Source organism: Podarcis pityusensis, assembly GCF_964106645.2.
Source record: "Podarcis pityusensis genome assembly, chromosome: 1".
In the NCBI taxonomy this organism is placed as follows: domain Eukaryota; kingdom Metazoa; phylum Chordata; class Lepidosauria; order Squamata; family Lacertidae; genus Podarcis; species Podarcis pityusensis.
This window is the reverse complement of record NC_138028.1, coordinates 36067227-36211405: the sequence shown is the minus strand read 5'-3', so window position 1 is coordinate 36211405 and position 144179 is coordinate 36067227. Positions and strand designations below refer to the sequence as shown.

General features: G+C 41.1%; 3 protein-coding genes across 12 annotated transcripts; 2 read left to right on the top strand and 1 right to left on the bottom strand.

The window, feature by feature from the left end:
• Positions 1-39619: 39619 nt before the first annotated feature.
• On the top strand, positions 39620-73174 carry COCH (cochlin). Of its 2 annotated transcripts, XM_080978348.1 has the most exons (12): positions 39620-40256; positions 40465-40497; positions 40693-40737; positions 47533-47689; positions 59328-59461; positions 60649-60711; positions 62146-62190; positions 62279-62426; positions 66561-66664; positions 68044-68270; positions 70388-70904; positions 71745-73174. In XM_080978348.1, the coding sequence occupies exons 2-12, from the start codon at positions 40473-40475 to the stop codon at positions 71918-71920; spliced, it is 1641 nt and encodes a 546-aa protein (XP_080834474.1). In that variant the 5' UTR covers positions 39620-40256; positions 40465-40472; the 3' UTR covers positions 71921-73174. The 2 variants fall into 2 exon arrangements, with proteins under 2 accessions (XP_080834474.1, XP_080834475.1); XM_080978349.1 differs by lacking the exon at positions 39620-40256 and having other exon boundaries at positions 40384-40497.
• Positions 73175-75939: 2765 nt separating this feature from the next.
• Positions 75940-120256, bottom strand: STRN3 (striatin 3). Of its 5 annotated transcripts, none has more exons than XM_080977936.1 (18): positions 119659-120256; positions 104841-104944; positions 102498-102571; positions 101478-101559; positions 100984-101154; positions 100224-100356; positions 98724-98865; positions 92886-92996; positions 88253-88393; positions 85687-85820; positions 84757-84932; positions 84608-84655; positions 83459-83580; positions 82567-82734; positions 81890-82030; positions 80083-80190; positions 79142-79228; positions 75940-78921 (listed from the first exon to the last, which is right to left on the bottom strand). In XM_080977936.1, exons 1-18 carry the CDS (start codon positions 120004-120006, stop codon positions 78752-78754), a joined length of 2460 nt encoding a protein of 819 aa, XP_080834062.1. In that variant the 5' UTR covers positions 120007-120256; the 3' UTR covers positions 75940-78751. The 5 variants fall into 5 exon arrangements, with proteins under 5 accessions (XP_080834062.1, XP_080834065.1, XP_080834064.1 ...); XM_080977939.1 differs by lacking the exon at positions 119659-120256 and adding an exon at positions 118833-118973; XM_080977938.1 differs by lacking the exon at positions 88253-88393.
• AP4S1 (adaptor related protein complex 4 subunit sigma 1) lies at positions 119003-143603 on the top strand. 5 transcript variants are annotated; one of them, XM_080979972.1, is made up of 6 exons: positions 119003-119092; positions 129753-129927; positions 131602-131688; positions 133139-133207; positions 135425-135436; positions 143192-143603. In XM_080979972.1, exons 2-6 carry the CDS (start codon positions 129790-129792, stop codon positions 143318-143320), a joined length of 435 nt encoding a protein of 144 aa, XP_080836098.1. In that variant the 5' UTR covers positions 119003-119092; positions 129753-129789; the 3' UTR covers positions 143321-143603. The 5 variants fall into 5 exon arrangements, with proteins under 5 accessions (XP_080836098.1, XP_080836095.1, XP_080836097.1 ...); XM_080979969.1 differs by lacking the exon at positions 119003-119092 and adding an exon at positions 119183-119473; XM_080979971.1 differs by lacking the exon at positions 119003-119092 and adding an exon at positions 119183-119473 and having other exon boundaries at positions 129731-129927.
• Positions 143604-144179: the final 576 nt, after the last annotated feature.

Genomic DNA, 144179 nt, shown 5'->3' with positions numbered 1-144179 from the left:
GCCATAACCAACAGAATTAAAATCCATGCTTCCATCTGAAGGCTGTAACTAAACAATTCTACAGTGCCACCCTGATGAGCCAAAAATGACCACACAACTAGAATATTTCCTTTGTTTCTTTATTCTGAAAATTTATGCGTTGTCTATTCTAATTTGCTTTAAATTTCTAGGAGAAATGTACATGGGCATAAATCATGCATTTCAAATATCCCAGATAAATGCTTCGTTTTGGTGCAACTGGATTTACAATCTCCAGAATCATTAAGAAAATAACAAGAGACAATTATAAAAGCAATTTACTCTCTCAAGAGTTTTGCATTCTTAAGAGAGGCATAATATTCAATTGGATCAATTTGTCTTACCTAGAGAAGTAAAACAAAAGATCTGCCAAGCCTAATTATTTGTATGAATTTATAGCACTCGCCTTTGTATTTTCCTGCTCTGAATACACTGCTGTGGCTTACAGCCTTCTAATCACAATGTACACCTAACATTTTCCATATCTATTTTTTTTTAAATAATATTTATTGAGAATTTTAAGATTACAAAGAAACAAAGAAAAAAAGAAGGAAAAAAAGTAACATTTAAACAATACGAATCAATAAAAAAAAAACAAGGTCAAAAAGAGAAAAAAAAACACATCAAAATCAAAAAGCAAAAATAGACAAAAAATTTAAAAACAAATCCAATATTCCCAAATCATTAACTGTCATCACCTTGTTTCATCGACCTCCTCACACCTCCCTTTTTTGTATTCTAGTTGTTAATTATCTCAGCAAATCCTTTCCATCTTTCATAATATTCTGTCATTAAATTACCTTAATCTATTTTAGCCTTATCTTACCATAAAAGGCCCTAAAACTTAAAACTTAAGTCTTATTTATACCAAATTCTCTTAACCATGACATATTCTTACATAATTCTTTTTAACATTTCTGCTAAAGCCAAATAATTTCATTCCAACATTTTTCTAATACTCTTTACTTTTACAAGATTTTCCTAAATAAATTGTTTAAAACTTTCTTCCAATCTTCATCCAACGTCTCTTTCTCCTGGTCTCGGGTTTTGTCAGTCCTTTCTATCCCATCCATCTAGTCCATCAACCTGGTAACCTTATATCTGAGGCCCTTGGATCTCTTCCATGTCCCATCCGCAGATCTTCTTCATATTCATACCTGTGCTTTACTTTGTCTTCTGCTCCTTTCACTCGGGGAGACTCCAGCTTGACAATGTTTTTGTCCCTTCTCGACAGATCAGTCCCTTTTCCCAAGTCAACACTGAACTCCATGTGGTATTTAAAAGCATGTTTCAAAGTCCCTCCAAAGCACAACTCCAAACGCCTCCCGGCCCAAAGCCAGACTTGAAAGGTCAAAGCATCCCTGCATAGGGGGGTCTATCCAGCCCCCCATCTCCAAGCCAAACAGAACTCTGTCTCTCCAAATCTGGCTTTCTCCAGGTTCATTCGTCAAGTCCAACAACTCATGTTCCTGCTGGGCCACAGTTCCCTCCATCTCTGCCTCACTAGGTCCAGCAACAACCTCCTCCCTCATCTGATCTGTCAAAGCACGCTCCTGAGTTAATTCCTGAGTGCCTGTCCAAACTTTCCGATCCCAACAGTCATCAAATCCATCTTCACATGTAACTGTTCCAATAAAGCACTTGTCTTACAAAAGGCCAACACCAGAGCCTCCGAGTACATTCTTGTTGAAGGTCAGAGTCTGTTCCCACGATCTTAATCTATTGCAGCTGCAAAGCTCCCCAGTTCGAATTTAATAACAGTTTCACAAGCTCCCTCTAGGGGAAAAAGCTTCTATTTGTATCCATCTCTCTCTTTTTTTTTAAAAAAAAGCAAATCTAACAACAAAGTTTCCTTTTTCAGATATTTTGTCAATATTTTGTTCCTTTTAGATGCGAAGGGGAACAATGGAATCAATATGTTTCTCTTCTTTTAACTATCTGTCAAAAACGTTTGTCTATAGTCAATGAACTTCCCGAAGACGTCTGTCCTGACACCCCACTCCCAGGTTCAGGACGGTGGAGAATTGCTTTTCTTTACTTGTCTTCTGCAAGTTTAATCAGTCCAGAAAAAGTTCCCCCCTCTTCTCCTGCTTCCAAGGGGGGTTCAGTAATTTTAAATGATGAAAATTGATCCTTTACAAACGATTTTCTAAGCTCTAGCTTGCCGTGTCTTTGCTTCAATCTATTTACAAAAAGCGGAAGGCAGACTTCCTGTTTATACCTTTCTGCTTCAGTGCCAAATTAAAAGAAATTTCTTATTCCAATTTTCCGTTCTACTCACAGACAGTTATTTAAGCTCCAATTGTCCACAGGAAAAAGTCAGCGCTCTCCGGCAACAGCAATGCGGCTTCACTGCGTGAAGCGTTTTCCATATCTAAGTCAATACACTGGTGACATCTTTTTTTTTTTTAAAGAAAGCATTTTTTTTAACAAAAAAGTACAACAATTTACTTTCATTCAAACAGAATATAACAACTTCTAAACTGTACATCCTAGGTTCATATCTATGTATTTGAGAGCTTAAGTTTAATAATGGCCTTTTTGCCAGTTGCCATGATAGGGACACAGGTGGCACTGTGGGTTAAACCACAGAGCCTAGGACTTGTCGATCAGAAGGTTGGTGGTTTGAATCCCCGCGACGGGGTGAGCTCCCGTTGCTCGGTCCCTGCTCCTGCCAACCTAGCAGTTCGAAAGCACATCAAAGTGCAAGTAGATAAATAGGTACTGCTCTGGCGGAGAAACAGCATTTCCGTGCGCTGCTCTGGTTCGCCAGAAGTGGCTTTGTCATGCTGGCCACTAGACCCAGAAGATGTATGCCGGCTCCCTCGGCCAATAAAGCGAGATGAGCGCCGCAACCCCAGAGTCGGTCACGACTGGACCTAATGGTCAGGGGTCCCTTTGCCTTTACCTTTACCTTTATGATAGGTAATGGGAAGCTGTGCTGTTGCCAAGCTGCTCTGGAGGCAATAAAGGCAAGAATGGGTTGTTTTCGGAGCGTGTCAGGGGCAGACTGGGGGAGGCTTTTGATCTGCTGGATTTCCCCAGAACATGAAGAAAACAATGCCAGTCTGTAACCAATAGGGGGGCAAGGAAAAAACCTGACAAGAAAAGGAAGCAGTGGGGGGGGGGAAGCCTTCTCACCTTCCACTGACTTGAGTCACCAGTCTTGCCATTGTTTGTTTCAGCTGCCAGGCTTCAAGCTTCAGTTCTATCTCTGAGACTTCAGAAATGAAATCTCTGTGATCGGATGCTGCTGGAGTGAATGCATGCAAATGCATCTATGGTCTCAGCCCCTGCATTCATTTCATTTCACTTTTAATTTGTATACTGCCTTTCTATGCACAAGGCTGTTTGCAAGCTGTAGAAGCAACAAAATATGCAACAAGGATCACACGTCCTCTAACAATCACAATACAAAGAAGTCACAATAAAACATATTACTTTAAAAGAAGCAACTTATATGAAATAAGGTAATCGTTGATAATCCGCTTTGAATATATTGCGCAATAAAATTAACTCTCAAAATATCAGGAAATTGCTGGGAAGTTTTTGCCTCTGCACATGAGTCTGGGAATGTTCTGATCAGTTCACATTGAGTTCAGTACCCTGACCTGTTCTTAACGCATTGTTGACCACATCTACGGAACGCGATAGTTATGTTCTTTCATGTCATGCAATATCAATCATTAGTAATAGTTTAAGTCTTGATACTCAATCACTAGTTAATAGTTTAATAAGGAGGTTTCACGCCTGTCCAATTCTGTGTTCCCTTTCCCAACCTTTAATCTATTGATGATTAATACCTATATTCAACCTTTGCATTGTATTTGTGTTAACCAATCAGCAACAAGCACATATGTGGTAATGCTGTAATATTCAATAAAAGGGACTCTCCGAGACATGCTCGAGAGATGCCTCCCGTATGACACCTTGCCATTCGTCTGTCGCTTATTTCAACCCAACAGGAAATAATAATTTAAAATAATTTACTCTCAACAATTGCAATAAATCATTACTAAACTAAAATCAATAAAAAGCAGCAAGATCATAATATGTAAAACACCACAGTACATATAAAGACCATGCCATGAGATTGAACTGAGCAACAAAGTTAGGAAGTTTATAAGATTCATTATTTGTATGTATAATTGTGTACAGTGCTACCTCAGGTTACATACGCTTCAGGTTACAGACTCCCCTAACCCAGAAATAGTACCTCGGGTTAAGAACTTTTTCAGGATGAGAACAGAAATCATGCGGTGGCGGTGCAGCAGCAGCAGGAGGCCCCATTAGCTAAAGTGGTGCTTCAGGTTAAGAACAGTTTCAGGTTAAGAATGGACCTCCAGAACGAGTTAAGTTCTTAACCCGAGGTACCACTGTATAGCAATTAGGAATGGGGAGGTCTCTTGGTTTTGGCTTCTCCCCGTTTCTCATTTTTCCATTATTGAGATGAGTTCACATCTACACTTCAGTTTGCGGGTTTCTTTTTTTAAATGATCCAGTTATGGTTATAGCTCTTCTTCTTCTTCTTTAGCGATCACTCGTAGCCGAGTAAGATTGTCTTCTATAAACATGGTTTTAACAATAAGTCCATAAGTGACTGTGGAGGCCAATTTTGGATCCACACGTCCTTCCACAGTGGAGACATTGGTTTCTGGGTGGGAGTTGATCACAGTGTGGATTTGCCAAGCCTGCCTTCCTCTTAGCACGTTTCTCCCTTGCATCCTGAGTCTGAGTGTCTTCAAAGCCCATAACACCTTTGGTAAAGGCTGTTCTCCAATTGGAGCGCTCACAGGCCAGTGTTTCCCAGTTGTCAGTGTTTATACTACATTTTTTTATATTTGCCTTGAGACAGTCTCTAAACCTCTTTTAAGTTCAGAATAGAGTAGTTGCTTTGGAAGACAATAATCAAGCATCCGCACAACATGACCAGTCCAACAAAGTTGATGTTGAAGAATCATTGCTTCAACACTGGTGATCTTTGCTTCTGCCAGTACACTGATATTAGTTCGCCTGTTTTCCCAAGTGATGTGTAAAACTTTTCAGAGACACTGTTATAGCAGCAGTAATAATAATACAGGTGAAACTCGAAAAATTAGAATATCGTGGAAAAGTTAATTTATTTCAGTAATTCAACTTAAAAGGTAAAACTAATATATGAGATAGACTCATGACATACAAAGCGAGATATGTCAAGCCTTTATTTGTTATAATTGTGACGATTATGGGGTACAGCTGATAAAAACCCCAGATTAACAATCTCAGAAAATTAGAATATTGTGAAAAGGTGCAGTAGCTATTCAATCCATAACACCTGCAATGGGTTCAGTAGGAAGCACAATCATGGGGAAGGCTGCTGACCTGACAGTTGTGCAGAAAGCCATCATTGAGACCCTCCAGAACGAGGGAAAGCCTCAAACAGTAATTGCAGAAGAAGTTGGATGTTCCCAAAGTGCTGTATCGAAGCACATTAATGGAAAGTTATGCAGAAGGGAAAAGTGTGGAAGAAAAAGGTGCACAAGCAGCAGGGATGACCACAGCCTGGAGAGGACTGTCAGGAAAAGACCATTCAAACGTGTTGGGGACTTTCACAAGGAGTGGACTGAGGCTGGAGTTAGTGTATCAAGAGCCACCATAGAATCATAGAATCATAGAGTTGTAAGAGACCACAAGGGCCATCGAGTCCAACCCCCTGCCAAGCAGGAAACACCATCAGAGCACTCCTGACATATGGTTGTCAAGCCTCTGCTTAAAGACCTCCAAAGAAGGAGACTCCACCACACTCCTTGGCAGCAAATTCCACTGTCGAACAGCTCTTACTGTCAGGAAGTTCTTCCTAATGTTTAGGTGGAATCTTCTTTCTTGTAGTTTGGATCCATTGCTCCGTGTCCGCTTCTCTGGAGCAGCAGAAAACAACCTTTCTCCCTCCTCTATGTGACATCCTTTTATATATTTGAACATGGCTATCATATCACCCCTTAACCTCCTCTTCTCCAGGCTAAACATGCCCAGCTCCCTTAGCCGTTCCTCATAAGGCATCATTTCCAGGCCTTTGACCATTTTGGTTGCCCTCCTCTGGACACGTTCCAGTTTGTCAGTGTCCTTCTTGAACTGTGGTGCCCAGAACTGGACACAGTACTCCAGGTGAGGTCTGACCAGAGCAGAATACAGTGGCACTATTACTTCCCTTGACCTAGATGCTATACTCCTATTGATGCAGCCCAGAATTGCATTGGCTTTTTTAGCTGCCGCGTCACACTGTTGGCTCCTGGAGATGGGCTTCAAATGTCGTATTCCTCTTGTCAAGCCGCTGCTGAACAAGAAACAATGTCAGAAGCATCTTGTCTGGGCTAAAGAAAAAAAAGAACTGGTCTGTTGCTCAGTGGTCGCAAGTCCTCTTTTCTGATGAGAGAAGCTTTTGCATCTCATTTGGAAACCAAGGACCCAGAGTCTGGAGGAAGAATGGGGAGGCACACAATGCCAGATGCTTGAAGTCCAGTGTGAAGTTTCCAATGCCAGATGCTTGAAGTCTAGTGTGAAGTGTTGATTTGGGGAGCCATGCCATCAGCTGGTGTTGGTCCACTGTGGTTCATTAAGTCCAGGGTCAATGCAGCCGTCTACCAGGAGATTTTGGAGCATTTCATGCTTCCTTCTGCAGATGAGCTTTAATGGGATGCTGACTTCATTTTCCAGCAGGACTTGGCACCTGCCCACACTGCCAAAAGTACCAAAACCTGGTTCAATGCCCATGGGATTACTGTGCTTGATTGGCCAGCAAACTCGCCTAACCTGAACCCCATAGATAATCTATGGGGCATTGCCAAGAGAAAGATGAGAGACATGAGACCGAGCGATGCAGAAGAGCTGAAGGCTGCTATTGAAGCATCCTGGTCTTCCATAACACCTCAGCAGCGCCACAGACTGATCGCATCCATGCCATGCCACACTGAGGCAGTAATTGATGCAAAAGGGGCCCAAACCAACTACTGAGTACCTGTACATGCTTCTACTTCTCAGAGGTCCAATATTGCTCTATTTGCAATCCTTGTTTTGCTGATTTCATTTAATATTCTAATTTTCTGAGATTGTTAATTTGGGGTTTTCATCAGCTGTACGCCATAATATCACAATTATAACAAACAAAGGCTTGACATATCTCGCTTTGCATGTCATGAGTCTATCTCATATATTAGTTTCATCTTTTAAGATGAATTACTGAAATAAATGAACTTTTCCATGATATTCTAATTTTCTGAGTTTCACCTGTAATATAGCCATCATAACTAGTAGCCATTGATAGCCTTGTTCACCATGAATTTGTGTGATCCTTTACATTTTGTGGAAGTGAATTTCATAGTTCGGCTCAGGGCCAGATTTAGGTTTGATGAGGCCCTAAGCTACTGAAGGTAATGGGGCCCTTTATATGTCCAGCTGTCCTTTGTCAACAACAAATTGTCCCTGTTTTTTTGTGTTGAATATATGCTATATGGTAATTTATGGACCTAAAAAGTATCTAAAGCCATTTGTACATGCAGAATGTAGGCACCCTATATATAGAAATGAGCAAACCAGTGATATTTTAGGGAACAGGCTAGCAGGCGGGGTCCATTACTTATACCATAGGAGCCTACACAACACAAAACACTGTTCCCGGTATGTAAGTTTTATTTTATTTGTTTTTTATCTTATATTTTGGAAATGTACATCCAGGTGTTTTTTTTCCTTTAAATTTTTTTGGGGCCCCCAAGAGAGTGGGGCCCTAAGCTATAGCTTGTTTAGCTTATACGTAAATCCGGCACTGGTTTGGCTATTTGCTTGTGTGAAGAATGCTCACGTGTGCTGCTATACCTCCTCTCTTTTACAACTGCTGACAGTGTGTCAAGCCACTTCCACTTCTCTTTCCAAAACAGTGGCAAACAGTTCACATGGCTTGAGGAGGAACAATGTGGTGATGGCAAACTGGAAAGGGGAGAGAGGGAAACGGCATGGCGTGACACCCATTTACCACCTTCCCCCACCCCTCAGTCTTCCAGGACAGGCCCTACAATCTTCACATTTGAGTTACAGTGGTACCTCATGTTAAGTACTTAATTCGTTCCAGAGGTCCGTACTTAACCTGAAACTGTTCTTAACCTGAAGCACCACTTTAGCTAATGGAGCCTCCTGCTGCTGCTGTGCTGCTGGAGCCCGATTTCTGTTCTCATTCTGAAGCACAGTTCTTAACTTGAAGCACTATTTCTGGGTTAGCAGAGTCTGTAACCTGAAGCGTATGTAACCTGAGGTACCACTGTACAGCCTTGATAGCCCAAATATTGGGCCCCAGGTCTAGATGCACTGGGCCAAAGCAGGAAACCTGGGAACCCTTCCAAGGAGGGAGGATAAAGTAAGTGGATTGTAGAGGTTCTGCATGTGAAAAGAAGGTCAGAGAACAACAGGGGATTTTGCAGTGAGCCATCTCTCTTTAAAATAAATTTCCAATGCAAACATCTCAGCTTTTACCTCCTCACTCTAGATTCTACCAGCAGATTCTGTTCAGTTCTGTTAGTCTGTAAGCCTGAAGGGAGAGCCTGCCTTGGATTTAAATGTGTTTTAGAAATCATAAAAATTTGATGGCATTTTCTTGGACTGCTTTTCACTGGTGGTCTGAACTGTATTTATTAGAATGATTTGTGGGAAGATGCTAATAGCTTTTTAAAACAAAAATAAAAGTTAAATGTATTCTTAGTAGAAGAAGGTAGCAGCATATTAGGCTGGCCAGAGAAATGTTTATGTTGACTCGCTGGATATTTTGGTAAGCAACAGTGCTTTTCTTGGCAAGCTATAAGAGCACACAGCAGCCTAGGATATTATTTAACAGTACAGCAGGCCATCTTATCAGCTTGGTAGAGGCATCGAGCCCTGAAGCCTTCAAAAGATGATCCAGAGAGTTTAGAACAACAACAACAGAGCCCAGAAACTGGTGGACAAACTTTAGGATATTTTCTAAGGAGCTGTGAATTATATAATTGGGGCAGGAGAGTCACCTCTTGTGAGCTTTAAATAAAAAAAGATGATAGCGTACTTAAGCTACTGAGTACTCAGTACTAAGTACCTGAGTATAACTGAGATATTACATAGGAAACTAAGTTAAACAATTGGTCCATCTAACTCAGTATACTGACTGGCAGTGGCTCTCTATGAAATTAGCCAATGTACTCTCCCAGCTATACCTGGGAGATTCCAGGGACTGGACCTCGGACCTTCAGCAGACATTGCAGATTCTGTCACTGACCTATTTGTTTTGAAGGTGACATATACCCTGAGGCATCTGGTCAGGGATTGTGGGAGTTTTAATCATCAACATCTGGAAGCCCGCAGGAACCCGTCCCTGATCAACACCCTCCTCCCCATTCTAGGTCTGTCTTTGTTTCCAACCCCTTTATTCCTACCCTCAATTTTATCCTTAAGGGCAATATCTTAATACAAAGGCCCTTCATTTCCCTTCCATTTTAAAGCACACATCCACAGCTGCAGCCCACAAATTAGGATTTTCCTGATCCACAGAAAATTAGATATATGGGAAGAAGATCTGATATAAAACTTCCTGTTGCCCAACATGGTCATTTGCTGCTTTAGTTCTTTTCTTACTACTGCCATTATCTTTGGATATATGTTAGGTGAAGGGCCTTAGCTCAGTATCAGAGCGCATGCTTGTGCACTCTAAAGGTCTAAGCATCAATCCTGAGCCTCTTCAGGTGGAGAGAAACCTGCATTGACGCCTGGACAGCTGCTACTCTGGAGAGCTCATTGGCCTTTAATATGCTGGTGTGGGAGGCGAGAGCACCGACAATGACCAGCCATCACCGCACAACACCATGTAGCACTTTCCTGGGTCTACATCTAGTCAAGGCAAACTTTGTGCCGTGTAGAGACAGGTGCAAGCTGCCGCCACAGCCTTGCAGGAGATAATACTGGGAGTGATGGACCACTGAATTGGTATAAAGCAGTTTCCTCAAAGAAATGAAGATTGCGTGCTAGGTAGTTTCTAGAATTGTCCCCATTCTAATAAAATCTGTTAAACCTTTAAGCCTGTAATCTTCCAAATGGCATAAGAATGTTTCCTGCAAGCTTGCCAAAATATCTATCCATAAGCAAACCATACTATCTCCTCCCTGCCCATCACTTTTAGCCCTTATTATTTGTGACGCTTGATAGGAATTCTCTGGAGCTGTTTTCTTTGTTTATTGAATAAAACACTTTGTCCACCTACCCAAAGGAAGTTAGTCTAATATTGAAGAGGAATGCTAAAATCTTGCTAGCAAGAATTTAATCCAGCAGAATAACTACATCCACAAAGCCACTTTTCTGCAGGCAGAAGACGGCTTCCCTTTATATCGTGATGAATTCATCATTTGCACAAGGGTGCTGGGAAGTCTGTGCACAAGTCTTGCACAAGGGTGCTAGGAATATCTGAATACCCTCCAGATATTGTTGAACTCCAGCTAGCCAGCCTGGCAAACGATCAGGGATTGTGAAAATTGTAATCCCGAAATAGCTGGAGGCCCACAGGTTCCCCATCCTTGATCGACACCTTCCTACCCATTCTAGTTTTATCTGTTTCCAAGCCCTTTATTGCTCTGCTTTCCATCCTCAAATTTATCTCTAAGGGCAATAACTTAAAGGCCCTTTGTTTCCCTTCCATTTTAAAACTCCCTTAAGCAGAGTATCTGGTTTTTTTAATCTTCTGGAGTGTAGATGAAGAAAGGACACACTCCCATTATACATTTCAAGCACATGTGTACCACTTAAACAGTCATGGCATCCCCACCAAAATCATCTGAACTCTAGTTTACCCCTCACGGGGCTACAGCCATTTGCGAAGGGGAATTGAGGGAAAGGGGGAATCAGGTGTCCAAGGCAAGAGCTTGTGTCAAGTGTATTGTACGACACCCGCTAAGACCCACATCCCAGCAGCGGCCCCATTGGAGGTTCTTGGCCAATTGCTGCTTGATATTCACTGCATCTTCACCTGTCTCTCCTAAACAAGTGGGCAGTGACCAGAGCAAAGAGAAGGAACAGCTTCTGTTCACCTTGCACTCTCTCACTGTGTGAACTGGATCCATAGAGAAAGGCAAGCAAATGGACGACAGTGAAAAAGCGGTCACTGAAAGGCACCTTTCCCAGCCCTCCCCCCCAAATAAAAACCCTGAAGCTTTGACCTCAAAGAAAAGGTCAGTTCTGCTCAGCCAGTAGAATTAGAGCCCTTTCAAAAAGCTTAAAGTCTCTGGGGTCCCAGCCAGTATACTAAGAAAAAATTCATTTTAATCACATACCGTTTCAATGACCTAATAGTGCAGTGTTTGCATATGCATAACAAATGAAACAGGAGCATCAGACGGCTAGGGAAACTTTAGATGGAACTTTTCACCTTAAAATCTTTACAGAGATCCAACTGATTAGAAGCAAAGAATCTTCGGATTTCATCACTTTGGCTGTAAAAGAGAAACAAAAATTATTGCCATAGGAAACATATAAAAACATATCAAGCAGCCAAAACATGTGTTGTTGCCGCACTCTGCTTGTTTCCCAAATACCCACAGTCATTTTGCTCACCTCCCAAGGAATATCTTGTTGGAACAGATTAGAACAGTCTATATCGAGATCCACAGTGGTCAATGAATGGCCAATTGGAAGACTATACGCAAGTTAGGATGGTGACAGCCACTCCCTGGTTGCCTTGATCATCTGATAAATGTTGTGTTACTGTAGACAGTCAGTTTCTTATGTTATTTTGTATTTAGATAGCAACCCATAAACCATTGGATCTGGGGTAAAATCATACAAGTGTCACTGTATTTTGCCAATTTACTAAGTAAACACTCTTCGTTGCTGAGACTGCCTCAAGAGATAGCATAGGATCAAGGAGTACCCCAAGCTGCATACCTGTTCTCTCGGGTGGAGTGATGCCCCATCTCAATTCCAAGACCTGAGCACTGTTGACCCACAAGACCATCATCGTGTCAGGATTTAGCTTCAGTTTATCAGATGTCACCCAACCCATCACTGCTCCAAGACATTGGTTCAGCACCTGAACAGCCTCTCTTAATTCACATGGAGAGCTAGAGCCAAGTGCCATCCCAATAGTTTCATATAGGTGTTAAGCAGCATAAATGTATTACTTCTGGGCAGTAGTTCCCCAGAGTGGCCCTGCAAGTCAGAGTGGAATCACGGCAATACAATGGCTCCAACCCCCACTGAGTGGCGAAGAAGGGAGCCATCGTTTTATGACACAGTTCAACAAGCTCTTCAGGCCAGGGCTTTCTGAGAAAGACAAAATGGCAGCTGCTTTGATTCTCGTCACCAACAAAATTATCTTGCTTCCTGCCAGAAATGCAACCAAAACAAAATAGACAATTTTAAGCTGACTGAGAAGGAATCCTTGCCAATTGGTGCAACTCAATGCAGACCATGAAACCAGCCACTTTTATATATATTTTTAATTGTCTTCATTCACATGTGTATGTCCTACTTGAAAGATGTGAGAACTGGGGGAATTAAGTGATTTATTTGGCATGGGATGGGAAGCTACACCCATCGCCATATGGGTCTCATTCTTGAACTTGAAGCACAACAGCATATTTACCATGTGAGTATGAATCATAGCACATACTCGTTGAGATGAAAACCAGATTTATTCTTTTTACTCCATCACTAAGGCCCTAGATATGTGGCAACTGGCACAGCACGGTGTGGTGTTTGCAAATTGTGTCTAATTTGAGTAATAAGGTACGTCCACACTTGGATGCAACAAGATCTAAGCGACCTACTATAAACATTTAAGCACTGCTTCTTTCCAGACCACAGAGCGCCACAGAGGCCAACATAATGGCAAACCTTCACATTGACCTGTCACTTTGGGTCTGCCATGTTTGTTCTTTCCTGCTGTAGCTCTTGGTGGGAAAAATGTCCAAAGAAACCCTATCTCCACTCGGTACGCTTCAATAAAAATTTCCTGGGTTTTTATATCAAGTGCTGCATGACAAGCACAATATGAACTAAGATTTTTCATTACTTAACTTTAGGTGTATATAAAACAATCAAAAAAGGAATGTTTTGTTGATGCAGCTACACCTAAGACCCATTAAAGAAGAACTTGACAGAAAGAGAATGAAGACACATCTGCTTGGTAATCTTAAAGAGTAAAGCAGGGATTAATCCAAATAAATGTGTGGTATACAGCTGTTCTGCACAATATAGGCACCAGAAACAACCAAAGAAAAAGACATAAGGTCCTTGTGCCTCAGTCTAGAAATTTGTTCAGGAAATGAGACCTTTAGGCTCCACAGACAGGTCCCCCAAGCCACACTGATTTCAATGGAGAAAGTAGCTCCAAAAGGAGAAGCCCATATATGGCAGTGTTGCATAGTGGTTAGGTATCAGCATAGGACTAGGGAAAACCAGGTTCAAATTCCCACCCAGTCTTGAAAGTCACTGGGTAATCTTGGGCTAATTATTATCTATCAGCCTAGCCTTCCTCATAGGGTTGTTGTGAGGATAACATTCAGGGGCCAGGAGAGAAAAATTATTCATGCTACTTTGAACTCCTTAGAGGAAAAGAGAAGATTAAAAAAATGTAATAAAAACATTAAAACATGCAAATATTGCACATGTTAATTTAAGGGATCTTGACCTGGGCATTTGATTTTTAACAGAATTCTTAGTTTGCACTAGAGTGGGTGTCCCTGACCCTTCTGAGCCCCGCGTAACATTCGGAAATCTAAAAAATAGTTGTGGGCACCACAAAAGAACCCATTTCACAGAAGAAAAAGTGGTGATATTCAGTACTCCAATCTAAAACAGGAAGAACACTGATATCTGCCCTCAGCAAATTAAACATGAACAAAAAAGACAGGTGAAATATACTCAGAGTCGCAAAGTGATTTCATGCTCTTTATTCAGCTCATAGTGGTGAGGAGGAATGAATAAATGTCCCCTCACAGTATCTGCTTTATATACATTATTTACACAATGGGCTGCACATGATTGGCTAATTCTGGAATTCTACTGTAAGCCAATCAGGTTGTGGATTCACTTCTATCTGGAGCAGGATTGGGTGGTTCCTGCCAACCAATCATACTGCTGCATTGTTCTAGGACCAATCAGACTGCTGCATTCTGAATCCTATTGTTGGGGCGGTCGGGAAGCAGCTCCAGGCTCATAACCTCTTGTGCAGGTGCTGGGTCAGGGCCTGTTTCCGGTAGTGGTAGCCTGCTGAGGGCGTCCGCATGGCCCATCGCCTTCCCAGGTCGGTGAATCAGTGCATACTGGTAGCTGGCAAGGAAAATTGACCACCTGAGGACGCGAGGAGACAGCACTTGGGGGGTCTGCTTTTCGGGGGCAAACAAGCCAAGCAACGGCTTGTGGTCAGTCACCACGGTGAAGGGCCGCCCGTACAAGAAATCATGGAATTTTTTTACTCCCTTTACGATTGCCAGACCCTCCTTGTCGATTTGCGAGTAGTTCCGCTCGGTTGTGTTGAGTGTCTGGGAAAAGTACGCCACCGGTACCTCTCTTCCATCCGGGAGTTGGTGCCCCAGGACAGCTCCAATGCCATAGGGTGAGGCGTCGCATGCTAGCACCACCGGCAGCCTCTCGTCGAAGTGTGCCAAGACCGAGTTTGAGACAAGCAAGTCCTTGACTGCCTGGAATGCGGCCTCCTGGCGCTGGCCCCACACCCAAGGGGCCCGCTTGTCCAGGAGTCTGTGTAGGGGCTCCGCTACCGCCGCCTTGTGGGGAAGGAAGGAATGGTAAAAGTTCAATAGTCCCAAGAAGGCCTGAAGTTCAGTCTTGCTCTTGGGCGCTGGGGCATCACAAATGGCCCGTACCTTGTCCCCAGTCGGGTGGACCCCTTCTGCGTCCACCATAAATCCCAGAAAGTCCACCTGAGGCACTCCTAGTAGACATTTTTCCCGCTTCACCTTGAGACCCGCCGTCTGGAAACGGTGCAGAACGGTGCGGAGGCGGTCCTCAAACTCCTCTGGTGTGGGGCCGGCAATCAACACATCATCGAAGAAGGGGGTGACGCCAGGAATCCCTTTAAGGAGAGAGTCCATTATATTCTGGAATATGCCTGGTGCCACGCTGACACCAAATTGCAGCCGCTTTACCCTGAACGCTCCTCTGTGCGTCACAATCGTCTGTGCCTCTGCTGTGGCCTCATCTACTGGCAGCTGTTGATATGCTTGGGCCAAGTCCAGCTTGCCAAAAATTTTCGACCCAGCCAGGGTGGCAAGGACATGGCTGACCACTGGCACTGGGTATGCGTGGGCCGTGAGGGCCTTGTTTATGGTACATTTGTAGTCTGCGCAGATGCGGACCGAACCATTAGGCTTGACGGGTGTGACGATTGGGGTTTCCCAGGGAGCATTAGGCACCGGCTCCAGCACTCCTTGCTCTACGAGTCGGTCCAATTCCTCGTCTATACGGGGTTTCAAGGCGAACGGGACCCGGCGGGCCTTGAGCCTGACCGGTCGTACTGCGGGGTCAAGCTGTAGCGCAATGGGGGGGCCCGTATACTGTCCCAATTTCCCATCGAAAACCCCTGGAAATTCCTTGCATATGGCGTCCACGTCCACTTGTAAGCTAGTGTGGTTCACCCCGGTGACAGCTAGCCCCAGTGGTCCAAACCATGCCAATCCCAGTAAGCTAATGTAGGGGCCCTTGACCACAAGCAAGTCCAGTTGCCGCGTCCGCCCTCGGTATTGCACCCTGAAGGTCCCCACCCCCATTGTGGGGACCTTACGTTTCTGGAAGTCCCGGAGGGTGAATGGGGCCGGCCTGAGTTTGGGACCCCCAGTGGGACACAGTTTCCTTAAGGTCCTTGCCGATTTGCGTAGAAGGCATTTCGACGAGCCACCACTGAGGGCTGCGGCGAAAAATGCCCCTTCAGCTGTTCCATTATTGTTTTGTATGGAACAGTAGCGACGTCTTCAGGCGCAAGGAGAGCCCGGGCGATTTCAAACGTCTCCTCTCCGCAGACGCTGAAGAATATCGCCCTCTTCTTGGCGTCTTCTTCGTCGGTGACCCCTTTGGCTTCTAGGAGGAAGGTGAAACGGGAGGCGTACGCTTCCCAGTCTCCAGATGCTGGGTTGAATGGCGAGAAGCTGCTGTTGGCTGCCATTCTGAGTTCCTTGTGCCCCGGAGCTGAAGCCTGGATACACGGTGCGAGGCAGCGGTGCGGCAGTTGGCGGTGCTGCGGTGCTGTGTGTGGCAGTCAGCTCAGCGGGATCCCACCTTCGTCGCCAGTGAAATATACTCAGAGTCGCAAAGTGATTTCATGCTCTTTATTCAGCTCATAGTGGTGAGGAGGAATGAATAAATGTCCCCTCACAGTATCTGCTTTATATACATTATTTACACAATGGGCTGCACATGATTGGCTAATTCTGGAATTCTACTGTAAGCCAATCAGGTTGTGGATTCACTTCTATCTGGAGCAGGATTGGGTGGTTCCTGCCAACCAATCATACTGCTGCATTGTTCTAGGACCAATCAGACTGCTGCATTCTGAATCCTATTGTTCTAGGACCAATCAGACTGCTGCCTTTTGGATCCTATTGTTCTAGGACCAATCAGACTGCTACAGTTTGGATCCTATTCAACTCAGTACATAACAACAGGCAATACTCCCACCTCACCTCCAGAAAGCTGAAACCCACCAACCAAACAGCCAACAGAACCATTTTGAATTTTTTATTTTAAAAATATAAATTGGGAAGGGCAGGAGGTTTGGCTGGGTGGCAAGGGGTGTGTGCCATGGTTGTCCAAGGACACCACACTGGAAGATTCTATCACCAGAGGATGTGGGAATAAAAAAAATTAGATGAAAATGCAAATTCCCCATGCCAGCAGCAATCAATAATAAGAGAAAGGAGGGAGATGAAGTTGACTCTTTCAAAGGTTGGCCGTGGGTCTGTGCAATATTTTGATTAATAACATGGGTACAGGGGACAGAAAGTGAGCTCATTAAATCTTCAGTTGGCAAAAAAATAATGTGACTGCAAACACTTGAGAACAGTTAATAGCCAATATCCACATGAGGTGGCCAGCTGGATATGTTTACCCCATATTGATTTTAAAAGAGCAGAGTGAGCTCAGTGGAATTCAAATAATACCTCAGAACTCGCTTTAAATGTTTTCTCAGGGATCCAGTGGTGTTTCCATAAAACATTTTTCTTTTCTAAGGTTGATACTTTACAAGCCAATATCAACAACAACAGGAAGAGAGAAATAGGTCTTTGGAGTAAATAAGAACAGGTATTATTTCGACCATATTATGATCTAGTTTTAAAAAGTCTACATTACTGGGGGTGGGGTGGGGAATAATTCATCAACAATCTAAAGAAAGACTTCAACTGCCTGCTTGCTCTTCTGACTGTTCACTTTCATTTAATTACTTGAGCAAACATGGCAAATCTTTGCAGGAGCTTTATATTAGCATTTAAAATAAACTAGTGTGTTTTCAAAATACAAGTCACATTCCGGTTCCTTCTGTGTTGCGCAAGCAGAAATTCTACACCTCAGTTAACGATTCCTATATTCAAGCAGAGCTTTCTTCTTAGTGTTTTACAGCAGCCAAGAACCGCATGCATTATGCAAAGCCACATATTCTAAATGGAAATTAAAAAATAAACTCAGCTTTCCAAAACTGGCCTTCCCTCGTTGAAATGAACCTGGACAAAAATGAAACAAAACCATTTTCTAGATTAGACTTTACCACATTCCTGTGATACACAACAAATTTATCTGCAGCTATTCTGATGCTCTGAAACCATTGGAATTTTTCCTAAGAATGTTCTCTGCCTCTCACCTGATTTCTTTGCCTTCCTGGAGAATTAGAGCATTTGAAACAATACTTTCAGCTCCCAGTTCCTCTCTTTTCAGCCACTTTGCTTTTGAGTATGAATAAGCTTTTAGACTGAATTTGGATACAGGTCCAATCCTAGAATCACCAAACCAGCAATAAATGCTTAGGATGGGACACAATGACCCTGATGCTATTAATCATATAATCAGTGGCAGTATACTGAGATCTCGAGCAAAATAGATAACCTGGGTGAATAAACTGCTGGGCGTAGTTTGGGGAAACTTGGGGGATCAAATCCCTGTTAAAACTTGAAGTTCACTGGGTCAGTTGAACAAGTCACTAGTAGCTACCTCACAGAGTTATTCCGAGTATAAAATCAGGAGGATGGGACACGTGAAGCACCATGGAGGGAAAGTGGGATACAAAATAATAAACAGGATGGGGTGTTGCAGGAATAGCTCATGCCAGTAAACTAGGAAACACTGTCAGCACCAGGTAGGCAAATATTTCAGTTTCTCATTTTCCCCATTTTAAGTTTGGTTCTCTACATTTTCACTGCAGTTTGTGATTTTTTTTCAGTCCTCGTGAAAATTTGGTAGCATTTGATTGTGAATTTCTTCTAATAAACATGTTTTTTTAATGCAATTTCCCCTAATGCACACATTTTTTGCAAAGCAATTTTCCCTAGTACAATGTGGTTTTGGTATGCTGTTTTCACTAATATATGTATTTCTATGCAAACTTTACCTCAGTGTAGGCATTTTTTTTGTACACATTACTTGGCTGGAGGCTGCATTGCGAAATTGAGAGAAGTGTCAGTTTTGAAGGACTGCTGCTCTTCTGATTCTCATATGGTTTCAGGAAGTGCAAATTAGGTAAGTTCACCTTTAAAAAATGGAATTGAATTCCCCCCTCCCCCTCCCTATCACCTGGTCCCTCCTGCTCAAGCATTGTGCTTTGAAGGGCTATGATCAGTTACAGACTGCAAGTGCAGACATGAGGTCGCCAAGGCCCTCTTTGGTTGCCATACAGCAACAGCAGTCTGCAAATTAATAGGTTGATTTTAATGGGTTCTCAGTGGAGTCTGTTATCGCTGGAGATCTCCTGTTATTAAGTTAATGTTTCTTCCAGTTCCACAGGAACCAGAAATAACACTAATATTATTATTCTAAGCCAACCTTACGTTTTGAATGCAAAGCACAGTATAAATTTAATAATAAATATATGAAACATTAAGGGTGCAATACCCTGGCCTGGCTGAGAAAGGGGGGAGACCAAAGAAGCTCTGATGTTGTAGCCCCACTCCGTACTGCCACAGGAACGTTCAACACCCTGGACCAAGTGATGCTAGAGCTACAACACTGGTAGGGCCCAAAGGAGAACATGCTAAGGGAGGAATGGGAAACAGCTTGGACCCAAAGGATCCAAAGCTACTGCAGTCCAGCCAGTGGCAGAGCTTCATGCTCCAACACCGGGGGGCGGAGAGCAGGCGGGGGCCATCAACAGGCCCTGAAACTCAGGAGAGATTTAAATCCACCCATTATTTAAGAAAAGGGGGGAAATATAAAAGGATGTAGGAGTCTGAGCAGGGCCTGCCCACCCATGAGGCTAGGTGAGGTGACTGCCTCAGGTGAAAGGATTGCCAGCGGCTGCAGATCCTGATATCAAACTTTCTCCCCCGCGCCTTGTTCCAGATGTAGATCTTCACTGAGCCCTTCTGCCCTGGCCTGGAGGGGGGTGCCATTTTGGCGTTCACCTCAGGTGCCCAGATGTATTGGGCTGGCCCTGAGTCCAAGACCACTCTCCTGACTTAACTTTTGAAAACCCAGCAGGGCTTTCGATGAGAGGTTAAACCACCTTCAGATTTCCATCGTCCCCAGCATCTTTAGGACTTCACAATAAGCTCTTTACACTGAAGAGAATGAAGCCACTTACTATGGGCTCGTCCAAATTTTCACCTGACCCATCGTGTACCAGTTAATTCCCCCAAAGCTTTTCTTATTGTTCTGCTGCTGTGCCTTCTAAAAATCCAATCTTACCCACTGTATTGGATCTCAACAGATGTGTGGACAGCCCAAAGAGAGATTTTGCTGAAGCAAGCTTTAGTTCAGTGGGTGAGTTTGAATTTTCGCAAGGCACAGCTTCAGAACGAGAAAAGCTCTTGGACGCAGGGGAATTCATCAATTTACAGAGCGATCAAAATGTGAGTCGAGCAAAAGTGTGGATGAGCCCTATGACAAACTCCCTACTCTGGTTTTGAAAACTGAGTTTTGTTTTTACAATCTAGCAGTGTATAAATTGCATGAAACAAATTGTATGGGGGGGGGAGAGAAACAAGACATTTACAGACACAAACTCATGTAGGTCTTCAGTCTGGATTCAGTTTCTTAGGTTCTCAGAAGGCCCCTGGGACGCTACAGCCATTGCCATCTCTGTTTCTGGGCCAGTTCAATCGTTCAGAGGATCAGGTATAAGAAAATGTTTAACATATCAGGACAATTCTCTTTTTCCTAAAGCAGGATGTTGCCTATATTTCTGCTCCAGGATGTAACCATAGACTTTCTATCCCAAGAAACCACAGACAAGAGATATTTTGTTTATATGGTAGAAAATGTCCTGCCAGTGGTGAACTCATATTACCTTGAGAATAGTGCTTTTGTGCTGCCTTATATATATGCTGTCCTAGCGGTCAATTTGTTTTTGAATGTGTAAAAAAAAACACCCACTTCCCCTGAATGTCTTCAAATGATACCTCATAGATGTAACTTTAAATAAAGTACTAAATTAAGCCTATGTGTGAATATTAAAAAGAAAAAAGTGGGATGCAAAGGGACACATAATAAAACAAAATTAAAAGTGGTTTATTTTTGAAATGAATACTTTTATTTTTGAGTTTGCAGTTCGTGAGGTTTTCTGCAGTTCACATTTTGACACAGCTTAAAATCCCACCCCTTGAATAATTAGCAAGGCTGAAATTTGACTCAGTATCTTAGATTGGCTCTGTCTCCAGTGCTACTGAATCAACAGATATACTATTAAGATATTTTTAAAGAGTGTTTTATAACTGTGGTTGCTGGCTCCTCACAACTCATTTTTTTCTGTGTGTGTCAACAGATTACTTTAGCAGAGATTATTGTATCTCCAGATTCATCACAATGGAAACATTATAGAAGAATTTATTTGCCCCTTGAGCCAATTTTTTAAAATCTCTATTTTAATTTTTTGACAAAATATTTTGTTATTTTGTAGTTAAGACTTCTGCTGAAAGCATGTTGTCAAGTGACTTAACTTCAAGGGAAAAGATTGGGAGTATATTCCTGATTCCCCCCCCCCCATTCTTCCTTTGCAGGATTCAAGCCACACTCTCAAAGGAAAATTTTTTTTTTAATTGAGCTGCATCTGCAAATAAAGATTCCTGTCACAAGTCGGGCTTGCGCTTGGCACTGAATTTAAATTCTGTGTTGCCTGACGTGCAAGAGAGATTGACTGCACTTGAGAGTTCCAATCAACAGACTTGCATTAGGTGCTGAATTTAAACAGCGCTGAACCCAAGTCCCACTTACAGAAGAACAACTGACCACTCACTCTAACACTTCAGATTGTTCCTTGCAGTTGTAACTTTACCAGTCCCATATCTGATGGCTGGTGTGGGGCAAATGGGCATGGCTGGGGAGTGGGTGGAAATGAATAATTTGGCCCACAGGCCAGAAGTTCCCAATACTTCTGTACTGCAGCAATGGCACAGTTAGTCCCATCATTTTCTGCATGTGGTGTGTCAAGGTTTTTAAAATTTAAATTAGAATTGCTAACAGTCATAGTCATTAGTCTGTTGGCATTGTGGGAAGGCCCTTCTCCCAGAAGGGAGAGGCTGCCTCATATTCTACCTGATATAATAACAACAATATGATAACTACTTCGCTGACATTTCTTTTTAAATAGAAAAAAAAATGGATTTAAGGTAGGACATTGCACTACCCTAGCATGTGCAGCATCAATTAATTCCTCAAAATAAAACAATCTCCATCGCCAAAAATAGTGTCATTTTTTCTTTGTGGCAGAGGTGGTCTAAGCTAAGAGGCGATTGTTAGACTAAAACCTCCCCATAAATTCTTGACTGAACCAAGTTTTGAACTGTAATTAGTAATTAGCTATTTATTGTTAAGAGTGAATTTCTGTTTAATTATTAATCGCTGGTGTTTTGAGTTACTTTTATTGTATACTATTATATTCTAATATTATTGAATATTACTTTATCTGATATAAGTCATTTCATTTTAAACTTATGTTTTATTATGACATTCTGTATTGGATCAGATTATTATTATAAGGTTTTGTTCTTTGTTGTATATTTTGTTACTGTAAACCCACCTTGCGTATAGTAATATAGAAAGGTGGTATACAAATTAAAAGTGAAATGAAATGAAACCGAGGGCTTCTGGCTAATAATAATAAATTTATTGCCCGGATTTCTCCAGTATTTCCCAGGCTGGGTTGCAACAGTTTAACATTCAGAATTAAGAACCGTTAAAACAGATTACTGTACACTCAGAGAAATACTGTGGGACCTGAAAACACACATCTCAGGTGCTTAATGCCAGGGTAAAGAGGTGTGTCATCAGCATCTGTCAGAAGTTGTATAATGAAGAAGCCGGACTCAGCTCTGTGAAGAAGGGATTTCAGAATTTAGAAGCTGCCACAGAGAATACCCTCTCCCAGACTTTCTTCTTTCTTTCTTTCTTTCTTTCTTTCTTTCTTTCTTTCTTTCTTTCTTTCTTTCTCGATCACTCATAGCCAAGTAAGATTGTCATCCATAAACATAGTTTTAACAATGAGTCCATAAGTGACTGTGGAGGTCAATTCTGGATCCACACGTCCTTCCAAAGTGGGGACATTGGTTTCCGGGCGGGAGTTTATCACGGTGTGGATTTGCCGAGTGTGCCTTCCTCTTAGCACGTTTCTCCCTTGCGTCCTGAGTTTGAGTGTCTTCAAAACCCATGACACCTTTGGTAAAGGCTGTTCTCCAATTAGAGCACTCGCAGGCAAGTGTTTCCCAGTTGTTGGTGTTTATACTACATTTTTAAAGATTTGCCTTGAGACAGTCTTTAAACCTCTTTTGTTGACCACCAGCATTACGCTTTCCATTTTTAAGTTCGGAATACAGTAGTTGCTTTGGAAGACGATCATCAGGCATCCTCACAACATGACCAGTCCAATGAAGTTGATGTTAAAGAATCATTGGTTCAACACTGGTGATCTTTGCTTCTTCCAGTACACTGGTATTAGTTCGACCACCACCACTCAAACTTCTGATGGGGCTGGAATTACCAAGAGGAATTAATTACCCTTTGTTGACTGGAATACGCAGGAGAGTCTGTAGGTAAGGAGGTGATCTGTCAGCTTGTAGCTCACCTTCTCTTTTTTTTTTTTAAAAAAAAGATATTTATTAGGAGTTTACAAGTTACAGAAAAAGAAAGAGAACAATAAAGAATTAAACAAAACAAAACAATACCTTACAATACATAAAAAAACAAAAAGAAAAAACAAAAAAATACAATAAAACAACGAAAAAACAGAACAAAAACATTTAAAAACACATCCAGCCTTTCCATGTCTTTACCTTTCATATACTTGTTTCATCGACCTCCTCACACCTCCCTTTTTTGTATTCTAGTTCAATTAGCTATTTCAGCAAGTCCTTTCCATCTTTCTCAATTTTCGTTCTAAAATTTGACTTAAGACACTCTAACCTTAAATTTTCCACTTTGGTCCATTAACAATCTATTTTTACTTAATTCTTTATAACATTTCTGCTAAAGCCATATAGCTTTGTTCCAGCATCCTTCTAACATTCATTAATTTTGCAATATTTCTGTAAATATACTTTAATTTTTTTCCAATCTTCTTCCACTGACTCTTCTCCCTGGTCTCGGATTCTGCCAGTCATTTCCACCAGTTCCATGTAGTCCATCAGCTTCATCTGCCATTCTTCCCTGGTGGGTAGATTTTGTGTCTTCCAGTGCTTTGCGATAAGTATTCTTGCTGCTGTTGTGGCATACATAAAAAAAATTCTATTCTTCTTTGGCACCAATTGGCCTACCATGCCCAGGAGAAAGGCCTCTGGTTTCTTTAGAAAGGTATATTTAAATACCTTTTTCATTTCATTATAGATCATCTCCCAGAATGCCTTAATCTTTGGGCATGTCCACCAAAGGTGAAAGAATGTACCTTCAGTTTCATTACATTTCCAACATTTATTATCGGGCTTGTAGCTCACCTTCTCAACTGCTACACTTCATCTGCTCCCTGAAGTATTGTTCTGCAGCTGGAGCTTAGACTTCAGCTGTCAAAGTTCAAATAGCGTACTTTTCAACAATGTTTTTAAAAGGTTGAAATCACTAAAGCTCAGCATACCCAAGAGGAAGATCTGTTTTCATTTTTACATAGTTCCTTGTCTGAAGTTAACCTAACTACGTATCCCGTGTAGTTCACTTAGCTGAGCTGCACATATATAATTAATTCCAGCCAAACCTACTGGGATACCAATGATATGCACTGGAGAAATCTCTTCCACTTAAATGCATGCTCAATATGCTTTCTACGTGCCAGTGCAATGACTTTAATGATGCACTTACACCCAAGGAAAGGCATATTTGGAACACGGGAGCACAAAAAAGTAAGTGGAAATGTCAAAACCATTAAGAAACTGCAAGCACACCAAACAGAGTCAGCCACTGTACTGAAAGAATGAGCTATTAGAATGTAGTGATGAAAAGCGGGAAACAGGGGTTTGCATAATGTCAGTCTTTGCAGGCTTCTACGTGCACAATAATAGGAATTGAATAATAGGAATAAGAATGTGAGCTATTTCTTCGTAGCTTTGGTACATTCATGGCATTATTGGTGTTGATAAAAGAGAATCTGCCTTTCTTTCATGAGAAGTACTTTTTTCAGCTTCTTATCTTAGTTATTATGCATATTTTTATTTTGTAACTATGAAGCAGAAACTTGTGACATACCAGGTCACCATCTTTGGGAGAGAAAGGCAGCCCCCTCACCCCACACAAGAAGCTGGTAATTTTCTCTGTCAGTATTTTTCTGCATTTCATTTTCTCCTCACCACATTGTTTAAAGTTCTCACTTCTTCCCCCTGTGTCCCCCCATAACATGCATACCCTCCAACATTTCTCTGATGAAAATAGGGGTGTCCCGTTCCATAACGATAATCTTACGATTTATACCCCACACATCTTACTGGGTTGACCCAGCCACCCTGGGCAGCTTCCAACATATAAAAAAATAATAATAAATTAAACTTTAAAAAAAACCTTCCCTATACAGGATTGCCTTCAGACAGCTCAGGGGGCAGATAACTCCATACCCTCCAATATTTCTCCTATGAAAATGGGGCAACTTAAGGAAAAGTGGGACACTGGGATCAAATCAGGAACCGGGACACCTTCTCTAAATCAGGGACATCCCTGGAAAATAGGGACACTTGGAGGGTCTGTAACATGGGAACTTGGAGTCACAGAATTGCTTCATCCAGGGTGCAATCCTAACCCCAGCCACCGCCCAGTGGAGTTTAACAGAGTGGTAGGGCCACTGCCACATCCTCAGCCCTGCCAAGCGTGCCAGGTGGGGCATAACATGGAGGGCAGGCCATCCAGATTGGGCCTAAATGCCATCATGTGCTAGCAGTGTGGCAGTCTTGGGAAGCAAGTGACCTTGGGCAGGCTCAGCTCCTCCCTAAATTCCTGAGCTTTCTGCTGCCTGCCTCTAACTGTGGCAGCACTTCTGCCTCCCTGCACTTTAGGTGGGCAGAAGGGGATGCTTTGCTCACTGCCGGCACTGCCTGGAAGGGCTATGGTCCATCTCCTCCCAATCCAACCATAGCTGTCAATGTTTTCCCTTTTTTAAGGGAAATTCCCTTATTCCGAATAGGATTCCTCGCAAGAAAAGGGTAAAGTTGACAGCTATGAATCCAACCTACCTCCCAGCCCAGTGCAAAGGGTCAGGGTTGCTCTCTTTCCTTCTTATACAGACACACAAGCCCTTGTTTTGGGACATTTTACTACTCAAAGGTACACTAGGATTTGGCTTCAGGTAAAAAAATCACTTACCTTTTTAGTTTTTGTTTCACAGTTATTAACTCCAGAGATGTGAAGAAGTATAAGAACATAAGAACACAGGAAAAGCCTGCTGGATCAGGCCAGTGGCTCATCTAGTCCAGCATCCTGTTCTAGTCCAGCCAACCAGATGCCTATAGGGAACCTGCAAGCAGAATCCAATCACAATAGTTTTTTTTCCCTCCTGTGGTTCCCAGCAGCCAGAATCATGGCTAGTATCCATCTATAGCCCTTTTCTCTATTAGTTCATCTATGCCATCCTGCCATCTACCCAGGCTACCCCACTTCTTTCTGTGGACCAAGAACCCTGCTTCCTACAGCTGATGAAAGGGAAGAGGAAGGTGCAACAATAGGGCTGGAGGAGGATTAGTGGGCAAACTGGAGAGCCTGTGGCTGAAATCACTTCACAGAGGGTGAAAAGAAAAGAAGAAGATGGTTCTCTGGGTTGTGGCCTGGCAAGCTTAAGAAGGAGGAATGTAATAGCAGTCTGATTTGGGAGTGATGGATGAAGTCCTGCCATATAATGGGAACTTTTTTAAACTTAATTTCATGTGTTAGAAAGACTTGCTCTGATCTAGAAATCTGCATGCAGGGGAATATTAATATGGATAGACTCTGAGTGGGGGAACCAAGTTCATGTCTCAGACTGGCTGAATAAATGGATGGGTGGAGATGAAAGTGTTTTTAACTATTTTATTTATGTTAAAAGAAGGGGTTGGATTTGTGTGGGGATAGGGAGCCTTGGACAGACGCAAGTGGGAAACTTACATGTTTATCATCTCACAACATTCCTACTATGTTGAGATTGTATTCATCCATTCCTTTCTCTCTGGAATAGCCGCAAAAGAACTGCATGCATTCCAGCGAGCATTAGGCGATACAGTCCCTGGCCTGACTGAATAAAGTTTTACTTCTTTCCGTCCTCTTTGATTCCAGCAGTCAGTCAGTACTTTTCGTCTCAGGCCACTCTTGACATACCAGCAGATGTTGGCATTGACGTGACATTCTCTCTTTTGAAGCAGAGCTTCAAAATGCCTCTTGATTTATGAGCAGACCATGAATGCTGGGCATTCACTGAGAACAAGTCACCTGAGTACACCCTGTTCAGACTGAACAAAGGTTACAAAATGTCTCCCTTGTTCTAACACCTATTTGGGCATCAGCTGACCACTCAAGATGGCCCTATAGTTTGTTTGGGATTGTATTTGTTTGTTGTTTCAGTATTACTAAAACACTTTTCAAAGACATTCCTGAATTAGTGGAATCTTTCTTGAAATACAATTTCTGCCACTGGCAGCTTCAATCCATTAGACATGTCTAATGGCACATAAGGCTAAATGCTTTATTGAAATATGATCCCCTTTACAAAGATTATTCTGCTAGTGTGATTCAATCATTTTAGCAACAGAATGTTATCTTGTTGTAGTAGTTATAATGCATATTCATAACCCACTTGCCATTGAATATTTCAATCCCAGAGCAGGAGCAACAAAATAAAATAACAGTAAAAATTTACAGGGAAAAGATGACAGGATACAAAAATTACAGATTCCATAAAAAGAAGTCCAATAAGTAACAAGCTAATCAACAACTCCATCATAAAACAAAACAAAACTGAACTGAACAGTAATATATTCTGCTTGGCTCAATAGCTGAACTGCACATCATTTCTTCTGATTCTATATAATTTTCTGATATATTGTGTGTGTACACCATTATTGACAATGACACTACTAACATCATACAGGAAACCTTCAGCAAGTAAAAGGAGGGTGGAAAGTCCTACCATAAGTACAATAGAAAGCAGGACCCCAAAATCTCTTTAAAACCACAATTATTATGGCTAAATGAATATAGGAGCTGGGCAGCTTATACAATATGTACAAAGCAGCTACATAACTGCTCCATCTTCTTCTCTGACATGTTTAATATTGTCTAAATTGTTGATCTAGAGATAAAAACCTTAATGACCATTGCAGATGGACTTCAGCAAAGCTATTTTTATATGTCTCGTCTGTTTTTCTCACACTATAGTGATGTGATCCAATGTATAAAACCAAGCCCAGTAAAAGGATACGATCAATGTTTTAAGTGCATACCAAATAGTAACCTAAAGGCTTAATTGCACCAGAATCTTCGCCACTTCTTTTGACCGGTGTTTAAGAATGCAGCCACATCTATTAGGGCCACACCTTAAGTCATCAGCAAACAGAAGATAACTGGTGCTTTCAACCTTTGAACTGATTGTTCTCTCTTGCCAAGAAAAAAAAAACTGTGCTAGTTTTAAAATTCCAGAGAGACTAATATTAGTAGTACTGCAATGATATTAACAAGGCATGAATGTGCTTTGAGAAATGACAAAGTGTCTTGCAGCATTTATTGTGTCATAAGCTTTTGTAGGACAAAGTCCACTTCAACAAATGCAAGGGATGGTATACAGACTATTACAAAGTAAGGCTACAAGGGACTGCAATTTAAGGGACAGTTCTGCTACATTACTGTAAGGTAAAGGTAAAGGGACCCCTGACAGTTAGGTCCAGTCATGGATGACTCTGGGGTTGCGGCGTTCATCTCGCTTTATTGGCCAAAGGAGCCGGCGTGCAGCTTCCAGGTCCTATGGCCAGCATGACTAAGCTGCTTCTGCCGAACCAGAGCAGCACACAGAAACACCATTTACCTTCCCACCGGAGCGGTACCTATTTATCTACTTGCACTTGGACGTGCTTTTGAACTGCTAGGTTGGCAGGAGCAGGGACTGAGCAACGTTCGCAGGGATTCGAACCGCCGACCTTCTGACCTTCTGATTGGCAAGCCCTAGGCTCTGTGGTAAAAATAGTGAAATATCTCATCAGGGTGGATATGGCTTACTCTCAAGTAACAGAGTAAGCACAAGGTGGATCATATATGACATTAGGCGTGGGGCTTGAGCAAAAGTGTCTATGCAGGAATTGCAAATGAGCAGAACCTGCAAATACCCCATGTGCAGTGCAGTGCTTCCCAAATGCCTGACAACCACTTGATTGTTGAGTGCTTTGGAAGCACTGCTCAGAGCGCTTTGCAATATCTCTTTTTGGTGTTTGGGAAGTGCTGAGCACAGAGCTTTCAAAGCCCTTTGTGCATCACTTCCCAGCCAGATGGGCGGGGTATAAATGTTATTATTGCCATCGTTGTTATTCCCATACACCCAACAATAATCTGAATATCAGGCATTTGAGAAGCACTGCACAAAGTGATTTGCAAACCCTGTGCTCAGCACTTTTCAACAATTAACTTGTTGGCAACTGACAATCAGCTGCTTGCGATGTGTTTTAGAAGAGCTGACCAAGTCCTTTGAACTATCTCCCATAACAGGCCAACATGGACCAGTGTCAATCAGCTGACATCATATGGTGGATGGCTCTGCCCACCTGACAAATAAGAGATAAAGATCTGGTCCATCAGGTCAAAAGATTCCCCATTCCTGGTGTATGCAAATTGAGCCCAAGCCTGATTATACTAGACAATATGCAATATTATAGGAATCAAAAATTACAGTGGTGCCTCGCAAGACGAAAAGAATCCGTTCCGCGAGTCTCTTCGTCTTGCGGGTTTTTTCGTCTTGCGAAGCAAGCCCATTAGCAGTTTAGCGGATTAGTGCTACAGGGCTTAGCAGGCTTAGTGGATCAGCTGATAAGCGGCTTAACGATAAGCTGATAAGCGGCTTAAGGATCAGCTGATAAGCGGCTTAACGATAAGCTGATAAGCGGCTTAACAATCAGCTGATAAGCGGCTTAGCATCAGCTGTTAAGCGGCTTAGCCATCAGCTGATAAGCGGTTTAGCGGCTTGGGGAAAAGGGAAAAAGGAAAAAAAACCTGCAGGAACTCGCAAGACATTTTCGTCTTGCGAAGCAAGCACATAGGAAATTCGTTTTGCGAAGCACCTCCAAAACGGAAAACCCTTTCGTCTAGCGGGTTTTCCGTCTTGCGAGGCATTCGTCTTGCGGGGCACCACTGTAATAAGAGTTAAATGGGCTGAAAAACAGGGAAATAACATAGTGTTGGAATTACACAATAATAATGTAAGAACATAAGGGAAGTTCCACAGGATTAGACCAAGGACCCATCCATTCCAGCATCCTGTTTTCACCAGTTGCCTATGGAAGCCTGCAAGAAGACACTGAGCGCAACAGCACTCTCCCCACTTGTGTTTCCTGGCAATTGGTACACAGTAGGACACACTGAAGGTGGAACACAACCATCATATGTAGTAGACATTGAGAGCCTTCTCCTGGCTCTCCTGTCTAAAGCCATCCAGGTTGGGAGACAACAATACATCTTGTGCTTGCTTCGGCAGCACATATACTAAAATTGGAACGATACAGAGAAGATTAGCATGTCCCGAGGACTTCCGGGTTAGCGCCTCCAGCAATGGCGGATTTCCTCTGACCAGGAGGAATACGCTTCGTGAGAATTAGGGTCTGGACCGCTGCGGCGAGGCGGAGACCCATTAAAAACCACAGGTGGGAGAAGCCTGTGGACGTGGGATTTGGCTGGCACCTTTTGCGCCTCCCCTAGTCGCGGGGAAACCCTGTTTTGGGGATCCGGAGCGACGTGGGGTGAGTGGCGCGGTGCTTTGAATTGACTGCTTTTTTCACGGAGTGAAGCCGCATTGCTGTTGCCGGAGAGCGCTGACTTTTTCCTGTGGACAATTGGATTTTAAACAACTATTTGTGAGTAAATCGGAAAATTGGACTTTTAAATACTTTAATTTGGCACTGAAGCGGGAGGTCATAAACATGAAGTCCGCCTTCCGTTTTTGTAAATAGACTGAAGCAAAGACGTTACAAGTTAAAGTCTTTGAAAGCTTTTGGTAAAGGATTAAATTTCCATCGGTTTAAAATACAAAACCCCCCTTGGAAGCAGGAGAAGAGGGGGAAATCCTGGATCTAGTGAGCCTGCAGGAGAGAGTGAAAAATCAAATTACCACTGCTCTGAACCTGGGAACGGGCTGCCAGATGACGTTTGGAGAGAGTGTATTTGACAGAACGGATTTGACAGCTAGCTAAATAAGAGTAAGGTACTGTTTCCATTGTCCTTCTCTGCGTTTAAAAAAGAGGAAAAGTAACTGAAATTTTATCTTTAATGCTTGAGTTGTGCTTGAAAGAACTGATACAAGTGGAGACTGTTTCCCTCTAGAGGGAGCTTTTGAAACTGTAACAGGACTGTAATTGGGGGATTTCCAGCTGCAGATAAGGATTCTGAGAACCAGAGAGCGACCTTGGACTATTTAAAAATGTTGACAGGAGAGGCCATTGTGACTGTTTTATGTAAGATAAGCTGTTCGCTGGGACAGCTTCACAAGAAGATGGATGACATGACTTTTAAAGTTGACAATTTGGAACAGAAAGTGACTAATTTGAGTCAAAAAGCGAACATCAACACAGAAATAATTCAGGACTTGGTACAGGAATCCATTTTGGCAGGACAAATGGTGGAGGAGAAGGAGGAGAAGGAGAATGCTGCTGTTGTTGAACATAAAGTTGAAAATAAAGTAGTACAAGTGAGATCCGTGGCTTTACAGAAGCAAATTGAGGACTATAAGTTGAGGCCTTTTATGATTGAATCTAGGAAAAGTCAGACTCAGAGGAATGGACCCCGGCTTGGATGAAAGAAGGAAAGCTGGAAAGATCCCTCTATGCAGGGATTAACTGACTTTTGGGACATGGACTCGGGCCTGGAGGAGATTGAAGTTTTGGGGGCCTTTGGACTTGGAGGAATCTTGAAATATGCTCTGAAATACTTTATGGACTGTAGCTTTAACTATGGAAATTTGGCTGATCTGTTCAGAAGGAAGAAAAGGATTGACAGGTTGGAGTTTCCCCGAGATTTGCTCTTTAGCATTAAAGAAAATGAAGACGACCTGCAGAAGGGACTTGGAAAAGAGTTAAGAGCCTCGGACATAAGATCACCAGGTTGATGGACTCTATGGAGTTGACGGAAAGGACTGGCAGAATCTGAAACCAGGGAGAGGAGATGGTGGAAGAAGATTGGAAAATTTAAAGTTTATATATAGACTTATGGTAAAACTAATGAGTGATAGAAAAATGGTGGAATTATTTTTTATGGGCTTAGCAGAAATGTTATAAGGAGTTAAGTATATATAAGTATTTTAGTTTTAATGGAAAATAAGGTTAAAAAATACATTACTTACAATATGATAGAAAATGGAGAAAGATGGAAAGGATTTGCTGAAACAATTAAAAGAAGTGGAATACAAAAAGGGAGGTGAGAGGAGGTCGAGGAAACAAGGGAATGAAAGATAGAGTATGGAAAAGAGAGGATTTATGTTTTCTTTTTTTTTAATTGTTTTTGTTTTATTTCATTTAGGGCTAAGGTTAGGGAGTGGGGTTTGTTTAGTTTAGTGGGGTTTGTTTAGTTTAGTTTAATGTGTTTAGATTTTGAGTTTAGGTCGTGTTTTGCATTGTTTATATATTGTATTGTATTTTTTTTTTCTTTTTGCTTTCCTTCTTTGTCTTTTTCTCTGTTTTTTTTTCTTTCTCTTCTTTTTTCTCTTTTTGTAATCTATAAAAGTAATAAACATCATTTTAAAAAAAACAATACATCTTAAAGGAGTAAATTGCACAGTTAAACTATGCACTGTTACAAGTGTGAAGAAGTACAGAAGTTTGTATTGGAAAAAAATACTAAAACAAACAGGTCATATTTCAAAACTTCAGGAATACAGCTAAGATTACATTGAGAAAATAGCTTTCAATTGGCATTTGTGCACTAAAACTGAAGAATGAGATGTGAACAAATGAGGTATCTTCCCTTTTAGCTTTAGGCTCTGTGAAGAACTCCCTCTGTATACATTCTGGTTTTGAATTACTAGGATTTGCTGTATTTGTTGCTTTTTACCCTATGTCCCCAGGTGCTGTACTTGAGTCACGTGCCTTGGCATGAGCCAAAGAGTGAGAGCAAAAAGGATCTTGTCCTTCAGCTATCAGCCAAGGGAGAGCAGCCAGAGCATGCAATGCTGGCCAACAAGATGTCAATGAAGCATAAGATGGACCAGGCCAACTTGCAATGTACCAGGAGCCAAGCTTGTTGTCATCACAACAGCACCATGATTTTCAATTTTCAAGTTATACCAGATACTTTGAGGAGGTGCAGAAGGGGAATAAGCAGCTGAATTTACAGTGACCTTCAGGGCCCCTTTTAGTGTGAGGTTGATACTTGTGTCTGCTGTCAGTGCTGACTGGTTATTTGCCAGGAGTTGGAAGTGTGAAATAACATGCAGTTATGTAGCTGGGAGCTGGTGGATGGAGGTGGCTTTATAGCCATTCACCCCAGGGTAAAAGCCTACACTGTTATAGAACTGGGCCTCTCCCAGGTGAGAGATGGGAGAGATGAGAGAAATGTATTTGATGTTCTGGTAGGTGTGGGGAATGGACAGTCTCTTACATGTGTATGCTTCGAAAGTGAGGAAGAGGAAGAAGAAGAAGAAGGGCTATAACAGTTAAAAGCCAAATATTGTATGTTTTTTGGGTGGGGTTAGATGCAAACTAATGGCTTTTAAATCATCAGTTTACCTGAAATCTTGGCCTTTGTTGACAGGAAAGAGTGTGTGGTTATGGTGGTGCTCAGGGGCGCCAACTACAGGGGTCAGAATGGGCTTTGGCCCCCTCAATATTTGTGGGCAGGGAGCTGAGTCGCCCCCCTCCAACAGATCGGCCTTCTGCCTGCAAACACGCCCTCCATGCTCCCCATCCCCCACCGCCAGTAGGGCAGATTGGGGATCTCTGTGGGGTGGGGCACTTGGTTCACACACACCCTGATTGTGCATGATGTGCATATGACGTCATGCGATGCCGGGCCCCCTCAATGTGGGGGACAAGTCAGTGCCCCTGGTGGGGATGGGGATGGGAATATAAAGGTTTACGGATGCTGGCAGATACAGATAGGTAGCCGTGTTGGTCTGCCATAGTCAAAATAAAAAAAATCCTTCCAGTAGCACCTTTAAGACCAACTAAGTTAGTTCTTGGTATGAGCTTTCGTGTGCAAGCACACTTCTTCAGATACACTGAAACAGAAGTTGCCAGATCCTTCTATATAGTGAGAAGGTGGGGAGGGGTATTACTCAGAAGGGTGGTGGGAATGGGAGATTGGCAGATAGCTGAGATGAGCCTGCTGACGACTCTTAACGACTGTAATAGGTCTTACAGGAAAAGGCAAGGGGTGAGAAGGTGAGAAATGGCTTAGTCATGTATAATGGGATAAGAATCCAATGTCTTTGTTCAAACCAGGTCTCTCCATGGTTTTAAGTTTGGTAATGAGTTGCAATTCAGCAGCTTCTCTTTCCAGTCTGGATGCTGGCAGAGACAGTGCACCATATTTTCCAAGTAAAAGTGCATAGTATTAAGTTGTACAACAACAAAAGGCAACACTTAAGAAAATGATGTATGTCAAAAGCTAGACTTAGTTCTTTGGTAATTTTTCTTTTGAAACAAAAAGGAAAAGAAACAAAATCCATGTCTCCTTTGATTTACTGTTCTAACTGAGTTTTCCAGTGCTGGTTACCAGAATAGATTGGCAGAAGAGAGAGGAGCAGGAGGAAATAAATGAATAGCAAAGGAACTGAACTCAAGAATGAAAGAAGAATAAAACAGACCATATAGTAATAACCCTTCACTCTCACATTGCCTGCTCCCACTGAAGCAGAATACAGAATTTTGAAATAGTTGCAGTAGGAGCATTTTTCCATCCAATGATGGTATAAGTCTTTCACATCAAAATTAATATAACAGCAAACAAATCATATTGTTTTAATGGGATTTCTTTTTTGTTCAAATATGGATGTTTTAATTTACGTGTATTTTCACATACTTTCATCAGATACATAAAATGCCATGTAGACAGCAGAGTCTATAATGACACAGTTGTCTCCTTCTGCCATGCAGATGGGCAGGAGACTATTGCAGGCTCAGCTCAGGGCTTGTGCAACATGGATCGGATGCAATGAATAGCCAGCAATGCATTGGATTATTGAGAAAAATCCTATACAGCCATTACCATACATAAATGTGTTCAGTTTTATCTTAGAGCCATTACATGTTTCAGTCCTTATAGGTCCAATGATTTCCTTTTGCTGCTTTTGTTGAACTATACACTACCACCATTAAACTCGGTCTATCACTATACATAGTCCTGTCTGGAGAGAAGAGAACAGGAAAGCAATTATTAATCCTGCGCCGAAACTGTTACATTCCAACAGATATTAACTATGTTTACTGTGCTCATACAGAGCAATTGTGTCATGCTATTGAAGGTTGGCATCTTTTTGCTCCTCTGCCTCCATCAACGCTTCCCTGCCTTTGCGTGTGCTACTTTTGCTTTTGGGTCTCTTTCAAGTTCTAAGAGAGCCTATGTGGTATAATGGATAAGTTTGGGGACTTGCAATTGAATTTAGTTCCCTGCTCACATGTGGCATTCCCCTTGGATCAGTCACTCACCCCCTCTCAGCCTTACCTAACTAGTAGGGTTATTATGAAGATAAAATAGGCTGGACCTTTTCCTGAATATCAGGATATCACTTTTTCCTGAGCTGCTAGAAGAAGAAGAAGAAGAAGAAGAAGAAGAAGAAGAAGAAGAAGAAGAAGAAGAAGTTTGGACTTGATATCCTGCCTTTCACTCCCCTTAAGGAGTCTCAAAGTGGCTAACAATCTCCTTTCCCTTCCTCCCTTATAACAACAAACACTCTGTGAGTGAGGCTGAGAGACTTCAGAGAAGTGTGACTGGCCCAAGGTCACCCAGCAGCTGCATGTGGAGGAGCGGGGAAGCGAACCCGGTTCACCAGATTACAAGTCCACCGTTCTTAACCACTACAACATGCTGGCTTAAGAAAGGTAAAATAAAAATGTAATAAAATAAATTCTAGTTTTCTCGGTTGTCAACTGAAAGAACACTCATGGGTTTGTCTCTGCCCCCAGAATATTCAGATCATCATTAGCAGAGGAAGTGGAAGAAACAGCATCAGTAGCAGAGCCAGAAGCAGCAAAAGTCAACTTAGCAACAGAACTGGAGCCAAGTTCTGCCAGGATGCATCCTGATCAGGACAACAGCTGAATGCAGCTTCACCTGAAATTAAATATTTACCTAAGACTCTACTGAATCCTTAAAGAACGAAACATTTTGTCTTTCTAGTTCAGAAAAGGGTTAGCAATCAGACTGAGAACAGCTGGTGTTAAGAACAAGCTTATATAATGAATTGAATTATTTCTGCCCGACTGTGCACTGGGTACTGAAAACTTCCAGATTAAAATGAATGTCTAAAAATATTATTTCATGGTACAACTTAGCATCGGAATCTGATACAGAGGCTATCACCTGAGAAGTAAATTGCTAGACAAAGGCTACAGGTAAAGGCCTGTACAATGGAAAGCGTAAACATTAATTGTATCGTACTGGAAACTGTCAGATCAGTTTCAGAAGTCTCTAGCTGATTGTGAAGTTGTACAGGAAACAGACTCTTTTCCTAATATTATATCCTAACACTTTCGGGTAATTCAGTAAAAAAATGTTTTTATATGCTTAGGAAAATAGCTATAACAATATACCATACACACTAAATAAACTATATCCAGTTTTTTATTGTTGTTGTTGTTGTTGTTAATTAGTTAAATTTATTGGATGCTTTTTCTTGCCACAGTCAACTGAAAGCATCTTTACAAAAACAAAAAAACCATACGTTCAATTAAAACCAATTAAAACAAGAAAACCTAATATATATGCCAGTATTTATTTATGTATTCATACTGATTCTGTTCAGTTTCATTTGTATTTCAACATAAACCATTTTAATGTCATTCAAATATTTGATAATCTGAAAAATATGGTGTGCACCAGCTCTAACTGGAGCCTAACCATAAATACCTGATTGCAAACAATGATTTAGTACGTCACAATGAGCAACTGGTTTTTCCAAGTCCAAGTACCTTATTCAACAGTCAATTTTATCCAGGAGTCTGGAAAACAAACGCAAGGAAGATTAGCTAATGTAACAATACACCAAATGGTCATGCTTTTGCAAATATTTGTGTCTTGTAGGATGTTTTCTAAATCAACATTTTTTTATTTTACAAGTGGTCATATTTGTGTTTATATTTTCACCAGTTCATCAAAATGTACTTCCAAGTGCAATCTTGTAAACAAGTTACTAACTGGCATCATTGTACATATTTCAAAACCAAGCCCGCTCATGTCAAATGTTGGATCTTAGGGGTGCAACAATTTAGCCAACAAATTTTATTAAATGGGACAGAAAAGGGGACAAATTTCTCATGTCATCCCGGTAATGAGATGTGCTGCACTACAGGGAAGGAAATAATATCATCCTTCAAAAACAGAGGATTTGGTTGTCCATTCACCACTTTTGTTTTGATACCAGGACATTTGTGCGGATTACCAAGTTCCGTTTATGGCCAATGCTGCTGACATAATCTTCCTGGCTTGGAATGCCACGACATCTATATTCCAGACTCTTCAGAGGCAGGGGATAAAAACCTTGGACACACGACAGAATTTAACCTCAAGGAACCACACAGCACATTTACCTTCACCTGCGGCCCTTGAAGGTAGCAAAGGGCCCCAAAGGCCGAATCCTGCAATGTTATAATCAACCACTAACTCTTCTCATACAAATGGAAGCAGGAGATACAAATGTCCTCCCATGAAATATATATCCTGATGGTTCCAATAATATAGAGCCACGAAGGCTACCATTCACCCTGGGCTCCTTGGGGAGGAAAGGCACGATATAAATTTATTTAATCTAATTACACATAGTTTTATTACTAAATTTAGAAAATCCTATATATACTCACTTACCTGGGAGCCAACCCCCTTGAACTCAGGATGAGTTCAGCTGTTAGGGTTTCTCATTTTCTTCATTTCCCTTTTCTTCATTTCCTTTCCAAATACAAAAACATATACTTTCGCATGTATACACATGCATATTTTGAAGGTGTGAAAGGCTCTTTTCTGTGAGGTTTGCGTGTGTGTTTTCTAATGCTGCCTTTTAAAGCAACAAAAAAAGTCCTCCGGGGCAATTCACAAGTAATATCATAAGATGTTAGAAGAATACATGCTTGATTTTAAAGCAGAAATCTAACCAGCTAGAATATAGAAATTATGAATGTAGGGTAGAATTCAGAACCTTTGCACACATCAAACTCACAGGAAGGGCACATCTAGGGAGAATGCAGTTATGGTGTCTCATATGCTATTTAAGCACTTTTAAAAAAAAGTATTTTTATTAAAGATTTTCTTGGGTTACAAAAGTATGTGCCATGTATCTCTCTCTCTCTCTTTTTTCCAAGTAACATTTTTTACAGATCTGTTTCATTTGTTGAGACATTAGGAAGAAGAGGGGGAAAGAGGTGGAGGGGGGAAAGGTGAGTGGGGGTGGGGTCAGGTGGTGACATTTCTATTACACTTAATATATGTGGGGTTTTGTGTCAGCGTCACTTGTGAAGGTTCTGTTATACACTTGTGCTCCTTTGGTGGTGAGAGAGGCTGGGGTTGGCCTAGGGTGTGGTTGTTTGTGATTGGCTATGGTGATCTTTGTTTTCATGTGTGAGTGGGGTGGGTGGGTGTTTTGGATCAGGTTTGCCATATTGATTTGTATGCTGTTGGTGGATTTTTGTCATTGTCTTGTTGGGCTGCGTATGTGATCACTGAAGCGCTGAAATGCAGACTAATTCAATCACTAGTATTGGTACCCAAGACCATCTAAGTAAAGGCAGACATTTTATTCTTTGAACTGCCCTGAGATCTTATGATGAAAGGTGGAATAATAATAATAATAATGCAGATACTTTTGTCCATTTACTGCATTTATTTTTCCCGATTTGAACTATAAAATGGCGATTTTCTTGAGTCAAAATGAGAGTACCCCTAAACATTTTAGGAAAAAAGCACTGGATGAGACACATTTTACACCATCCTAGTTGCCCACCACAATGCTGAACCGAAGCTACAATAGCAGCTCTCAAGATGCAGGCAGAAGGCCCCCCACACTGTGTGTGTGTGTGTTTGCCAGTCGTTGCGTTGCCACTCGGAGTGGACAACAATGGGCTGGAGGTGGATCACTTGTCTTCTGGCTTGCTATCTCATGGCTCCAGCTGCTTGCCAGGAGGAAATCAGTCCAGGAGTGTAAGGGAATCCAACTTGTACAGACGGAGCCTTTTCAGCCAGTGTTCCTCCGGCCCCGGGCACACCATCCAGGGCTGGATTGAGGTTTGATGAGGCCCTCAGCTACCGAAGGTAATGGGGCCCTTTATATGTCCAGCTGTCCTTGGTCAACATCAAATTGTCGCTGTTTCTTGTGTTGAATATATGCTATATGGTAATTTAGGGACCTAATAGGTATCTAAAGCCATTTGCACATAACAAATAGGAGCCTACACAACACAAAACACTGTTGCTGTATGTAAGTTTCATTTTATTTGTTTTTTATCTTATATTTTCGAAATGTACATCCAGGTTGTTGTTTTTCCTTTAAATTTTTTGGGGGCCCCCAAGAGAGTGGGGCCCTAAGCTATAGCTTGTTTAGCTTATACGTAAATCCGGCACCGACGCCATCCCTCCTTCTCCCGCGTGCCAGGCACATGGCAAGGCGCCACCGCCTCGGGAAAGGCTGGCTGGGTTTAAGCCCTTCAAGCGACCCCCGGCCCCGTGAAAACAAAGGTTGGGGGGGGTTCTGCTTTGCTTCAGAGCTGGGCAGAGGAGAAATAAATGCCAGGCGAGGCCCCCCGAGAAGCGCGGGAAACGAGTGGAGCCCGAGAGCGCACCTGCCGGCTTCTCAGGCGCTTCCCGCGCGCGGCAGCTGCCGCCTCTTCAGAAGCGGCAGCTGCCAAGGGCTCCGGCCACCCGGGGCTCCTCCGCGCCCTCCCTCTCCCCACGCCCCCACCCCACTCCGGCGGGTCAGCCGCCTTCCCAGGCCACCCAGGAGGCGGCCGAGGTCTTGCCACTAGTGCTCATGCGCCTGGGCAGGGTTTAAAGCCAGCGCGCGCGGTCCCCTCGACGCGCAGCGCTGGTCCAGGCAGACATCCCTGCGGCCGTGGCTGCTTCTCCTCCAGCATCACTCGCTGCCCGCCCGCCCGCCTTTCGCCTCAGCAGGGGCGGCCCAAAGAGGCGCGCTTTCTTCTTCTTTTTCGCGCCTCTCTCAATTTCCCCGGCGCTGCGTATTCGAAAGGGCGCGACCATTCCACCGGTTGCGAGAACCCGAGGTAAAATCGTTTTGCCTCCCCCCGTCGCCATTATCCGTTGGCGCCAATCAGGAGCCAAGAGCGGCTGCTACCCCCCCCCACCCAAAAAGATGGTCTCCCCCTCCATCTCCTCCAGTGTGGGGAGGTGGGAGGGGGCACGCGCGTGAAGAAGAGCTCCTCTGATTAACCCTGTCGGGGCTGACTCTGTGCCTTCTCCTCCTTTTCCTAGGTGCAGCTATGGCTCCGGTCCTGCTCTTCCTGGGTGGGTATTTTTAACTCGTGCTGGATCCCGGAGCTGGGTTGGGTTGGGGGTTCGGAGAGAGGCTTTCGCGCATCATTTTCCCTCGGGGGAGGGGGGCTCTTCACAACCAGCCCCCGTGCCTCCTCTGCTCAGCGTCAGCCTGCTTTCCCCCTCGGGACTCCCTTTGACGACCCCGCTCTCCTCTCTTGATGGCAGGTGTCGTCTTTCTAGCCAGCCCTGCGAAGGCCGAAGAGAGCTCGGGTGAGTTAAGAAAAAATGGGGGGGGGGGAATCCTTTTTCAGTTGCAAATAAGTTTGCTGCGCGGGGTGCATGAACAGGTGCATGCGGAAGCGGTACATGATGCATGCAGAAATGTGTCTTGGGAGATCTTGCCATTTCCACGCGGAGAGGGACAGGATTGCTTCACAACCTCCTTCCCCTGCAAGAAACTGTCCGTAGTCCATGATTAGGATTTCCAGAATGTATTTTTAAGTGTCTTACTTTGCAGAGGGTTGGACTAGATGACACTTTCATAGCTGTCAACTTTTCCCTTTTCTTGCGAGGAATCCTATTCGGAATAAGGGGATTTCCCTTAAAAAAAGGGAAACGTTGACAGCTATGGACCCTTGGGGTCCTTTCCAACTCTTATGATTCTATGATTCCATGGTTCTACACCCAGTAAAGATGAATTGCTATGTAATCCGTCAATGCCTCTCGATAATCTGTAGCTTTATTTTTCTTCATCCTAATTTGATTTTCTGTTAGTGATTGGTAAAGTACAGTGGTACGTCTGGTTACATACTTAATTCGTTCCGGAGGGCTGTTCTTAACCTGAAACTGTTCTTAACCTGAAGCACCACTTTAGGTAATGGGGCCTCCTGCTGTTGCCGCGCTGCTGGAGCACGATTTCTGTTCTCATCTAGAAGTAGTGTTCTTAACTCGATGTACTATTTCTGGATTAGTGGAGTCTGTAACCTGAAGTGTATGTAACCTGAAGCGTATGTAACCTGAGGTACCACTGTACATTCTTATTTAAGGGCTAAATGGCAAAGATAGCTTAACACCCTTCCCTGTTAACATGCATGATCAAATATTTTCATCCTGTAAGAGAATATAGACGAATGTGTGTGTGTGTGTGTGTGTGTGTGAATGAATGTTTTGAGTAAGGCAAAACTCTGTCCGTTTGCATCTTTTTCAAAGCTAAACATGAATACTTACACTTTTATATAAAGTCAGAGTCTAATGGGGCTGTGATACCCTATGGAACAGCAGGTGTATTTATCAACAGTTTTAAAAAGCAATTATGCAGTCCTGATATCCCCTCCCTCACCCATGGCCTTATAGTTGTGGTATCAGAAACTGTGTTTGGAAACTTCCCTGATTTTCAAAATATATTAGTTTCCTTGCTGGGATATTTGAAAGGAGAAAAGCACTCAACCTGCTGCATGCACAGATCTAGTGAAGAAACTAGAAGGGCAGGGCAGGCCTCAAACAGGTGTTCTGGCAAATGAAAACAGTCTTAAGTCCAAAACATTTCAACATGTTGCTCCAATTGCTTGGACTACTGCGGTCTGCTTAAACTGAAAATCCTACACACATTTACTGGAGAGTAAATCTTATGGAACTCAGTGGAACTTATGAGTAAATATGCTTACAGCTGTGTTAGTTTTCCTTCCGCTGGAATCTTCTGTCTGATAACAATGAGATGGGACTAGCTCAGTTGATAGAGCATGAGATGCTTAATCTCAGGGTAGTGAGTTCGAGCCCCACATTGTGCAAAAAGATTCCTGCATTGCTGGGCGTTGGACTGGATGACCCTTGTGGTCCCTTCCAACTCTACAATTCTATGATTCTATGTGTTGGACTTGTTTGTCATAATAAATGTTCATTTTTAAAGCACCTGTTTCATTCCTTGCTTCTTCTTGTTGTTTGTTGTTGTTTTACTCTCTGGTACTGCTCTTTTTTCTTCTCCTGAGCAGAACTAGTGGCAAAACTATTGTGGTCCAGGTGTTGCATTTGTGACTTGGAAAAAGTTATGTTTGTGAGTCTAAAGATGACTACTGTAGCACTCTTAGTTTCATACCACTATTACTGTACAGTGAACTTCCAATTCAAAACTTCTCAGGATAAAAAAATGCAATATTACTTGTGTCTAAGGTTAATATGGAAATTGCCCAAGAGGCATGTGTAAATAGCAGGAGTAGAACCCTTTTTGACATTTTTATGGCAAGCAGAAAATAATTGTGTTCACTTTAGACTACCCCCAAAGCCTTCTATTAATTTGGTTTTCAGATGACAATAGGATTAATTTCCTTGTGGATTATTTAGGTAATAGCAACACACAGCAGTAGTTCTGGAAAAGTTACTGGAGAGGGATAGAGGAAGTTGTGCATTGAATAAATTCTCACTTGAACCTTATCACCAGTGATGAAGTGTGCAAGACTATTGATCAAATAAATACATGTTTTCAGTTAATTATTATTTATTAATTAATTTATCTGTCACCTTACACGAAAAAGCCTCTAAGTGACTTACGACAGGATGAAAACCTAGAATGTTCCAGTGTGAATAATAGCTGTAGATTGTGTGAGATATTGAGAAGCATCCAATGGCATAACTGAATAGACTTTACATTTAAGAACATCTGAATATTTCATGGCTGTAAGAAATAATAAGTAATGGTCAAAGGTGCTTACTATTTTGGACTCAATGCAAAGATTATTGGAACAAGTGTGAAAGGAAAATGTGTTACACAAAATTATATTTATAAGAAATGGAATTCTACTACTAAGAAGAACAGGAAAACCCAAGAAGCTACACACCTCCGTTAAAGGGCACTATTCAGACAATAAATAAAATAAATGGATCCGCTGATACTGAAGAAATGAAAATTCTTTTGATTAAGGATCATGTTTCCAGTGAAGAATTAATTAATCATTAAAGAGAAATGGAGATGAAAACATCCATGTGTATTTCTAAGCTCCATCAGCACTGGAAGGAGAACACAGAACTCTTTCCAAACTGGTGAGTGAGGTTTTTGGTGTATTTTTGTAAGTAAAGTATGAGGATTTGACCTTTGACAATGGAAAAGCTCATCAGTTGTAGGAGTTGGCAAACCCATAAAGGACCTAAGCAAGATTGTTACAAAGGTTTCTTGTACTGTAGATATCTGGAGAAAGCAGCTATGTAAACTCAAGAATGCTTTCTTTTTCCTTTTATACAAGTAGAATGAAGTCTAAAAAAGAGGTAGTGACTCTGGAAGAACATATTGGAAAAAGACCAAAGGTGTCAAAATAAGAACAAAAAGGTTCTGTATAATAGCAGTAGTATCTTAAATATAGCTGAAAATTATATTGGAAAGGTATTTGACCTGCTGTTTGTGCCATGACTTCCTTGGACGTTAAAATCAAAATACACTTTTTGAACCTTTGTCCCATTCGAAGTTATTATAAGGCTTTGAAGAGAGTACACTGCATTGGATCTCTGTTAGTAACAGTTGTCTGTGATATTCCTTCTTTGCTCTGTAAGGGAAACATAGGTAACATAATGCAAATGTGAACCATTTTCATATTTCTGGCAATAACTTGAACACTATTGTCTGAGATATGGCTATTTTACATAATAACATAAGAGGAGTCTTGCTTGGTTAGCACAAAGGCCTGTCAAGTCCAAAATTCTGATCAGCTTCTCACAGTGGCCAGCCAGATGCTTATGGGAACTCCGTTCAATTTCAGGCGTCTTTTAATAACTGTATTCTTCAAACAAGCCTTCCAAACCTGAGATTCTTTGCCACTTTTGCTTCTGCTGCTTCTTTGTACACTTCTATTGTTTTTAGGTTGCCTTGTCATATTTTATATAGAGAGAGAGCCAGTGTGGTGTAGTGGTTAAGAGCGGTAGATTCGTAATCTGGGGAACCGGGTTCGTGTCTCCGCTCCTCCACATGCAGCTGCTGGGTGACCTTGAGTTAGTCACACTTCTCTGAAGTCTCTCAGCCCCACTCACCTCACAGAGTGTTTGTTGTGGGGAAGGAAGGGAAAGGAGAATGTTAGCCACTTTGAGACTCCTTCGGGTAGTGATAAAGCGGGATATCAAATCCAAACTCTTCTTATATGAGAGTGTGGTTTAGAACTATGTAAATAAAATAAATATAAACAACTATCTCCACAAGGAGAACATGAGTGCAATAGGTCTCTCTGGGTGGCGCTGTGGGTTAAACCACAGAGCCTAGGACTTGCCGATCAGAAGGTCGGCGGTTCGAATCCTCATGGCGGGGTGAGCTCCCGTTGCTCGGTCCCTGCTCCTTCCAACCTAGCAGTTCGAAAGCACATCAAAAGTGCAAGTAGATAAATAGGTACCGCTCTGGCGGGAAGGTAAACGATGTTTCCGTGTGCTGCTCTGGTTCGCCAGAAGCGTCTTAGTCATGCTGGCCACATGACCCGGAAGCTGTACGCCGGCTCCCTCGGCCAGTAAAGCAAGATGAGCGCCGCAACCCCAGAGTCGGCCACGACTGGACCTAATGGTCAGGGTTTCCTTTACCTTTTTATTCATGATCCCCAGTAACTGGTATTCAGAGGACTGCTGCCTCTGATTCTGGAGGTAATATAGTCATCAAGCTACAGGTTACTAAGGCGCTGATAGCCTTGTCCTCCTTCAATGCCTCATCCCCTTTTAAAGCCATTCAGGTTGGTGGCCATGGCTATAAATATAGCAATAAACCATAATAAATCAATCAGTGAGGTGGAGAATAATGAAATGGCCATGGAACTTATTGACCATTATCTGCAACATAGTGACTACTGTGGGCTGGATGAAAGACCAAAAAGTTGATTTTAACTTTGGTTTTAATATCCAGGAAAATTATAGCACAACTACTGTATCAAATACCTTTTGAAATACAATTTTCAGCAATAATTGCATATGTAGCAGTAGGCTTTTTTGTGATGCTCTATACACATCTGTGCATTTCTAGATGCTGCACATCTACTTGGTGTTATCAAAATTATGTGCTGATCATATGTAAAGGTCACTGTAAATATTATTACCATTCAGAACTTCACATACAACCTCAAGAGCTAGATGCAAATATGCAGCCCCAGAAGCTGCATCTTTTTACATTGCCTCCAACCTCAGTGGATCAAGGTGCTAATTTACAATTGTCTTACAATAAATTTTCCTGAAGCCTATAAACATGTTTAAAAACTTTCCTTTTCTTTTTTTTTATAGGTTCAATAGAGAAAACGTACATCGTTCTACAAATACTGCAATTCTACAGTTAACTTTTGAACACACTTATGAGATTGCACTATAATTTATTTTTTAAAAAACTGGAAATAAAACAGAAATAAATTTGTTTCTATTAATGAGTTATACTAAACTGGTGTGTTTCTGTGCTGTATGGAAGAATGTAGATTTTACCATTATTTAGTCTTGTATCCCTTATTTCAGTAAAAATGCAGAAGATTGCAAAAAAAGAGATGACATAACTTCTCAGTACTTTATAATGAATAACCCAATAACCAAACATAACGATAAACTAATCTACCATGGCTTAGCTAGATTTGTGTAGACTTTTTTAAAGCACAAAAGGGAATGGAATGCTGGATTTCCTTTAGTCACTTGTGAAAATGTAGCCCCTATAATTTGGATTTTTAAAGTGATCTCCTAAATCTAAAACTGATTTTCCACACCAAATTATTGCACAAAATAGAACAGCACTATAGTACTAATATAATTAACATAAGCGAAAAATTCCCAAATGTGAATTTACGGTAATTAATTCAAAACAGAAACAGAATTGCTAAACCACAGAAGAATGAATGGAAAATGAGTGCAAGATCATTTATAACCCAGCCCGATGATTTGTTATGCCACTACACAATTAGCAAGACATATCAAAAGCCACAAAGTAATTGAAAACATGTCACACCACTTTGCAGTGACCTGGTGCCAATATCACAACCCAAAACAACACAGATATTCCACACATGTAGACAAATACATTTCCCATCTTTGAATATGAAGAGTCTTACTAGTGCACATGGAACCAACGTTATTCGTAGCAAGCAAGGCTAACGTGAATTCCAGGGAGTCAGTGGAAAGTAACTGACCTGCTGCATTTTCAATAGTCTGCAAACACATGGCTAATAAAAAGGATATCCTGCCAAAGGCCTGTCACAGACTTTGAGAATCCTGGCAGCAAGCAGTGCCAAAGACCCATGGGTTTATGTGAAGATTAAACCAATACAAGATTTTGCTAATGCCCTGCTATGAGGTTAAAATGACAAATTAACATCAAAGAGAACACCCTGGCTTCTCATTGCAAGGGCAGGCTAGGTGAACAACAATAAGTGTTATTATATTGCATTGCACTTCAGTGTTCTGACTTGTGAATGCGAACTAGTCCTGAAAACAGTAATTTGAGGTAGGTAAAATTCATCAATACCTAATGTGTCCAGTGACACACACACAAAAACTAATGCTCTGTTTTCAAATTCAAAGGAGGCAAATAATTGTTAAGCGGTAAGGAATTGGGGATGATGAAACAAAAGAACTGTACTGTCAGTGCTCTGATGGTGCAAATGGGGCCTATTAGACAATATGTTGCTGTTACATTTAAGCTGCCCTCAAGCCAGCTGTCTGAGGAAAGAACTGTGTGGCAGGAGTCGCCTTGTCCTCCATCTGCTTAAACATTGCCATGCTCTTGGATATGATGTGGGGGTGAAGAGTACTTCAAAACTGCCACTGACATCAGCCATAATTTTGAGAACTGTTACTTTAAGGACTTGTTCCTGAGCTTGCTTTACCCTCCTCCCTCCCACTCCTTTTTCCTTGTGTGTCATGTCTTTTTAGATTTCAAGCCTTAGAAATGATTTTTGTAAGCCACTCTTGAAAGCATTTTGGCTAAAGGGTGAGGTTCAAATGCCGTAAGTAAATAAAATATATGAATTTACACTTAATGATGTATTCATAGAGGTAGGCTGGCTGCGCTGCAATCGAATACTGATTTTTCTGTTAGGCTTTATGTTTTATATGCCACCTCTTTATTTTCCTCTGCAGTCTTGTCAGCTGTCTCATGTTTTACCAGAGGACTGGATCTCAGAAAAAATAATATAGATGTCCTCTGCCCATCGGACTGTCCTATATGGCAATTCCAAGTCTATGGGAATGTTGCGTATGCCTCCCTTTCCAGCGTTTGTGGAGCTGCCGTTCACAGGTAAGCCTGATTATCAATGGTTCAGTGAAAATTAGGGGTCAGTTTCCCATGCTGTTGTTGTTACTAATTGCATTTCTTCCTCACCCTTCACCATAAGGCCTCAGGGTGGGCTATAACATTATAAAAACACAACTCAATTAAAAATGGTGTTGGTTGTTGGCTATGTAGCCTACATAGCTCTATTTCAGGACATAGTCTGCAAGCACATGACAGGTCAGCTGTGGTCAGGCCTGGAACTGAGCGATAGAAGCTGCTTGGGAACCTGTGCATGGCACTCCATCATGGAAGAAATGAAGGATTTAACTATAAGAAATAGATGTTTCTTGTTGTTGTTGTTTAGTCGTTTAGTCGTGTCCGACTCTTCGTGACTCCATGGACCAGAGCACACCAGGCACTCCTGTCTTCCACTGCCTCCCGCAGTTTGGTCCCGCAGTAGCTTTGAGAACACTGTGCAGCCATCTTGTCATCTGTTGTCCCCTCTCCTTGTACCCTCAATCTTTCCCAGCATCAGGGTCTTTTCCAGGGAGTCTTCTCTTCTCATGAGGTGGCCAAAGTATTGGAGCCTCAGCTTCACGATCTGTCCTTCCAGTGAGCACTCAGGGCTGATTTCCTTCAGAATGGAGAGGTTTGATCTTCTTGCAGTCCATGGGACTCTCAAGAGTCTCCTCCAGCACCATAATTCAAAAGCATCAATTCTTCGGCGATCAGCCTTCTTTATGGTCCAGCTCTCACTTCCATACATCACTACTGGGAAAACCATGGCTTTAACTATACGGACCTTTGTTGGCAAGGTGATGTCTCTGCTTTTTAAGATGCTGTCTAGGTTTGTCATCGCTTTTCTCCAAAGAAGCAGGCGTCTTTTAATTTCGTGATTGCTGTCACTATCTGTAGTGATCATAGAGCCCAAGAAAGTAAAATCTCTCACTGCCTCCATTTCTTCCCCTTCTATTTGCCAGGAGGTGATGGGCCCAGATGTTTCTAACATCTAGCTTTTCTCATACTTTAAAAATAATCTCGCATTAAATTTGTTAGCTCTGCCTAAATGAAAATGTTTTTGGAGAGTACATGCAGTCATTTTCTAGCTATGTCCAAATGCAGCCTCCCTAGGCTTCTCATGGCAGGGATGGTAGCAATAGAAAGTGTCTCAAAAAGTATGTGCCAGGTTCCACCTTTGAGTATTCGTAAACTGGTTTCTCTTGGGCAGTAGTCTTTTGGAAATTGTGCTGCTCAAGAGTGATGGTGAAAGGTTTTTAATGAGTTTGGAACCTGGCAAAATGCATTGTCTTCTAGCCATGTACAAATAGTCTGTGGAATAATGTCCACTAATGAGTGGATGCCAATAGCAAGGCATTCCTCGCTTTGGATGCATGTTACTGCTATTCTCAAGAGGTGCTTCAAGATGTTTTGCGCAACTCAGTAGAATAAAAAATGTGTTTGCAAAAGAGAAACTTCCATCTTTCTTTTCCTATGTAGCAGGCCATGATTGGAGCCAGTGTTCAGTCCTGGAATTTGTTTTCTGGGATAGGGCTCAGCCCTGGTACATTACAGAAATAGTTACGTTTGTGTGCATTGCGATTTATGAACACAATAACAATGATAATTAAGCTCCTTCCTCTCTCTGTGTGCAGATGTGTGCATGTCAAGGTGTTAGGGAGGGATGTACCCTTTTCATCTGATCTCTGGACCTTATGTCTTCATGTCTCTTTCTTAAGCTGTTTCAGCTGGAATATATTATCCCAATAATAACACAGGAATAATATTTCCCCCCAATTGGGCTCATGGGCAACCCAACGTTCTGGTTTGGAGCAGAAGTGGGATTTGCACATTGCTAATTGAACAGACTTTGTGCAAATCCTCTTTTTGGAGTAGGGTGGAACTGAAAAAATTAAGAGCAGAGGAAATGTATAAGCCAGTGGTAGAGAACCTCTGACCTGCAGGTCTGATTAGACATGTCAGGATGCTGAGATTGGCCCCCACAGCCCTATTGGGTGAATCTCACCCACCTTTCCTACACCCGACATCATATAACATCAGACGTGAGAAAGTTAGAGCTGGCAAATAACTGAAACGCTAAGAGTGTGCACCCAATTTTTTTCTTTACGGTGGCGGTTTGAAGTTTCAATCATCTGATGTCATATCATATCAGGAGATTGACAGGTGCGCAGCCCCACTCACTTGTCAGAGTGGCTCATGAAGAGCTGGCCATTTCTAGATCCAGTCCTCCAGCCAGAAGTGATTCCAGATGTGATTCCCCACTATAGATTTAAGCAGATAAACATGCATGTGCTTTACAAAAAAGCATGTACTTTACTGAAAAGCTTACAGTGTTGAGACCCTGCAGATGCATTTCAGCAGCTCATGTTTCCTTAGCCAGCAGGAGAACAGACTTTCAGCAGTAACTATTTTGAAAAGACCTTGACTATCTTCCTTGCACTTAACTAGCAGTTATTTTCTCCAGAGAAACCGTTAGCTTCTCGCTATTACCAGTCATTAGCTCAGATAGATTCTAAATCAGGGATGGGAGTCTGTAACTTTCTGGATGTTGTTGGACAACAACTCCCATCATGGGCCAAACTGTCTAGGGCAGGCTTCCTCAACCTCGGCCCTCCAGATGTTTTTGGCCTACAACTCCCATGATCCCTAGCTAGCAGAACCAGTGGTCAGGGATGAAGGGAATTGTAGTCTCAAAACATCTGGAGGGCCGAGGTTGAGGAAGCCTGGTTTAGGGCAGTTGGGAATTGAAATCCAACAGCATCTGAATCACAGGTTCATTACCCCCATTCTATTAAACAAACAAACAAATGTTTTTCCCTGTCTCCTATACCCATATTCATAGCATAATTCCAAGCTGCCATGTGATACTTTTCCATGTTATCATGGGACTGTTTTGTATCCGTAATAGGCTTCTGGGCTATTCTCCCATTTTCAGGTTTTCTGCAATTTGGCCTGTTAAATCCTTCCTAGCTTATAAGAATTAGCTGCCATGACAGGATTTTTCTCTCTTCCCATCCCTAGAGGGCAGCATTCTTGACTCTATAATTTCCTGAGGGTTATCTACAGACACATATTTTTCATTCAGAAAAAAGAACTAACCCGGATAAGTTTCGGCACTTATGCTGCCCTTATGTGGCCTGAAAAGCCATAGAAGGGGCTATGCTTATGGAGCTGGGAAGCCAGCTCCCTCTTTGCACAACAGAAATAAATCATTTCCAATGATGCACATCTTAGCTGTAAATTCCAAAGATTTAAAACTTTCCAAAAAGACTAAAACACTCACTACATCATCTTAGATTCTTTTCTAGGAATGTATGATATCAGGCGTATGACCAAGAGAAGAACTGTGGTTTTGTTGCTCTTTAAAGAGACAGACACTAATTATAATTGCATTATATTTTAGGGGGAAATCCTTTTGTTTAATGGAGGGGGGGCATTACCAAAGTGTATTTTATCTACCAACCCTCTGAGTCTTCTGACATAGCATAATAATATGCAAGCAAGGCTAGGTGTGTGGAGCTACAAATCAATGGCAGAGTCCATACAGTAAGTCCCAGCTACAGTTCCTAGACGTTAAAAGTAGCAGGGTTGAGCAAGACCCCTCCCTGGGGTCTTCATATCTTCATATATTCAAAAGGAATGCCTATTTCCCAGGCCACATAACCTCTCCCCAAGCCACATGCCTCACCAACCAATAATAATAATAATAGTAATAATTTATACCCGGCCCATCTGGCTGGGTTTCCCCAGCAACTCTGGGCAGCTTCCAGCAAAATATTAAAATACAATAATTCATCAAATATTAAAAGCTTCCCTAAACAGGGCTGCATTCAGATGTCTTCTAAAAGTCAGATAGTTGTTTATTTCTTTGACATCTAGTGGGAGGGCATTCCATAGGGTGGGCACCACCAGCGAGAAGGCCCTCTGCCTGGTTCCCTGTAGCTTCACTTCTCACAGTGAGGGAACCACCAGAAGGCCCTCGATGCTGGAACTCAGTGTCTGGGCTGAACGATGGGGGTGGTGACTCTCCTTCAGGTATACTTTAGCCTGGCTGGAATGTGTCCTTGAACTGTGACAACTCTGGTTGCTTGCCTGGGTGGAGAGATCGGTAATGGGGGAGCACAGAGTAGAAACCCCTGGCTTCTGAGTGGCCGGAATGTAGTCTGCTGTACAAAGTTAAGAGTCACATCTGTCACCCCACTCACTTTTTGACTCTGGGGGTATGCGGCCCCCAGAAGGTTGCCCACTAAAGCATATGGCCCTCAGACTGAAAAGGGTTCCCACCGCTGCATAACTGGAATATTGGATAGGTGTGTGGCTCTAGGTGCTCATTCAAGAAGGTTGTACAATTTGCATCAGCACTTGCATAGCTTCCAACCAGCTCACACTTCCTGCACCATTGGAAAGCTACCAAAAGTTGATTGGGCAGCAGCATGGGAAATGTGATTTGAGAATTGGGCATGTTCTGGGAATGACCGCTCCCCACATTAAATGGGGGGTGACCTTTGCATGGGCGTGCACAGCCCCCAGGACCCTATGCGACACCATTAGCACAGGCTTGGCTTTGCCTTCCCCAGGTGGGATACCTGGAGGTCTCCACCTACCTCAGCCCACTTCCCCAATCCTGCCTGGGGAGGCATTGCCAAGGTGATCAGGCCAGGTAGGGGGAAGGACCACCCTACCCACACAATAGGGGGAGGATCTTACCTGTCTGTATTCCCTAAATGGGGGTGGGTGTGTAGCGGTGACCCACGCCCCCCTTTTCTTTGTAGCAGCGATACCAGGGTTCCCTGTTAAAGGGGTTGTTTTCAGGGGAGGCTTTGGCCGTACCCCTAGAGGTTGTCATTGCTCTCCCCTGCGATGGCGGCATAATGGGGCGGGCGCTCTCTGCTTGAAGATATGTACTCCAGAGCCAGCCCATCCCCCACACACTCTGGATAACCCTGATGTTCCCCAGATCCCTGGCGGGGGACTGGGAGGGATAAACACCCAATGCCTGAGCCAAGGTCTACCCACATCTGAAACATAATAAAGTTGTAGCCAATTTTAATCCCATAGCACGTTGTCTTGATTCGTTATTCCACACAGGGGCTGCCCAGGGTTTGGGGGACCCCGCCAGTCCACGCAAAGAGTAATGTGATGCCATTGGCATGTTCTCAGTACTAGCATCCACTCAACCAAAATTTACAATTCTACTAGTTGGTTGTGAGGACTGGCACTGTACTTGCTTCCTTTAGTAGCTTTTTACACCAAACTCCTTAAGTCCCAAACTCAGTTTGAAAGTTTGGCATATACATAAGGTAAGAGAAAGTGTCTGCAAAACAGTTGTACCAATGCTATTTCTTGCAGGCATTCACATTATATTACTGTATCACAGCCAGTGGCAGTATGAAAAAGTATACAATACTTCAAAGGTCAAAACAAGATAGAAATGGCAAATGGTGAAGACAACAAGAGGAACTGATTTCAGCCACTTCAAGTTAAGGAGAAAAAGGGAGAGAAAAGAACAAGAACAATATTTATCTGATAATCTGTCTTCCCTGACCCTAGATTCCAATAGATTTATTATTTTGCATTCCAGTCATTAACCACAGAGAATACCATTGTAGTTAATTGCATGCAAAATGTTTTCATATATTTAATTGCCATATTTTGGGTTTTCTGCTTAGACCCAGGAGGTCTGCATTTCGCTTTCCATTTAATGCACATGTGGTTTCCCCATCTGTATTGTCAGAAAGCAAAGTAATAGCATCATGGTGTGCCATTTGGATCTCAGATGAGACATTTTCCTTTGGATTTCTGGACTGAGTAATGCATGTGCAGTTCTTGTAAGGACAGCACCTCAACTCTTCTCTTTTTTATTTTTTATCTCCATCACAGTGGAACATTGTAGTTAAAGACTAATAACAATTCTCCTTCACTTTGACATGTTTTTTCCTGTCTTCGCATGGCAACATCATCTCTGTCAACTTGTATGGACATTGTTCTGGCATCGTTTTGTCCTCCCTGGACAATTATGCTGATCTGATCATTATGTTACTTTGACAGCATTAAGCCCATTCAAGAGAAAAGGGATTAGTTGGCACCATCCCATCTGTGCACATATAGCTGATGCATATGGGTAAGAGGGCTGTAGCTTGAAGTCAAAGCCTAGCAACAGTTAGGTGAATTCTAATTTCCAGAGGGGTAGCTGTGTAAGTCCACTGCAGCAAAAACAACCATGTTGAGTCTTGTGGCACCTTAAAGGCTTAACCAATGTATTATGCAATAAATTGTTATGGACTTCAGTCCACTTGGGATAACACTTCATACATCCAATGAAGTGGACTTTAGTCCATGAAGATATCTGAAAATTGTTTTCTTCAGTGGAAGACCTAGATAGTTTATTTTTGTTTTCCTTCTACTATTGTGCTTAAGCATAAGTCCTTCCACAGATGTTAGAAATCGGCTTTAAAATGAAATCTATGCTAAGAATGCAGATGCTCTTTGTGATAGGGTCATGTATACTGGCCAGAACTTAAGGCACCATCTGGATCAAGCTGAAACGCTTTAAAGTGCTATTGATTTTAGTGGCAGAGACTTAAAGACCACGTTTATATCAGCTGTGCTTTCCCATGCTTAACTCTGAATAGGCTGCCTCCTTAATTTTTTTAAAAAAATATATAGTAGGATCTTTAGTCTTTAGTCATGCCCTACATCAGGTTTCCCCAACCTTGGGTCTCCAGGCATTGTTGGACCACAACCACTGCTATTCCTGACCATTGGCTATGCTGGCTGGTGATGGTGGAGGTTGTGTAATAGCTTATAAATGCCAAGATAAGATGTAAATGGAAAGTGACAAAGACGGAGTAAGGAACTGTTTTAGTAGCTTCAAGCTAAGAAGTAGAACTAGAGGGGGAAATGAGAGCCGTGTTTATTAATCCAGAGGAAGGCTGCCCTAGATAAAAACCTAGGTGAGGGCTCGTTGTGGCCACTTGGTGGTATGAGGAACGTGTGCTGCACAAATGTTTTGCTCCTCTCAGTTCTTATAAGACCTACATCAGAATGATACAGGTGTCGGAATTTAAAGAAAAGTGTTGTTTCTGTTGCGCTGCTCTGCTCTGTAAAACTCAAAATAATTCATAGCCTTTCACCATCAGATGCTAGTCCAGTAAAAAAATAATAATGCCAGAACAATTGTCCTGAAGTTTTATTTGCTCAGAAAATAGGAAAAGGTCATTGGTAGCTACTCACTTATGGTTCTAGATTCAGGTAGGTAGCCGTGTTGGTCTGACACAGTCGAAATATTTTAAAAAATTAAAAAATTGTCTAGTAGCACCTTAGAGACCAACTAAGTTTGTTCTTGGTATAAGCTTAGAAAGTGTGCATGCACACGAAATCTTGTACCAAGAACAAACTTAGTTGGTCTCTAAGGTGCTACTGGACAATTTTTTTAAAAAAAATTATATATATTTATACTCACTTATGCTCACCGAAGACAAGAAAATAATATCCCAGGCTGCATACATACTAACCCATTTGTATCATTAAAAATCCAGCTTTTCTCATTCTGTAATCACCTAAATTGATTCTAAATACTGCCTTCCACAAGGGTGGGTGTGGTTACTTGATATGCATTTTAAAACCCTCCCTTTGATTATCCATGCCATTTCTTCCCTCAGACCCTCCAAGTGTCCTTATTTTCCAGGGACAGTCCCAGATTCACAGAAGCTGTCCCGGTTTCTGATTTGATCTTGGAATGTCCCATTTTTCCTTAGGACATATCTATTTTCGTTGGAGAAATGTTGGAGGGTATGGAGTTATCTGATTCCCCAAGCCATTTGAAGGCAGCCCTGTATAGGGAAGTTTTTTAATGTTCAATGTTTTATTATGTTTTTACACAAGTTGGAAGGTGCCCAGAGTGGATGGGGCAACCCAGTCGAATGGGAGGGGTATAAATGGTGGAATTATTATTATTATTATTATTATTATTATTATTATTATTATTTAGGACGTCCATATTTTCATTGGAGAAATGTTGGAGGGTATGCTTCCTGCACATGCCGCAGGTGAATGAAGAAGTGTCCATCCATAATGTCATTAGGGAGGTGCGAATACACCTTCCATTGCTAGGGCAATTGTTTTCAAATGTACACACTGCGGGATAGTGCAGAATCAATCTGCAACAAACCTTTGTTGTTGAATGAAACCAGTTTCTCAATAAGCACTTGTCTGGGGTAAGAAATATGCAATAGATCTAGATTGTGTGTGGACTATATAGAAAAAACAAGTGCTTGTTCTCCGTTGATTCTAGAATAAAATGTTGTATGTATGCAACTTTAGAGTCCTGAACGGGCAGTGATGCTTTGTTCCTTTTCCCTAAGGCTTTCTCTGTATTTCTCCATTCAGTATGTCATACCTTTCAGAGCCATACCTGTAGAATGTAATCTGCAGGATCATAAAATAATATTGTTATTAGCAGTTTGTAATAGTTATTAAAGGTAAAGGGACCCCTGACCATTAGGTCCAGTCACAGATGACTCTGGGGTTGCGGCGCTCATCTCGCTTTATGGGCCGAGGGAGCCAGCATGACTAAGCCACTTCTGGCGAACCAGAGCTGCGCACGGAAACGCCATTTACCTTCCCGCCGGAGCAGTACCTATTTATCTGCTTGCACTTTGACGTGCTTTCGAGTTGCTAGGTTGGCAGGAGCAGGGACCGAGCAACGGGAGCTCACCCCATTGCGAGGATTCGAACTGCCAACCTTCTGATCGGCAAGCTCTAGGCTCTGTGGTTTAACCCACAGCGCCACCCATGCCCCATGTAATAGTTATTAGCAGGGTTTAAAGAAACACAGTGACATCTCCAGGCTGTTCCTATCAAACAACTGGGGCACTTACAGGAAATGTGGTAACCATTAGGTAACTGGCAAAGTGAACAGAGTGCTGGAAAATTATCAGGGTAATTCAAATGGATGTTGACGTGCTGGGTGGCAACAAGCCCAGGGCACAAATAGTGGAATGACAGGGTGACAACAAAACCAGGGTTTATTGGAGGGAAGTTATTTGATGTTCTTTGAGGGAAATCCAAAAGATATTCCAAAAGGGCCCCTCAGTGCTAAAAGAAGCAGAGATGTAGTGCATTTATATCACATAATGATAAGTCCATCCTATGTTGCCCACAGTATATAAAGTACAACATTCTAGTGATGACGGAAAAGCTTGTAATCCAAGTAATCCAATATGGTAAGATTTAAACCCATACAATTCCACTACCTCCAAGGAGACAATTTTCCAATCCTAATTCTGTTACTTTAAGGTGGGCCACAATAATTTCAGTGGGTGTGATCTGCTCGTCATTTTTACTAGACTGCCCATTAGGAAGCAGCTTTGATTGGTACGAATACATGTTAAAAAAGAAGAGGGTGGAAAATCATAGATATTCATAGAGAAATTCTCCATTGTGTGCATGGGGAGGGGATTTGAAACTATGGGAGTGGCTTGCCTAAGTCAATTTATTGACTTCATAACAGTTTATATTTTGCCCAGGCACTTCCTGATTTATTTCTGAATCGTTTAGCCACTATGTTATGGTGACTATTTTACATGTTTGTTATCTCAAAGATCACACTTATTCAACGACAGCAAGCCAAGATAGCTGTGGTGTTAAACAAGAATTTAATGCATAATCCAGAATTTTGCTGGAACATCAAAGTAGTATTACTGTTTCAGCAGATTAAAGTTACCAGTAATTGAATATAAGTGTGTTTTTAGCTATAAAACATAATCCTTCATTTCCTGGGAATGCTGATAAAAGTTGTGTAGGCTGAATTTTCCATGTGGTGGGTTTTTCATCCTTTGATCTAAATTAATATGATGGTTAAATGTTTATGTTCCCCACATTAGTAGAAACATGTGGTTGAACTACAGGTAACTTATCAGAGGTCAGAGATTAGTTTTTCCTTTTTCCTTGTCCTTTTCTTTGTTTTTCATTGGTTGGGATTCTTGTTTGTTTTCTGATTCTGAGATTTCCCTCCCATTCTTTTCAGTTTGTCAGGGCTGATATATTCTCACCACCTCCACCCCATTTGAAAGATGGGGTTGGGGGAATGGGAAAGCTTTGGATTCAAGTCTTTCCATAGTCTACCCTCATCTCTCCTGGCTCACCCCTTTTTTGTTGCTACCAATATTGGAGCTCTAATACAGGATTGGCAAGTTAAAGGCTGCAGAGGTTTCTGCAGTGGCTAGTAGAGGCCTTTAGAGGTTAGATCTCCCCTCTGAGGTTGGACTTCCCTCTCCACCCTTGGAGAGACATCCTACTAAGAACTACAGAAATGTTCCCTAATAGTGGTTGTATCAGGAATTCAAATCTATTTACTATTTTCCTGAATGATTGTATAAAGGTGATTTTCATATTTCACTCTTACTCTTCCTTCTGCTATTTTACTATCCTCCATTCTAACTTTTATTTTCCTCTAGCTGTAACTGCTCCAAACAAATATTATTTATATTACTTTTGTACTACAGTAATAGGACATTCATGAGTGGGAGGATTTCATTTGACACTGATGGTCAGCTCTAATGAACTAGCATGCTGAGTAAATGTCACCAATCACTTAAGAAGTATGAAGGATGTGTAGTCAAGAATTATTTAATGCTGTCCTACCAAGTTGATTTATAAATATTTGAAACAGAAATCCCCTTTCAGATAGCTATTTTATCATCTATTTTTGGCAGAAAAGATGGAAGATTTTGGAAGTTAGCATTACAAAGCAGAATAGCTTGGTTATGTCTCTGCAGCCACAGTCCCGTTTTACTTCTCACCAGTTGTGATTGGTGGCTGGAAAAAGGTGGACATGGCCTCAGTTGCTCATGCATTGGTTATATCCCTGTTGGACTATTGTGGGAAAGCAAACTGTGGGTTAGAAACTATCATTTGTCCATATTGTTGCCGAAAAGATGTGTGTGGAAGCAAAGGGATCATCTCATATTGCACCCATCCAACGTCAATTGTACCAGTTTCAAATATGCTTACAGGCTCTACTTAAAAGTTATTGACCTTTTAAAGACTTGGGTTATCCAAAATTCTGCTTATACGCAAAGAAGCCACACCACTTGGGAGCAGGCCATTAAGGAGTGCTGCAAGTTATGTATCCAACTAAAGCTGTTACAAACCTCAAAAGTTTATCAGCTCAGCTAAGGAGACAAATTTGTACCCTTGGCAGTTATATTTTAATCTATAACAGCAGTTACTTCTCAAATCAGTCTTGGGGACACTTCACACATTTTGCTGCGTTTATACTAAATGTATTGATAAGATGTCTGAGTTCTACTGAACTTGCTCCCAGGTAAGTGTGTATAGTATTGTAGCTGAAAGCAACTGTCCAGTAAATCTGAAATGTTTCCTAGGAAGCACATTGCAGTGCACTGAGTTGAGTTTGCTTCTTAGTCACTGTGTTTCAAGCTGACCTGAAAATACATAAACTTTCTTTCTTTCTTTCCCTCTTAATCTTAGTGATTAGAACTAGCCCCTGCAAAAAGGCATTGCAGCCATCTTGCAAAATTGATCAGGCTCGTAGTTAGACAAGTCTTCTCCACAGTGTGAATTGGTCATGGTTGCATGTACAATATACAAATGTGTATCTGAAAATCTTATTTTGGTACAGAGGGGTGATCACCAGTAAAGGTGGGCCTGTCAGAGTGCAAATATTGCCAGGGCAAGAGAACTACCTTGCAATCTATGCCAATGGAATCCAGTCTCAAGCACTCGCTAGATGGTCATCATCATTCTCAGTTTCCAGTAAGTGTGTGTTAAAGTGTTATTATTTTGCCAAATGAGTTTGGAAAGTATCAGCATGGAAGAAACTGGCTGGCTCATTATTATATTTTCTGTTGGTTTAATTTTCTATTTTTAAGAGTAGCAAACCACCGTGCTGCTCCTCTTGTGTGATGTGATAAAAAATTTCAGACAAACCTAATGTACAAAATCAGCAGGCATCAAATGATGCCTTGTTGAGTCAAGGTTTTTCCTCCAGGGAGCCTCCTAAATATTTTAGGCTGCCGTGAAAAATATGTGAAGCATATGCAACTGTCAAAACATTGGCTTTTGCTTTGCCTTGAAAAAACTGATGCCAGGAATAATGTACATATTATTCCTGGACAGTTATGCAACGCATAACATGAATAATTTCTTCAGAACTACCAAAGCAGTAAGTTCTACTCAATAGGCCGTAGGATGTGAGAGATCTTCATAAATGCACTCATTTACATTTGGTTCCTGATCTTTATTTGAGATGCTGCACTCTGCATGATCATTCTCAGTCTCAGGGCTTTGTGCTTATTATATTTGCTCATGGGCCACTGAAAAGATAATACTTAGTTTACAGAGTCACCAGACTGTAAACTGAGAAACTGGTGCCCTGTTTGCAGTCCAGCTATGTTTCTGATGAAACTAGAAGTTGAAATATTTTAAGTAAATTAACATTCTGTTCTTGTCAGTCACTTGTTTCTCCCTTTCTCTCTCTCTCTCTCTCTTTATATATATTAGTTAACATTATTGGCTTCCATCAATAATGACTTACATCAAATAATCATCAATATAAAAACAAAGTAAAAAAACATTGGGGCATGCATCATCGGTATGATAAAAAGTATTCACAGTATAGGTAACTGGGGAAAATATTCTTGTCATCTGTAGGGTTTTCCATTTTACTTTCTGTCTGCCACTGCTCTGGAGTTAGTTTACTTTAGTATTACGCAATCTCATTTTAGGCTGGAGCATAGGCAGGAAGACTCTTTGCATCTAAATGCCTTAAGCTATTGTACTAGCTCCTAGGAGTCTCCTTCTCAGTGAGATCTAGTGGCTTGAGGTGTTGACTTTTTGCAGTTTCTTTTATTAGGTAAAACTGAGCATGTACAACCTGTTTTACTACAATGTAATTTGACAGCAATGCAGTAAGCTTAATTTATTTTTCAATGTGGTAACAGGACCCCAGAGTGCTGCACTTGAAGCTGTTGGGCGGCCAATTTCAACAGCACGCCCACCCACAGGTAAGATGTTTCTTTCAAAATATGTTCTTACCGATCAGGAATGGCCAAGAAATAAACTAGTTTCTATCTATTCTATTATTATCATTCATATAGATAGATAGATAGATAGATAGTGTGTGTGTGTGTGTGAGAGAGAGAGAGAGAGAGAGAGAGAGAGAGAGAGACAGACCCAGAAGCACAGCACGCAGGGAGATTTGTTTGTACAGAAGGATTTTATGAATTTTCCAAGACCTGCAAGAGGTGTTCAGGTAGCAAGCTCATTCCAGGCACTTGGAAAAGGAAAATAGCTGTTAGCAAATACCGTATTTTTTGCTCTATAAGACGCACTTTTTCCCTCCTAAAAAGTAAGGGGAAATGTGTGTGCGTTTTATGGAGTGAATGCAGGCTGCACAGCTAAGACAGAAGCCAGAACAGTGAGAGGGAGCGCTGCACAGCGCTCCCTCTTGCTGTTCTGGCTTCTGGCTTATCTGCGTGAAGCCTCTTCAGGGCACAGGGAATCTTCATCCCGCTGCCCTGAGGAGGCTTCTCGTGGCTTTCCCTGGCTTTTCCGGGAGGTGGGGGAAGGGACAGAGGGCAGCCCCTCAGTCCCTTCCCCCACCTCCCAGAAAAGCCTGCAAGAGCCGTGCTCCCTTTAAAGAGCCACGCGGAGCGTGTGTGTGGTTCTTGGGGGCTTTTCCCCGAGGAGGGAGAAGGGCGGCCCGTCAGTGATGGGCTACACTTCTCCCTCCTTGGGGAAAAGCCTACAAGCACTGCACACACGCTCTATGCGGCTTGTGAAAGGGAGAGCAGAGCAGAGCCTGGGATGCATACAGGCTCTGCTCAGCGCTCCCTTTAAAGAATATTTTTTTTCATGCACTCCCCCTCTAAAAACTAGGTGCGTCTTATGGTGAGGTGCGTCTTAGGGAGCGAAAAAATACGGTAATTTGTATATTATTATTGGCAAAATGAACATATGTTATCTTATTTACTGGTAATCCCTTTAACGTGTGTGTGTGTGTGTGTGTGTGTGTGTGTGTAAATTTTTTTTTTTTTTTGAGTTTTCAGCATTATACAAAACAAAAGATAAGTCCAGATAACTGTTATAATAACAAGTTTCAGAGATTGTTAACAGTGAGTCTATCTCTGTCTATATCAGAGATGGGGAGCCCGTGAGCTGTTGGATGTGGTTGGACTGCAGCTCCAGCCAGCATGGCAAAGTGATTAAGGAAGTCATAGTGCAATGGTATCTGATGGGCCACAGGTTTCTTATCCCTGGCCTATATACTCCACACTCTGTGTCTGTGGTCAGCAGCGTGTTTTTTTAAAATGATTAAATAATAATGGTGAAATGAATCTTCGAAGTATGTTTTGAATGTCTGTGCTGAAGGGCCTTTCATAGCTCTATTACTAAGAGTACCTACATGTATAGAATTCATGATGTTTCCTACCTTCTAGGTAAACGACCCAAGAAAACAGTTGAGAAAAAATCTGGGAACAAAGGTAGGTTACCATTTCACCATGTCCGATAAAACAAATCTCTCATGTTAATTTGCCCTTAAGTTAATCTAACTATCTTGGGTGTTCACAGACTGTAAAGCGGATATTGCTTTTCTGATTGATGGAAGCTACAATATTGGGCAGCGTAGATTTAATTTGCAGAAGAACTTTGTTGGGAAAGTAGCGGTGATGCTGGGAATTGGATCTGAAGGACCGCATGTGGGAGTTGTACAAGCCAGGTACTAGAAATATGTCCTATTTGGTACATCGCTCCTTCTTAGGTGCTATAATTTATAACAATGTGATTAGCGTGGGCATGATCTAACTAAAAAAGACATTATTACAGTTATGCATTTTCTGTTATAGTTTGAATCACATTTGAACTGCCTATCAATGCCATCTGTTTCCCTATACGTTAAATATTAAATGGCACCCATGGAGTATATTAGGAGTATATTAACAAGTAAATGAAAATAAATAGTAATGGTATAGAAAGTGATGTGTTGACACCAGTCTAGTGCAGCATTGTGATTACTGTGTTTAGCCCATTAGATCATGGTGATAAACCCACACTTGTATCACTCCCTAGCATTCGGTTGCCAAAGGCACATTTTCTCTGGATGTTCTTGTGATGCTTTTGGTTATTTGTACAGCAGGTGTGGGGAATATTTGCTTCTCCAGCTGCTGCTAAACTACAGTTCCCATAATCTCCAGCAGGTGTGGCCAATGGCCATGGATGATGGGAGTTGTAGTTCAGCAACACATTAAGGGTCAAATGTTCCCCACACCTCCTATATACGCTTGTAGTCATCAATAGATTTAATCTATATATAGGTATATTAGGGTTATTAGAACACAAGTGGGGAAAGCATGGTTAGCATGATAAGGGACAGAATAATAGCTATTCAGGGAAGAAAAACAGATATGCATTTGCTAAAGCCCTGCCTCACATTATGCCTCACCCCCTCCTATCTCCCTTTAAGTTTCTTTGATACAACTCACTGTTTTGTGCATCCAGAATACTTTTTTTAAGATGACGTCTGAAGTTCCCACAGTGCCAGATTAGCAGCCAGATATTAAGCACCACAAGACTGTGGATATACAGGGCATGGATACCCTCCTTACCAACAATTCCCCCAAGCTTGATACACGGTTGGTTTCATTCGGCTTCTGAATAAACTGCGCTTATGTTTGAACATTGGAAACAGAGGAAATGAGAGTGACCATCCACCACAGACATGCCAAAACATGGCTGTTTCTATATTGCGACGATCCAAAGCTTTAAGGTGGTATATCTGCTACAGACACATCAGTTACCATCACACTTCCAAAGACTGGGAGTAAAGTTAAGGACAAAAGATCAGTGGTCCAATATAATGGTTTAAAATGCACCAAAAAGCCTTATACCATCAGACTATTTGCCCATCTTTCTGCCTAGCATTTCCTACTTCTGAGTGGCAGTAGCTTTTCACAATCTCAAAAAAGGGTCTTTTCCATTACATAGGAACATTGGAAGCTGCCTTATATTGAGTCAGAGCATTGGTCCACCTAGCTCACTGACAGCCAGTTTATGCTGGCTGTCAGTGGCTTTCCAGGGCTTCAGACAAAGGACATTTCCAGGGCTACTTGGAGATGCCAGAGATTAAACCTGGAAACTTCCACAAGCAAGGTGGATGCACTGCGACTGAGCTATGTCCATCTCCTATTACCTGCAACTTGGCCCTTTTTAGTTGGAGATACCAGGGATCAAACCTGCATGCAAAACGTCTCCCACTGTAGTCCTCACCCCAATTTTAAAAACAATACTTCCGTTTCTTTGGGATCCTTACATCTGGTCTTGTGTAATGGCAAGTTTCCAACGCTGTAACTTTTTTTGGAAATCACTTCTGGGAGAAAGGGGCTATAAATCCTTTTTTCCCCCCTCTAAAATTTAAACCATCTGTGAGATTAAGTAGTGGAGATTTTATTTCTGCCACTTCCTTCCTCCCTCCCTCTGTCTCTTTTACTAAAGTATCAACTCTGCTCTGTCAATCCACATTGATCGTTACTGTGCGAATGTAATCCAAAAACAAATGATTGTTAACAATATATGTAAAAGAAAAAGGACCAAAAACATCTGGAACAATTTACACTGCTTGTTACCAAGCTGATGATGAGTTACCCCATAAACATCTAAGTCACAAAAGGATTATTCAATTATATTTGTGGGCTGCACTAGCAGCACAAACATTTCATCCAAGAGAATTAGTGTCATCTATGCTCCAAAAATGAGCAATTCTTCTGAAAACTTTAGTAGGGCCAAGAAAAGCTTTTTGTGTTGAGTGGCTGACGGTGATGGAAAAACACATAGAAGAGATTAAGGCCGGCAGAGTTTAAACTGAAAATAGCACTCCTAGATTTGGTTAAATTGTATATCTGACATGCAGCCAATGGATATGGTCACTTTGCTTGTGGTGGGAAAAATACAGAACAAAAAAACCCAGAACAGGTGCTTGGAAACAGTTTATTGAAGTGAGTCCAGTGCATTTTGACTGTAAATTTCTCTTCCGGGGCAGCTGTGAAGACATCCATTTAAACAGTAATTCACAACTAAGCACAAAAATATCTCCCATGGCAATAAAACATGATAATCTGCATCTTATTTTATCTTCATGTTTTTTACAGTTTCTTCTGAAGGACACATATCCAAATGCATTGGGCAAATGAATGCAACAGAACCCCGGGGGGGGGGGGATGAAATCTGCTTTGGAAAGAGAGGATTTAGAGTGGGGACAATTGTGGAGGTGGCGGGCGGCAGCGTGTACTTAAGCCTGAGCATACCTGCTTTTTTCCACTCCAATTCATCACATCGCAGGAAGAGAGTAATACGACCAGACCCTTCCCCTCTGCAGCAACCCAGCTGCTTTTTCCTGTGAGAGGTTCTATTCACCTGTTTACAAGAGAAAACTTGTGTTTGGAAACCCAAGGGGTAAAAAAAATGTATTGAAGCGTTTGTGTCAGGCAGGCAGAGGGTCAAGCATTTCTCTCTCTGTTCTTCCCTCCAAATAATCAATCATCTGCTTCCCTCTGTCAACAAAATGCTCTGATCTCCTTCCAGCTCCTGCAAGGTGGGGGTTTGGGGAATCAAGCTGATCATTCAGGCTTTTTGAGAGTGGACCTTAGATATGGTTGCTTCTATTCATAGCTATCAAGTCAAGAAGCTCATGTCCCCAAAGAAGAGATATGCTACGGGTTTTGGTTGTGGGGCAGGGGTTGCTGGAGAGCTAGACACATCAGCCGCCTTTCAAACAAGAAGAAAAGCAGATATAGAAAGAGAAGCTTAAACATGCTGACTTGGAAAAAGGGTTGCTACACAGCCTACACAACTTCCAGCAGCTCAGAACTTCGTTCTGTGCAATCAGAATGTGTTTGGTATCCAAACACGCCTAAAAATGTAAAAAGAAAAGAAAACAATTATCTATTTTAAATTGTATTTAGAATATAGATAAAGTTAAATGTGCGGTACAAGTTTATAAAATAAAAAATATGGCATATATGGCTCCATTTTCATAGACCTCAGTGACATTTTCCGCAATGCTGTTGTTTGCTCAGTTGTCTTTGTTTCAATGCTTTGGAAGGAAGACAAGAAGGTCTGTGGTCTACTTCCATCCACTGGTAGAGCATGCAAATGTAGAAGATTCTGACTGGGCTTAAAAGAGTCGATTTTCTTCTAACATAAATTTGCAAGGCACAGAGAAAGGAGCAGGGTGGAGATGCAGAAGATGTGCTCAGATTTCCCATTACTTCCCACTGTGCCTATAACACACATGGGACAGAGGAGAAACTAAGACAACTATTAAGCCCTTTTGAGATTCTTTACAAGCAGGCCCTACATGCAGCTAGATCATGCCTGAAGTGTTTTCACAAGTGATTTTATGGTTGCCACCTGATGCATACTTACCGTAGAGTAATTGCCATTGAACTCAATGGGATTGATTGAGTTATCAATATGTGTGTTGCTTAGAAAGTGAAAGAAAACTGTACATACCTTTTACTCAATGTGTGTTTCCGCCTCTAATTTACAAACCTGGAAAATGTCACCACTGATTAAGTGATGCTTGTGGAAATTGCCAAAGATTGTTCTGAGATAGGGTGCAGACATATCTGAGGACTGTAGCTATCTTTGTTAAGGAAGCAGTAATTTACTTGTGTCTAGGAGCACCAGTGGGTCTGAATCTGACTCTATATTGGAGAAGAAACTAACAGAAACAGATGTAGTAAAATCAGTTTTGAAAAGATTCATAGATTAAATAATGCCACTCAGACTCCAAAGCATTAATTTTAGCACTGTTACATTATGACCTTGTTCTGTTTGTTTGTTTGTTTTTAAATAGTGAGCATCCAAAAACAGAATTTTACCTGAAAAACTTCACTGCATCAAAAGATGTTTTATTTGCCATAAAAGAGATAGGTTTCAAAGGAGGCAATTCCAATACAGGTAAGTACAAGCCCAGGCAGGCAAAAGATAAAAAATAGTATTTTCAAATAATGATGTACTGTATATGAGAGGAATTCAATGTAGCTCTAAGGAGGTGGCTCTGTCAGCACATTTCTGGTTGTCTGATGGAACATTCTCCCCCCCCCCTCTTCCCATTGCATGCCCATGAGACCCCTGAACGAATTTTGGAGGGCAGGAAGAGGAGAGAGAGGAAAGGCCCATTGCGTGAGCAGAAGTCATTGTGCAAGCTCCCACTAGTAGCACCATGCAGTTGAATCTGGCCCTTTATCTAGACTAAAGGCATTCAAGCTATTTGCACTTAGAAATGCTGCCTTCTGAAATAACAACCAAAGTGATTGACAGCCTTGAACAACATATGCTAGATGAGGGGTGAGGGACCTCAGGCCTGGGGGCTAAATGATGGGAACTGGAGTCCAACAACATCTGGAGAGCCACAGGTCCCTCACCCCCGATATAGAGAATCACAACTAAATCTCTTCTGGAACTGTTTCACACTTGTATCTATAATTCCTGTGTGAGATCCCTGCAGAAAAGCATAGGGCTAGATTCAGCTAACTTGTCCCACTAGCTCAAGGACTTCCGTGAGCACAATGGAACTTTTCTCCCTCTCTTTCTCCAGCCCCCCACGACCCAAATTGGTGGGGAAGGGGGCAGGAGAATCCCCAAAATTGCTTGTGGGGTGAAGAGAGGGGAAATCATTCATTCGGTCAAACAGAAATATGTGTGCTGATGGATTGTTTGTAAAAGCACAATGTTGATAATTTGTCATTTAAAAATAATGTATTGATAACTCTCACGCCTCTTCTGCTATGATTTTGTAATACCAAAACATTTGTGACCCACCCCTGTCATCTAATTTCCTTTTTTTAAAAAATTCACACTGTCTTTGATATAAGTTTCTTTTCAGACAAAGTTTCTTTTCAGACAAAAAATTCACACTGTCTTTGATATAAGTTTTGATATAAGTTTGATATAACTTTGATATAAGTTTGATATAAGTTTCTTTTCAGACAAAGAGCCACTGCAACCTGTGTTCAGCCTTAAGCTGAACACAGGTTGCAGTGGCTCTTTGTCTGAAAAGGGCTAGCCCCCCCCCCCCAGCATGTAGGATGGCTGCCTTACTGCCACACTACTTAGGTTTTACAGATTCTGCAGCACAACTAGGAACGCTCTAATAATTTATGGTATGTCTCAATTATGCATCTTAACAAACTATTTCTATTTACTGTTCTTAAGTTCCTGGTCTGTGAAGTCTATGTTTTAGACATCTAAACAGAATGAGCTGTGCTTTCAAAAGTAGCAAAAATTGACAATCTAAATCATTTTTCTTTTCTCTCCCCCTCCTGCTGCCTTATCAGGAAAAGCATTGAAACACACAGCACAAAGATTCTTTACTGCTGAAAATGGGGTACGCAAAGGCATTCCTAAAGTCATCGTGGTTTTCATAGATGGCTGGCCATCAGACAATCTGGAAGAAGCTGGAATAGTGGCCAGAGAATTTGGTATTAATGTATTCATTGTGTCCATTGCAAAGCCCACACCCGAAGAGCTTGGGATGGTTCAAGACATTGGCTTTGTTGAGAAGGTGAGAAAAGGACTTCCTAAATTTCCCGCCTCTGGGTGGGGCTTCAGTAGATTTTGGACAAGATCCCCAACTGAAAAATTGACAGGTTGTAATCTACGCTTTTGCTAAGGTAGTGTTATAAAAGGAAGGCAATGTCAACTAAAAGCTCTTGAGAGTTGAGAAGTTTAGGGTAAAGTTCAGGAGATGGTGCAGCTGTGCTCTAGAAATAACCATTAGTCATCACTCATGCTACAGGGATCGTTGTAATATACATAAGAAACATTCTACACAGCAATCTCAGTAACAATAGGTAAGCTTGCTAGGGGAAGGAAAGCATTTTCCCAAGTAGTAAATATTATGGGCTATATCCAACTCAGAGTAGACTCATTGAAATGGATGAGCCTAAGCTAGTTATGCCTATTAATTTGAATGACTTTGCTCTAAGTAGAATTTAAATTGGATACAGCCTTGATTTTGCTTGCTGGTGTAGCATCACTAGGTTGGGCATACTTGTGTCTCTAGTGAATGAAGGCAGGAGTAGCTTTTATAGGAAATAGTCTGGTCCCTCTTCAGTTTTTTGCCTCAATATCACATTCTCCTTTGGCTTCTCTTACTCTTTCATCTTGGCTTAGCAATTTTATTCTTCTGTTATTCCACTCTTTTTACTGTTCTTTCTCAGCATAAATACACACACATACATACATACGCACACATACACACGCACACAATGATTAGAATCCATGGACCCGCTTTTGAGAGGGGGACAAGAGCAGCTTGCCCAGGCCGCCAGGGTTTGCTGCTCATCTGCAATTGTTTTCTTTCCTTGTTGGGGCAAAGCAGTGGATGCTTCCCCCACCACAACCAGTCTAGGGAGCATTGGATGGTCCTCCATAATGGTGATCACAGTACACTGAGATCTACCACCCCACAGGCTTTAATCAGCCCTTACGAAGACAGCATCAGCTGGGGTGGATTCTTGGAGACAAGTCCGGTCAGCACTAGTAAAGGTATTGACCATTCCCTCCCCACAATCTGCATTTACCAGGCAACGTGGAGGGGCTTTCTTAAATGGGCTGGGCACAAGCAAGGTTCAGTGGAAACCACATCCATCCCTGACTTATTAGTATTCCTACAGGAAGGTCCTTGACAAAGGTTCAAACCTAATATCCAAAAAAACCCCAAGCAGTGGCCATTTCTTCTATTCTGGCATGGCTAGATAGCCCTGCTCTGACCACTCACCCACTAGCAAACCACTTCCTCCATTATACTCCAGTTGTCCATCATTTTCCTTTCTGGGATCTTCACACGGTGTTCTCAGCTCTCCAATGTCCAACTTTTGAGCCACTGAAACAAGTACTGTTGAAGATTCTCTCTTTTAAAGTCCTGTTCCTGGTGGCCATCACCTCAGCCCAGAGAATCTCTGAGATCAATGTCCTGTCGGTGACAATGTTAGAAATATGTAGAGCAGCAACCTGAATGTCCCTGAGCACATTCACCAGACACCTTTGCTTCCTCTGAAATGGCATTTGGCAGGGGGCGGGCGGCAGCAGGCTCTCCCATAGTAGTAACTTGTTACAGTTGGGATCCACCCTAGCTGGGTAAGCTTTTGTACATCCCAACCCAGTGATGCTACACTGACAAACGGAATAGTACCATAGTACCTACCTGAAGGGTAGATTTGCTTGTTCAGTGTAGCAACACTGGGGCCACACCCTGCAACACCTTTTCCCATCTCTGTTTGCACACTTGGCTTTCAGGTAATGGTTTGTTGTTGGAAATAGGTTAACAATATCCTGAGCTTCAGTTCCCCACTGTTCATGCTCAGTGAGTATGCCGAACTGAAGAGGGGACAGACTTTTTTTTGTAAAAGCTCCTCCTCAGTGATACAACACTGGGCAAGCAAATCTACCTTTCAGGTAGGTACAATGGTTCTTTCTGCTGAAGTATAGGAAAATATGCCCTTTTTAAAATAGACAGTCTCAAGGGAACATATAAGCACCGTGCATCAAAAACAAACATTTAATGCAGTACCTCCCCCCACCAAAGGAATACGTCAAAAGGGTATAGGTAAGTAGCTAACATCCATTTATTCAGTAGGAGCCAAAATCCATAGCTTTTCTGTTTTGTTTTTTAAACAGGCTGTTTGTCAAAATAATGGCTTCTTCTCCTACAACATACCCACTTGGTTTGGTACTACAAAATATGTGAAGCCACTTGTTCAAAAACTCTGTGCTCATGAACAAATGTTGTGCAGCAAGACATGCTACAACTCAGTCAACATAGCTTTCCTGATAGATGGCTCCAGCAGCGTTGGAGATAGCAACTTCCGTCTCATGCTTGAATTTATCAGCAATGTTGCCAAATCATTTGAGATCACAGATATTGGTGCCAAAATTGCAGCAGTTCAGTTCACCTACGACCAGCGCACTGAGTTCAGCTTTACAGACTACGTCACAAAAGAGAGGGTTCTTTCTGCCGTCCGAGGAATCCGTTACATGAGTGGTGGCACAGCTACTGGAGAGGCCATTACCTATACAACCAGAAATGTTTTTGGACCTGTGAGAGACGGGGCCAACAAAAATTTCCTGGTGATTTTGACTGATGGCCAGTCTTATGATGATGTCCGAGGACCTGCTGTTTCTGCTCACAAAGCAGGTAAAATGATTGTCACTGTCTGTGCTCATACAAGTTACGTCTGGTGTGGTGAGTGTGGCTGCTTTTCAAGCTAATGATCTGAACAGCTGTGAAAGATAATTCATAGCTGTTCATTGCTATGTGTATTAGAACTCATTAGGTGGTGTCTGACTAGGTCATACTTGGTGGACTGAAGCTAGACTTGATTAACAACTCTACAGATGTCAGTGGGTCTACTCCATCTATGATTTAGTCAGATACCATCCATTACTTTGGGATACCCATCCTGGGTTTAACAGAGATTCCCACTACATTCTGGACCAACTTGCCTCATTACATGCTGTGACACAACAATCATAAGGGGTTGTATCCAAAGCAGCACTAAGTCATGGTCCCATTGGCACACAGATTTCTGCTTGCACAATGGAACTTTTGCCCTCTCCTCCTTCATGTGCTCCCTAAGTATGTTCTCAGTGTCCCTCAACCCTCGAAAGCAGATATGGGGAAGGTGTGGGGCACATGCAGGGGCAGAAGAATGGGCAAAGACCCATTGTACAAGCAGAAATCCTTGCACTAAAGAGACATGATGTTTGGATACTACCCATAGACTAATCAAGAACCCAAAATACGTATCGTGTGTGCTATGGGATCATTCTGCAAGCCATTTTACAAAATCTGCTCTCTGTATTCCTGTGAAATTGAAGCAGCACTATGGGCAGCAATGGGCAGGTCCTATAACCTCTTTATAGCTACAAAATAGGATAATGACATAGGCCTCACTTTTATTTATTTATTTAAGGAAGACTCAATAAACCATTGTCATGTCTGCTTGAGGCTTAAACCAGCCTTTCTTTTTTGCAGGTATTACCACCTTCTCCATTGGCATTGCTTGGGCACCACTGGAAGACTTAAAAGATATGGCCTCTGAACCAAGGGAGACACACACCTTTTTCACAAGAGAGTTTATGGGACTGGAGCAGCTTGTTCCTGATGTTGTTAGAGGCATTTGCAGAGATTTCTTGGACTCCAAACAGTAAATGGAAGGCTGCAGGAGATGACTCTAAATCACGTCAGGAATGCCAAGGAGGTCTCTCTAGGGTATAGATGTTCTGTTATTCTAGCACACAAAGGGCTACTCTTCTGCTTTCTTTAGGCAGATCTTGTACGGAAGTCAGTGGAAGTTTTGTTTGAATAAACAGTAAGCGGAGAAGTTAGCCCAAAGCTGCCATTACATATGTATATTTAATATTTCTCAGTTAAAGTTTAAAGTGATGCAGATCTTATAGTTAAGGTTACTTGATATTCATGTTATGTATATAGAGAAAATACACAGCTGCTCCTGGCATTAAATGCTGAATATAATCTCAGATACATTCTATCAAGTGTAAAAAAGATTGCTTTAGAATACTATCAACTGTGGTGAAAGGAATATTTTGCTGAGTACATAGCTATCAGCGCTGCATTTGCATAGCACAGACTAGTGCTTAGAATGTCTTCTATGCATCCTGATAGACGGTTCATGTACAGCAATTAGTTTCTTAAAAAACTATTTGACTACTCCAAAGCACAAATAAAAGCTGTTTAAAATCTGGCTAAGTTTGGATTTAAAACAAAACAAAAACAACATATACACACAAACCTTGGTCATGTGCATCTCCAAAGATTTGGTACTGTATGTATGAATAATTACTTGCTTAAAAAAAATAAAAAGCATTGAGTTCTCACTTCCTTAATTGCCTGGAATGCAATGAAAGTATTAAGAAGAAAAATGTTTTAAGGGGCAACTTTCAGCTTTTATCTGAATTAATTCAATTGTTGTCAGTGGGACTGAATTCATTTAAATCCAGTTATACCAGATTAAAAGACCCATGAATTGGGCTGTAAACTGCCTACCCACCATCAACTGCAGAACTGTTTGCCCCACAACAAGTTGTTTTGTTTGTAAACATTATAAGCAATTATGAAAGGTACAGAAGGGATCATATTTAACTGGCTTTTAGTCATAATTTATGATTGTCAATATATTACATAAATATAAGTGGCAACAATGCCTAGTATTTTTCTACTTTATTACCTAGGTATTTCAACACAGGTGTTGTTTTTTTAGTATGTGGGAGGGGAAAATATGCACTTTTCTCAGATTACTATTTTATTCATAGCTTTAAAACTGTTTGATATGGAAAATACACATACCTTACATGACAGCTGTTCTCCACACTATGGTTTGTTTGTTTTTTTATAAAACTCCCAATAGTATGCTATAATTCAATAAAGCAGTAACAAAGAATGCAGCTGTTTGTATCATTAACTGTGGAATTATCACAAGAAAACAAAAATAATTATTGTATACTTTCGGGGGAAATGATGAATTGTAGCAAGTGGTATAATGTAAGGCAAGGGTATGTCATCAATCTCAACCTACCCCATGGTAACTGTTTGCAGGGGGAACAGTGGTGGAATCCTGTGCTGGATCTGAATGGTTCAGGTGATGAGGCGAGAGCAGGCATGAGGCTTGCTTCTAAAACTGAACTCCTTTGCCAGGAGGGCCACCTTTATATTATTTCAGATGAAATATCTGCCACTTACACCTTGTATGTTGAAGCAACCTTCTTTCCTACTGCTAACGTCTCGTTAGTAGACAAGGCCTGCCTTCGGCTATAGGACAAACGTGCCAGAAGTCTTCCATTTTAAAAGCCAAACAAATATATTGGGTGAAATCCAGCATTGTGTGAGTGAAATTCCACTTGCACAAGGGGGCTTCTTCCTCCTTTCCTCCTGTAAAGTGCCCTAACTGCTTGGGTACATGGAAGGCCCCATTGCGTGAGCAGAAGTACATCCAAACAGCATTGGCTGCCCCCATTAATTTTCTTGAAACTTACTTATGACATCAGATTAGGTTTATTAGTAAGTTAGATGTTAATGGTACGTGAATATTTGCTTTAAGGGTTACTTTAAAGAGGGATAAATTTCCTTGCACTCATTCTCTTCCTTTTTGGAAGCCAATAGCCAGTTGCTATTATCTTCTCCCCAGTTAATACATTCGCTTTACAGAAGACTTGATCCAAAGTCTTCATCTGGTCAGGAATTCACTGCTGCATGTAGACACCTGACAGTCTGCCTTCAGCTCTTCTAGAGGACTGCTGCTAAAGTCTTCTTCTTTCTACAGACCAACTCAGTTTCTGTTTCAGTCCTGGTGTCTTCACTTCCTCCTTAGACAGCCACTGCCTGCCGCCACTAGGACCTTTCAGGTCTTATTTCTGTTTCTGCTTCTTCCTCTAGCTGCTTCTTCAGTCCCTAACTCCAGACTCCCACAGTGCTAGGTCTGTCTTTTTAGTCTCTTCAGTCAGAACTCTTTAACCAATGAAAAGTTAGGCTCTTAACAAACCAATGAGTTGAAAAAGAATGTCCACTTTAGGACCTATCACAGCCTAACTTTTTTATTCCATGTTTGTATATAAAAGCAGATCTCTAATGTTCACTGACACAACAGAAAACCTCACATGGTATAGTCACCTATTTAGTAACTTTTTCTACATTTTTCTTGACAGGCTGCCACCTATATATTGTATATTACTTCTAAATGACACCTGGGAGATGAAACCTGCCAACCTCTCTATCCTCATTTAGTTAACTATTCACAAATGGAGCAGTTTTCACATATTAATACTATGCACATGTAACTTTTACTGTTTCTCCACACTGCAAGTCTGTAAAAGCTCAGCCTGTGGCATTTGAGGCAGAATTCATCTTCCAAACCATCTCAGCTTTTTAAAAGCAAGTTTCCATAGTTGTGAAGATATACTTGAAATCTGAGAAGGCCGAGGAGGTGCAAGAATAGGATTTCTTATTGCTTGGCAGTGCTCCATGTAGGTCATCCTCGTTCTCCATGTTTAGCAAAACCAAAAATAAACAAAAAATAAAGTGCACACCGCTTCAATTTGCACAGCTCAGAGACTTTAGCTCTTCTTAATGCAGAATCTATTTCATTTGTACTTATTAGTGCAAATCACACACAACCCAGCAAACCATCTTATTGGATTCCACAAAAGAGAGAAACCCAAGGAAGGAAATGACACTCTTAAAAAGCATTTTAGCAGTTGAGGAAGTTCCAAGCCTCTAAACGGTTTGTGAGAACAGAAGGTACAGTATCAAACTTTATTTCGGTCACAGACCAGCATAAGATAAAACATACAGATAAACCGAACACACGAGACTTAAAACAGGTAAGGGATAAAAAGTAGTAATTAAAAGGCTTACTTAAAAAGACAGAAACAAGGACAAACGGTTAAAAGTGACTATGAGGGAGTGTGAAGGAGCACAGGTCTTACATTTTGGGCCTAGTATGTGGCACAAACCATCCTTTGACGAATATCCACCATGGCAGTGCAAAATCTAGCAACCGAGTATGTAACGTCTGGGATTTCATCTTGAAGTAGCAGAGAGGTATAAAGTTGTTCTGTGCAACCTGGGATTTTTTGTAGTATAGGCAAGATGAACCTGGCTTGTATATCTGTATAGCATTGGCAGTGAGAACAGAAGCATTGGATTATGGAGCTACAACTAAAACTAAGCTGGAAATGCTTTATGAACAGTTTGGCCATGTTCAGTTTAGTAAAACATTCTTTATGTCTGAGAACTGGGGAGAAAGTCATACCAATGCTCCATGGCTCTATTTCTTCCACTGAAACATTAGCTGCTGCTGAGCCATAAGACCAACATTAAAGAGGCTACAGCTGTCCACAGAAACAATTCAGGGGTGGGAAGGTCTATAGTGTGTAACCAGAGATTGTTCAACTTGACTATTTGCAGTCTTTCTACAACTGAGCCCTGCACATCATTATGTGGTACTGAAGAGAAGCAACAAGAAACAATGGTGGACTGTGCCTGTTGGTGATCTTCTGTATTGTATGGAATTAAGCATTTCACAACTAACTTCTAACAAATACTAGGACAATACATATATAAACTTAATATGTGTATGCATTTGTGTGTCTTCAACAGGAAGGATAGTGGTATCCACGTTCCCCATTTTTAATACAATTTCAAAGAAAAGCAGTTTGTTTGGCAATGTTTATTAAAGAGTCACATTTCATTTAAGCCTTAGAATGCAGCACTCCGGAAAAGCTGCCAGGAACAATGTTTGACTTAAGAAAAGGCAATTATGAAACTAATTCCAATATAATTAATTCCAATATAATAAAATAAAAACCACTCTTGCCTATTAGTTAATGCTTTAAATTGGTGGAAAAAACCAAGAGTGCAAATCAGCAGAAAAGTTTTCAAAAACCTCTACACACAGACACATTTTGAAACCACACTTTGAGCTCTATGGTCAAAGGTGGGGTTTCCTTTTTTATTTACAGTATAAATTTAATGCATCAGGATTGCAAACAATGGTGCTGCTTTTTCTCTGATCTGGTTCTATGCAATATATGCTTACATTACTTTGTCAAGGGTACGTTACCATCTTGTTTTGCTCCTGTTCAATCTGAGAAATACATTCTCTCTGCTAATCTAAATGTAAAACATGGAAACACAAGATACCATCCATTATAAGAACATTTTCCATGTCCCAATGATGTGCTCAGCAACTAATTCAAGAAACATGCTGCCACCCATTATTAGTTTGTATTGTGCCGATTTTCTCTTTAAAGAATGGGTCCATTTGTAGAAACAATTTATGGAAGAAAGACATGTTACAAGATTAAATGAATGGCACACAAAGGTTCTATGAACTGTTTTGCCATGAACAGTTACAGAAACAATCATCTTATGATTATGATTTTTGGGGCGGAATAGGCATGGAAAAACCACTCAAAATCTGTGTTTTAAGAATCTAGTCTATTAAATGGAAAGTTTTACACTCAAAAGTGTGCTACTTAGTATCATCTACCTTTTAGAGTAAAGGCACAATGATTTCATTAATTGTAGATGATAAAGAATAAACACAAGATTCCTTTAAGATTGTAAAATCAAATATCTAAAACTGTAATCCTAGTCGTCTGCCTCAGTGAACTCAGTGGGGCTTACTTCTGAGCAGGCATGTGAAGAATTGAACTGATTTGCTTTCAAATTTGACTCTAATGCCATTGCTTGACAATATTCTCATTTAAAAAAATACAAGCTGCCCTGCCATTGTGTTTCCCATTTTTAAAATACAAATCACTATTTGTTCTTGAAACTGGTTCTTATAAGGGAGTGGCACAGTTGAAACTGTTGATAAATATTACAAGTCTTTAAAGCAATGCAGTTTATTAAAATGTGCAAAGCAAGTTTTGTTAAAATTTAAACCTTCCTTTCCTAATTACTTGAAGAATAAAACGACACTTAAAACTCTGCAACACAAAATATAACCAACAGTAACATACAGGTACACCATTTAGTATTTATTATATGCATTTTATATACATTATTTTTTTAAACAGCTGTACTTTTGCTATGTTGTACAATCTTAAAAATTTGCTGATTCATAGTTTGTAAAACAGAAAACTTACAAAACTCATCAAAACTTGCAAACTGATCAGAAAGATTTTTGTGGAAGACTAGAAAAAATACTTTATTGTCTTAATCATGCAGTTACACAAACAAAATCTTTTTGTTACACCATAAACTGAAGCACATCTGAAAAAAACAAATCAAAGCAGAGAATAACTATTCCAAACACAGCCAATTTCTGACTCTTGATTCAACTACTTTTGCATTCTATTTGAACCGCAAATAAAAACATTTTCACTCCAAAAGTTCTGAAATGACTTCCTGGAATCAACTTTACTCCAGACACTTAACTGGAAAAAGTCTGTCTAACTTTTAAAACTATTACATGTCCCATTTTTAATCTATTTTAGACTGTTCGAAGAGTGCCATAATAGATATACAGGGCCCCTTGATACGCTACATAAAAAGAATATAAAGACCAACAAAAATGAAATAAATAATAGGCCATTAGCCAGATGGGTAATCCTTGATAAATAATCTCGTAAATACAGTTAAGATGTACAAAATATCACATAGTGATAGGATGCCAAGATTAATTTTAAAAGTTCATTGGGAGGGCTGGGGGTACTTAGTTCCTTTGTGTTTCGCTTACACAATTCTTTACAGTCAGTCCTTTAGGAAGCCAGTTATGCAATGATGATGAATTAGCATCCTGATGAAAGGACTTAGTTGAGCTTCATTAGATAACAAAGGAAACGGTATTGTTACAGGGCAGCGGGCCAGCAAGATCTCTGTGGTTTCGGGTCCTATAATGCAGAAAAAACATCATCCATACAATCTTGAGCACTGTTGTGACAGGCTAAATATATAAAAGACATATAAAAACTAGAATTTTATCCAAATATTTTGTGCAACTAATGCTAAATATTTTAAGTTAATTCCTTTTTCTTTAAAGCAAAATAAAAGTTTAAAAGGGGAATCTGTGGCATTTGACTGATAAGTGAAGATACTAAGAGATGCAAAGAAAGCTACTCTTGGAGCTCACTCCCCCAACAAGAGCACCACATTCCTAACCCTAAGGCAGCACACAGAGTCCAAAATAAAAGTCTTTAATAAGATCCGACTCCACGTTCGTTTAAAGACACACCTAAATAACAGACAAACGCTCAGTCCATATCCAGTCAAGGCTACAAATACTGGTTTGCTTTTTTTTTTCCTTTCAAAAATACAGTAATTACAGTTAAATGAATCAGCCCAGCGTTATTCACGAGATCGTGATTTGACCAATTTAAATCTGCCCCAAACACACAGTCTCTGCTGAGGCTGGTCACATGTAGTGTCTCATCAGTAACCGTTTCAGTGATGGCAGTGACGCATTCCCTCTTTTCGTCCAGGCAAACCTGCTACATGAGATGCAGGTTTGCTTTGTTATGTCACACAAATACTTTGGCAAGGGCATCGGCTCCTGCACTGGCAATATATGCTTTCGATGGATGAAAAGCTACGTCATAAATGGATTCATCCAGCTTTTTCCTATGGGCTGTTATTTCTTGCACACACGTTTTGCTGTCCAAATTCCACAATCTAATAGAGCAGTCATGACCTGAATGAAGAGAAAAACAAGTCAGGATTTCAGACATAGCTAAATACACAATACAACAAGATCCGCTAGCAATACAGGAGACGTTGCTGCTGCTGCTGATAATAATAATAATAATAATAATAATAATAATAATACTTTATTTATACCCCGCCCATCTGGCTGGGTTTCCCCAGCCACTCTGGGTGGCTTCCAACAGAATATTAAAATACAATAGACTTACTTCCAGACATCAAGTAGATTCCATTAGGGTCCACAGCTAAACTTGTGACAGCGTCCAAGTGAGCAACCATAGAATGGATCATTTTACCTAACAGCAGTTAAAGAACATGTAACGGTTACCAAGGATTCAACCTTAAGAAACAAAAATACTGCATTGTTGGATCAGAACAGGTTTCCATCCAGTTCAGCATTCTGTTTCCATTGGTGGCCTGCTAGGTGCTTCAAGGAAGGTCACAGAAAGGCATAAACATTTGCCCTTAAATGAGTAACAGTTTTAAAACGATTATGTTAAAGGGATGGCATATGACTTTTAGAGTCTTCATTATCATAGTAATTTTGTTTCTGATTGCCAATTCTTTATGAATGCCGCTTGAAGGCAAGTTGACACACTCTATTGAGAAAGTTAAACAGCTATTAATAGATTTGCAAAAAGCAAGAACAAACGTAGGAAACACCAAGCCAATAACATATTGAAAATAATTCCCAGTCACTGAAGCTGCACAAAGTACAGAATCCAGAGGGCTAGAACAGAATAATGGAGACAGGGATATGCTTCTCAATTTGGGGCAACAGACTAATCCCATCTGCAGCTCCTATTTCCTGATGCCAATTCTAGCTCCAGCTATTTCCCCGCCACAGCAGTGAAAGATAAAATACTTTTAACTTCAATCTTAAAGGAATAAACATAGGCTTGCCATCCCCCCCCCATCACCCCGCTGCACCTCAGCCACTGTCTTGAGCTGCTATGATCACAACATTCCAGTGGAGGATTTGGGAAACTGGGGATTAGGTGGGAAAGGCTGAAAGAAGACCCAAATGTTACAGACTAAAGAAGGGATGATTGACAGGAGAATCTATAGAACAAGCAGGAGCATAAGAAAAGTATCAGAGGAATTGGCAGGATGCTGACGAAAAGGAAGAAGGGCATTTTCATTTCCTTACCCGTTTTATTGTCAAAAAACTTGATGTGTCTATCTTCATGAGCTGTTATTGTTACAGGGAGTGTTGGGTGACTTACTACCCTGTTAATGTGATTGTTTGATTGTAAACCTGAGAACACAATAGAGATGACAATCAGAGGAGGAAGGGATCACAATGAATTCAGTTAACATGTTTGGTGCATATCTATCTATCTATCTAATCTCCACAAGTTATCCCTGTCACTCTAGCTTCTTATGGGAGTTTGCATGTATGTCAAAGGATGGATTCAAAGACAAAACTGGCTCCAATTCAGGAAAAGTGGGGGCTGGGTTGTTGCTATGAGAACGAGCAGCAGCAAGCCTCAGGCTCTCGTGTCCCCCTCCTTTGCACACAATCGGAAGAGACTGGACTCTTCCGCTTATAGCAAGACAAAAGATGCCAAATGATGGTTTGCCAAGAAACTAGAAGTGGAAGCTTTTCATCTCCCCCACCCCCACCCCAGAAAGAAATGGGAGGAAAGAAAATTTGAGCCAGAGGACATACCACGACTACCCCTACCCACTGTCAGTGGAGTTTTGTGGAGTAGTTGAGCTGCCGCCACCACATCTGCAGTTCAGTCATTTATGGCGAAGCAAAAGGTGGGAGGGCAGGACGATTGAGCCTGATCCCTGCAGAAGCTTCAGGCTGGAGCAGCGGTCAAGTTTCAAGTCAAACAATAATGGCTCAGTCCCCCTCTCTCAGAATGCCCCATTTCTGCTAAACTCCACTGGCCTTGGAACCCCTCCTCTATGTACAGCAGAAGACCAGGGAGAGAGATGAGTAGAGGGATGCCTCTGCTCAGTCTAAACCATCCTCACCCACACAGACCAGTGTATATGATGGTTTGATTGTTTTGCAACTGAACTACTATTACTCTGACACAGAACTTCTAATAAACCATGCTTGCCAATGCTTGCTTTAATCAAACTGATTATGGCGCTAGTTTTGGGGCGCTCATGTACTATTTTAGCAAAGATTTCTGGGGTATGGGCAATGAAGAAAAAGTGGATGAGCAGATGTGTAACACTGGCACTTGTACTACTTGAAACGAACATATTAAGAGGCAGCTTTCATTAGGCATCTCCTTACTTGAAGAGGTCTGGGTGAACATGTCAGCAAAAGGACATCAAGGACTTTTTATCTGGCAAATGAAATGTGGTTTTTTAAAAATCTTGTTTGTCCTCGCCATTCTTCTTTGAAGCAGTTCATCCTAATTCTTCCATTTAACACATGGGGACTTGCTGATGGCAACTTTCAAGACCTCCCAGTAAGTTCACACAGTTGAGGCAGGATTTAAAACAAAGTTTCCCAGAACCAAATTCAACACCACCAGAGGAACTTAAAAATATTCCTGTTTACCAGGCATTTGATGGCAGAAAGATAGTGTTCCTGGCAACTGTGAAATTATTAGTTGTGAGGGTATGTGAATGTTCATACATTTTCAGAAGTTCTGAGATGCTTTCAAATGTTTCGAATATGTTTTTAGATTATTTTTAATTGCATTGTTTTACTACACAGTCACCCTGGGCTCCTTTGAAAGGAAGGGAAGGGTAGAAATTTAACAAAAAATAAGGCCGGCAAGCAAATATCTGGTAAGAACAAAAACTGTGGCATCACTGAACTACTTTAGCTGAACCTCCCCAGGATTTCTGTACACATATTTCACTGATGTAAAATATCCATTTGAAGAAAAATATTTTCCTATATTTATATTACACCTTGGCCTTGTAAGATGAAGTCCCAGCTGCAAAAGTGATAAAAAGAGAAGTAAAGAACCTCTTTTGCTTACCAGAATCAGTCTGTGATGAAAGCATTACCAGTGCCTGGGATGTTTCCAAATCATAGATGACGGTGTTGCCAGTGCTAAATGACGTCACCATATGAGCAGGATCACAACCTATAAAGTCAACTGATGTGGGTATTCCATACTCTGGAGCCGAAAGAAAAGAACGAACAATGAATCTGTTAAGAGAACTACTTCTACATCCAATTTAAGTTTCTAAGATAATTAATTTACTCAAAGATAAATATAATAATTAAAGTCAATGTACTGATCTTTTTTTTTAAAAAAAAACTTCATACACCAAGCTATATTTATTTTAAAGCAATTTATGTTGCTTCCAAGTATAACTGCCACCCGAAATAAAATGGCTTGGATTCAGGGATCATAATGTGATTTTATTGGTTTATTTGTTGTTAGCCAGCCAGAGCAATAGAAAATACAATGAAAGGAAATTATTTAAAATTTTCAATAAACAAACAAACCATTGAAAAACAACAACATACAAAAACCAAAAGGACTTGGAGTTAAAGGAAACACAGGTGTCTAGACCATCATTACCTGCTATTATGAACTTTAGATTTGCTTCTAGAAATACTATTTCTTGGCTTGTGTGTGTGTGTTTACAAAAATATTTTGTTTTAAACTTAAACTTTTGTTAACAGATAGAAAACCTCAAAGCTCACCTCTATTTCCATTGTAAGTGCAAATGCAGGGCACTTTTTCTGGTGGATTCCATAATCTAATACTGCCATCTGCTGAGCAAGATAGTAAGTGATTCTTTATACCGCTATAAGCAAGACCCCAGACCGCATCCGTGTGAGCAATTAATGTGCCAGCTAGAACGTTTGGCTCTTTAGAAAAAAAAGAAAAACAAAATTAATTAGTCAATCTTTTGAGCATTTCTAACCAGCATCCCAAAAGATGTATGGGTTCTTATAATGCAAATCTGTGTGGATAATCTATCAATTTGTTGTGAGATTCCAAATTATATAGTCATAATAAATGATCTTATTTCTTGTCTCCACAAATGGCTTCGGGAAGCAGCACTGGATGAGTGCTACGTGGGTCCTACCTAGGCTTTTGAGCTATGGGATGCCACAGGGCACCAAACTGTCTCCAATGCTATTTAACATCTACATGAAGGTCACTGGAGCAAAGTATCATCAGTACGCTGATGATACCGAACTCTATTTCTCACTAACATCTGATTGGGAACAGCTGAGAAGGCCCTGGACTGGTGTCTGAATACAATGGTGGGCTAGATGAGGGCTAAAAAAGAAGAGTCTGACTCCTGGCAAGACTAAGACTCTGTGGGTGAGCAGTTAAGTTCCCACATCAAGGAAGTTGGAAAGCTGCCTGCCTAGATAGGATCCAGCATTGCCACTGCAGGCAGAGGTGTCCTTCATGGCTACGAGTGCCTTTCACCAATTTTAATTGATTGGATAATTATAGCTGTTCCCGGATCAGCATAGCTTGACCGCAGTTGTCCATGCATTGGAAACCTCACAGTTGGATCACTGCAGAAACAACCTAAGTGGATTAAACTACATTATGACATATTTCAATAATGCTTACCATATGTATCATAAGGATCCACATTTGGGCTAGGCATGTTCCACCATTGTATAGTTGCATCTATTCCACCACTAAAACACTGCTCTCCATTGGAACTAACTGCCAATGATAATACAGGTCCACTGTTTTAAAACACAAAAGCAGGACATTAAATTCCAAAGTCAATTTTGCTTTATTGTTTTAAATTTCAAAGATTGAGTAGAATATCAAAATTACACTTTTAAACACACATACTTGCTGGTAACCTTACAATTTTGTTAAATAGTACAAAAGCCAAGAATCAGCATTAAAATATGAAAGATTCGAGAGGAAAAATCCTATTAGTAGTACAATTGGAACTATTAACAGAATAGATACTAAGGACACATAAGGTGCTCATTTAGAAAAACAGAAACTCAACTAAATCAAGAACTTAGGAACAGCTAAGAACTTAAAGTAAGTATGATTAGTACCGTATTTTTCGCTCTATAACACGCACCCGACCATAACACGCACATAGTTTTTAGAGGAGGAAAATCCGTAGGCATGCCACCCGTAGGCATTTCCTCTATAACACGCACAGACATTTTCCCTTACTTTCTAGGAGGAAAAAAGTGAGTGTTATGGTGCAAAAAATACGGTAATTTAACAAACTCATTTGAAAAGTTATGAGAGAGAAGAGCAAGTTACCAGCACACACAAAAAGCTGCTTCCATTCTTAATACACAACATATCCTTATTTCATCCCACCACATAACATAAACAGTACTTCGTTTATCAGAAACAAGGGAACAAACACATCTTACATTATCTTGTCACTTCAACTTTTAACACTTCATAACCATAACCATAACCAGTAGTGAACAGCATGGTGTGATGGCATCACTCAACAGATCTCTGGTTGGTTGCATCACTGCTACTTACTGGGAGACTGGGGCAACGCTAAGGTGGCGGTCAGCACAAGCACCTTGGCAAAGTCAATCTGGTGCTCCTATTGGTGCATCTGCACCAAGCCAACCTTGCCCCTCCTCCTCTATCTCCCAGGAAGCAGAAGTGACAAAACCAGCACCTCGCTCCAGACAAACCCTGAGCGCTAACCATCGTTTGTTCTAGGTGTACCGGCAGTGGTCTGCCTGTGGAATCTATGTATGAGAACATGGAGATACTTACATATGGGCTCTAAATGTGTAGATAGGTTCCACATCTAAAGAGGCACTCCTGTAAGAAAGGTGTCAGAAATAAAGAGGTCAGCATAATTGATCTCCCCCAATATGACACTTCCAACGATTTCTCTCGACAGTATCTAAATGTATACTTGCTTTTTGGCAGGAACTGTCTTTTGCAAGTTCCAAAGTTTTAGGGTATGGTCCTCAGAGGCCGTAACCAGCACAGGCTCTACAGGATGAAAAGCTAATGCCCGCACTCCATCGAAGTGGCTGCGTAGCGTATACTTAGGATTCCATGTTTTCCGAAAGGCATCTTTGTTGGCTGGCAGCTAAAGTAAGAATGCATATTGTTAACATCTAAGTAAGAGAGGCACACGGCTAAAAGCTTGTCGGCTGTGGCCTCTTCATTGCCACATGTATCACAGAACACAAAGTGAAGCATAAGTTCAATAAATGTTATCAAGGAATCTGTTCTGCTAGGATTGCATTGCAATGCTGTGGAATGACCTTCAGTACCAACTCTTGCATTTTTATAAGAATACCGATAACGTATTTCTTTTCATTTTGAAAGCAGGTTTTTCTAAATCTGCTGCTTGTATAGAAAATGTTGAGGATTTATGACAGCCTCCTGAAGTTTTAGTAAACACAAGCGACCTAAGAGGATTTCTGATGGTTAAAGAAGACAAACTTTCATATCCCATTGTCCTTCTCCTCCCCTAATTCCTATCTTTATTACAACACAATACATCATACCTGAGTCATCTTTCTTGCACATCATCTCAGTTTATGTATGTGTCTCGCTACCTTTTTAAGGATTTTGATTATAAAAACCTTTTCGGGATGCACTTGAAACAATGTAAATGCTACGAAGATACTGTCGTTAAATGCCAACTACAGTAAGTTTCTTGTTGATTTTACAAGAATCTTATCTGGTGTGTGTCATTAATACATTTTATTGTGGAGACCTATTTATAATAATCATATGAAATAATATGCATGGTGCATAGCTGCAGACCTACATTATGTGGAACATTCTAAGAATGTACTACTGTTAGATCTATTTTAAAATAAAGTTGTACTTACATCGTAACTGTAATCTGCATCATTAGCTACAGTCAAGTCTGCAAGGTCCCCAAGGCCCAGAACACTTAACAAAACGTCATCTGAACCCATAATAAATGACTTGCCCCCTCCAGATGGAAACGTAATTGGCTCAGCTACAAGAGACAAAAAATAGTTTATTAAGATCTGGAGATTAAGAATTGGTAAGATTTTAATAGGAACCAAGAATTAAAGCTCAACGATTCCCCAAAAGAAGCATATTTTGCATTGGCACATTTACATTTATATGTTAAATTTCATCAATAAAACATGGTATCTACTAATAAATCCCTTCTTACATATTTGTAGTCACTAACATCTGTAACTATAATAATGCTGTAATTTTTTTGTTTCCCTTTCCACACACTGATTCCCCTTTTGAGTATAATTTTACTGATCTGTTTTATTGATTACTAATGACCATGAATAAGGAAGAGATAAATATTGCATCAGAGCTGTTTGAGTTTCGTTTAATGTTCACTTACCTTTTCAAACATGCCATTATGCACTGTTATTCAAAATGAAATTTGTGCCTTTCCCCCCTCAAATAACCTTTCACTGAAAATATAAAATAGTTGCAATCCTATAAACAATGTAATCCCTCTGAGTAAGTCCCACTGAATGCAATGGACTTACTTCTTAAGAAGGCATGGACAGAATTACCAAACTACTGCCTCACTGAATATTTTTAAAAATCATGTTTTGATTTGTTTTAATAGGGCAAATGAACAGTGTCTGTACTTGATTATTAAGAGATAAGATGAAGAGGAATTCACTCATTTAAGCCTAGGGTGAAATTCAGTAGAAGTGAAATGGCTTTAAATCCAGCACATGCTATATTAAGAGAAGGGGATAGGAATTTTCTCCAGTTGTCCCTTCCTACTTCAGCCTCCTGCACCCCCCAAAAAAACTTTTCCAGAGGGTTGGGGGACCCTCCAGAATAGCATGGAAGGTGGCCGTGGGGGCTGAAAGGGAAAGGGAAAATCAGAGACAATCACTCCCTTTTCTCTTAGGTTAGCATATGCTCCCCGTCCCCAAGCAAAAGCCGTTTTCAAGTGGAACAGCATTCCACCAGATTTCCTCACTAATTCCTACTTTATTTTTCAATAGTTTGCTAAAAATCAGTGAAGTGGCGCTTTCAAATGTATTTACCATTTCAGAAAATTGTTTTCTTTTAAGAGAATTTAACCTGCTTTTGGACCAACACAACATTCCATAATGTCACATTTTCAATTTCAGTTTTCTTTGTATCTTTACTTTCAAAAGCAGGCATCATCAGGCTACCTATCCTACAGACTTTTCTCTACTTCCAAATCTGAAGGAATCAGTTTTCAAAGCATGCACAATTGTTATTTAGACCAAGCGATTTAATAATTAATTATTTTTAGAATGAATACATTGACTATCTACAATATGAGGAAGTCTAAATTTTGTCAAGTTTGTATTTTCCTGATACTGAAGTTCTAGTAGAAGTAAATGAACAAAATAACAAGGAGAATCAGACACAGCAAAAAGAAAACAAAACTTTAAAAATCTACTGCTGCTGTTAATAGACTATACAACTAGCAGTGGGAAAGGAAGGCAAAGCTCAAAACAACATGCTATTTTCACATTATGCAGCTTGCCAAAAGAATAAAATTCCAACATAAAGTGCAGGAATGCTGCACTCTAGTGAGAGAATGAAGTCACACATCCAATCCATCTATGTATATAAACTGATCCATCCAGCTGCTCTACATTAAAATGACTACCACCTTCCAATGGTTTATTTCCTAATTTCTTTTCTTTTTTAAAGGATCAGGCTGGGGAGTTGCTTCAAGGTGCATCTTTAGAAGAGAACTGATTCCCATGATGTGCCATTTGCACAAGACTGCACATACAACTTTTGCTGTCAATACAGGACAACTAACAGTAACAGTGCATAAGCACAAACCTTGTTCAAACACCACATACTAAGGGTTTTGCATGGCCAACATATGAATATCAAGGAAAACCTCATTTTTTATTTTTAAGATAGAACTGTCCTTAAGATAGGATTTCCTTTGTTTTAGGGAATATTTTAGGAGCAAATTTGGGACTAATTTTGAAAACATCAGAACACGTACTTTGATTACCAATGCTAAAATGCTGAGCTAACAGCATTTTATTTCAGATGGTGAGCAAAGCACAAATAATTTCCACTGAACACTGGTGCAATATGTTTGGATAAGGACAGACTTTTAAAAAAAAATATTCTCAACAAAGTATAATTAATAAAACTTCAGAGAAGGGTATCATTTACCAATTTACCTTATTGTTGCTTAATATTTGTTATGCACCACTGTTATATTATTAAGCTTTATAATCAAGTAAACATACAAAATCTGGGTATTGATTTCTGTTATACAAGACAAAAAAGCTAAAGGACTGAAGTGGTAGTCTTTCGCAAAGCCATGTTGCCCAGCAACAATGGCATCTAAATGTTAGCACTGGGTTTGGAGGGGCTATACAAGTGTGGTTTTAAAAGAAAATCTTCTAAAAATAAAATAAGTAGGTGAATTTGTTGTACCTTCCTCTGCTCTTGCACCTTCATGATCAGTCATTCTAGAAGAGGGTGACCTAGATTGATTAATGACTCCTGAAGGGATGTGGGGTAGCTCATCATCGCCCAGATCAGCTATCATGTCGTGCAGTTTAGTCCTGTTGACCCCTGTAAATTAATGTCAGCAGCAAAGGTTCATTTGATTGCCACCGCTTGACCTGACAGCCATTTACATGCCCAGTTTGCTAATCAATATTGTTGTTTGAATGTAATCTCGTTATAAGACACATGATGGAGTGTGTGTGTGTGTGTGTGTGTGTATTTACATGATGTTGTGTTGGAAAATGAATTAAGATCTCTTTTTTAAAAAAGGGATTCCAACTTGTTCTTTGTGTAATTGCTATTTGCTGTGCTTAAGATAAAAGAGAAGCTTGAATGTTTGAATTCCCTAAGAATGTAATCCTTGAACAAATGCATATTAATTATATATTGACAAAAAAATCCAGTATTTATATTAAAAGCTAGCATCACCAAGAAAGAACAAACTTTACCAAAAGAAGGGACAAAAGTAAAGGTGAATAGGTGGCTGGGAGGCAACAAACTGTTAACTTTCCCCTTTTGTGTTTTTAAATAGGTAATTGGGCAATTTAAAAATATTCATCTACCACAGTTGTAAGAAATTTTAGTAGTATAAAATAATTCTTGTATCTGGAAACTTGGCTTCAAATTAATACTCTGGCCTATAAAGTGCTTTAAACTAAAATGAGTGCAGAATCTCCAAAGAAATTTTCATAAATAATAAACCATAATCATAAATTTAAAGTCAGAGAGATAGGAGGTGGAGTCTCCTCAGTCTGTTTTGGCCGACAGAACTACCAGCTCTTCTTCTTAGCCAGGTAACCACAAGTCCTTCATTACAATAAATAAATTTCTCAATAAATTCTAAAACTACTCTTTTCACTTCAAGATCCCTACTCATCCAAGTTTTACCACTAAATAAAACACAATGTCCTTAGATTACAAAAGATGGAGTTATTCTACACAAAGCGAAATAAAAGACCATGCCATTTTTTACTGACACTCTAAAAAGTGCTATATATGTATATACTAGGGTTGCCAAAACCCATTACATTCCCCCCACATTAACTCACTACATTCCCCTTCCCACTCCATGCAACTGCTAAATTCGCTTTTCACCTTCCCAACCCCATTTCTGATGACACTACTACTCACTTCTATTTTGTGGTCCCTCTTTGCACTAAGTTTTCACTTTTACCCCGTGTCCATGCCTCCTCCCACTGTCAGTATGTTTAAGTGACAAAAGACAAATCAGCTTTTAGTTACTATTCCAAAATTATGAACAGCCCTTTCATTTAGAAAGAACACGGGTCACCCTCACCAAGCTTTTAATGCTTTTATCTAATATTGAAACTTTTATCATCTCTGCACTTTTCTGAAACTATACAAGATATGATTTTTCCACTTCTATACTGAGAAAAAATGATGGACAGTACGAACTTGGAAGGACACAGTTGCTCTTGGGACAAGGAGTTGAGAGACACCTGCAAGCATATCTGAACAGTGAGATGAGCCAGAGGAGAGCTGCAGAGTGATATCCCGCAGGCTATAAACTCTAAAGTGCTAATCATTTTAAAACCAGGACCTTGAGTAATCATAAGTCTGTGTTGTAAATAGAACACACAGCCTAGTCTTATGGCAGTTGCCAACTGTCTCAAGAGAAAGAATGCAAGAATGCTGGCAAAACAGGGAAAGGATAGAACAGGGGGAGCTCAATCATACCCTAAATGCTAGTTTCTAAGGATTTGAAGTGGGTCTCACTTTGCCCAGTGATTCTGTCTGAACAAAGAAATGATGTGGGATATGGGTAGAAACAGATTACTGTGTTCCATGACAGGAACTCCATAACTGCTATGATTCTTAAATGAGACCTGAAGCCCTGTGTTATGAACTGGTGTCATCTTTACTTGGGAAATGTGGTACACCTGAATGTTCTCTGAATTACAAGAGTGTACTGTGAACAGCACTAACAAGAATAGGAGTGTGAATGAACATATTTTATAAGTCAGGCTACCCAATTGGTGAAACCCAAGAGCAAACTCTGTACTTGTCACATTGAAATCAATATAGAACTGACATATCATCATGCTATCTTCTACCTATTAACATTTTCAGAGGCAGTCACTGGAAGTTCCAACTATTTGTTATGTAGAGATCAAATCAGAATGTGATGAACCATTTTTGTATTACTATTCTAGTACAGTTGCATTCTTTGTGGTATTTGGCTACCTTGGTTCTGTTGGGAAAGGAGGGATATGCATTTTTATATAAAGACATTTTTCTTTAATAAATCAGATGCATCCTGTTGATTTTTTTTTTTCTGTTGAAAAGCCTGAAGTTATTTTAGTAGCTGCATCACCTGGGAATATTACAAGCAGAGGACACTGATTCCCTAGAACCAATGAAAACAGCTGTGCCCGTAATATCCAGCTGTTCTGATTTCTAAACTCTTGTAGAACCTCTCTACATTTTTTGGTTTTCTGTAGATTTGCAACATGTACACCATTTCATTACTATTTGTGAGGAAATAGACACCTTACTGCAAAAACAGTTCATTAGTCCAACATTTAATCCTATATACTTTAAATATTTATGCTGCAAAATAGTTTGATGTGGAAGCAGAGTCTGTCTCCAAACATATATTGCAGCTCCATAATAACTTTACAACAGACGTCTCTGTATTTGTCAGCACAGGATGGAGTTATATAATGGGCATGGGGCATTTCCTGAGGAGGCAAGAAAGACCCTTTCAGAATAAAGTATTTAGTATTGGATTAAGCATATAATGCAAGGAACATGCAACACTATTTTTAAAAAATGAAAAAAATGCATGCACAAATCTATTTATAGTGTTAAATATTTGCATACAAAGCCAATCTAGCATCAATATTTTGCTACAAGAGTACAAAAGATACGCTTTGATAACAGCATTCCTATGCATGCATTTGTGGAAGAAAATCTCACTGATGGGTTTAACTTCTGAGTACACAATTATAATTGGGCAACAATGTCAAATCTACAGACTGATGTTTATATCTAATGCTGTTTGTGTGTGAGCAAAACAGATATTTGCTTTCACCTTTCTCTCTCCCCCCCTACAGACCTCCATGCACCCTCAAAATTTGTTTCAGAAGTTTAGTGAACATTCTGAAGCAGATTTGGGGGCAGGGGGAGAGGAAGTCTGTTCACACAGTGTTGGATTTGCCCCCTGTATATATTTTACATTTCTGCTTCTTCTGCCTTAAGTCTACTTTCTATCTTGACCAAAGTTTATTTGGCTAGGCAGCATTTCTCAAACCCCAGCTTAAAAACCCTGGCTATGTTCCAAGTCCTCCAAACTATTGCTGCAGAATATGAATGAACAGAATTCTTGGAAACTGATGTGTTTAAGAATCTGTGGACTAGTGAACTAATCCAACACTGCCTAAGATGAGAACTAGAATAGGACATCTCAAACTAGTTGGCAGGGCGATAGCAGTTGATGTGGCTAGAAGCTCCGATCTGTTCCTTGACTTTCTGCAGCTTCTATGGTTATCACAGCAGGTTTGGTGATTACAGTGCTAAATATTTGCTCATGGGAGGAAAGGATCTCTATCTATGCTGCAGGATCCTTTCCCCATTTCAAGTTCATACTGTGTGTTCCACCACTGCCGAGTTTGAGAATCACTGAGATTCTCAGATTAAAAAACGAAAGACTGCTGCAGACTCTTGTCATCCCAGTAGTGTTTGAGGGAAGAAGATGCTGAATTTATCAGCCCCACACTCAGCATGGTGAAAATTAAGCTACAAAATTAGCTGCCAGGGCTACTCATACAGACTTGCTTGATCGTCAATAGGAGCAGCTCCTGCACCGACAACTATCCTTTTCCCAGAGTTCTCCATGATCAGCAGAGAAAGGATAAAACTCTTACTTCTGGGTGGCTTTTGCAGAAGCAGCACGAGACTCTTCGTGCTGTTGACAAAGCCACAGACAAAGCTCAGCCCCTTTTGCTCAGGTTCCCTTTTACTACTTTCATTCTTCAAAGTCAGCACAAACTGGTAGAAAAGATAATGTCCCTCCAAACCCTCTGCAAGCATGAGGATTTTCGGGACGGTTTATTCCCACTTCACTTCAAGTGATATTTTAGCAGTAGCAGTGTGAAGTGCAATGAGATATGGCTCCTCCCAAGTCCTAGTACTAGTCCTTAATTAGTAAGCCAAGCCAAAATCTGCAGACTGTTGTTAGAAATACCTTTCACAGACAGAAAACTCTCTTGCCTCCTCAAAGTCCTTTTAAAAAAACAACTCTACTAACTTTGGCAAACAGACAAAGGAAGACACAACACTATTAATTTGTCTCAGGTTTCAAGTTCTCATTTTCTTTCCAAATTGTTCCTAAGCAATGCTGAAGCAACTGGTCCACCTCCTGCTCCCTTCACCAGGTTAGCATATTTAAATTTCATTTGAGATGTAGTTCTGATTTGCATATTTATGTTGGAAAGTTAAAGTTGGTTGCCCCCCCAAATAGCAAAGTGTTAAAATGGAGCAGTAAAAACAGAATACATTAAAAAAAAACCTGTCAAAATTCAGAATCTGCACTTACTCTTTACCCCTTTCTTCCCCTTTCGTTCCTTCTTGTACTGTTCCTTCAGTTTACTTATTAGTCCCTGGTCTACATCCCAAACCTCAGCAGTTGGGGACAGGTCATCTTTGTCTACATGCAGCATATTATTGAAACAAAAATAATCAGCAGTTGGCAATGCAAGCTGTCTGTGAGTGTTATAGGTTAATCATCAATACAAAATGTTATTCAGTTACATTTCAGTATTATAAAGGTGCAGTTTGTTACTGTTTTGCAAAATGCTTCCCTTTTGGTAAAAAGAAATATTCCCCACACATTATAATAATTTGTCAACAGTAAAGAAGAAAAACTTCTTTGCATTCACTGATATGAAAAAATTAATGGATTAACGCTAATGTATGAAAATACTGCATCTTTAGTAAGACAATATTAACAAATTATTCAGCCAGACTTAAATAAGCAAATCAATATTTTCCATGCAATACAACTCATGAATGTGCAACTGAATTAAGTGTCAGCACCATTTTGTTCATGAAAACTACCATGCATTTCTCCTCCGGTCTTGCTCTACATGCAATAAGATCTAGTAGTGCTAAAACACATCTAAATCATCATAAAGGGAAGGGGTTTTTTTTGTTTCAGGTTATTAAAAACATTAACGAAATTCAGAGTGTTTCCTTTTTTTAATTAAAAAAGTGCACCAGTTCTATGTATGCTGTAACTCAAGCAGTCACGACAAATTCTGGAAAAAATAAAGTGATGGCAGAATAGGCTTGTCTACATTTATAATTTAAGTAATGAACATTAAAGCATTTATACCCATATTATAAAACACATTGCATAGAACTTCCACTGAAGACACTGAGTCTGTATGAAATAAGTTTGGGTATGGTGTTATCTTAAAAGAATTAGCACAGGCACACTTAGTTGAGAAAGCTTGTAAGGAAAGAGAGCTCACTTCCACTCTACAGCAAGGTCAATAGATGTGTTCTGAGCATATGAAACATAAATATTTTAATGAACTAGTAAATCATGATCCAAGGTGGATTTTTGTAAGATTAATGCTTGTGCTCTACTTACTTGGAACTAATCCCTATTGAACTCAACAGTACTTACTTCCAGGAGCAGTCAGTGAGGAGTGGTGGCACCACACAGCTGGTCTCCTCTAAGAGGCAAGTGAAGTCAATGCAAAGTGGGCAGATCAGTGGAGTCTAGAGGCACTGCAGCCCTACTGCAACTACACAGCTCCAAGCTCTCTGCTGCTGGAAAGCCAGGTGTGCAGCTGTGCTCCTCCTCACTGCCTTACTCCTGCTCCTTTCTAAGTATATAAAGGATTAGGTTGCAACTTAGAAGTCCCCAGCCAGCATTCCTATTAATATAGTGTAGGCAAGCAAGCATAAGTACCCGATTTCTTTCCTACACAATTAAGTACTTTTTTGTTTTATTCAGTCTCTATTCCAGTTTACGAGATAGTTCACACTTCCAGGATAATACACATTATAAGCTTAGGAGTAAGTGTACACTTCCTTCTCTGACTATCTTACTGTGGAAAGAAGTTGACTTGGGAACTAGGAGATTCTGCAAGATAGGACCTGGCTGGGTTCAAACAAACAAAAAAGAGCCACTATCCACCATCATTTGGCACTATATCCAGCTACTTATGAAGGAGCAGATAGCTGGTGATGTAAAATTAGAGGGGTCCACACCTGATTTCATCAAAACAAGTGTGATCTGAATACTCTCAAAAGTTTTAACCAAATGTTATGATATTATTTCTGCTTCAAGTGAGTAAGTTATTTAGGATCAGGTAGAGAATCAATTTAAATGCTATATTTAATAATAGGTGTTCAGAAGGACACTTTAATGTTGCTTCCTCTCTACTAGAAATCAACCATTAAATTAAATTATGATGATCCCCACGTGACCATAGGAATGATGCTTACACACTGGGCTTAACCATGGTTCACTGAAGGAAGACTGCATTTTGATAGTTGCCTGAGCATGGGATAAAATTGCATTAAAAAAACACAAAAGCTGCTACTAGAAACACCTAAGGAATGGATCCCCAAGAAGCAATTCCAATTGGTGGCAAACATATTATTCAAGTATCTGCTGAATAAAGTCTATTACAACAACCAATACCTGTTGGCAGACAAGGGAGCAAGCATGGACTGAGATCATATGCTAACTGAATGGAATGAATCCTTTTGCAATATCCAAGACTTTTCTTGCTGCCACAAAATTATTGGGGAAAGGTGCTAGGACTTCACCAAGACAGCAACGTGAAATGCACAGGGTGGATGCTGAAACGAGTTTCTTCACTTCTCTCTCCGCTTTGTTCCTTACACTGAATAGGTAGGTAAACATAAAGGTAAAGGACCCCTGGACGGTTAAGTCCTGTCAAATTTGACTATGGGCTACAGCGCTCATCTCCACTTTCAGGCAGAGAGAGCCAGCATTTGTCTGCAGACAGTTTTCCGGGTCATGACTAAACTGTTTCTGGTGCTGAGTACACTAAGTACTACCAAAGGAATGGGAAAGGGTCACAGCTCAGTGCCAGAACATCTGCGTCACATGCAGAGGGTCACAGATTCAGTCCCCAGCACCTGCCAGACAAGCTGGAAAGTACTTCCTGTCTCAAACCCCAAAGAGCTGCTGACATTAACTATAGGCAAAACTGTGCTAGATGGACCATTGGTCTGACAGATTCCTATGCTTTTTATATTAATAATGATACAACTCTAGTTAACTGATAAAATTTATCTGATTTGTAAAGCTTATGTTCTAGTGATGAAGAAGCAGCTGTACTTAATTCGAGTTCTTCCCACCCAACATGAATTAGGAAAGAGTCAATTTCATTAGATTTTGCTCAATTTTTTAAAAATAAAGGATTACGGTAACTCCCTATGGGCGGATTTATGTGGGCATCAAGAAAACAATCTGAAGTGGCAACACATTCAATGACTTTTATCTTAAGAAGCTATTACATAAAGGGTCTGGCAGTAGGAGACCTTTGTTCCCCCCAGTTTCCAAAAAAGCCTCTCCTGAGAATCAGAGAGCTCTCCTGAGATATGGTAGATGGGCGTGGGATTCAGCAGAGGCTCCCCACAGGAAAAGGGGGGATAGAATGGATTCCCCCTGCAGCTCCCAGCAACACCTTTTCAGGGGATTGCATGGGGAAGGAGAAATCTGTGAAAATCAACTATCCATTTTCTTCATTACAAATTCTGTTTGTCATGAAGGTCACTTCTTGGGAAGATGAAGAGAGCCAGTCACCAATAAAGCTGGTTAGGAAACTCTTCAAGTAATTTGCATGTGCTGCTCCTCCTCTCTTGCAGGAGACCTCACTTTCATTTTTTGTCCCAACCTTGAAAGATGCTTTAGAAAACTACTGAATACAATCTTTACAACAAGAGTAGGTGGTTTGGGGGATCCAGGCACTCTAAAAAACTCTAAAACAGGGCCAATCTTTGTTCCCTCCAAACAAGTATCCAAACAAGAGTCCGAAGAATAACAACAGATGGGGAGGCATGCAGTGGGAGGTGAAGCCAAGCCTCAAGGGAAAAACTTTCTTAAAGAAGGAGCTGGAAAAATAAAGGAGCTAAAAACAGAGGAGCTGTGAAAAATAGGGGGGATGTAGTTTAAATTATTTCTGGATGGGCAAAATGAGAAAAATCAGCTTCTGCCCCGAGTCAGATAGGAAACTAAACTGAAGCCTAGAAGAGATGAGGAGTACAAGCAAATTACTTGAAAAGCTTCCTGTCTAGGCCAGTTGGAAATATTAACCCAGTTGTGACTAGCTCCCTTCATCCACCAGGAGAATTTCACTGAGCAGAAGTATGGTTAATCACCCAGTGGAGGGGTGAAAAACAGACAATACTAGGAGAAAAGGTAGATTGTTGCCCAAGTGGTACTTGAACCCTCATTATCAAAAATAACTAAATCGCAATATAAATGCCAAAACAGACACAAGTAACAGATGTGGCATAAACCCCACTTAAAAGAAAAAGCAGCAAACCCAACAGGAAATTTTATCTTTGCATTTCAAATGGTATTGCTAATAGTTGGAGCCAAACTTCACCTTTCCTATACGAAAGGTTCCTTATGCCCATAGATTGCTTTTGATACGATAGGGAAAAGCTGCTTGCCTGGCTGACTCTGCTGATTTCCCCCAGCCTCTGCAGCCCCCAGTGCCACCTTCCTACACAGCTCTGGAGGGTCCCCCAAGCCTCTGGAGCAGTGTCAGAAGTGGCACAAAGAGCTGCAGACAAAGAAGAGAACCTCCCACCTGCTGACAGGAGCACCCCTTGCACCAAACTCTGTTGACTGCAGGAAGGGCATGGCTGGGACTGCTGAGCTTTTCAGTGTCTGCCTCCTCTAGGTTTCCCATTCTGAGGTTCTCAGCCAAGGGCCAGAGGTCAACATGAAAACCATTACACAGCTGGGAAGAGCTGATTAAGACCGTACTGCTCAAAAATGGGAACAGTTGCCTATCAGTGATGGGAAAATCTAAAAGATCCAGGAATCGTGAAGATATGGCATTACGAAATATCAAGCAGACTGAACTGGATCAATACTTTTTGACACCTAAATAAGTATGGCTCTGCAGTTTACAATCCCAGCGGGATGCTTCCGCCAGCATAAAGTCTGGAGTCGGCCAAGCATCTTGGCATAAGACTTGTTCCATGACTTTTAGATAAACATCTAAACAGTGGCCTATTTTTTTAAAATAAATGGTGGATTAAATTAGTGTTTGATCTTTCTATTTCAGCATTCTGAACTCTTGATTGAAGTGCTACAGCTCAATACAAAAACTAATACTGCTAGTTCAAAAAGAAAAGTTTTATGTTATAAAGCCAAGTTTGCAACACAAATCCAGATAAATTAATCAAAGTACAGAAACACTTTAGCATGCTCATCTACTCAATTTCTAGGACATTAGGAAGTGGGTAAAGACCCTTACATTTAACACCCTGGGTGTTTTGAGCAGCACTAGCCTACATTGTTAACAGATTATAAAGGCTTTCAGCTCTACACTTCCAAATAAGCAGTCACAACAGACAACAGGCACTTTTGTAGCCTTTTGTTATATGTGGAGTTCTCTGAATTGGGGCAAGCGAATTGAATTCAGGAAATAAATTTTACTATTTGCAAATTAGGGAATAAAAGCACATAAATAAGTGCTATCTTTGCAACAAATAGCTTACTTTATATTACACAATACATCTATAGTGATCTCACTTCTGATACTTTGTTTATAACTACAGGCACCTTGATCCTAGCTACGTTGCTTGAAAGTAAGTCCCATTGATTTCAATGGAACTTCCAGGTAAGTATGCTTTTTTACTATTTATATTATTGCATTATTTTAAAATTCACTAAATATTCTGGGAAAAGATAACCAATTTAGAACACTAAGCTGCCGGTCTTGCCAACAGTAAATGCACCATCTGCTTCCAGTATTAGTTTATCTTAAACAAATAAAAACAAAACAAATTACTTATTTAAAAAACCACCCAAATGATTGGAAAATTTATTATCTGCTTAAGGAAGGAAAGAACAGAAGATATAGGATAAGAAATAAAAGGTTGACCACCAAACTTAGGCTAAAATTCTAAGAAATAAGAGCACACAGGGAAATGGAATACAAGGAGAAACAGATGTCATACTTAAATCTGAATACATTTAGACTTTTGTAATTAAAGAGTATGAAATCTACCATTCATTCTTTTTTTTCCCTTTCCTTTTTTATAGCATCTGAATACCACAAATAATTCAGTTTTTGGTTTTGATGCATATGTGCGGGCACACAGAGAATTATCTTTCAGTTTTATGTGATTGTTTCTTTACACTTCTTACCCCATTCTGTCCCATCTCCTGAACTCCTTGCCTCTCCGGCTCCCTCTCCATCTTCTGCAGTTACCAAGAAATCAAACTCTTTCAAGGCTTCTTCTGTGTCTGGATCATCTGTTAGGTCAGCTGCTAGCCCTTCATTTCCAATCTAAAATAGATTGTGACATAATCAGTTTTAGGGACAATATGCTTTGAGAAATCATGTTTTTTAGGTTCTCCCCCAAGATTGCCATTTGGTGTACTTCTGAATACAAATATCATTTTGTCTAAAATAAAGAGCAATGCATTAAATGTACTTAATCCATTACATGTGTTTGTAGAAAGGGGCTTCTTAGTTTATTTTTGTTTGTGTTATGTATTTTGGGTTGTGAACTACTATGTGAAGGTCAGATGATGGGCAGTATACAAATAAAATAATAAATATGGAAGGAGATTAAATTGTGCTATTACTCTACAGCTATGTATATGAAGTTAAAATCTGCAAGGAATTGTTTTAGTGCTGATAAGGAGACACACTATCTGAAAACACAGGTTTGTGATTGTAGTAGAGAACCCTTTTTACTACTGATGCCTCCATATTATTAACCCCTCAAACACTCAAATTTTTCTTCATCTAATCAGTTGTTTGGTTCCCCACCAGTGGATTGGCACGATGTACATGAGAATGGGGAACCAGACACACTCCTCTCCCCACTTAGAAGGTGTTCATAAGCTATTGTTTTTACTTTCCTTTAACTGCTGTGTTGTCTGGTGCAATAAACTGTGATGAAGGCTAACTTCAAGCAAGACAACTTCAAACCACTGTTTTAAATCTGGCTTGTTGAAGCTCACCGTAACTAGAATAAATCACAGTTGCTAGACTGGGCAAAACAGGAAACCACGTAAAAGCAGATGCATAAGCTTTCAAACTTCTCCTGTCAGCCACATGAGAGGAGTTCAAGGCTCACTGCAGCTTGTAGCACTAAACTGTGGGTTACTGTGATGTGCAAAAGAAATGGTTTACTTAGTTCATTTATACCACCCGCTTTCCTCAAAGATGTTCAAGATAGTGCACCTTGTCATCTCCCTCACCATATATCATCTCCCTCACCCTATTTATCTTCACAGCACTGTGAGGGAGATTAGATTAAATAGAGATTACCATAGGCCACCCAGTGAACCTCATAGCTGAGTGGAGATTAGAACCAGGGTCTTTCCAATCCTGGTTCAACACTCAATCACCATGCCATATTGACTTTCAACCATCTGAACAGATATAAGGAAGCATTATATGTTCTACATTTCAATACATTATGTACCTATTCCAGCCAGTTATTTTCAGCCTGCTTTACCTCAGTTCAGGGAAGCACTGCAGAAGTTACAGTCTTAAACTCTTCAAGTAGGTTCAATTAACTTTATTCCAAAATCTGTTGGATTACTAGCTGTGTACTGACATTGGTAATAAGATGACCCTATCTGTGCTGTTGGGTTGAACAACAGAACAATAAAACTAAGACTTTTTTTTACTTTGTGTTTTTTATTTATCCGGTGTTTTTCTTTTCCATCTGCAATATCTTCTATCATGTCACTCTCTTCTTCTTCATCACTATCATCTGCATTTTCCAAGAAATTAAATGTTTCAAGAACATCACCAGGGTTCCTACAAGAGAAAAATATTTTCAATGTTGGTAAACAGCTATGGCTGCTTTCTGAATTAAGATTCCATGGTCAAGAAAACCCTTTTAAAAATCTCATTGATATGCACAAAGACAACAAGGAATATGGGATTTCAAAGATTTCTAGCTAAATTTTCAGATTTTTCCTCCGAGGATTTGCCACACAGAACAGGTATTTTTGAATTACTGCCTCACCTCCTTCCACTTTTTTATTCTCTAGGAAGGCAGGGCAGTATGTTGCTTTTTTCTCAGTCTGTAGCAGGTTGTCTGTGCCACAGTTTGAAGGAAGTGGTAAAAAGTGTCAGGTCTAGAAGACAGCAAAAGCAGGATGGTTGCTTCTAGTATCTCCAAACTAGACCAAAGATCCCCTGAGGAAAGTAAGCAGCAATTCACATGCAATGAAGGCCCAGAATGCTTCTCACTTGAAAATAGAAGCACCCTCTAAGTGAAGAAACACATCTTGGATTTATACATATTATAATTATCACTTTCTAATGCAGTAGATTCTCCTAGATAAAAAAGATGTCAGTTTTTAGGTACATATAGACATCTGCTTCAGCCAAAAGACAGGATATGTTTTTTAAATGAATAAAGAACATTGCATTGCCTACCTTTTATTGTCCTGTCCCTTTTGTTTTGATTCTCCACCATTAAGAATCTGTTCCAAATTTTTTGTCTCCACTGAGCCATTTGGTTCTGAACTGGAAAGCCCAAGTAAAGACCTCACCCTCTGTGACCGTACATCCAATATTGTATCTGTGTAACCTACTTCCTGAAGATACCTAATGAATAAGAGTGAAAGCATTATCTTCATATACATACACAAACTCCCACATATCTAAATAAGATGTGCTTTACAAGGATTTACGGTATCAATACTGAATTGTTTTGGGTTTTTAAAAACAAATTACTGAATTGCCTCCAGGCTTTATTGATTTGCACTTCCAAGTGTTCCTTCCCATGCAACACTTCCCCATAAGAAAGACATATTTTAAAATACTTGCTTCTATGTGTATAGGCTACCATAAGCGATCATAAAACAATCTCAAAATAAAACAATACAGTATATATAAATATATGAAAAGTATACAAATGTAACACTTACTGTCTTAATAACTGTCTGCCTTGCTTCCAGGTTAGCTGACTATTATGAGGTACTGTAGGAACCTCTGTATCTTTGGTTTCTTCTGAAATGCAAAATAACACTTTAGTAACACTTTCACTGCAAATCTTGTACAGAATGTGGCACACAGAATAGTACATTTTACTTATTCTATGTCCTGTCGATTTTATTTTGATGAAGATTCTGCTCCATTAAGGATCTGGTTTAATTTGTGGGGTTTGTTTGTTTTTTTTGTCTTTAAGAGCCATTTGGCTGCAAAGTAGAAAATGAAACAGTGACAGAAAAACTAATTCTATTTTTAGTTGATATGTTTTTTATCGCTTCTGATTGCACATAAAGGTTACATGTTTGAATGCTCCCCAGTTAAAAATGCATGGGAAAGCAAGCATATTTGGAAGACTACGCTATAGCTTCTGATATGCATATACTCCTGCTATGCCAACTTTCCATGTGAACGTTTGTTTATACATGGGGATGCACTTAAACCCTGAGATAGTAACAGCCAAGGAATTTTTGCTCTTACTCCATACAAGACTCTGCTTTTTCAAAAACTAACAAGATACTTTATGGACCTGTTCCTTTTTATCTTCCCCAGTTTTTCCTGAGGACTTTATACTTTTAGCAGAATATCATTTGTGAATTTGCATACGCGCACGCACATACATACTCTCTTCTTTGTTTCTCGGAATCTCTGCTTTCCTATTTTTTCAAATATCTGGATATCATACTATTAGGGCCATCTGAAGGAGTGTTTCCACACACCCCATCATTCAGCCCAGGTACTGAGATCTATCTCTGATTTATAATCATACTTATAAATCATACTGAAAATTAATCACAGTATAAAGACAAAGCCATACAAGAAAAACTAGCATAGAAATAAATTCACTTGGATCTGTACAAAGATACTGCTTACACAGTTGGGAAGGGATTTCTCTCGATATAAAAAGTGAGCAATAGAAGAATTTAAACTAAATTCAACGGTTGCAAATAGTTTGTTACCTGATTCAAAAGTTGGCATTTTCAAGTCACCTTGGTTCAGTTCTGTGCCATATTTTAGTTTATGATATTTTGCCCTTAAAAAATTAAACATAAACATATTGATCAGCAATGAAAATTAATTCCCTCTGTGTTTTCCCACTGCATTGCATCTAAAAGCAATGCTCACAAAGACACATGCAAGGGGAATCCTTGTCCCCTTCTTCTCTCTGCAGCCCCATAAAGCTTCTTCTATAGGTCAGGGAAAATCTTTCGCGAATGGCCTCCACTCTCAGGAGATTCTTTCCAGGGGGCAGAAGGGAGAAGGGCAATACAGTATGAGTGCTGCTTCAGATGCAACATACTACAAATTAATATTCCTGTTAAGTACATATCCATAGCAGCTATTTCTGGCAGTTGGTGTTCTCTAAAAAATAAGAACCACAAATGTACAACGGAAAAATAGTTTTACCTCATTTCTCTAACTGTAAAACAGACACACGTGACTCTGCATACAGCCTCCAAAATTTTATTTCATGTAATGACCTAGTGAAAAAGGTAGGAGTACCAAAAGAGTCACCCACTTCCTAAAACAAACAGGAAATTGTAATCATTAAATGACTAAGCAGATGTCAGGCACTGAAATGCCAAGGGAAAATCTACTCTCAGTGGCTCATCTAGGCCAACATCCAGTTGTCACAGTGGCCAACCACAGGTGCCTGTGGAAATCTGCAAGCGGGAGAGACTCTCCACTCCTCCACAAGAGAACTCTCCACTCCTGCTGTTTCTAGCAACTGGTATTCAGAAGCATACCGGCTCCAATGGCCATCACGACCAGTAACGCTTGATAGGCCTATCTTCCACCTCCTTCCACTTCTTCCACTATATGTTATGTGAAGAAGTATTTTCTTTCCTGAGTCTATCAACATTCAGTATCAATGGATATGCACAACGTTGAGTGGTACAAGAGGAGAGAAAATTTTCTCTGTCCACTTTCTCTATGCCTTGCATAATTTTATGAACTTCTATGTCACCTCTTATTCAGATTTTCTCTGAAACTAAAAATTCCTCCATCCTGAAACCTTTCCTCACAGGGTACCTGCCCTAACTCCCTTGATCATTTAGTTCCCTTTTTCTGAACCTTGCAGTTGAGCTACAGCTACCCATCCATTTTGTTTCTATTTTAAATGCTGTGTTTGAGGATGGTTAAGTATATGCTAAACAGGGCATTGTTTGAACCCAGTGACTTCCTGCCTTTCATTAAAGAGAGCGGAAGTGTAGAATTCTTAACTGATGGTCTAATCATTTTCTGCTTGCACAACTATACTGCATTGAAGCACTGTAGCCATGAAGGCTTGGCTCTCTTGCATTTTTAAAATTTTCATTTCTATAAACTCCTATTATTCCTGTAAGTCTCAAGCAGGCATGCTTCTTTTACAAGCTTGCAACTTCCCTATTAAGTCAGAAAATGTTACTTTCCCAAATTGTAACAAAATGTCTTTTTCATTTCCTTTAAATTATAACTTTTCAGAGATTTTACTGCTTCTGTTCAGTCATTAGATACTGTTTTGCAACTGTCATGATCATTACTGCAGCAAAATTCTTAAGCAGGAAGCATTCACAATAGTGCTGTCATAGGAAAAAGGGAGGCTTTCCGCATATCTGAAAAAAATGGAATGTCACATCTGTGGGATTTTAAATACAGTGTCCAAGTATACTCATAATCTGACATTGTTCATCCCATCAGGCTCCTTTATTTATCACATCTGTGACAACACGTTACAGTAAGAATTATTATAAGGGAGAAAAGGCCCATGGATTAATTTCCGTTAATCAAGTCTTGGTAAGTTAAAATACTTTACATTGCATACAAAAACACACACATAAAAGTGGCAGCCAGTGTTGCACAGGCAGATTTTCACTTGCAGAATGGGACTTCCTCTTCCTCCTTTCCTGTACAGAACCCAACATGCCCCCCAAAATGTGATCTGAATGTCAACAGAAAAGAAGTCCTGTTGTGCAAGCAGAAATCCACTGCACGATTAGGTGGCTATCTCCCTAAGAAAATAGTGCAGAGTGGAATTTAGAAACAATCCCAGTGTCTGCAACAGAAAACTGATGGCAGAAATTGCTGATGTGAGTTTCAATGTTGAACTAAGTTGTCAAAGCACTTCAAGTAACAGGAGAGTTTATTTTGGGCAGATCCAACTCAGAAATGAGATTTTGCCACGTAAACATTAAGCGGATTGCTTTTTCCCTTTTTCTTTTAGTCAATATATTTTCTAACCTGCGGCCAATTTCCTTACAGGAATTGTACATTTTAAAATATCCAATAAATTTCTCAGATTAGAGAAATGGTACACATACCTTTCTTGTTTTAATGCATATTCTAACATTTTTATTCTTCTTACTAAATCTTTCTTCAAGTTTTCTTGACCTTTTCTTTCACCTTGCAAAAATGCGATCCGAGCCTGAAAACATAAAAGTCAAATTAGAATTTTCAATTCAAGTCTCTTGTTCACATATATCATCACTGAATGTATACTCCTGCCAGAAGTTTTCAAGGCATATATTCTAAGTTTTATTTTTAAAACTCCTGTAATAAACAAACAAATAAACAATGAGTAAGATCCAATATTAGTCATCCTCAGAACAGACCCACTGAGCTCAATGGACTTAAGTTATATGTGACCTAATAGAAATTCCTGTTTCGTGAAAAAGTAAAATGATTTAATAGTCAATCAGTCTGACCAATTTCAACTGATGTTACTAATCTGCCAGGTGTTGCAGTTTTTAAAAATAATAATAGGATGCCAGTAACAGCACTAAAAATAAACCAAACGATTTTAAACACACACACACACACACACACACACACACAAACTATTTCCAATAAATTCCAGTAAATCAAATTCTACAGTCAACATAAATGTTCTTTCAAAACCCTCTGAGAGATTAACCAGCTTGTCAAAGATTTTGCATTATTAATATAGTTGACAACAGAAGGAACAGGTCTGCACACTTGACTCACATATAAAATGTAACAGTAAAATCTGGATCTATTGTGTTTATCCTGCATATGAAATCCCTAAACCTGTGCTCTATTCCTCACTTTGAAGTGACAGAAAAAACTCTGGGGTAAAAGAGTTCCCATATACAAATAAATGAAGTGCAGCCTTGTCAAATGCAACATTATATTCTGGCAGAAAACATTATACTCTGACACATAATTAGCATGTCCTTTCCAAACAGGATCATTAGTATCTACTTTTAAAGTTTTATGAAATTGGACCATAAAGTATTCATTGGTTTGGATTCAGAGGTGCACAAGAAAAATTCCATTATCGTGGAATTTCCTCACACCTTCAGCCATTATTATTATTATTATTATTATTATTATTATTACCATCATCATCACAATACAATAAGATAACAATTACAAAAAAATAAAAACAAGAGAATGAAGTCCTTTCTTAAAGACAATTATCAGCCCCCACTTCCAACAGAAGGTAGCAGCTCCTCCCAGCTCTCACCTGGCATCTTTCCTTTCTCCTCCTAACCTCTCACCCTGGAAGACCAACATTACCCTGTCTCCCACCCATGAGTACACAAACCCTGGAGCTTAACAAAGGCCCTAAATATATCCACTGAAAAAAGAAAGAAGGCAAAGAATGTGAAAAGAAGAAAAAAGAAAAGGAAAGAAACAAGAAGAGAGGAAAGAGAAAGGGGGGGGAGCAAAGGAAAATAAAAGGAAAATGACAAAAGGAAAATAAACATCAGAGAAAAATTTAAATGCAGGAATCACAACTAAAGCATCCGTGACAGATGGCCACCCAACCTCTGCTTAGAAACTTCCAATGAAGGAGAGTCCACCACCTTCTGAGGGAGTCTGTTCCAATGTTGAACAACTCTTACCACCAGAAAGTTCTTCCTAATACAGTGGAACCTCAGTTTTCGAGTGTCTCGGAAGCAGAACGATTCGGAACCCAAACGCCGAAAACCCAGAAGTGAATGCTTCCATTTTCGAATGCGCCTTGGAAGTCGAATGGCTTCCAAGGCACGTTTCTCCATTGAAACTGCCAACCGCCCATTGTGCCTCAGTTGTTGAACGTTTCGGAAGTCGAACGGTCTTCCTTAATGGATTACGTTCGACAACCGAGGTTCCACTGTATTTAGTTGGAATCTCCTTTCTTGTAACTTGAATCCATTCATTCAGGTCCTACCCGAACTGTAGATGAAAATTCTGTGCACCTTTTTAGCAGCCAGGATTTCCTCACAACCCAACAAAATGGCTACAAGCAAAGTAAAAAGGAATTTAATTTCCTAGAACAACAACATAGCTGGTGGAAGAGTAGTTCAGAGTATTAAACAAAACACCAAAATGGCTTTTTCTTTGGTGGCGACTACAGAGAATGAATAATCCCCCTATGAAGATAAGGCAGGCGCTGATAGCTAAATGGTTCTGCCAATAATTAAAAATATACCTCTTTACCTGAACTTTCCCCAACTGTTAATCCCACTTCCTGGCTTTTCTGGTTACTTTGACTGATACATATTTTTATTGAAAAGGTTTTTGTTGTTCTATTTAATTACATCCTGTTTTATTATTTTGTAGACTACTCTGACATTTCTTTGAAATAAAAGGCAGTATACGAATAATTTTAATAAACAAAACACAGTTCCAGAGGTAACAGCTAAGTGCCAGCCAGCTAAATCCACAGGTTCTCCTCCCACCAGAGTGACTACATTAACGACTGAGACACAAGTGGGTTGTGATATATAGCTAAGGAGAAGAAAGAAAAATCTGACAGTCAGCCTACTTTCCTGTCATTGTGCGGAGGAAGAGTGATCAACTGCAATCTGCTCAGGTAAGATGTACATAAAAATGTACACGACACAATCTGAGTTATTAACCTTAGCCTATATTGAGAAATGAGTTTTACTTTCTTACCACTTTCATAGTACATCACTGTTACCATAAAAACTAAATAGTCAAGAATGGCCAGAAAGAAATTAGAAACGCACCAGTGATTTTCCGTTATATGGCATGTTATCTTTCTTGGTAGGTAATATTCCAATCTGATATTAGGCAAATATACATGAAATCATGTGGGTGCTCTACTTATATTGGAATCATTCATGATGCTTAAGCCATGTGTATTTAAAATAGTCTAGTTCTACCACTGAACCTGTTGTATATTTCCACCTGCCTATTTCAAAACATAATAAAAAAACCCAATGTTAAAAAAAGGATAGTGAAAATAGAGCCATTAAAGTGACTGGTATGTAATTGTACCTGGCCCAGCTACAAAACAATCTTAAATACACTTTGCATGAATCAAGAAGACACTAGAAGGCATCCATCCATAAACATATAGAATTAGTCTGCAAATTCTCTATTTACCTAAAAGTAAATCCCACTGAACTCAACAGGTGATATTCAATGCGGTACAAGCAGAAGTACCAGGACATCATCTTCCTCCATTCCCTCCTGCAGCACCCTCCCAAATCAGCTCCAGATGTTCTTCCTACTCTTCACAGCAGTTTTAGGGGTGGTGCAGGAGGAAGAAGAGGAAAGGGAAGTCCCATTGCACAAGTGTTCTGCTTGCAGATGGACAAAACTGTCTGTCACCCACTGGAACTGCCTTCTATCTAAATAGACATATATAGGACGTGTTGCTACTAGATTTATTCATATCACTGGTTATTATTTCAGCAAAGTACACCAATATTTTTCTAAAATATAAAAAATGAAGACAGAAATAACTTCTGTAAATTACGAAGAATCACTATGATATTCACAGTTATATGAATGTTCTTAACACAGCTTATAAATTCCAAAGACTGCAAATTGCCTCCCTTTCTACTTCTGGTGCTGTGGAATGCAGTAGTGCCTAGAAACCGTGTTTGATTATCCTTCTTCAATCAAGCCTAAGCCAGGCTGCAGCTGGAGAAAACAGGAGTATCTGGTGACTGTGTTCAATGCCCCTTCCTCCCTTCTTCAATGGAGCCTGATTCTCTGTTTGTTTCAAAGTATACAACGGCATAACATGGCATTAATAAGTGTGAGCGAGGCTCTCCCAATAATAATTTATCAATCGCAACACCATTCTGAGAATGAGTTGTACAGATACTTGTGGAAGGACTGAACAAATGTTAAATGGTCATAACAAGGAAACAATGTCAATCATATGAAAGCCATGGCAGTGTCCATGCTTAAACAAAAATTATTAAAGTGTATTTTTTCCATCAGTGGGATAATGGTGATTTCCTCCAAGAAGAAACTGATTAGGATGGTGTTAGGGGGAAAGCTGGAACCAGAGAATGCAGACCACAAGATCTCTAGAAATTACAATATCCAGGAAAGAGTGAGCCAATCCTAGACCTTCCTAGACGTTTTCTTTGTAAGAGTGCTTGGAAACTACAATCAGTCCAGAATGGTATAACCAAGCTGTTGACAAGGGCAGCTGATAGAAAGCATAGAGGCTCTGGGCTGAATTCAACGTGCTGGTCTTAACTCCTTGTTTGGAACCGTGATATCTGAAGGACCACCATCTCTGATAAGAAGCTCCTTGCCTACTGAAATCATTAGTATAGACCCTACTGTGCATCACAGCATCACAGAAATGTGCCTTCTGGAGACCATGCTGAGAGCCTTTTTAGTATGTAAGACTTGGCTCTAGAACTCCCTTTCCAAAGCAGGCTCATTTTGCCCCCTTAGGGAACAATTTTCCATAAGATGGTCAAAAATGTTCCTTTAGGGGAAGGTTTCTGGGCCAAAAATGGTTACTCACTTTCTTATTTATTTATTTATTTATTTATTTTACTAGTGGTGGTTATATTTTGTTGGTTACATGTAAAATCAATGATATAGCAATCAATATTATAAGGATATTACATGTATCATTGAGACTGTATTGCTTTGGATGATCTCAACCCAAGGTTTTCCCTGTGAAACTGGAGCTCCGATGCTTACTACAGAATTCTTCTAAATGCAGCTTGCTTACAAAGTTGGTAAAACTATGAATCTGAATGAGGAGAGCAAGATCACAAGTTGGATTTATTCAAGGATTATTTGGAAGTGCTGTTTAAGTAAGCAAAAGTGCATTCACACACCCCTTTATGCTTGAAAAGAATGCACGATCAGCTTCTGGACTGCCTATATCGCTATCATACACATGGGTTCTACACACTAAGTCGTAACCCTCCCCAACAAATTTGATATGACACCCCTTGCTACTTTCTTATATCTCTCACAAATTTAGTTTTCCATCATGCATTATGTAAATGTATCAGCTTCATATGTGTTAATTATAACTGAAAGCGAAATGTTAAAAACAGCAGCAGAGATGACAGAAAAAAGAACAATACAGATATTGTGTGAAGGCTGACAGTAGAACAGCTAATGTCAGTTTCTTATGCAACAGGGGACTTTCCTACGGAGAACTGCAGAGTCTTGATTAAAGGTGGAATGAACTGTTTTTCTCACATAAAGTAGTCCAGGAGGGCAAACAGCTTGTACAAGAGAGTTCAAATAGAAACAACTGTTTTATATGGAAGACAATGTTAAGTATTCAGAGAAAAACACTACACAAGATCCGATGCAAAATCAAGTTGGTCCGCATTTCAAATGCTCCCAAAGTGGCTTTCTTCTGTTACTGTTTTTAATAGTTATTTATTGTAAATCACTTTGAGGAAGGCATGTGATTATTTTGAAGCAGTGTTCCTGCTACAAATTCAGCAAGTTTTAACTGAGTGAGTGTGAAGATGCACTGCAAATTTTTCATCTCAAAAGGAGCTGAGTGAATCAACAGGATAAACAGACACTCCTTCCCTTTTGAAAACCACTTGTTCATTTGTGGGGGTTTTTCTGTACCGGAATCTAAATAATATTGAAAGCTTGTTTCTGAAACTCATTTACTTCAAAGGTATAAGTCTATTCCAACAAAAAATTGTTATACTGTTATACAGTGGTACCTCTGGTTGCGAACGGGATCCGTTCCGGAGGCCCGTCCGCAACATGAAAAGAGCGCAACCCACAGCGGTGCGTCTGCGAACGCGCGGGTTGCAATTCGCCACTTCTGCGCATGCCTGAGCGGCGAAACCCTGAAGTAACCCTTTCCGGTACTTCTGGGTCGCCGCAGGACGTAACCTGAAAGAACATAACATTAAGCGGATGTAACATGAGGTATGACTGTACTCTGTAATAAATTTATTTTGTCATTCCCACACCATGACCACCTATGGCACATCAATGAAAGGAAGAGACTAGACACATGCCACAGGAGAAAGGAGCATGAGAACGCCAGCTACATTAGTCATCCTAATCAGAGCAAAAACTGTGTCTCTAATATGAGCGGCACAAAGTGCATCTGTAATGCTGCATTTTATTTATTATTTCACTATTCTTATAACTACTTATACTACAAATACAACATAGTTCTCTGGGAAGTTGACAGAAACAAAACATATACCAATACTGTTCAAACTGTTACGGAGCAGAAATGCCAAAAACTTTTAAAAAATAAAAATAGCAAGGCTAATCTAAAACTAGCCTGACTACGGCATCTAAAAAAAATGAAAGCAATATAAAATCATCAACATAAAGAGGGGAATGGTGCAAAGATCTAGCACGCCAGAAAGATGTACCCACTATGATTAAAACTGAAATTAAAAGTCCTGGGAGGGGGAAAAAGGTATTCACATGATTCCAGGAAAACCACAATCCAGGCAAGGCTTTCTAGAAAAATCATTCCATAAACTGAGCACCACCACTGAAAAGGCCCTCTCCCTAGTAACCACATTGTTCACTTCATTAAGCAGATGATCCCGAAGAAGAGCAGCTGATAAGGATCCCAATGGAAACTGCCTGGAAGAGAGAGCAAGTGATCATGTAGAGGAGTAATTAATACCAGTTCCAATAAATAGCCTGGCTGCTGTATTATGTACCAAATGACGTCTCAAGAACATTTTCAAAGGCAGTCCCAAATACAACACACTGCAGTTTAAGTCTTAGTTTAGTCCAGTCCATTACCTAGTTTAAGCACTTGTTCAGAACACCCACTGCTTCACTTGGATTAGATGAAAAGGAGATATAAAGCTGGGTGCCAGCCACATATTGGTAACACCTCAGCACACCCACAGTGGTTTCTAGTGATAGAAATTCCCCAGGCGCCAGGACAGTTATGCTACTGGCGCGGGTCCAACTGCAACCACTGGAAATCTGGCTGGCCCCTACTGCTTTCTTAAGCAGACAAGCAGAAAAGCTTATTTATTGCATTTATATCCCACCTTTTTCTCCAAGGAGTACATGGCTCACCCTCCTCCCCAGTTAATCCCTACAATGACCCTGTGAGGTAGACTAAAGCTGTGACTGGTCCAAGGTCACCCAGTGAGCTTCATGACTGAGGAGGATTTGAACCCTGATGATGATTTGTTGTTGTTGTTGTTGTTATTCCCTGTCCACTACCAAGGGCACCACTACCAAGAAGGCCCAGGTCCTAGTCCAAGACTCAAACCACTACACCACACTGGCTTCCTACAGTTCTTCTGCTATGGGGCAGCTATATAAATTAAGTAAGTAAATAACTATGAGGAAAGCAAAGATATATTTCCCTTGAAACTTAAATTCGTTTTATTCTGGATTGTTTTACAGTATCTGATGTTTTAATGTGCTGTAGAAGACTTTTGAATTTTTTCTTTAAAATCTAAAGCGGTATAGAAATGAAATAACAATAATAAATCTCACCGCAAAAAGGCACCTAGACATTTCGTTGTGACGACTGTAACCTAGGTTTAAGATCTCATTTGGCGATTAACATATATGTCTGAGTTTCTAACACTGGTTTCATGCGGTTGTTGAATAGCATGGGAGATAAAACAAAGCCATATGAAAGCCCACAGCATAACTGTCAAGAGGCTGAACAATAATTCCTGGGTACCATCTTCTAGAACTGAACTACTAGATAGCAATAAAACTACCACAACACTGTACCTCCAATCCCTACTTTCCAAAGGGAATTTTATTCAGCAGGCTTCTAGTTGTGACCAGCACCAATAACGCAGAGAAAGTGTGAAAGACCAAGACATGTGGATTTAAAACCAAACCAAACTCAATTCCAGTGGCGTCAGTCTCAGTATTAACACTGAAATCACAAGGTACCCCCCCTTTTTTAAAAAAAGGCACTGAATATGCTTTGTAAATGAGATACTATTCTTAAACTTTACACCTGTTCTAGTAAACACCCTTCCAATTCACAAATTAAGTAATTCATAGACAATGTATCATGTTCTTGTTACCATGATTAAATCATTAAGTTGTTAGGGCAACACCCCCACCTCCCCTGGAGCTACTTAAGACCTGTAGGAAGGCAGAAGAGCAGAAATCAGGACAAGGGAGCTGGTCATATCAGCTCCTTAAGTTGGCTCCTGAATGTTTTTTTAGCATGTTTATTCCAATATTATAGATTGTAAAATACTTTGTTACCTTGTTTTGATATTATATTCAAGATGCAGCATCAGAAATGCTTTGTACAAAAATGTTGCTGATTTCCAATTCATATAAAAATACCACGTCAAACATATCCAAGACGTACAGTCATCCTCTTTGCACGTTTTATCATCTTTGTGGCTCAGTCATCTTGGACTCAACCAGTATATTACCCTGAGAAGGGCTGTAGTCAGGATGCGGAGAAGGGGGTTTCACTTTCTTCTCATGCTGCAACCCATCAACTCATCTATATTCCTTTCAGACTGAACTAAGATAGTAAGAGTCTCACCACAAAAACTGAATAGTGAAGAGAGTATGCAGTTTCACCCAACTCCCTTCAAGAAATACCAGTTTCCACAATTAACCATGTATAACCAATCTAGTTATGTTTATTACTGTCATTCATGATATTGATGTCCCAAAAATATATTAATGCTTATTTGAATAACAGCCATTCCGCTTAATTGAAAGCCACCTCAAAATCCATTAACTGCAACGATGTTTGGATTACACTTCGTTGAGATAAATATTTAAAACACATCTAATATCGCCAATTGTCTTTTTAAAACCGTATTGATCCTTCTCCACATAGAACATATTTAACCTTTAGCTAAGAACATCATTTAACCAGTATATCACATAACTTATAAACTCAGCATTAAAACTATAGGAAACTAATGAATTGCTTTATTTTAAATACTGTATAGTTTTAATGCTTCCCTCACTGTAACTGGCTGTCCTGGTCTGCTTTTCTATAATTAATGGGGGTTTACTGGACAGTTCTGAATCTCATTTTTATCAAGTTTTTCAGCCACATTACTATGTTGTTGTTTAGTCGTTTAGTCGTGTCCGACTCTTCGTGACCCCATGGACCAGAGCACGCCAGGCACTCCTGTCTTCCACTGCCTCCCGCAGTTTGGTCAGACTCATGTTTGTAGCTTCGAGAACACTGTCCAACCATCTCAACCTCTGTCGCTTCTCCTTGTGCCCTCAATCTTTCCCAACATCAGGGTCTTTCCCAGGGAGTCTTCTCTTCTCATGAGGTGGCCAAAGTATTGGAGCCTCAGCTTCACAATCTGTCCTTCCAGTGAGCACTCAGGGCTGATTTCCTTCAGAATGGAGAGGTTTGATCTTCTTGCAGTCCATGGGACTCTCAAGAGTCTCCTCCAGCACCATAATTCAAAAGCATCAATTCTTTGGCGATCAACCTTCTTTATGGTCCAGTACTATTTCTGGGTTAGTGGAGTCTGCAACCTGAAGCGTATGTAAACTGAAGCGTATGTAACCTGAGGTACCACTGTATATTTATTTTTGTATATATTCTCAGTTGACCCAGTGGATGCTTTTCCACATTTCCTTATGATCAAGGAAGCAGTTTGCCTAGTTTCCAAACTCAATTACTGTCACTATGGCATAACTGGCAGTTTTGGCTGTACTGCAAACACTTACCACCATTTATCTCTTGCAGTAATATTTAACCTGCAGCCACTACTCTGCTTATACCGTTTTCCCCATTTATCTGTTCTTTCAATATTGTTTCCAGTCATTTAAGTTGACCTCAACAGATTGGACCACTGGGCCTAAACTAAAAAATGAATTTCAACAGGAACAAATGTAAGATTAAACACTTAGGCAGGAAGAACTTGCTACTCAAATGTAAGATGGGGGAAACTTGTCTTAGTAGTAGTACATGTCAAAAGGGTCCAGAGGTCTTCGTAGACCACAAGGCTAACATGAGTCAACAGTGTGATGCGGCAGGGAAAAAGGTAATGTTATTCTAGGCTGCATCAACAAAAGTATAGTGTCCAGGTCAAGGGAAGTAATAGCACTGCTCTATTCTGCCTTGGCCAGACCACACCTGGAATACAGTGGTACCTTGGGTTAAGTATTTAATTCATTCCGGAGGTCCGTTCTTAACCTGAAACTGTTCTTAACCCGAAGCACCACTTTAGCTAATGGGGCCTCCTGCTGCCGCCGCGCCGCCAAAGCACGATTTCTGTTCTTATCCTGAAGCAAAGTTCTTAACCTGAAGCACTATTTCTGGGTTAGCGGAGTCTGTAACCTGAAGCGTATGTAACCCTAGGTACCACTGTACTGCGTCCAGTTCTGGGCACAACAATTTAAGAAGGATATTGACAAGTTGGAATGTGTGCAGAGGAGAGTGACCAAAATCATCAAGGATTTGGAAACATAGCCTTATGAGGAACAGTTGAGGAAGTTGGGTGTGTTTAGCCTGCACAAGAGAGAAGATATGATAGCCTTCTTCAAATATCTCAAGGGCTGCTACATGGAAGATGGAACAAGCCTGTTTTCTCCTGCTCCAGAGGGTAGGACCTGAAGCAATGGATTCAAGTTACAAGAAAGGAGATTCCTGCTAAACATCAGAAGAACCTTCTGACAGTAACAGCTGTTCAACAGTGGTGGGCTCTCAATCATTGGAGGTTTTTAAGCAGAAGTTGGATGGCCATCTGTCATGGGTGCTTTAGCTGAGATTATTGCACTGCAGGGGGTTAGACTAGATGACCCTTGAAGTCTCTTCCAACTCTAATTCTATTGTTTTATTATTTTTTCCTTTCTTTTTAATAAAATCATTATGTTACAGCCTTAAATTTGTCATGAAGAAATTAGCTGCCTGAACATTAGTTTTGACAAAAAAAGTTCTGCTTTGCTTTTTGCACCAACACATCTTTTGTAGCAGGAATACAGAGCAAATAACTGGACCAAACTTTACCTACTTTGTATCCTGGGTTATATTCTGAAAGGCAAAAACATTTCCGAATTCGAGGTTTCCCAGTTCTTCAATTCATTTGCCTTTACAGTGGTAACTTGGGTTACAGATGCTTCAGGTTACAGATGCTTCAGGTTACAGACTCCACTAACGCAAAAACAGTACCTCAGGTTAAGAATTTTGCTTCAGGGTGAGAACAGAAATTGCATGGTGGCAGCACGATGGCAGTGGGAGGCCCCATTAGCTAGAGTGGTGCTTCAGGTTAAGAACAGTTTCAGGTTAAGAACGGACCTCCAGAATGAATTAAGTTCTTAACCCGAGGTACCACTGTATTTTCAAATTTGAAGAGGTATAAATTATGGGTAAGATAAGAATATAAGAACCATCTGCTAGATCAGGCCAATGGCCTACCTAGTTCAGTTCATGTTCTCACAGTGGCCAACTAGATACCTGTGGGAATTCTGCAAACAGGACATGAACTTAACAGCACTCTGTCTACCTGATTCCCAGCAACTGGTATTCAGAGGCATACTGACTCTGATTATGGACGTAGAGCAGCACCATTGATAGCCTTATCCTCCATTAATTTGTCCAATCCTCTTTTAAATCTATTTTAGTTGGTGGTCATCACTGCCTCCTATGAGAGCAAGTTCCATAGTTTTAAGTACATGCTGCATGAAGAAATGCTTTCTTTTATCAGTCTTCCAGCATCCAACTTCAATGGATGACCACAAGTTCTAGTGTTAGGGGAGAGGGAGAAAAACTTTTCTCTATCTACTTTGTTCATGCCATGCTTCATTTTATTCTTTTGTCATATTTCTCCATGTCGTGCTTCATTTTATCAAACTTCTATCATATCACCTCTTTCAAATCTCTATTTCTAACACTGATAGCAGGAGCAGAAAACTCCAGCTCATGGGCATAAGAAGGCCCAATATGGGTCCCAGTTTGGTCTGCAGCACTGCTTCCCATGAACCACAGCCACCTACCGTGGTTATACTGTGTGGGCATAAATGAAGCACTAGGACAGGGGGCAGCAAGGTTTACCTCGCCTGGGCTGGTTCACTCCAGCGGAGATCCGTCCGTGGGCTGGATTGCGTGCACACCTGAGTGCACACGCCTGTGATTTCCGGTGTCTGTGCAGACACGATTTCCGGTGCCACGGAAGCGAGTCCCCGCGCCGCGCCAGTTTAGCACAGCACACAGGGACTCACTGAGCAGGCAGCTCGTTGGCCAGTTAAACAACCCCCATGGGCCGCAGGTTGCCTACCCCTGCACTAGGAGTTTAAATTTCGGCTAAGAACTCCTTAATGCAGCTGAGTGCTTTGTAGCCAAATAGTTTCCTTTGCAGAGGGGGAAAATCTCTGATTAAAAAGTGAGAACTTTCTCCAAAGCCCACCCCTTGTAAGGCATGATCCCAGCACTGGACAGCTGATTGGCACTTAAAGTGCATCTTCAAAAGAATTTGCTATAACCACCAATCAGCTGCTCAGCAATTACAGTGACCAAACCTTGACAGGTGTCAATCAAATGACATCATTATAACAGTAGAAGGTTGACAGGTGAGTGGTCCTGCACACCTGTCAATGTTGGTAAGTGGGACTGTGGGCGAGTTTTGAAGCTGGCCTACTAGCCAAACTCTGTTCTCCATCCCAGTACTACAGTTTACATAGAGGGGATCTCCAATTTTCATGGATTATCCTCTCAAGACGCAGCCTCTTACTTGTCATTCCATCCTGTTTAGAATCAGTTGGAGATTTTTATTGGTCCTTCTTTGAAAGAAAAAGCCAGTAATGTATATAAAAACTAATCTAGGAAACTGCAACAAACTAAGGGAACACGAGTTAATGACAAAAGCTGCAAGATACGTGACAGAAATCCTGAAGTGAGGCTCTCCGTATGTCATTGGACTCTACCTTCTATTATCCCTGACCATTCCCCATGCTAGCTGATGAGAGTTAAAGACCAACAACATCTGGAGGACATCACACTGACTAATCTTGCCCTGGAGTGACCTATCAAACTTTCAAAGGACTAACACGTGTCTACTAAGAAGTAAGTCTCATTTAGTTTGATGGGATTTAGTCCCAGATAACTGGATACAGGGATGCAAGTCATCTAATGCTGTATTAAATGGTCTTCAATGCCACAAAAGACACAAAGCTTCACCTAATATCTTTCCTATTACAATCATCATAATTCATCTGAATCAGTGTTTGACATCTATATTATTTCTCCATGTCCTAGAACCATTACCACGTTGTAAAAATCTCAATAATAAAAAAGGTTTGAGCCACACTGCTAGCAGATAAAGCATCTAACGGAAGATAAAGACTTATAATCAGCCCAAGCTGGGTCCTATATGTCATAAACATATATGATCGTGAATTTGACTTGCTTAGCTAGTCTCATGAATAAACATGACTTCTCTTTCAATATGATATACGTGATCCCGCAAAGCAGCAACAGCAACAACAAAAGTAATTCTGTTAAATAATAGAATTTTTCTGCCAAAATATAGTTGTCACTTGTCATGACACCCAACGTCTAGCAGGCATTTTAGTCTCGATTACATTATTACTGTTTGTTCTCCTTTACAGTATCTCTTTGGCTTTGCAGTGCATTATAAAATTCAGTGTTTGCCTCACAAGAACCCTGTAAGATGGAATGCTGTCCCCCCACCCAACAGGAAACTGCAGGTGAGAAATTGCACAGCTGTGCACAAGTCAGTACTTGTCCTCTGACAGACCTAGGGCTTCCAGATCCAAATCTAACTACGTTGAAAATCAACCATATTAATCAAGAAAAGCACACCTTCGCTTTTACATGCCTCACACTGCTCCTTTCATTAGCTATATGGGGAAACACATCACAGGATGCAGTACGAATGCAGGCTTATTTTGTATTTTTTAAAAACCTTTTAGAATGTAGCTAAACCTCAGATGTGTACAATTGGAGACTTTAATTATAGAGAAGCATGTACCTTCACACCTAGGCACCCAATTTTAATGGTCATTCACATATAACAAAACCAGATTAACTACCCAGCAATGCATGCAAAGTAGAGAGTCCTGGCCACTCCTGGATCCCTGACTCATGTGCCTATGTAATACTTGGTTCTGGCAAACACCTTACACCTTACTGTATTTTGCTGATGTAACCCTAGATTACAAACGGATGAAGAATAAGCAGCAGCAGCAGCCTGAAATGGTCGATCCGTCAAATTTATCCATTTCTCTCTGGTCACGTCTCCCACTTTCCGTTTCATTTTTATTTATTTTTAGTGGTAGTGTCACCCATGTGGGTGCTGAACAGAGATTGAAGGGGGAACACGCCTCCTATTCCTAAAAAGAAGGCGGGGTCCCTCGCCAAGAAGGAAGTGCGCGGCTTTGTATTCCCAAGGTAACAGCTGGAAATAAATAAGGTCGGGGGCTAAGAGCAGGTTGAGATCACCGTGTCCTTATAAAGATGATGCGACTCGCCCTCCCGGTAGGCCGTAGAGGCCTCCCAAATGTCCCGAGGGCTCCGACAGCCGCAAGCGGGAAAGTCGCATTCCCCCCCCCCGCCCTCGAGCCCCAGCTAACTGTCAGGGCGCGCGGACGCTGCGGAGTCGGTGCTTTAAAATCCGGGGCCGGGGGGAGACGGCAGCCCTCCCCTGACTAGCCTGACAGGCCCAGGCGGGCGCCATGCTAGGAACCAAAATGGCTGCCCCGGGGAAGGCTGCCCAACCCGAGGAGCCGCGAGCGGGGGAACGTGCCGAGTGACGCCCGCCGCGCCGGACAGGTAACTTTCTCCTCCCTCGCCGCCGCGTCGTCGTCGTCCGCCCCGCACCCACCTCCCCTCCCTCCTCAGCCACGCCACCGCAGCTTCCTTCCTTCCCGGTTACGGACAGACCCTCCTCGCCTCAAGCCAGCCGTTCTCTCTCATTGTGCTTGTGTGCGTCCCCTCCGCCCATCCAGGACCCTCACCTGGAGCTCGGCCCTTTCCACCTCCCAGTGCGCGCGCTCCATCTCGAAGCGGGCCCATTCGTGCTGGATGTAGTGCAGGATCCCCGGGATGGTGTAGTGTTGAGGCCGGGACAGCTCCGAGCCGCCGCCGCCGCCGGGGCCCACCGCTTCCGGAGCCGCCGCCGCCGCCGGGCCTTGGGGTTGCTGCTGTGGCGGCAGGTTGCCTCCGCCGCCGGGCCCCGCGCAGCCTTGGCCGAGCAGCTGGGAGTTCGCGTTCCCTCCGGCGGGCGGCAGCGGCCCTTGCTGCTGCTGCGGCCTCGGGCTGGGCCCTGCCATGATCCCGCCGCCGGCTCCGGGATGTTCGTCCATTGTCTGTGGGGAGTCCTTCCCCCGCCTCCTCTTGCTGCTGCTGCTGCTGCTCCTCCCGCCTGGTGTCCCGAGTCCGGAGCGGCGCTGCTTGTGGGGAGGGACCGGCCCGGGGGTGTCAAGGCCACGCGGAGCAGTAGCCGGGTGTCAGGGCAGCGCCGAGCTCCAGCCGCCGCCGCCGCCGCTGCTGCTCCTGCCGCCGCCGGCCGCCATTACAGTCTCAGCTCCATCATCAGCCGGACAGATTCACTCAGCAGCTCGGCTCACCCACCCACGGGGTGGGGGGGGGAGAGGCGGAGGGACGCGAGGCATGCTGGGAAACGGCACCCGCCTTGCTCCAACACCCGCGCCGCCCTGCACGCATGCGCGGGCGCTGCCTGAGAAGAAATTATAGAGAGGGAAGTAGGGGGTTCTTGCGCTCTGGGTGGTATTTGGTGTTCGCTGAGGGGGAAAAAAAATCTCGCTCCATCACTCCTAAATCAGTTTCCCGCGGCTGACTTTTTAACTCCTCGGTAAAACTCGCTTGTCAATGGCCAGGAGAGCCAGAGCTGCCCGCAGAGATAGTCGCTCTTTGGTTTTAAAGTGAGCATGACACTCGCACTTCACGTGTTCACTGTGCATTGTCCAATTGTCATCCTCACGACAACCCTGGAAGGTAGGTCAGAATGTTTCCCCGTGTTGCCGATCTGGGCGGTGGAGGTGAGAGAGTGTGGCTTGCCTAAGGCAACCTACTGAGTTCCTGGCAAATGTGACATTTGAAATTCCTTGGTATCTCAGTCTTTTTGCCAGTTTACACACTGGTGTAAACTGTTGATAGTTGTAGACAGGGCTTTATTTAGCTCAGGAGGAACCACCAGGAGCATGTGAAGAACATATAAATTCAACAGTTATCTGACCATGCTAAGAGTGCATTTTCCATTTTTAGGAGAAAGCTTCCTATATCAAATGAGCCTCTTGCAGGGAATTTTTTTTCTTGCCTGGCATTTTAAACAGCAACAATAATCGCTGGTAGTCTACAAAGCATCCACTCATTCTGAATGTCCAAATTGGCATTTTACCCAGCTCCACAAACTCTGGTCCTTCTTCATCCCACTTCCATGAGATAAAGACATGGAAGGAATAAAAGGTTTTGTGACCCAGGTTTTGTGTACCTTTCCCTGATGGTATGTTTTTAAAACATGGCAAAGGAGTGTATTCCATACTTAACTCCCTGCCACTTTAACAGTCTCTTGCCACTACTTTCTCTCCTCAGTCTATAATTTTTCAGTAGGCTGCTACTGTTTGTTGCTCCTTCAGCTCATTTAAAATGGTCTCCCCGATGATGGGCTGTGCCAGCAAAAGATTCTTGGCATTGCAGTTGCATTCCTCACATGTCTACAGCTGACTCCTTGGGGTGGACAAGAGGCTATTTCTCCCACCACACGCACAACACACCCTCCCTCCCCCAGGACATGAAACATGCGCTGATTTTGCCACTGCTGTTGTTATTATTACTCTGTCACCCAAAGTAGCAAGGCAGCAAATAGAAACCAGAGTACTGGCAGTCAGCAAACCAGTGTCAAATTACTACTATGAGTATGGGATTAAATTAAGAGAGGCTAACCTTTGTAGAAGGAGGGAGAGCTTTCTGAGCAATCCCTTGAGGGAAACTCCATCACAGGGATGTTTAAAACAAGGTTAGTCAGAGCCGTAGGGAACATGCCTTCTTTAGCCTTTGGTAAACTACTCAGTCATCTTTGCAAACCATATCCTTAAAAAGGAGCAAGTTAATATGTAAACTATATATAGGAGCGTTTTACATCTACAGTGTAAACAAGTCACAAAATAAAATGTTTAATTGAAGGTATGAAATTAAAATACAGGAGTCTAGTGCTGACACACTTGTACTTCAAAGTAGGTTTCCTTTAAATAAAATAGCTATTGCACTAAAGTGTTCTGTCACATCCTAAGTACTGGATAATGAGCAAGTCACATCAAAAAAGAAATGCTTTATTCTTCCAAAGTAAATTTGATACAGAGACCTGGACTTTTAAGGCTACAGTCATGAAACCATGGCTATAGAGGTCTTTTTCTGTTGTGGGCTGCATGGCCAGCAGTGGGGCAGAGACAAACATAAATGTTCTGGATTAACTAAACTGGAATAAAGCCCTGTTTCAGTTTCCTCAGATTAGAATTCTCAGCTCTATCTATTCTCTAGTCTATTCTTAGAGGCATTATGCCTTTGTTGATGGATATATACAACAGCTTAGATAGGTTCTTGGTCTGATCCAGTAGAGTACTTATGTAGAAGTATGCCCTAAATGTTGACTAGGAAGTAATAAAAGTACAGTGGTACCTCGGGTTACATACGCTTCAGGTTACATACGCTTCAGGTTACAGACTCCGCAAACCCAGAAATAGTGCTTCAGGGTTAAGAACTTTGCTTCAGGATGAGAACAGAAATTGTGCTCCAGCGGCGCGGCGGCAGCAGGAGGCCCCATTAGCTAAAGCAGTGCTTCAGGTTAAGAACAGCTTCAGGTTAAGAACAGACCTCCAGAACGAATTAAGTACTTAACCTGAGGTACCACTGTATAAGCAACAAGGTGGGAGTTATTAATGAAAGGCTACGTATCCCTGAAAAGCCTAAAGTGTTTTTGCTAGTACACCCTGGACAGTTAAGCATTGCAAATGCATTTTAAACTTGCATTTTTATAATCCAAAAACAGTTCAAAAAAAAAATTGAGAACAGAAAACACTGGAATGTGAGTTGGTTGCTAACTGTTTTCTAGATTCTCTTTGTAAAGTGAATAAACAGAGTATGACTGTTCCTGATGGCAACTATTAGCTTTTAATGCTTATTAATTGATCACAGGTTTTTATAGATTTTTTTTATCATAATGACCTCAAAGTAATTACAATATAAAAATATTGATAAAACTCATAAAATACAATTGAAAAATAACATGCAGTTTCAGTTCCATTAAGAACACAGAGATCCAGATTCTGGAGGGATCGACACAAGTTTCATGCCCCAAAGACTTCAGAAAGTAGGTGTCTTCACCATATGGCAAAGAAATCCCTTAATATTGAGGGCATCATGTTGCCAAGGGTAGGGAATTGCAAAGGTGGGCCACGACTACAGAGAGTTGGGATCTTCCAGATCCCAACACAACATGTTTATTGGCAGGACCAGAAGCAGAACCCCGCTCTGCCGATCTCATGGTTTGAAACAGTCTACACCTAGATCTCTAGTCATGGAGGGCTTTATGTATTAAAGTGGCTAATTTGGAGTGTCTTCTTCTCTGGCGATCACTTGTAGCCGAGTTAGATTGTCTTCCATGTACACGGTCTTAACGGTGTGTCCACAGGTGATTGTGGAGCCCAATTCTGGATCCACATGTCCTTCCACAGTGGAAGGCTCTTGTGGAAAGATAACTGCCCAGGTAGGAGAAGTGATTTATACTTTCCAACATTACACCACTGAGTTGGATTTGTGGCGCTGCAGAGGGGTTGTTTTATGCTTGTTGGTGCATAAAACTTTGGTTTTTTGGATGTTGAGCAATAGGCCAAGCTTTTTGTATGCTTCTTCAAAGATATTTAGGATGGTTTGGAGGTCATCCTCTGAGTGTGTACGCACTACGTTGTGTCACACCTACATGACTGAATCTTTTCATAACCTCATTCCCATAGCATAAAAAGAAGCATAATTAAATTCAAAAATTTAATCTGTATCAATAATTTAATCAATATCAACTCTAAAGTAAGGTTTGGAATGATATTCTCATCATGACCATGGCAGTTCATCATTTCCACCTGAATATTTCTGAGGATCACACTCTGCAATGCCATTTTGGAGTGCGTTAATTAAAATAAACTCTCATAACCCTAAGGGGCATTAATTATGCTATCTTTATTTTCCTCTTCTATGGGCTAGAAGCTCTTGAGGCTTCCTTTTGAGTTTGTGCTGTTTACTTTTCATTCTGAAGTGGCCCATTCTTCAGTTGAAACCACATAAACTGAGGATACGTAAGAAAATTTATACTTTTTATACGACTCCTATAATTTTATGGAAGAGGAGACACACATTGTTCCCACTCATCCCAGCATCTTACTGTTGTTATTAAATATTATTATTATTAAATATATACACATGTATATAATTGAGAGAAAAATGAGGACACAATAAGGTTTATAATATAAGTTAGGGAATGGAAAGAGTGAAAAGAGAAACAGAACAGTCTCAGAGTTACAAACAACACAGTAATTAATTCAAATTAATGGGTAGCATGTTTAAAACAAACAAAAGGAAGTACTTATACAACACATAATTAACTAATAGAATGCATTTCCATATAATGTTGCAATTATTAGAATTAGTGGTGTTGAAAAGGATTAGGTAAATATGTGGAGGATGAAGTTCATCTGTAACTCTTAACTATAATAACCAGAGCCACAGTGTTTGTGCTCAGAGACTGTGTACCATGTGCTTAATTCAAAACTAAGGTGTTGGGACAAAAATTTGTCTGGAAGTTATCCTCTCTGACCTGGAAGCTGTTTCCCTATAATTACAGAGGGAAAGGCATGTAACTCATGCTCAAAGACATGTGCTTCTTTATTTTAACCCCACATGTTCCTTGATCAACCTGGTTGTGCTGAAAACAGATTGTGCAGAGCACTTCTAACTGGGGAATAGAGTGGCAGATTCTCCCAATCCTAACTGGGGCATGGAGCAGCCAGGACAGAGGGTGGTAGCAGTCCACCCCCCACCCCCCATTTTTGCTGCACTAGCTGCAACCTGGCACAGCACAGGGCTCAGATCAGGTTCTTCACTAGAAAACAGGCTGGCTTTGGAACCAGCAGCTCTGTTGGCACAGTCCTGCTCTGCCCCTCAAACCCAGTTTTAGGACCAAATATGATTATTGCCAGCAGGAACACTGGTAAAAAGCAGTATGCACTCCATCGCCCTTTCAGGTTCACAGTGGAGGAGACAAACACCAGTACGGATCAGGGGTTAGGTATTTTTTTAAATAGAAAAGTTAAGTAGACTGCACCCAGTTTCTATGAAAATCACAGGCCTTAGGTCTAGACTTTATCCTGCTCAGTACTCTGGCCTTGATCAAAACAACCTTTAACTCAATTGTCATAAAAATAGATCAAGTATAGGCATGTTCTGCAACCTTTCTGTGGACCACCCAAATGGAGTTAGCAGACCACAGTTGGAGAATCTTTGCTCTACCCCTAAGGTTTTTAAATGCCTCACATATCAATTACTCTTTTGTCTCCTTAGAAAGGTGTTGTATCTAAATCCATTAACAATAGCCACAAGCCCGTTTGTGAGCTTTTAAGAGTACTCTCCTGACATGGGAGTGAAAGTTATTGTCAGCTTATGAGGAAAGAGTACCTCCTGTGATCTGTAAATAGCCTCATATTCTCTTAAACAGCTCCATATTTAAGAGCGAGCTGAGCTTTGCATTTGGCATAAAGACATATGCCTATATCTATAAATAATAATAATAATAATAATATTTTACACAGTGGCTGTGTTTCATAGCAAGAAGTTCCCCATGAGGAAATTCAGCATCCATCTATAAATAAAATCAAACATTAAGCAAATGAGAGAGTGTAAAATACTGTACTTCAGAGTAGAACCAGCAGTGAATCGGGCAATGGTGGCTATAGTTACTATGTATAATGCAAATGCAGTGGGAAATATTACAGGTTGGTTCTCTCACCAGTACAGTCTTACCTTGGAAGTCGAACGGAATCCACTCTGGAAGTCCATTCGACTTCCAAAACGTTCAAAAATGAAATCATGGCTTCTGATTGACTGCAGGAAGCTCCTACAGCCAATCGCAAGCCGCGGAAGCCCTGTCGGATGTTTGGGTTCCAAAAGAACGTTCGCAAATCAGAACGATCACTTCCGGGTTTGCAGCATTTGGGAGCCAAAATGTCTGAGTTCCAGGTCATTCGGGATCCAAGATATGACTGTATCTTCAATTTGAAACCAGTAGGAATTGGCCCTTCTGCCTCTGTCCAGTACTTATAATCATAGTTGATTTCTTTTATAATGTTACTGTGGCATCAGCCCCAATCCAATTGCTCTGGGTAGTTTGATAACTGTACAAATAAAACTGGGGTTGAGCCTCTCTAGGGTCTGGGGAAGTAGAGAGAAAGCCTATTAAATGAAGCTGTTTTGCACAATCCTAGAACATACAGGGGACGCGGGTGGTACTGTGGTCTAAACCACTGAGTCTAGGGCTTGCCGATCGGAAGGTTGGCAGTTCAAATCCCCGTGATGGGGTGAGCTCCCGTTGCTCAGTCCCAGCTCCTGCCAACCTAACAGTTCGAAAGCACGTCAAAGTGCAAGTAGATAAATACTGTATTTTTCGCTCTATAGGACACACTTTTTCCCCTCCAAAAATTAAGGGGAAATGTGTGTGCGTCCTATGGAGCGAATGCAGGCTCCTTGGCTTCAGCGATAGCAACGCGAAGTCTCTGAAGCGCAGAGGGAACACTCCCTCCGTGCTCCGGAGGCTTCGCATTGCTTTCGCTGAAGCCTGGAGAGTGCGCACCGACCCTTCTCGCTCTCCAGGCTTCAGGGATAGCCACCTGAAGCCTTCAGAGCGCAGCACAAGTTCCCGCAGCGCAGTGCAAGTTCCTGCTGCGCTCCGCAAGGTTCAGGTTCCTTTCGCTGAAGCCAGGCGAGTCTTGCTCTCCCGGCTTCAGTGAAAGTAACCCAAAGCCTGCGGAGCGCAGCGGGAACTCACACTGCGCTCCGAAGGCAGCAGGTCGGGGAGCAGCAGAAAGGCTGTGTGCAGCCTTCCCGCTGCTCCCTGGGGCTGGCAATGAGGGAAGCTCGGCTTTCCCCACCGCCAGCCCCACAAGCTGCGGGGAGCAGCGAAAAGGCTGTGCGCAGCCTTCCTGCTGCTCCCCGGGGCTGGCGGTGAGGGAAGCTCGGCTTTCCCCACTGCCAGCCCCACAAGTGAAAGTAACCCGAGGCTATCTGGAGAGCGAGAAGGGTTGATGCGCACCGACCCCTCTCACTCTACAGGCTTCAAAGATAGCCATCTGAGGTACCACTGTACAGTGGTGCCTCGCAAGACGAAATTAATCCGTTCCGCGAGTCTCTTCGTCTTGCGGTTTTTTCGTCTTGCGAAGCACGGCTATTAGCGGCTTAGCGGCTATTAGCGGCTTAGCAGCTATTAACGGCTTAGCGGCTTTAAGAAAAAGGAAACAAACTCGCAAGAACTCGCAAGACGTTTCGTCTTGCAAAGCAAGCCCATAGGGAAATTCGTCTTGCGGAACGACTCAAAAAACGGAAAACTCTTTCGTCTAGCGAGTTTTTCGTCTTGCGAGGCATTCGTCTTGTGGGGCACCACTGTATTTTAGCATTCTTGCCTTTAGAGAGGAGAGGAGAGAACATCCAAACTTGAATATAGTTAATTAAAGTTCTTGATACAGTGGTACCTCGGGTTACATACGCTTCAGGTTACATACGCTTCAGGTTAAAGACTCTGCTAACCCAGAAATATTACCTCAGGTTAAGAACTTTGCTTCAGTATGAGAACAGAAATTGTGCTCCGGCAGCATGGCAGCAGCAGGAGGCCCCATTAGCTAAAGTGGTGCTTCAGGTTAAGAACAGTTTCAGGTTAAGAACAGACCTCCAGAACGAATTAAGTACTCAACCCGAGGTACCACTGTACTGGTCACTGACCATAGTAAAATAACTTGACTTGAATTAAAGTTACAGTGCCAGAATCACCAAATCATGATGGGATGGACCCATTAGTTGCAAACAGCAGGGCAGGATCAAAGCAGCTGGGAGTGGTGTTCCACATATACTTCTGCTTGTTCAGCCCTGTTTCCCCCTGCAGCTCTTGTGGCTTCCCAAAAGCCCCTGATAGTTTAGAGATCTTCCACAGATCTTCCTCAGATGCATCCAGTTCTGGAATTTGTGACACACACACCCCACGCACGGCAGTGTTTCATTCACACACAGCACTCTAGATCCCAGCTTATCTCTACTAAAACTATCCGGGAAACTAATTTTCTAATTACTCTGCATCAGATTAGGCTGTGAAAGACTTACAGCATACCTTTAGACATTTGTTCTTTCTAGAAGATGATAAACTAGGCAAAATGTGATTTAAAAAGCACAACAAGGGTTCTTAGCTGATTTTGGTTTCTGGAAGTGAAACAAACATGATCTCTTTTTCAGACATGATGCAGAGCAGGAAATTCTTCTATGCACAAGCAGGGAGGAGCAAATTATGAATGAAAACTATGAGCTTAAACTATTGAACTAGCTAGAGCTTCCTTGAAGAACTGATAAAGGTTCATCTAAACTGTATTTAGCCTTTAGAATCCAAAGTTAAGTTGAACACTGAGTTATAAAAATATAAGCAGCCATTTGTTATTATTACTTTAACATGGGTACAGCTGATGACTTATCATCTTAACCAGGGCTGGGGAAATGAAACGGTCACACCTGTCTACAGACTGAGTTTTGCAACAATTACTCATGCTAAAAGGGTATTCATGGGAGCAATTCAGTTCGGAATTAGTGGAACAAATGAGAGGCTTGTTCACCACATTGTGAGCAATAGATTCACTGCTGCTGCTTGATATGGAGGTTGCTGCTGTGGAGGAGTGCCTAGAGAGGGGTGGTTGGGAACAGTAGTTCATTTAGCTTGCTTGAACTAGGCGAGGGACTGGCCCAACACATGACATGTTAAAACATAGCATGATAGTGTCTGGGTGGTAGGTAGATTATGAAATTTACTCTGCAAAATTAACAGAATAATGCCTCATGATTATTTCATAAGTGGGTCATGAAAGTGACCCTGGAGTAGTTCTGTGCTTGGCTAATTTCAGCCTTTATAAAGGTATTTTCGCAAACCTTGGCTGATGGCATGGATCACACTAGGTTCCAGTGTAGTCTGGAATTGCCGAAAAGCCAATTCACTTTTTAAAAGTTGCTTGTTAACTCCTCCACCCAGGTAAGGGTAAGGGGGGTCGTCACTCCGTGAGGCAGGTTAGGCTGAGATAGAGTGATTTTCCCAAAACCACATAGTGAAATTAATCACTGAGTGAGGATTAGACCATGTGAGTTAGATACTGAACAAAGAGCAATGCCCTAGGCAATTATGATAGGGTATTACCAATTTCTGCCTTTTATCTTTATGAGCTTTATATGCTTGGGGTTAAGAAATGCTGAAGAACACATCTAGAATTAATGGCAATATATTATAAAAATAGCCCGATACTATAATTTGCCATTATAATAGGCTTCAGAATAAATGCACCCTCGCTCTCCCCTCCCCAACTTTTGGTGGTTGGCACATTAATGCAGAAGGAGGGGGGCAAATGCCCACAGTTCTAATTTCTAGCTTTTCAATTTTCTGCAGAACACTATTTTTCCACAGTAACTAGCTATGCATTTCCTCCCACATGCCTGCTAAACATATCTCCTTGCTGGAATTTGCAGAGTGGGAGGGGTTTCGTTCTGGGAAATGTCTGCTTATACTTTATATGCTAGTAAAGCATTTTGTAGCAAATGTTGAGGGAGGCACATCTAAAGCTTCATCCCAGCATGGGATCCCAGCATGGGATCACCTTCAGGCAGCTGGCTGGAATGTTTTATGTGGCTTTAGAAGCCGCCTTCACCTGAACCCACAGTCATAGCCTAGAAAAGGTTGTCCTTAACCCAGTGCCAATTCAAAAGATGAAGCTGTTAATTTCCTTACAGTTTTATTTAATCTCAATTTCAGTTTGACCATCTAGCCTTGAAAGAGCAGACAACGAATCATGATCAAGTTTTTTCTTATGGTGAACAAGCAAGGGCAAACAAGACTCTCTCGATATTATGAATACATGGACCTTCATAAACGGACGATACTAGAAGCTGAAGTAATCAAGCATTGCCTTTCCCGTTCAAAGGAGCAAGTATGTATTTTTATGTAGACATTTTAGGGTCAAACAATCTGACTGGGGCAGACCTATGACTTTGAACTTGAGCTTTCCCCAAGTTCACAGCAGGGGTACATTCTGTGTATAGCACAAGTGTGTGTATTTGAATGGGATTTGGCATGCAAAAGGTGTGTGCACACAATATGTTGGAATCTCCACCTAATCTCTGCTCTTCCCCACAGCCACTTTTGTCCCAACTTCCAACATAAGAGCTTGGCTGGGGGGGGGGGGGGAATAACCTCAGGAAGATGGAATGGGGCAGCGGTGCAGATGGTTCAGCATCCCTTGCCTGTACAACCCCTTTGCTTTTTAAATGGCACTCTCCCACCAATTTATGTTGTTTAAAAATTAACTCTTGACTGCTGCATGTTAGGTGCTATTTGTGCCCATATATATAGTATGATGATTTCTTCAGTTCACCCCTAATATGGTGGCTCCCAACTTTGGACCTCCTGATGTTTTTGGACTACAACTCCCATCCCTCACCACTGCCCCTGCTGGCTAGGGACAATGGGAGTTGTAGTCTAACAACATCTGGGGGCCCTTTTTCAGGGGGAACTCATAGGAACTCAGTCTTGGCACCTCTCAGGTGGGCACCATTGCCATTCTAAGAAAACGAGAGATGTTTATGGTGAGTTCCAGCACCTCTTTCCCTAGAAAAATAGCACTGCCAATAAATACTCTAATATGTTAATTCATATAGGTCCACTCCATATAGAGATATGTGCTCTGTCAAGAAAACCATCTTTTTTATTGTTAGCCAATCCTTCCTTCATCTGCAAATTGTTGCTAAGGTAACAGAAACAAAATAATCTTTAAACCCTTTTCATTTCAGCAAGACAGTGGAAGACTTTGGGTGTGTGTACAGTGGTACCTCGTGTTACGTACCGTCCCCCTTACCGTTCTGCTAACCCGGAGGTAGATGCCCCTTGTTGTGAACTTTGCCCCGGCATGCAAGCGGAAGTCATGCTCCGGCAGCGCGGCAGCAGCGGGAGGCGCCATTAGCAAAAGCGTGTCTCATGTTACAAGCGGTTTCTGGTTATGAGCGGACCTCCAGAACGGATTAAGTATGTAACATGAGGTACCACTGTACTCTAGGCACCAGGATAGTTTCAGGATCCTAGCAAAGGCTATGACACTGACTTTGAGTCAGCTCAGGTTCTTTGAAGGATCAAGCTAGATGTGATAGTGGTGTGTGAGCGATATGTTGTTTACTTAAAAACAAGGGGTGGGAAAGCATGTGAGGAACAGATGACATTAAGTAAGGGGAGCACAACTTTACTGGCTCTTCTTTGTTTTAAGCAGTTTTCTCTCAGTTGAGCTCCAATGAAAGACCTGGGCTGGGAGAAACTGCTTAAGGCAACGGAGTGCAACAACGTAGGCGGGGGGGCTGGTTTTGTTACACACAAAACAAACGCCAGTGGGCTGTTTTTACAAGTAGAGAACAAACCTCCACCCATCCTTGTTTTATATGTAAACAGGGCATTTTTAGAACTGGTAAATAAAAACAATATTGGCATTGATTGTTCTGCCCTTTAATAACTTACTTAGCCTATATAAACTAAAAACTGTCCAGATGAAATCTACAATAAGCAGATAAATATCTACAAAAATGTGTCATCCATCAAATTTTATCTATGTCTTTTTTAGTGTTCCTTTATTGAATACAAAGATTTTAAGCTGGTGTACAGACAATATGCTGCTCTTTTCATAGTGGTCGGAATTAATGAAACCGAGGTATGTGTTTATTTCTTAACTATGTAAAGAAAAAACAAATATTGATCTATGAACTAAAGACAAATACTGAACTTGATATATGCCCATTACTTCAGTTTCTTCCTGGTTTCCATATGTGATCCAGTTCCTTATATTGTGTCCTTCATTCTGCAATATCTAGCTCTCCCACAATGTAGTTGCATCATAAGAGATGAAGGAAATGCAGCATAGTCCCTTTTGGCAAAACCAAGAACTGGCGATACCAGGGTTCCCCATTAAAGGGGTTTCTGAGGGGAGGCTTTGACCGTACGCCGAGAGGACGTCATTGCTCTCCCCTGCGACGGCGGCGTAACGGGGGCGGCTATCTCTGCTTGAACATATGTTCTCCAGAGCCGGCCCATCCCCCCCCCCCACACACTGGATAACCCTGATGTTCCCTAGATCCCCGGCTGGGGACTGGGGAGGGATAACTCCCAATGCCTGAGCCAAGCTTGGCACCTCAAAGACAAGCAGGGTGTCATGAGCTTTTGTAAGCAAGACACTGCAAGTAGAGACTTGACAAGAGACCAGGGTGCTTCCAGGTGGGTGTTTATCGTTGGATTGGTACACCACATGCAAGCAAACCTTTTACAGCACCCATACAAGGTCATCATCGAAAAGCCAGCCTGTATTTTTTTCTCATGTAATATGAATTTATTATTTTGAGGGAAAATCTGATAAGCTAAAAAAAAAACCCCTGTTGCTCACAACCCACTAGCGATATCTCAGTGACCTGTTTACAAAGGAAGCACCCTTGAGAAATTGTTTTATTCATGTATGTATTTACAACCTTTCTGGACTGCCTTTCAACACACAACAGTGATCAAAGGACGGTTTTCAAGCACAATATAAAACATCATCATACGACATAAAACGACAGTGAAACACAACAATCAATAACATCAATCATCAATAAAACATAGCAGCATAAAATAATCCTGAGGTCTTTGTCAGTCTCTCCTGGCTTCTTCCAAAAGCCCAGAACATCAAGTATGTTTTAACTTGACAGTAAAATCCCAGCTAGGATGCCACCATCCATTGTGCCAGGGAAAGAGTTCCATAATACAGGTGCTACTACAGAGGAAGCCCTGTCCTGTGTCACCACACAGCCAGCCATGCCTGCCTGCAGGACACGAAGCAGTGCCCCCTGCCAATCATGGGTTCCAGGCCATTCTGAGCACAAACATCAGCATTGGCATGGTCTGCATGCAATTAAACCTGATGTGAAATTCAGTGTGTTATTGTTTGTAATGCTGCCCTGGTACACTCTTTTGAATTAATACTTCTGGTGCAGTGAATGTTAAGGTCTAAGGATCAGACTATTCGTTTTGTTTCCTAAAACTTAAAACAAAAATCACAACTGTGAGCTTTATAAGTAATGTAGAAAAGTTAACAGATCACTGGTTTCTCTGATGTTCCAACTGATTTTCAGAATGAAATGGCTGTCTATGAACTCATTCATAATTTTGTGGAGGTTTTGGACAAGTATTTCAGTAGAGTGGTAAGTATGATATTGAACCAAATACAAACTCTTCTCTTTTTTTAGAAAGCTTTCATATGATTTATTATATCATAGACCTATTAGTCTGAAACATTTGCACCATGATAGAGTGCAGATATTTGACCTTTGGATTTATTTTTATCAAAAGACATCAACATTTAAGTCATTGGGTATTAAGCAAGTACACAGGTGGCTCAAGTCTGTATTATTCCACATGTATAGAATTATAGCTTTGTAGCTGCCTTGGAAATTGAGGAGAAATTGAGCAAAAGCTAAAAGAGAGCTTTGATAACTTGCTCCCAACTTTTGGATGTTTCTATTGGGACACCAGGAGAGGTCCAACATCTGAATGTAAGCTCTGCCTATGTCATTAGATAAATATAGCACTTTGAAAGAATCTTTGAAACTCACAAATCTAAAAATACTGAGATGACAAATCATCTCTCTAGTAAAGGACAGATGTTCTTTTCTTTCCCACAGTTTGTTCTTTCCTCCTCCATTATCATCCTAGCTTGAGATACTGCCAGAATTCTGCAGATATTATATGTTAATTTTACTTTCACTAGCTCATCTCTTGGGAATTAACAGTTCAATTTGTTATATCATTTACTTGTTCTCTGTGTTACAAGCAATTAAAATAGAAACATGCATGAGGAGGAGGAGGAGGAGTTTGGATTTGATATCCCGCCTTTCACTCCCTTTAAGGACTCTCAAAGCGGCTAACATTCTCCTTTCCCTTCCTCCCCCACAACAAACACTCTGTGAGGTGAGTGGGGCTGAGAGACTTCAGAGAAGTGTGACTAGCCCAAGGTCACCCAGCAGCTGCATGTGGAGGAGCGGAGACTCAAACCCGGTTCCCCAGATTATGAGACTACCGCTCTTAACCACTACACCACACTGGCTCTCAATGATACGATGTACCACACTTTTCAACCCTTTTAGAGTGAACAAGCCAGCAGCTTCAAGCAAGGCCAGTCTCCATGGGGTGGTGCAAATTGTACATTAGACTCCGTCTTTCAGCCAATAGATGATCATTCAGAAATAGAGATATAGCTGCATCTGTTGATTGTGTTATAATCACAATTCAGACAAAACTGGTATTAGGAGGCAGTGCTTAGAATAAGGCAGGCAGATTTTTAGGAAATGTGCTTTCTTAAATGGGTGGCAGCTTCACATTCGCATGTTGGGCTTTCACTGTGTGCATTATGGTCAAAAAACAAAATAAGCTTTATTGTACTAGCCAAAGACCATGACAAAACCATACAAACACTGTCAGGAAAAGAAATACCTATATAAACTATATAACTCTATATAAAAAGCAGAGCCAGTGCCTTGATCCATCAAGATCATAAAATGCAGATGCACGTGTATGTGCATTATGATGCCCGACATGCAGAAAGATACACGTTCAAGGAGGAATGCCATGGCTATTTTTAACACTGGATCGCCTCATAACACACCAGCAGAAATGTGATGACTGACACACAGCCAGGACTTATGTGTCTTCCAGCAATTTGGCAGAAGTGCAAAACAGTTCAGCTGCCCACTTTCCCCGAAAACAATCAGTCTTTATACCTGCAAAAGGTAGCTTTAAAAGTGAGACCAGCATCTGGTGGAAGCTCCCACTCAAAAGAGGGCTGCTCAGTAGGATTTCCCATAGTTTAGGGCTGTGCATCTTTGCCTCATCCAAAGCATGAACAACTAGTAGATGACTGTATGCAATAGGTTTTGCTTACCATGTGGGGGAACTGTGACCCTCCAGACGTTGTTAGACCCCCAACTCCCATCAGACCCAGCCAAGGATGCCCAAAGGTAGGGTTGCCATATTTCAGAAAGTGAAAATTCAGACACAAAAGTTGTGTGGGTTGCCATATGTCCGGATCTTCCTGGACATTACAGTGATTTCCGTCCAGACACTGTTTCCAATGGCCGAATCCTGCCTATGTCCAGGAAATTCTGGATGCATGGCAGCCCTACCAATGGCCGAGGATGATGGGAGTTGTAGTCCCTTAACTCTGCTTTACAATAAAAAGATTGTACTGAAAATGGCTGCAAAGGATGAGTGAATATTTACAAGCTCCATGATAATCCCTTGGTCCAAAAACCAATATACAAATAAACTTTAAAAACACTAATAATAATGTACAGTAGTCAGAAATGGAACAACATCAGTCCTTTGCTCTTGCTGAAATGTCCCTTTTCCTCTTCTTTTTTTAGAGTGAATTGGATGTATCCTTTCAGTTTTCTCTATTTATGTTCCTGCTCCTTCCTGCGTCTGCCAGGCTGCGTGGCATTCGTAGGAATCAAAATGTTGCCATGATTGGATTAAACTGTGTTCAGCTGAGGTGACTGAGCTATATAGATGGATAGTTTGAAGTATGTGAATAGTATGTGAATAGTGACAGTGTGGAGGTAAGTTGTTAAAAGGCTGATGATATGGGTGGTGATATGATAGTGGATGCTGGGAAATGGAGACATTTTGTCTAAAGGTAGGAAATTTCCCCTTGCTCTACTTGCTGCATGCATAACGTTAATAGATTTCAGTGCATGAACACAGTAGCTGTGATAGAATCTGTTGCTGGGCAAAGGAAGAGCTCTGTCCTCAAAGGAACCAAGCTCCGAGCATTTACTGCTACCATTGAAAGGGATCTCTCTCTCTCTTTCTCTGATTGCTACCTGCTTTTCAATGGCAGAGGCATCTGGACAAAAGTCTCAAATGGAGATTTCAGCACATGGGGTGAATAGATACAGGAGAATACTAGGGATGCAGATTAATGCAGTCTGCTTGCTCATTACAGCTGTTAATGTTCAACTGAATGACCATCTCCTTCTGCATGAACCTGCCTGAGCTGAGCACAGTGTTTAGTATCAGATCCATTCATTGATTCTGCTGGCATAATGTAGTGGGAGAGGATTTGAGATGGTTGCTGATGACCCAAATGGGTTGGGTAACATCTCTCTCCATGTGACGGAGGCAGGAAAGCAAAGAACTCTGAGAGGCAGGCGCATTTCCCTCAGTTTTTTCTCTCATGCCTGATGGGACAGGTTTTTCTTCTTATGAGAGTTATCTTCTCTCATACTTTCAATGCTACTGGAGGCGTTATGGGTGGGTGTGTCCCCCATGATCTGGCCTTATTTAAGGGAAATGGAACTACCGTATTTTTCGCCCCATAGGACGCACTTTTTCCCCTCCAAAAATGAAGGGGAAATGTGTGTGCGTCCTATGGGGCGAATGCAGGCTTTCGTTGAAGCCTGGAGAGCGAGAGGCATCGGTGTGCACCGACCCCTCTCGGTCTCCAGGCTTCAGGAAGCTATCTGCAAGCCTTGCAAGCCCGGTGGGAGTTCCCGCGGGCTCACAAGGCTTGCGGGCAGCAGCCTGCAGCCTGAAGCATGGGGAGCCCTCCGGAGGGCACCCCATGCTTCGGGTGGGTGTGCGCAAGCCTCGCGCACCCGGCGGGAGGTCCCGCCGGGCACGCGAGGCTTGGGGCGGTAGCCTGCAGCATGGGGAGCCCTCCGGAGGGGGGGGGAATAATTTTTTTTTATTCATTCCCCCCCCCCCCCAAATGAGGTGCATCCTATGGGCCGGTGCGCCCTATAGGACGAAAAATACGGTACGTCTAATATTTGGGGAAGACAAAAGGGGACATTCCAGGTGAGACTTGAATCCCGTAACATACCCCTGGGTGAAAAATATGCCAACCCCAGAAATGGTACACTATGTTTCCCTGTAGCTGTCCTGACACCTTCTACCATCATCAGCATGAGATCAGCAGGGCTCAGGATTTGGCAGTTTCCCAACCCAGATTCTCCCACTTCTACCCTTTTTGGATTGGAGAGCAGTGAGGGTAGCATCAGAAGTGGATGGTCCTGAGAAACCAACAACAACACCACCTGTGTTGATGGAAGTAAGACAATTAAAGGGTGACATTACAAACACTCTCCTAATTGCATGCTAAATAATTGTATGATTAGCTCAGCTGGTAGAGAATGGGACTCTTAATCTAATCTTAGGGAAGGAAATTTTGCAATGAAAGGGAGGCTCCATTACATTTGAGTCAGGATTCCACTTAAAGAGGAAGCTTATTAGTATCCTCTTAATTAAGAGTACACATGAAGCAAAATGTTTTCAGTATTGTAACTGCAATACAGCAAAATAAAATAAAAAATACATCTTTGTGGAAATAGCCAGAATTTAAGCATTTCCTCACCACCCCCACCCCCATAAATTAAAATCTCAAGTTTTGCTACTTAGCATGCTGGTGTATTTGACAAGTCCCAGTTATGTGCATGGAGAAGTGGGTGGAATTGTATTAAGCTCTTTAAAACAACTGCAGTAGGTGCTGATATCTGGGAGAGATGAGTCATTTAAAAAGATTACAAAAGCAACAGTTGAAAGTTATCACATCAAGTTTTGTGTGGCAAAACGGATCTGGAGTGGGAGTACTTTATTTTTTAATGCCTGTATTTCTGTGTAAGGAACAAGAGCACAGTTTTTCACATGAAGGTAAGACATAGATGACCTGCTCCTAAAAGCATGAATTGCTGCCTAGGTTGCACTCCCATGCACATGTACTTGTAAGTATGGCTCTTTGAGCACAGCTTGACTGACATCTAAGTAAATAAACATAGGTTGGTGCTGTGCATTACATACATAAAAGCATTTAAGAAGAGCGTATCCATTTTCAGGAGATGTTACTGAATTTAGCTAACACACAGGCACTCCCTCCATTGAAGATGTAAGCAGGTGTACAATAAACCTTATATCGTAAAGACACTAGCTTCCATTGTGCTTTGATTTTCCCAACAGAAACAGAACCCTGGGTAAGTGCCTGGAACCCCCTGGAATATTGCTACTGCTAGGCAGAGACCAGGGGTGACACGCAAACTTCACAACATTACTTAAAGAAAATAAAGTCCAATAGTGATGCCTCGTGCAGGGAGATGTAGTCTGTGGCATTCCCACAGTGACAGTGGCAAGGTTAGCGGAGCCCTGGGTTGGCAGTCTTGCAGGGCCACTGACACCCTGACTACCCCACCACAGCCTCCCTCTAATCTCCTCTCCATCCCAATGAACACAACGACCTCTCTTTACTGCAGATCAACATCATGCTAAGCTGGAGGAGAGGTTCCTCTCTTCCAAGCCCAGCAGTAGGCTAGGAAGGAAAACCACACTCTTTGCTATTCAGATATCACTTTCTTAAAATCAGAGATGGCATTTTCCCTTCCCATCACTGTGATGGGCTGGGAGGAAGGGAACTTCTCCCAGCTGCATGCTGTGATGGGGAGGAAAACCTCTGTCTCTCTTCTTCTGCTCAGTCTGAGGAACCTCTCATTCTATCCCACTGTTGAGGTGTTGAGGAAAGCCCTCTCCTCAAAGGTACCTTTCCCTCACATGTGCCACCAATCCTGGAGGTCAGAGCACTCATTTATATGTGCTGAGACCTAAGATCTCATAGCAGTAGCATCACTGGTTTTGCCATCAATCTTGGGGAGTGGGGGCCCTACTGCAGGACAGTTTCCTCACCTTTGAGCTAAAGACTTGCCACTTTTCAGTTGCGGTCCGTCAACACTAAAAGGCCAAAAGCTTTGGTAAGAAAATGTTTGCCAGAACCAACTTAATGCCCAGGCATTAAATCACATCAATGCACAATACTTCTAATAAAACACAGGTATTTTTGAGGCATATGCTAATGGAAGCAAATATATTTAGTGACTGAAATAGCTATGCCAGTCACTGAGCCAAAAACTGTTTTGTCTTGGGGTGACACATCTGGCTCTATGAAACTTGAGAAAATACTAGGCATAGAAATCATCAGTGGTAAGTAGCTATATCGCCAAATTATATTTCAGCCTTGTGTTTGAATAAAATATATTTCAAAGCATGTTCATACGGCCTACCTTTATTAGCCCCTTGCCCTCTATTTGAAGAGCAGTTCAGAATTTTGTTTAAACATAAATAACCTTAAGAAGGAAACATGGAGGCTTTGAAGTTGGTCATAAACATTGAGCAATAGGGCAGCAGAGACAGTCACCTGGTCACAGTCTTCCCTTCTATGGTGAGATGTAGGGTAGTTTTACTAAAATTATAGCAATTTTGCAATTTCTCTTCTGTCTATACTATATTTGCACAAGTTCACCACTGTGCTGTATTCATTGCCTATTTCCTAAGGTTATAAAAGCCATGAGTGTGGGGAGGAAGGAGGAGGGGCAGGAAGAAAAGGAATGGAAATGACTTTGGGAGGTTAAGCGGAGGCCTTGGTGAACGGGGAAGAAGGGTCTCGCTATGTGTGACAGTTTCTGCACTGAGAAGGGAAAATGTTTTAAAACAATGACAGAAGTTTGAGTAAAGCAAGGACGGAGAAACACTGAGAGGGAAATGGCAGTTTCCAAAAATGGCAGAGGTTTGAATGTAGCAGGGATGGATAAACAACACTGAGGGTTTAAAAAACAACAACAACAATAATAATAATTAATAATAATAATTTATTATTTATACCCCAGCCATCTGGCCAGGTTTCCCCAGCCACTCTGGGCGGCTTCAAACAAAATATTAAAATACAGTGGTCTGTTAAACATCAAAAGCTTCCCTAAACAGGGTTCCCCCTCCCCCCAGTTTTAACCAGGAGAAATGGGTGCAACATAGAAGGTAATGAAACGGAGTCTTTTCTAATGGCCTTCTCGGCATGCTCAAACATTGTTTCAACCCACCCCCACGTTCTTCTCTCTTCTTGGTGAACTCAAACTTTTCTCTCTTCCATTCCTCAGTTGCCTTATGTGTGTGAGAGAAAGAAGGTGGAGCCCTCAAATATTCCATAGTACCTTCACATAATATAGTTCACTCCCAGTACCATGAAGTTCCAGATTGAACATAGCAATTTAGAACAGATATTAACAAACAAGCACCCCTATATGTATAGCACCCATTTTATGCAATCCTGTGTCTTTCATTTTTTTTAACCATGTATAAGTTACAGCCTGTTCCTTCAATGGTAAATACACAAAATTTTTAGTGACCAGCCGTAGTTACCAAGGAAGATGCATGTTCAAGTTCATGTTCAGCATAAAGTTTGCTGGGTGGCCCTGAGCCAGTCCCTCTCTTTCAACCTAACCTACCTCACTGGATTGTTGTAAGGATAAAATGGGAAGGGGTAAGATAATATATAGTGACCTGCGCTCTTTGGAGAATGAATGGGACAGCGGTGTTAGTTAATTAATTAATATACAGTTACAGGTTTAGGGATATATCTTAACCTTAGATCACTGAGATTTAAAATCCCAAGGGTGGAGTTAGGCCAACTAAGCTACTAGCAGTGGGCCTGATCTGGGCCTCTCAACTGGAGCTAGTGCAGCTGAAATCTCAAATTACCACCTTCCACTCTGGCCAGGGCAAGCATGTGGGCTTCAGATATGGTAGTGGCTCTGCCACTCAGTTTAGCCCAACTGAGCATTGCAGCCTAAGGTTCCCATCTTTAAAAAGGAAGTAGTAATATTTATTATATTGGATTCCCCAAAAGATTAGCAAACAGTACTGTACAGGTTTGTCACTAGTTTATCTCCCAGCATATAGCCAATTAATATTCTTTCAATATAATACTGCAGTATAATCCTGATGTGAAAATTCCTGGTTTACTCTCTGAAGCTTTTGGTAAAATTTCATTTAAAAAGATAAGCAAGCCCTTTAGATTCTGATTCATTTTTAAGTTAGGGTTGGGCATTGGACCGATGCTGTCTGCAAAGGAGTGGCATCGTTTAGCTGCAAGGCTTTTGCAAGAGGACCCAGCGTGCCTAAAAGAGCCAAGCAACTTGCCCTGCACCTTTGGAAAGAGCAGCTCAGGCAGATGAGGAAGGAACAGCCTGAGTGGGGAGGGACGGACTATGAGCTGCAGTCACTTGATTCCCAATAGCAGATGAAGTACTTGTTGGTGGAATGAAGAGTAGCTAGTTGTGGAATGCTGCCCAACAGGGTGGGGCAGCTCATATCTCACTGGGGGAGAAAAGAAGCCTCTTTGGGCTTCCAGTCATAATACCAACCTCCAGTTATCTCTGTAGAAACATTTTAAAAACACTTGACAGTAAGATGGAATGCATGTCTCATCAGATCCTGAACCAAGGAAGCAAATGTTGAGATTCTTTTTTTAAAAAAAATAATATTTATTAAAGTTTCACAAAAAAAGGATCACATTAATAAAAAAGAAAAATTTAAGAATAAAAAAGAAAAATACACAATACAAAATACAAAAATACAAAAAGAAAAAGGAAAAACAGTTAAGAACAATTCCTTCTTTTCATAACTTCTTTTACATTTACTTGTTTCCCGGACCTCCTCATACCTCCCTCTTTTGTATTCCAATTCAGTTTGTTAATCCAGGAATTTCTTTCCCTCCTTTTTAATCCCAGTCCTTGAACTTAATATATTATAACATTAAGTTTTTACCTATTAAAAACCAATTTTTCCATTCTTTTAGCCTTTTTAGTCCTAATCCTTAATCTTTATATATTTATAACTTTAAAACCTGTACAGCTAGAAGCCACTTAACTTCAATCCAACATCGCTCTAACATTCCTTAATTTTGCAATATTTCTGTAAATAATCTTTGAATTTCTTCCAATCTTCTTCCACCGACTCTTCTCCCTGGTCACGGATTCTGCCAGTCATTTCCGCCAATTCCATGTAGTCCATCATTTTCATCTGCCATTCCTCCAGTGTGGGTAGCTCTTGTGTCTTCCAATACTTTGCGATGAGTATTCTTGCTGCTGTTGTAGCATACATAAAGAAAGTTCTATCCTTTTTTGACACCAATTGGCCGACTATGCCCAGGAGAAAGGCCTCTGGTTTCTTCAAGAAGGTATATTTAAATACCTTTTTTAATTCATTATATATCATCTCCCAGAAAACCTTAATCTTTGGGCAAATGTTGAGATTCTTTACTCTTTGTACAGGGGCTTCGTTTTGTTTTCAGGTGGGGAGTGCTGAGATTAATACAGAACGTGTTCTAGCTGTTTGCTGGCTAAGTTAGTAGTACTGAAATGTTAGATCTCTGCGGACCTCTTTTAAATTTCAGATTACACAGCTGTTCTGGCTGGGGCTGATGGGAGTTGTAGTCCCAAAGATCTAGTCGAAAAGATCTGGCGGGCACCAGGTTGGGAAAGGCTGGTATGAATTCTTACATCTTAGTGCACCTGTATTTCCACCATATGCGGTAAATACTTTAATGCAGTAAGAAGACACCTTCAGCAGGTCAAACGAAAGATAGGAAGGGTTATTTCAAGCAATTGTGATGTTTTCTCAGTACAGCTGTTTGCAAGTTAAGGCATGTCTGGAACAGTGAGGGACTGAAAGCTGGATACACAATTTTTTCATTTGAGCACTTAAGCAGAGGAAGAATGTCTTTTCAGCACTGATTCCACCTCATTTACACATATAATTGCATTTCTATGGGGAAAATAGGGGACTAGGGATCTCTGTCCAGGGTGACTCCCCTCAGACTACAATTCCCAGGAACATTTTGGGGAAGCATGATACTGATTTCTTGTCACTGATTTGCCCTAGCAGAATTTGTTAACCATTATTTCCCTTGTGTTCTGAATGGTCACTTTGCTAAGCAATTGCTAAACATATTGAAGCATTTTGAAAATCAAGCTTTTCAGTGAAACTTTACACAACTATTCTGGATTGGCTCTCTTAATGCAAGTCACAATAGGCTGATAGCTGTTAGAATAAGATTGGTGTTAACCAACATCATTTGCTACTTCTGCTGTTTCTCTTTTCTACAGCTCTTTTAATTTACATACTATTATACACAATAACTGTATAGTTGGTTGTGAAACTGGAGTTACAATGTTATAATTTTTGCAGTTACCGAAAAACTCATTAGAAAGTTCATCTGTTAAGCACTTAGATAAAAAAACAAATTTGAGTTCTGGCATTTTTCAGTTTAGTCTTGCTTATTCCAAAATAAATTCCTTAACTTTATATGTACACAGATCATGTTCAAATTGGACAGAGTGCACATAATTTTGGATGAAATGGTATTAAATGGTTGCATTGTAGAAACCAATAAGACCAGAATTCTCGCACCTCTTCTTGTTCTTGACAAAATGGCTGAAAGCTAGGAAGACTATGCCAGTGAAGGGTGTGTTCGCACGGAATTCTTCAAAACAGAAAGAAGGAACAATGAACTCTGAGGATTCAAAGGCTAGTCTTGCAACATTCCAAATGGGCTGAACTGAACCTTTTCATGCTAAAAGACAACTGAAGGAAGCAGGTGCCACACCTTTACTATCTACCTGTGAAAGGTTAATTACCATAGTTACTGCTTTAAGTTTTTAAGATAACAAAATATTCTCATTGTGTAGCCTGTAATCCAGCTGGTGAAATAAATAGACTCTTTAATAATATACCTGTGTCTCTCTTTTCATCAAACAAAATTAATAAGGCAGGCTGGGAAATGCTAAAAAAAATAGACAGGTGTGCTTTGACTACATGCAAAAGCAACCATGTTTGCCTAAATTGCAGAGGTCTAGCATCCATTGTATCTGAAAGTGGACCCTCGACCACAAAACCTTATACCTTAATAAATGTATTAGTCTTTAAGAGTTAACACCCTTTGTAAATCTCCATTTGACTTTGGTGAAAAGGCTCTATTGTTCATTGAACTTGTGTGATTCCTCCCCTAATTCCAAATTGGGGGGGGGGGGCACCCTCAATAGGTTATCTTCAGATCTCAGATCTCTATCATGACCTCCCTTAAGGGAAACTTGTACATGGGCCAGGAGGGATTGAACTGAGACTGAAGATGAAAAGATTGGCAAGAAGAGAGGTGATGATCAGATAGATGATTTAGCACCTTCAGGGACTGTTTCCTTAAGTTTGGTCTAACCATAAACTTTTCACCTCCATAGAGGGTTCCAGATTGTATGTGGATGTAAAAACCTTTTGAAGAAAACTAAAACAAAGTTTCAAGATATATCT

Excerpts from the sequence above, each read along its gene's own strand:
- COCH (XM_080978348.1), top strand. The coding sequence starts at position 40,473 with ATGGCTCCGGTCCTGCTCTTCCTGG. Across the intron at positions 40,498-40,692 it reads TCCGGTCCTGCTCTTCCTGG|GTGTCGTCTTTCTAGCCAGC; the intron begins GTGGGTATTTTT and ends TCTTGATGGCAG. Across the intron at positions 62,427-66,560 it reads GTGGGAGTTGTACAAGCCAG|TGAGCATCCAAAAACAGAAT; the intron begins GTACTAGAAATA and ends GTTTTTAAATAG.
- STRN3 (XM_080977936.1), bottom strand. The coding sequence starts at position 120,006 with ATGGACGAACATCCCGGAGCCGGCGGCGGGATCATGGCAGGGCCCAGC. Across the intron at positions 102,572-104,840 it reads TATGCATTAAAACAAGAAAG|GGCAAAATATCATAAACTAA; the intron begins GTATGTGTACCA and ends TAATTTTTTAAG. Across the intron at positions 92,997-98,723 it reads AGGAGATGGGACAGAATGGG|ACAAAGATGACCTGTCCCCA; the intron begins GTAAGAAGTGTA and ends TGCTGCATGTAG.
- AP4S1 (XM_080979972.1), top strand. The coding sequence starts at position 129,790 with ATGATCAAGTTTTTTCTTATGGTGAACAAGCAAGGGCAAACAAGACTC. Across the intron at positions 129,928-131,601 it reads TTTCCCGTTCAAAGGAGCAA|TGTTCCTTTATTGAATACAA; the intron begins GTATGTATTTTT and ends TGTCTTTTTTAG. Across the intron at positions 131,689-133,138 it reads TCGGAATTAATGAAACCGAG|AATGAAATGGCTGTCTATGA; the intron begins GTATGTGTTTAT and ends ACTGATTTTCAG.